This window comes from Oncorhynchus mykiss, chromosome 2 (genome assembly GCF_013265735.2).
Source record: "Oncorhynchus mykiss isolate Arlee chromosome 2, USDA_OmykA_1.1, whole genome shotgun sequence".
Lineage (NCBI taxonomy): Eukaryota > Metazoa > Chordata > Actinopteri > Salmoniformes > Salmonidae > Oncorhynchus > Oncorhynchus mykiss.
Window position 1 is genome coordinate 39429655 of NC_048566.1, and position 141329 is coordinate 39570983.

The following is a 141329-nucleotide window of genomic DNA, read 5'->3' on the forward strand; positions in this document are numbered from 1 at the left end:
GAGAGGGAATCAGAGGGAAAGAGAGAGGGAATCAGAGGGAAAGAGAGAGGAATCAGAGGGAAAGAGAGAGGCTGAGATGTAGTGTGAAGGAAAAGGGATACAGAAGATTAGTTTAAATATTATATTGAGTAGAACGTCATTAGATTTAGTCTAAAAATATTTGGTTATCTATTTAGTTTCTCCCTGACTCTGGCACACATTCCAGTACAGTAGGTGACGGTAATGCACCATAACGTTGGATGCCAATCGCTGATAAACCACATCGAAGAAGATAATATTTTGCCACCAGATGGCACTATTTTAAAAGCAACCATCTGGTCCGCTCAGTCAATTCAATTCAATTGACTTTATTGACATGGCAAGTTCATTATTACTTACTTACATTGTCAAAGTATACATATCGAAAAATAAAAAAAAACTATATATTTATATATAAAATATGGTGGGATCAACAGCAATAATAATAGTAGTAGTGGACATGGGATTACCATTAACAACAACTACAACAACAATATTCATGAGAACAACAATACATTAAAGCAATGGTAGTAGACCAGTGTCAACATGACTGAGATATATGACATGACGTGGTATGAAAGACAAAACAAAACAAGATGGGAAATATTATCGACATTACTTTGCACTTTTCACTGGCTGTCCCTCCCTCAGGTTGTGGCAGGAGGACACATATTTGTCTGCCAAAACTGCACATTTTGGCTTTTCACCCAATAAATATTTTATTTTTTCTTCATCTTTTATAGCTTCAAATTGTTTGTATTGAATTATAATTTGGGGAAAGAAATATTCTCTTAGGTCTGAGTATTTGTCACAGTGTAATAGGAAATGCAGCTCTGTCTCTACCTGTCCCCTGGAGCAGAGTGAGCACAACCTGTCCTCTCTGGGCAGCCAGGTTTGTCTGTGGCGACCGGTCTCTATAGCCAGACTGTGCTCAGTCCCTTGTCAGTCAAGACAAACACTACCCTCCTCCTTTTCACGTTTCGTCCAATGAGCAGGGATGTTCTCCTTTGTTGTCAAACGTGCACTGACCGCGGAACTGGGCGATTCGGGGGACAGGCTATCAACTTGAGTTTGCTTACAAATAAGGTTATTTGTTGCTTTTATTTTATTTGAACATATTTGTAAACTAGTTTTTTTAATAAAGGTAATCGCACGGTTGCCCTTGCACCACTTAGCTACGTTAGAGTTGAGTCGGTAGATAACGAAAAACAGGATAGAGGCCTAACGTTACCGCTTTACAGTCATGTTGTGGTAACTTTAGCAGCAGCTAGCATGACTCTTCATAGTCATACTGTAGTAAGTTAGCTCTTATGTGTTAGGTTTGCTACCTAATTGGGTCAAACTTTAGCAATCTTTTTAGTTTGTGCTCCGTTGGGCCCGTTTTTAAGTAGCATTTCTCTTGAAAATATGCCATAAAGAGCTAGTGAACTAACGTTAGCTCGCTTCTAAGCGTGCAATCGGTTGTTCATGACTGTGACGCTAGCTAGCTAACATTAGTATTAGTCAGAAAATCGATCCCTGCCCTGGGACTCGGCATTGAATGAGCTTGACTCAAAACACTCCACACTAGGGCCAAGTTTAGTAGGTCGAACGATGCAGATATAATTGATCTGACATGATTCCTTATTTTACATGTCAGTGAATATTTTCCCTACTGCCCTACTGAATGTGCCCAGGTTAACCTACAGTAGCCGACTATTTGAGGGTAACGTTAATTGGCTACCTAAATAGCTACATTCTGAAGTAGTAGCCAAGTGTCCAAAGTCATGATTATCTGACAATGGCATGGAGTGTCCTAGTGCCCAGCCTAGGAAGGTTACTACTATGTAGCTAGCTAGGCTATTTGTAAGTACTGCTGTGTCTCCCTAATAATCTCTCCAAATAGCACAGCATATCAAATACAAATAGGTTAGATCTCAAATAATACATTCTCAGTGCTTTTAGTAGGGCCAATTTCATAGTCATATTAAGCAAGGCCCATTTAATGATGTAAAAGAATAATCTGCGTCTCTGACTAGCTTTGACCAGAAGGGTGTTTTTCAAAACACTTGCCTACACATCAGTTTACGAGAGTGAAAATTGAATTACTGACTTGGAGTCTTGCCACAAGGGCTATTCATATGATTGTTTGGTTAGACAGAGCTACAGGCATACATTAATAAAGTATTAAAGTTGTCTTGCTATTAAAAAAAAGAAGCTGATCAGCCTCTCAAATGTAAGATATGCAGTATTAACTGTTCATTGAAGGCCAACTATTTTATTCAAGACATTCTGTCTCTTTTTTCCTTTCCTATCTTCCCCCTTTCTCTCACACTCTTGCATTATCTGTCATTACTTCTCTTATCCTCATTTTGTCTTTCTCCTACTCACTTCTGTTTGCCTTCTGTCTTTTTAGCTCCTGCACATACTCTCACTCTGTCTTTCTCGCTCTCTCAGATGGAGGTAGAGCAGCTCCTCTCTCTCTCAGGCCCGGCGTTGGCCCAGGCCATAAGCTCTCTGCTGGAGACACCAGGCCTCTACGTGTTCTCAGACATCCTTGAGCTGCCCAACGTCAGAGAGGTAACACACACACTCACATGTAAGCACACTCACAAACAAGCACACCGTCACAGCCATTATCAAGGCACAGCTCTCACAGGAGGTGGTATAGCTAGAGACCATAACAAGCCCCCTCTATCTGTCCCCCACCACCCACCTTCTCCTCTACCCCAAGCTGGAGACAGGCCCGCACGCACCAGTGTATCAGCTACTCAACCTCTTCGCCTATGGAACCTACTGTGACTATAAAGGTATGACAGTGGCAGGCAGCGCTGCTGTGTAAAGAAGTCATCTAATATCCCTGGAGCTGTTTTATTATTAGCAGTATTTCTCTCCCCGCCAATTGGCCCTGCAGGCCAGGCTTCTCATCACTGTTGTAGGTTGTCACAGCCCCCTGTAATTTACAGAGTCAACCACAATATTTTATTTTGATCCTATACGAGGAGCCAAGTGACAATTTTTTTGCACGACAGAGGTTGGTCCCCAATAACCTCTCCTTTCTCTAGAAGTATGCACTTGTTCACTTTCCTTTGTGGATTTGGAATTAAATAACTGGTATATGGAAACTCCCTCTAGCATTCCTGGTGAAAAAAATGGGGTCCCCAGAAATTCTGGTTGGAAAAAATTGGGTCCCCGCTGAAACAGTTGACTACCATTGCTCTAGCCTGCCTACACCAATCCAATGCTTGTACATTTGTGGGAAGTAATGACACTTCAGGAGGAAGGAGAGATTATTGGGACTCAACCAGGGACAGACTTCTCTCAGGCATTTTGTTAGACATTCATATTGGTTGTAATTGGTTGCATTGTCATAAACTGCCAAATGAAATCCTGAATATCCTTTGAAATACCTGAATATGTAAAGGACTTGTCATTCTTTAGCAACACATTTAGTAACAAGACTTAATAAGAGACAAGCAAAAACGGAAGAGAGAAATACAAATATTTTTATGTCAACACATCGTATTCACTTCATAGTGCTTTTTAGAATTGCAAAATGGAGCACTGATGAAAAACTGTCAATACTCAAGTTTTTTTTAAAGCAACCACATACGCAGGCAACACACTCAAATGATTTTTCATTGTATTCCCTTGTGGAATTTAAAAGGCAGCAGCAGTTTCTGCCTGGACAGAGCCTGTACCCCTCTGTTTGTAATGATGTGTCCTTGTTATGAAAGGTCCCTGTCATGATGTGTCCCTTTCTGTTGCTCTCTCGCTGTCTGTTTCTTTTCCTTGTCTGTTTGTGGTATGTTATTCTTTCAGAGAGGGCAGCCTCTCTCCCAGAGTTGACCCCAGCTCAGAGGAATAAACTCCGTCACCTCTCCATCATCAGTCTGGCATCCAATCTCAAGGTAGAGTACCACCCATTCATCTGGTTTTAAATTCCTTACTCTGCTAGCTTTAGTACGCTCAATGTGGGTCACTCACATTATAATTATGGAAATAGTTGACAATGATATGTAATATAATGATAGCCATCATCCGTTTGCCATTTAATCTGAAGGTAACGCTCTCTGGACTTATCTTGTCTAGTTTTTCTGTTTATTTTGTTATTAAAGAATTGCAGGTCAAATAATAATTCTGTGCAGTTTTTCCATGGACTCCAATAGCCTACCTACAATTGTAGTCCTAACAATACTCAGCAAGCTTCAGTACCAAAAATAGCAAGTAATTCACTCAACTTTGATTTTAATGATGTGGTTATGAGACAACTTGCTTTGTAACTTTGACACATTAACAAGATAAATTACTCTGTGTTGTGAAGGACTTTATTAAGAGCCTGTCTGTGATGTGATCTAACTTTATTTATATCACATAGATGAGAATGATAGCAGCTGAGAATTAAATCATTATGAGATACTGTGTTAAGTATCCTGTCCTTTCTTCTTTGAGCTCTCTGTCTCTTTATGTATTTGTTGCTCTCTGCTGTCTATTCATCTAACTCTAAGATTGGCTCTCTCACCACCTCATTTCAACCCTATCCCCATTTCATATTTTTTCGCCCTCCCCCGTCTCTTTCTACCTTGCTTTATGCCCATCTCTCATTCTCTCCACTCTCCCTAATAAATAATTTATTGATTCATTTCTCTCTTTCTCTATTACTCTCCCTTCTCCCTTCCCCATTTCTCGTCTCGTCTTTCTCTTTCCGTCTTATTTTTTTATATTGTCATAGTATAAGTATGCCACATTGAATGTGTATGGGCACACCTTAACGCAAAGATTCACCCATTAAAATGTTATATCGTTATATCTCTGAGCAATGTTCTATTGGTTCCCGGGGTCATTTCATGTTTTCATGTGTATCTGAGTTATTTGGCCGGCTCTATTTCTGTGCTTTAACGGTGAATCGCTCAGATACACATGAAAACATGAAATGACCCCGGGAATCGATAGAACATTGCTCAGAGATGCACAAAAACATTCCAAATGGGTGAATCTATCCTTTAATTGCCCAATAAAGACCTAAAGCCCCCATGCAGTCTTTGTCATTTTATTTTTAAATCATCATTGTATGTCTAATAAATCACTGTTTATTAAAAGAAAATAACAACAAAATATATTTGTAAGAAAATATGTCCCCGAGCCTCCTTTGGCCCTTGAAATGCTCAGTTTGATCGTGTGGGCGTTAGGAAACAAATTTGAAGATATTTACATACACCGCCCTGATTGGCTGATAGGATGGCCTAGAGCCCTCACACTTACCCTTAACAGTCATTGGTCTATTTAATCATATCACATTGTGGCATTATAATGTGGGCCAAATGATCCATCCCACCTGAACAGGCTGAAATTCCAAGCATTTTTTTCAAACAGCTTTTACACAAAGTGCATTATCATAATTTTCACAATTTCTGAATTTCTGACCAAATAGTATGGAAATATATAAATAAATAAAAGTTATATCCAATTTTTTCTTGCACTGCCCCTTTAAAACTCCAAACTCCCCTCCTCTCTGGTAGCTATTTTGATGTAATGGTTTTGTAAATTTATATTGACCCGCCCTCCCTTCCTCTACCCCTCTCTTTTACCTTTCCATTCCTCACTCGTACATCATCTCTTCTCTCTCCTCACTGAAGTAATAAAGAGCATCTCAAATTCAACATCTTTCTCTCTCTGTGCCAGGTAACTTCTGTTGACCCAACATAGTAGAATTTGACGTTCTTTCTTGCCCTCTGTCCCCACCACCCTCACTCAACTCCCTCCTCACTGACATCATAAAGAGCATCTCAAATTCAACATCTTTCTCTCTCTCTCCCTGTGCCTGTTCACTTATATTGACCCAACATAATAGAATTTGACATTCTCTGTCTCCCTCTTCCCCCAGTGCCTGCCCTACTCTCTGCTCCTGCAGCAGCTGGAGCTGAAGAACGTGCGGGAGCTGGAGGACCTGCTGATTGAGGCGGTCTACTGTGACATCATTCAGGGCAAGCTGGACCAGAGGAACCAGCAGGTGGAGGTGGACTGCAGCGTGGGCCGAGACCTGGGGCCCAACGAGCTGCCCAACATAGCAAACACACTGCAGGAGTGGTTAGTTAGTGATATGTGTGTGCGAAAGAGCCGTGCATGTGCCAGGGTTTTGAGTCAATTCCATTTCAATTCAGGAAGTAAACTGAACCCCCCCCCCCCCAAAAAAAAAATTGAATTGGAAGTGCAATTTCAGTTTACCTCATGAATAGACTCCAACCCAGGTGTGTGTGTGTATAGGACAAGGTTAAACTTTATTTATAGAACACATTTCTTACAGTGGATGCATAATAATGACCAATACGATTTCTAAATGAGACAAATTAAAATAGTAAAACAATAAAATAAAAACAGTGGACATGATAGATACAATAAATGATGTATAGAATGGGATAAAAATAGATAGTATGATCAGTCATATCAGTGTCTAAATAATTATCTCTCTCTCTCTCTCAGGTGTTCAGGATGTGAGGCGGTCCTGTGTGGGATCGAGGAGCAGGTAACCAGAGCCAACCAATACAGAGAGAGCCAGCTGAAGGTCAAAGTTCAGGTGGAGACAGAGGTTAGTACCAGTAGCCACTTTTCTCTGGGTACCGTCAAAGATCATTTATTATATTGACAAGATAGTCAAGTGACAGCTCTAACAATGGAAATACATCTCCTCAAAGATGGAAGGCAGGCAGGAGGCGGCGAGATCTGGTGGGTCTATTCTAGCTAATGAGGCACAACTCCGTTATAAAGTCGTTTTGCCACTTGCTGAAATGGCACGTGCATCCACTTATATCATTGCATTTGTAAACAACTTAACCATTACAATAGCACATTAGCAATTAAATGTTTTGTTGACCAAATTTGACACCCATTAATCTCAATGCAAAAATTCCTCACTTCGTTGTCTTATTTTCATGGACAGGTTTTGGCTGGAGTAAACCCTCTCGCTTCTCTCCTTCCTCTCTGGTAGAGGTGAAGCCATAAGCAAAACGTATACTCAATGACCTAATTCAGTGTCCAATTTAGAGCTCTGTCCAGTGTCTTTATTTAGGCTGTAGGCCAGAGGTGGCTTTTCTGTCCTCTGAGTCAGTCTTCTTCAGCTTGAGGTAGAAGTTACTCTCCAACCTCTTCTTATTAGAAATAATAACAACACCTTAAGCTTTTCACACTACTGAGCCAAACCAGTGCCAAGCCAAGCTGTATTGGGCTGGCCTGGTTACGCATCCACCATAGCTGCTGGAAAGGACCTTGTGAGAAGAAAATATCCAAGACAGCCCAGTACATTCCGAGTCGGCCTTAGTTTGAATCAGGCACTTCTGTTCTGTCCTAAACTCCATTAGTTTACCTTTCCTTCACTCTCTCTCAGGTGTCAAACCTCCAGAAAACGCTAAAGGCCAGCTCCGCCTCCCCGTCGTCCGGCCCCGCTGCCGCTGGAGCCGCATCCAATCAGGATGCAGACCAGCCGGCCGAGCCACGAGACCCCGCCTCCTCTCAGGAACCACGGCAACCGGGCAAGAAGAGTTCAAAGGTCAAAGGGTAAGTAAGGTGATGTTCCTTAGGTCAATCCCATATTTTCATTGTTTGTGTGTCCATTCTTTTGGGATAGGCATTACCATTTGATGTTGGTGGGCTATCCTCAGGGTCATGTTATTTAGGGCAAGCAACAGAAACCATTTTTTAAACATTTCGCATCAAACAAAAAAATATAAGTCCAGGTAATACCTGTTTCAGTCCTAGGTGTCTTATGAACATGACCTCGTCCTTCCAGGGTCCCGGCAGAGGTGTGGTTCAAGCCGAGGCAAGAATAAACATTTGTGTGTATTTTCAAAAACATTCCAATCACTTCAGACGAATTCAAACGGCACGGATTCGATTACGCAACCACTGGATTTCATGTCATTTCGCAGCATCTTCAACTCGAACACAGTAATATTTTGGTTGTTTGTACAACAAACATCCATTTAAACGCCAGCTGCCAGTGGAAGTGGGAACAGTGACTGTGTGTGTGTCTGCATAGCGTATCTTCATTAGCCTGAGAGGCTGTGCTTTGTAGTGGTACTCACAGTGGTACCAGTGGCCCTCTCTCTTCTGGGCCAATTACAACACTAATTCCTTATCTGTCCTGGATTATTTTTTTATGTCACTGAAGTGAATAAAAAAATATAGAAATAAAAAAAGCTTCAGGTGTTAAAAGGAAATGTTTATTTTTTATTACATGAGTTTTTCTGTTCCAGTTAAACGAGTGATTATAATTAATTTACTAGGGGACATTTTGACAATGAAAGAAAAATGTAGAGATGATTTAAGATTCTTGGTGGCATTGGACTTTATTCACTGAAAACAGTTTAACTGGAGATTTGGATTGCCTCACATAAAAAGCATTCACAGTATCTACTGTAAACCACCTTCTCGTGGTAGGAGTAGTACAGTAATAGTCATTTGTTTGCCAACATTGTAATTGAAACATCCCTGCAATATGTGGCGTAATGAGTTGAACCAAAGGCCATCATAAACAAACCTTGTTCATAACGGTGTTGTGTTACAACTATCATACAACTTGAACTAAAACAGCCAGGAATGTATTTGCTTGATTTGAGAAATTGGCATATAATACAAAGCAGGTTCAATGAGTTAGCCAGTCCGCTCCCCCCCCCCCAGAATATTTAGGCAAGGTAACTGGCTAACTGATTTATCCATCGCCCTATACTACGAATCTGGTTTGAGAAATTAGCGAGGTAACTTTGGTCAACTCTGGGTTCAACTCGGGATAACCGGTGACATGAATGTGGCTATATTTCTATAGCAAAGAATCCTTCAGAACTAACCTGCTCTGGGACAGACTAGGGCTAACTCGTTTTATTTGAATAAAGTGTCTGAGCCGCGACTTAAGGATCAATGAAATCAGATTGCCTCCCCCCGTATATATTGCGTCGTCATCCTCTTCATTTGAGGAAGACGACTCATTTAAATATTTTATTAATCAAATGTTTGTTTTGTGTACATTTTTTTTTTTTTATGTTAAAATACCTAGCACATCATTTAGTAATGACAGAATGCATTTGAAACATCACGCACAGTAAAACATTTGTACGACTTAATCAAAATATGTTATTGATAGTAACCTTAGTGGGTAAAAGGCGCTTGTTCTTTGACGAGCACACCAAAGACGGCATTCCGATACGTGATAAAAGAAAAACGGCAATTCTAACAGCCCATAGCCTGCTGAATTTGCAAGATAACTTTTCTTTAATTCTGATTTCGGGCACAAATGAAAATGTGACACCGACTGGCCCATGGATTTACGTGTTAGCATTGTCTTTGTAAAGAGTTCGCCGTTCGAAATGAATACAAGCTCAGCTCGAGTAAGCGGCGGGTGCACGATCAATATCCACCTTGCACCTTCGTAAAATGAATAAAGGCCTGAGCTGGAATGTGAAGCTAACTGAAGCTGAGTATATCTAGCTTGTCTCTTGTACAGGATGCGAACAGGTGACTGACGTTTCGACGTCAAGCTGACATCTTCCTCTACCCCTCTTCTGTTTAGTGAAGACAGGCGTGTATTGGAGATCTGCCTTTAAAAGCCGTTTGAAGTGGGGACTGTGCGCTACCTGTTATATAATATGCTGGTCTGCTCCTACCTGTAGATTTTATTCAGACTGCATGAAATGAGAGGGGATACAGAGACGGGGAGATGGAGGGTGGGGTCGGGATTCATACCCACATTGGGTTGGTGTATGTGTGCTGCATGCCGTGGTCTTACACGCTAGACCAGCCGCAGTCATTCATATATTTGTAAAAAAAAAATAGTTTCGTGATTTAGGGGACATGCAGGGATCAATCATCTAGCCTATTGTTTCTCGGTCCTGGGGACCCCCAAGATGTGAATATTCCGTTTTTTTGCCCTAGCACTATTACAGCGGATTCAAATAATCAAAGCTTACTGATGAGTTTGGGAAACACTGATCTAGCGCGAGGTGCAGCGTGTGAAATGACCTCGGAGCAGAGCGACAATCTGCCTTCAGGAGAAATTCCACTTTGATACCCGCCTACGTCTATTGGAGAGGGCGTTTATCTGCTGCAACGTGAAGAAGAAACGGCTGCTTGTTGGAGACGTCATTTTAGGGTAATGTAATAACTGTTGTCTGTTTTTGTTTGGTCTCAGGCTCCGTGGAAGTGGGAAGATCTGGTCCAAGTCCAACTGAAGGCAGAGATGCAGAGAGACCCGGGAAAAACCCCCACTGATCCACTGTCAGATGGATGGACAGACACATAGACCCACACAGACTCATAGACCGATAATGTGACCAATGCACAGACAACACACTAAGATTTACACACACACATCCATGCACGCGCATACACACACACACTGTGTGTGTGTGTATGTCTGTATATATGTATATACAGACACTGAGTCAGACAGACACACTTGCAGCGTCTGACACCCATTCTGATAGGTGTGTACACACAACCAGACAGACGGACTATCTGCACTGTGTATATACACAGACCCAAACCCATTCTAACATGTACACAGAGAGAGACAGACTGAGTATAATCTTTTCTGGGCAGAGCTTCGCTGCTGTCTGTATTATCAAGAGAATCAGAGCCACAAGCAGTGAAACTGAATGTGTGTATTTGATGTGTGTACTCTGTGTTACACTTTTTGTTTGTTTGTATTTTTTTCTGCTGAGGATTGAGTTGAGACGTATAAAATCAGGATATTAATTGTTGGTAATAAATTGAACCCCCTCTATTCATTTAGTCTCTGTTTTTTTGGGCATACTTCAAAGTGCAATTGGAGGTTGCATCACTAGCTAAATGTTAACTCACAGAAGGGGGATATCTGTGTTAGGTCAGACCCTTAATTAGGTTATCCCCAAAGAGACTAATATATTAGAGCGCTGGAACTACCCTTGTGATCAGTCGGCTTGGTTACACACACTCTCTCAGCCTCATTTTCTCTGCCACATACACACATCAGACAGACACACATAGGGCATTCATATTTGATATCGGTATATTTTGCCCAAAGCTTCTATTTCACCGTCAAAATTGCCTGTCGGAATTGTCTGCCCTCCCTCCCCCCCAATCACACGCTCCAAATTTCATTTTTCACGTTCAATCCTGTCCGTGTCTCTTTTTCGCTCGCTCGCTTTCTTTCTCTCTCCTCAGCCTCCCTCTGTTTTCTCTAAAAACCCTCTCTCCCTATCCTGCATGACGTTAATGGTAGCTATTAACTCCCATGGAACCCACAGAGAGAGAGAGAAAAGGGGGATGGAGAGATAGGGAAATTATCCTATTCCGTTTTAACCCCATTTCCACTTCCCAACTTTTTTTCCTCCCCCTTTCCGTCCCTCCCTATAAATAGCCGTGTTAATTTCAGTCAGTGTGATTGAGCTTTACTGTTTCACAGTTTGCTCGGTTCCTACCAGATGGGAGCTGTGAGTTCTAGCAGCTGTACACCTAGGTGGCGAAGTGGTCTAAGGCACTGCATCTCATTGCAAGAGGCATCACTGCAGTCCCTGGTTCGAATCCTGCATCACATCCGGACGTGATTGGGAGTCCCATAGGGTGGCGCACAATTGGCCCAGCATCGGCCGTCGTAAAAATAAGAATTTGTTCTTAACTGACTTGCCTAGTTAAATAAAGGTTACGAAAAAAAGAAAAAAAGTGTGTTTATGTGGCTGTGAGAGGGATACTTTGTGCGTAAAACTTCAGATGTGACTTTGCATGTGTATACCTAACTGTGTGTCCTTCCTTAAACACACAGACTACGGAGCTCTACAGCGTCTTCTGGTTGGACTCATAATCAGCCAGTAGTTAACTTTGGAGTGGACTTCAGCCAATCAATTACTTTGATTGATCATTAAAATGCCCAGAGGAAATGAAAAAGCAACAGCATACACTGTCCTCTGTCTCTCTCACACCGCAGCTTCTAATACTTCCAGTAAATGTAGGATTTTCTATGGGTATGTCTCGACAGTGTAAAGTGGCTGTATCTCCTGTATCTTATTACAGATTTGAAAGCACATTAGTTTAGGATGATGTAGTGTAGACCTGACAAGCATCACCTGACCTAGGATAAAATAGAGAAGAAGAGAGATTGTCATGATCAGGAAGTATAACTGCACCAGTGCCATATATTTATATTTTAATACATGGCTCTGATCTGCACTAGAAGCCAAATGGAACTCGCAGTTAATGGATTTGAATGACACAATTAGAACACATGGCTCCCATGTGTATTTCCTGGTCTCTTTTATGACAATCTCTCTTCTCCTTCTCATCATAAAGTTTAGTACAGATGCTAGGTTGGAGATAATGGTTAAGACATAATAATTGTAATATCCCATATGTCTTTGCATAAATGAGGTAGGATTCTAAACGAAGGGATCGGGGATGCTAGTTAGCAACAGCACCTGTCCCATGAATCTGTTGCTTTTTCATAAGTCTCCTCATGGAATTATTAGGTTGTCGTAACCTGGGTATCTTCAACCTAGGACGGATGAAGGAAAGGAGGCAACTCAGGCCAGTTGAGATACATCCATTGTTCTCCTGTAAGTCTGGCCCTCGCACATTGTCAATTCTATCTTGACCCAAAGCCACTGGCCAGTAAAGTCCAGTCGGATACCATGGTAAAACACCAGTGTTGAGTTTTTATTGTTTTTCCATCATACAGTGGAACCACACGTCTACAGGTATGCTACTGAGAACCAAGGAACACTAGACTGCAGAACGACACGAGTCACGTATGATGTCACAACACTATGTGTACTAGTGTAGTGGAAGTCCAGAGGGTCATTTCTCAAAGCTGGTGGAAGAGTTGGACAGGTAAATTACCCTAACATCCTACAGTAAACACTAGTGTAAGCTTTGAAGTCAGTGACGAATTTTGATAGAAACAACAGATGATGGTAATATGACTCATTAATTCTGGACTGAATCATTTATACCCATTATGTTAACCTGCAACCACCATTGATTGTACCACATGTATCGTTTGATTGTACTGATTGCAATATATGCAAACATGTATTGCACATTGTTTAAACCACTTTTCATATACAACAAGGATAACTTTCCGCAAGTTCCCTGGTTTTCCAGTAATCCCGGTTGGGAAATTCCTGTATTTCCTTCCCTCCTAATTCCAGGAATCTTGGCTGGAAAACCTGGGAGTTTTGGGAAAAGTACAGAATTTCACAACCCTATATAGAGCAGTACTATATAAAACACTGCTCATCCCCATGCTCCAGAGACAAAATAACACGCTCACAAAGGCACAACAAAGAGAACCGGCAAAGAAGCGAGAAAATTAAAGGAACAAATGAAGAGAATAATTTAGGGAATAAAAAACACCCAGAAAACACATTGCGAATGTGGAAGCTGCAGTGGGCCTATTTGCATTCCAAGCTTCCAAGCGGGAGTAAACAGCGATTTTTGGACCGTGTCGTGTTAAGCACATTGGCTGCTGGCGAAAACATTGCCAACCAGCTTTGTGAAATACCCCCTTCAGTCCTAGGCAACAGGGATTGTTTTAACCCTTCACCAGCTAGCTGAAAACCTATATTTCAGTTTCAGATAACACACATATTTCACGTTCAACTAAGTTTCAACAACCAAGTCCACTATTTCATCATAGTTCAAGGTTCAGCTACACAAGATAGCTGTATGAATATTCCAAAATATTCCCCATATAGCTATGCGGTTTTGGCACCGGCGGGACTGAAACGTTCTATTGATATCTAACACTGTTTGCTTGTGAATTAGTCAAAGCGGATAAAGCAGAGGGAGCTGTATGTGTGTTGCTGCTACAGCCCGGGGCAGTACAGACAACGGAATATAAAACAGAGCGGAAGGCTCGGTCGGTCGACAGTGACAGAGAGCCATAGGAAAGTGGAGAACAGAGGCGTGGGAGGATGGCAGCAGGAAGGAAGGGATGAGATCGGGCTTTTCTCCGTCAGGAAGAAGGGATGGAGGGAAAAAGAGGTTTTGCCATGGCTGGATACCTGGTTTCCTGAAGTTCATTTTCACAGTCAAAGATAAATAGAAGAACGCGGTGGGCCACGACGGGCACACCCTCCGGCGGTGTTGACGTTCTCCGTCGCATCCCGTAGAAAAGCCTCAGAGGTTCACCACGGGGATCCTGACGGAGAAAGAGAGAGAGAGAGAGAGAGGGGGCAGAGGAAAAGGGTTAAGGGACAGGAGAAGGGTAGAACTGGAAACAGGGTTAAGTGACAGGAGAAGGAGAAGGGTAGAACTGAAAAAAGGGTTAAGGGACAGGAGAATGGTAGAACTGGAAAAAGGGTTAAGGGACAGGAGAATGGTAGAACTGGAAAAAGGGTTAAGGGACAGGAGAATGGTAGAACTGGAAAAAGGGTTAAGGGACAGGAGAATGGTAGAATTGGAAAAAGGGTTAAGGGACAGGAGAAGGGTAGAACTGGAAAAAGGGTTAAGGGACAGGAGAATGGTAGAACTGGAAAAAGGGTTAAGGGATAGGAGAAGGGTAGAACTGTATAAAGGGTTAAGGGATAGGAGAAGGGTAGAACTGGAAAAGGGAGGAGGAGAGGGAAAAGAGCACTTCTAGAATTAGAACATAATACGTTATTAGTATTATATAACACTAGAGTAGGGAGAATTTGGAGTAGGTGAAAGAAAAGTACGAAAACTAGAGTAGGGGAAAGAAAGAGAGAGAAGTAGAACTGGAGCGGGAATGGGGGGTAGAAAGGACAAGAAGGAGAGGAGAAACGAGGAGAACTGGAGTAGAGTCCAATTATCCTGATTGAAATTAACTTTAAATCCCCGGCTATAAAAACATCATTTCATGGGTTGTGCGCTCACTGCTTCCAGAGCTGTGTGACTCATAGGAGAGGAAGTTCTTAAACACACACACATCTCACATCCATAACACTCCAGGCCTGTGTACTCCACAGAGACTAACACTGACGCCTAATTATGCACATATACCATTATGATGCTCATACACCACACGGGGAGAGGGAGCAAGCACTCCTTGACACATCATCCACTCACTGACAAACACACACACACATGCATCCACACATATATCCATGCAGACATTCGCAGACAAATTGATTCAGACACAGAAGCGCGCACACACACACACACACACACAAATCAATGTACTAACAACTCCACACAAATACACACAAACACTCTCCCTCTCTCTCCAGTGAGCTGGTGAGGCGACTCATTACCTCTCCCTGTCGGTAAAGGAGGGGGTGCCGTGCAGCGTCTGCCGGCTGTCCTCCAGAGCCAGGGAACGAGGGAGGGCGAGAGAGAGAGGGGGGGCCACGCCACGGGAAAGCGGGGGCGGGTGCTGGGAACAGCTGCGGTCGTAACTGGCAGAGAGAGAGAGAGACGGAGTAAGAGAGAGAGACGGAGAGCGAGACTGAGTGAGAGGAAAAGAGGGAATGACATGGGCATTTAACAGCGGCGAACACATTACAACGCCTCTGAGAGAGAGTTAATGCACTCATTTGACTCATTAAAGCGCTGTCAGACGAGAGGGAGAAGAGGAGAGAGGTTGCAAGAAAGGGAGGGAGGGAGAGAAAGAGTGTGGTGGTCGAGGTTGAAATAGCGGGTAGAGAGAGAGAGAAAGAAAGAGGGTAAAGAGGTGAAGGAAACAGAGGGTGTGAGAGAGGTAAAGAGAAAGAGAAAGGGGGGATACCTAGTCAGTTGTACAACTGAATGCCTTCAACTGAATTGTGTCGTCCGCATTTAACCCAACCCCTCTGAATCTTAGAGGTGCGGGGGGGGCTGCCATAATCGACATCCACGTCTTCGGTGCCCGGGGAACAGTGGGTTAACTGCCTTGCTCAGGGGCAGAACGACAGACTTTGACCTTGTCAGCTCGGGGATTCGATCCAGCAACCTTTTGGGTTACTGGCCCAACGCTCTAACCACTAGGCTATCTTCCCGAAACGGGGATCGGGGGGGGGGGAATGAAAAGGAAGAAAGGGGGAGTGATGAAACGAGAGCGTGAGAAGAAGGGGATACAGGGCTGATGTGGGGAAACATTGTTCCAATCACGTGTATGAGTTATGATGTTGTTGGCACAGTGAGAGTCACAGGTACACCATACACACAGCTCTTTGGAGCACTCACACACACAACAAAGACTTTTTCACAGCCACACACTGTAGATCACAGACATGCAGTTCCAGTCATGCAAACTATTCACATATGCATGTGTGTGTGTACTCACGCGCACACACACACACACGCACGCACACACACACACACACACGGTGAAACGTTCTCCAACATCGATTGCTTTTCCATTATCACAATCAACAGAATTCTATTCAATTCTATACGGTCTTGTCTCGATTCAATCCCCTACTGTAATCCGTCAAACACCTATTCCATTCCCACTGTAACCTTCCCTCCATTCCTCACCACAATTTACCCAATATGTATATTTACAGTCATACTGAAACTGCAACAAAAGCCCACACTTACACAAGACACAGAGAGAGAGAGAGATACTCTTGCTCCAATTAAGCACTGCAACAACACTTGTTTCCAGCACAATTACTTTCAACCAGCCTACAGTGGAGACAGAGAGAGAGAGAGATAGCGGGAGAGAGAAAGAAAAAAAAGAGAGAGAGGGAGAGGGAGGGAGCGACAGAGAGAGATGGGGCTTATCGTGTATCGGCACACAGTGAGCAGAGGGATTATCTGAGGATCTGGAGCTGGCCCGGGCAGTGCTGGGAGTAATAGGAGACTGGGGAAGAAGATAAGAATACTGTGTGACGATCAAGGATCAACCAGAACCCAGTATTACTGAAAGGTGATGAAGCTAAATTAAAGTAAAGGATGAAGAATGGGGATGAGAAAGAGAGAGGGTGGGGAGGGGGGGGGGGGGGTTGAAAAGAGAGAGTAGAGACAGGAAGGAGAGAGAGAAATTAAGAGTGACAGAAGGTAAGAAAAATAAAGCAGGGGAAAGAGACAAAAAGAGGGCAAGACAGAGAAAGAGATAGAGAGACAAATGGGAGAATAGGAGGAGTGAAAGAGTGAGAGAGCAGGTGGGAAGAAGAGACCTCCATTGTCAAACAACAGAAGCGAACAGCACGAGCCCTCCTCCACATTCCAGAGGTCAGAGTTTTCATTTCACGTTAGAGTATGCACAACGCACACCCAACTGATTTTGTAGGTGAATGGTACATCAAAGATGATATGAAAACAAAAGAGAACACAGCGTCAACCCGAAGTGGTTGAAATTGCACCACCTTCAACCTCTGAAAGCCTTTAAACATTGGGAAGGTATTTTCATCCGCTATCTACAGTAGATCCGAGTTTTACCATTCCCATGTTCAAACAAATAACACTGTTGAAGGTCCCTGATGTACATAACAACTATGTTTCAGAGAAGGGGTAGAAAGAAAAAGAGAGGTGGGGGGGGATTCTTACCAGAGTTTGGCTGTTATGATGACAGCAGTCAGGATGAGCAGAGAGGAGATGGTCACTGTGACGTAAAACTGAGGGTCCACTGGAGAACACGCGCACACACACACACACACACACACACACAAACACACACACACACACACACACACAGAGGAGTTACCGTTCACATGGTTGGAAATCAGCACAATAGAAGAAAACCAGTGTCATGTGCATTAGAGCATGCAGCGGAAAACGCTTTTGAAATGTTTTGCAACCAAAAACAAAAATGTGCGTTTCTTATTGGACAAGTCCAGGTAGACCATCCCTGTTTCAGTCATTTCTCTTCCGTTTGGTGCCTTATGAATATAACCCAGGTCAACTGCAATGATGTAAGAAAAAAACACAACTCTGCTTTTCGAGAATTCCCATACTGTCAGTAAAGAAACTCAAAGGAGAATGAGCCGATGAAGTCATCCATTCCATCGCTTGGTGTGTGATGTCACCCATTATTTTTTTGTGTGTTTTTGTGAGTTCAGAAAACTCTATTAAGCATTCTCCACCACCAAGACACAGCCATCCATCCACACAAAGCCAGCCCAGTGGGAATTGAAGTTACTCCCTTGATGCCCTCAGAGTTCTTCTGATGTCTTTGTTCCAAAACACTCTATTCTCATGCCCACCAACACAAATCCTTTCTTTCTTTAATCTTTACTGATTTCTATGGTGCCCACCTTCCTCAGGCTCTCTCTCCTCTGCCTCACTTCCTCCATCCTCCACTCCTTCTGCGTCCGGGGCCTCCAGCAGATCCAGGGGCTCCTGGGGCAAAACGCTGCCCGGTGCACTCTGATGATGCAGCCAGGCCTCAGCGGTTGTCGTGGGGACTTCGTGGCCATGGTGGTACAGGTCCGCTTCCTGGCTGGACAGAAAGTGATGCGTCTCGTCCTCCAGGGCTAGTGTGGGGCCCCAGTCCACGGACCAAATAGGGGTGGGTGTGACCTGTCCTGTGATGGACAGCTGGGCTGAGAAGGCCTCCACCTGCCCCTCGCCCTCGTCGTCACGGTTACAGGTTGAGGGTCGCGTCACCGCGGCAACCAGGAGAAATAAAAGGCAGCGGTGGGCGGTCAGTCGTTTGACAGGAGAGATGGAGCTGAGAGAGAAAGAGAGAGAGAGAAGAAAGGAAGGAAGGAAGGAGAAAAGAAGAGAAAGACGGAGGGAGAAATAAAGAGAAGCAGAAAGAGGTGGGAGAAAGAAAAAAGGGAGGCAGAAAGAGAAATAGAGCACGATTAACACTACAAATGCATTGTCCACTGTCTAACTGGACTCCTCATGCAACATGCATACAACCAGAGGGTCTGACTCTGTGTCCGTCTAAACATCCACTCACTCTCTCCATCTTACCATCTCTCCATCGCTTCGTTCTGTTCACTGAGCCCCAACTCCTCCGATCATCTCTCTCTCTGGGAGGAAAGAAGAAAAAGAAAAGAGAGAGAGAGAGAGGGAGGGTTCACTTCTCTTCTGACACTGATATTGAAAATGTAAACAGACACTCATAGACGGCAGTACAGGAATACACACACACCCCTCTCTCTCTCTTTCTCTCTCTCTCTCTCTCTCCTGGGCAGTGGCACTCCTGGCTGTCCAAAATGAGCGCTTAATTTTGCCACATGCTTATACAGTTCGCACATCAGACATGCAAGCACACGGCTGTGCACAAAACATTCATCATACGCATTCATGGGGCCAATATCCCATAAGGTGGTACTTTTAGCTCCAGAAAGATTGACTTCATATCTACTACCGCTGTCACTCAGTCAACCAGACAGGAACACACACTCTCTCTCTCTCACACACCCACCAGCAGACAACTCACTGTCACACAAGCACGCACACAACATTCACTCAGACAGATATCAGTTAACATGCCTACCTCTGGCTGAAGAGAGAGGGAATGAGGGAGACGATGAGAAAGGGGGAGATATAGAGAGCGAGTAGGAAAAGGCATTGGTTGCCTTAGCGACAGAGACATGTAGAGTCAGAGAGAGAGAGAGAGAGCGAGGAGGAGGACGGAGGGAGACTGTAGGAAAGATTGAAATGCTAATTATGCTTTTAACTCGCTCAATTAAAAGGACAGCAAAAAAAATGAAATGTACTTGAGGACGGAAATAATGAAGATACAGAAGATGGCGTTAATGTTCTCATTTTGGGGGCAGAGGAAAAAAGTATTCTGTTATGTTCAGAAAACACTGATACAAGCCAGAGAGTGGCGAGACAGAGAGGTGGAGGAAAATCAATATACATTAATTTACACAAGGACAGGTTGAGTGGGGTGATAAACAGAATAACTAGTGTTCATAATAAATGAGGTGCCACCACAGGGATACACAATATGAAGGAGAAATATTTGGAGGCAGGAAGGTCACAGTATGACAGCTTTATTGCATACATGAAACGACAACATTTACATAGAAAATGATCTGTCTCTCGCTCGCACTAACTCCCTCTCCGTATGCTCTCTTTCCACCTCCGCCACTCTCTCAATCTGTCACACACCCCCCCCACCCCCCATCGTTCTCCTCTGTCCCCCTCACTCCCTTCCTCTAGCCTTCGTTACTTCGCTGCGAGGAGCAGCGTCTTGGGCATGGTGGCGGCGAGAAACTTGCTCTCACTGGAGAACACAGCGAAGCCACGACGTTGAGCCCGACTCTGGTGCATCTTGGGATGTGTAGTCCTCTTCTTTGTCATCATCGTAATCTACAGTAATGTGGGGAGTCATAGTTAAACGCGTTACATCCTTTTCCAGTTCATGCTCTTTTAAAAAGTTGACATGTTCAATCTTCAGGGCTCGATTCAATCTGTAGCGCTGAAGATCTTCGCTGTAGGTCATTTCCGATTGAGCCCGACATATGCAGCGTTTGCCGTGAATGCATCGCTTTTACATTTCTACCCCTCTGTAGCGCAGGTCTTCAGCGCTACGGATTGAATCGAGCCCATATCTTTATCAAAGCGATCAGTCTTGAAGTTACTTAGCTATAATCTTACAGCTACTTTTTGGGGTGTGATTTATATAGATTTGACTACAGCTGAAGCTAAAGGAGACACTTTGAACCAATGGCTTCTTGCAGTAGAAACCCTTTGAGACGTGTTGCTTTGAGTTTTTCCTGATCTATGTATATTACTTGTGTGTGTGTTTCAGCCCGCTGTCACCCCCCTCCTCACCATCACTGTCCTCCTCGTCCTCGGAATCTCCCTCTGATTCTATCAGGGAGGCGTCCAATCGGTTGTCTCGCTTCGTTGTGACATCACCCCTGTGACAACATCACCATTAGAAACTGGGTGGTTCGAGCCCTGAATGCTGATTGGCTGACAGCCGTGGTATATCAGTGTACCACAGGTATTAAAAAACATTTATTTTTACTGTTCTAATTATGTTGGTAACCAGTTTATAATAGCAATAAGGCACTTCTGGGGTTTGTGGTACAGTGGGGCAAAAAAGTATTTAGTCAGCCACCATTGGTGCAGGTTCTCCCACTTAAAAATATGAGAGAGGCCTGTAATTTTCATCATAGGTACACTTCAACTATGACAGAAAAAATGAGAAAAGAAATCCAGAAAATCACATTGTAGGATTTTTAATGAATTTGTTTGCAAATTATGGTGGAAAATAAGTATTTGGTCAATAACAAAAGTTTCTCAATACTTTGTTATATACCCTTTGTTGGCAACGACAGAGGTAAAATGTTTTCTGAAAGTCTTCACAAGGTTTTCACACACTGTTGCTGGTATTTTGGCCCATTCCTCCATGCAGATCTCCTCTAGAGCAGTGATGTTTTGGGGCTGTTGCTGGGCAACACGGACTTTCAACTCCCTCCAAAGATTTTCTATGGGGTTGAGATCTGGAGACTGGCTAGGCCACTCCAGGACCTTGAAATGCTTCTTACGAAGCCACTCCTTCGTTGTCCGGGCGGTGTGTTTGGGATCATTGTCATGCTGAAAGACCCAGCCACGTTTCATCTTCAATGCCCTTGCTGATGGAAGGAGGTTTTCACTCAAAATCTCATGATACATGGCCCCATTCATTCTTTCCTTTACACGGATCAGTCGTCCTGGTCCCTTTGCAGAAAAACAGCCCCAAAGCATGATGTTTCCACCCCCATGCTTCACAGTAGGTATGGTGTTCTTTGGATGCAACTCAGCATTCTTTGTCCTCCAAACACGACGAATTGAGTTTTTACCAAAAAGTTATATTTTGGTTTCATCTGACCATATGACATTCTCCCAATCATCTTCTGGATCATCCAAATGCTCTCTAGCAAACGTCAGACGGGCCTGGACATGTACTGGCTTAAGCAGGGGGACACGTCTGGCACTGCTGGATTTGAGTCCCTGGCGGCGTAGTGTGTTACTGATGGTAGGCTTTGTTACTTTGGTCCCAGCTCTCTGCAGGTCATTCACTAGGTCCCCCCGTGTGGTTCTGGGATTTTTGCTCACCGTTCTTGTGATCATTTTGACCCCACGGGGTGAAATCTTGCGTGGAGGCCCAGATCGAGGGAGATTATCAGTGGTCTTGTATGTCTTCCATTTCCTAATAATTGCTCCCACAGTTGATTTCTTCAAACCAAGCTGCTTACCTATTCAGTCTTCCCAGCCTGGTGCAGGTCTACAATTTTGTTTCTGGTATCTTGGCCATAGTGGAGTTTGGAGTGTGACTGTTTGAGGTTGTGGACAGGTGTCTTTTATACTGATAACAAGTTCAAACAGGTGCCATTAATACAGGTAACGAGTGGAGGACAGAGGAGCCTCTTAAAGAAGAAGTTACAGGTCTGTGAGAGCTAGAAATCTTGCTTGTTTGTAGGTGACCAAATACTTATTTTCCACCATAATTTGCAAATAAATTTGCAAATACTAAAAAAAATGTTTTTCTCATTTTGTCTGTCATTGTTGAAGTGTACCTATGATGAAAATTACAGGCCTCTCTCATCTTTTTAAGTGGGAGAACTTGCACAATTGGTGGCTGACTAAATACTTTTTTGCCCCACTGTTTATGGCCAATATACCACAACTAAGGGATGTATCCAGGCACTCCGCGTTGTGTCGTGCATAAGAACAGCCCTTAGCCGTGGTATATTGGCCATATACCACACCCCCTCGTGCCTTATTGCTCAATTAGAAACCGACAGCCCATTATTCTTGTTATACTGTGGCCTGGGGTTATCTAGTGATTAGCATCACCCCCTCAGCACAAATATGAAATGTAGTTTATTTGATAATTAAAAGGTGTCAGGCTGTTCTAGCCAGAAGGTTATTTCCACTGTGGTACTCATATGTCAGTAGCCTACAAGCACGGGATCAAATCCCAGTTCCATCGCTACTTTGGAAGAAACTCTCTTCTCTCTTCCCTGTTATTCTACACTATTCTACACATATGTTAAACAAACAAAAAAAACACAAAAAAGAAGGGAGACCCCTCTCTTTTACAAAAACGACAAATACATATTATTCAACTGACATTGGTTTGGTGTAAAGTACATAAAGAAGTGAGGTGAGGGGCACATGAGTAATAGTGAACTTTTTGTCAGGTGCACCCATAAAGAATTTCAGAGTTCTATTAAACTGCAAATCATTAAAACATCAGATCAGTATTCATTGACCTAGAGGAGTACTGACAGAAAGGTGTTGAGCCCACCTCTGCTTCCCGGAGCTGGGGAGCTGCTCCCACACCGTAAGGGCGCGACCTCCGGTGACCCAGCGGTGACCCCCACTGCCCGTGAGCCACGCCGCAAAGCAAAGGATTCTCGGAGCATCCGCCCAGGTCAGCGAGGCCAGGTACCTGCACTGAGGTAGAGAGAACACTGGGAGAGATGGAAGGAGAAAAGGGGAGAGAGAGAGAGAGAGAGAGAGAGAGAGAGAGAGAGAGAGAGAAGGAAAGAAGGAGAAAAGTAGATAGAAAAAGTTGATGAAAACCAAAATAGATTTAGGGAACAATGCATTCTATGAACAGCGTGGCTCTATAGGTTGGCAATTGTACCATAATATTCAGGGAAGAACCAGTTGTGTTAGCTTTACTCACAGTTCAAGGTGCTTTCCCCATTTGTCAAATCATAGCATGAGCCAATGAGGAGTCCCCCTGTCTGATGTACACAATCTGTTACTCCAGCGATGCTGCTGTGATTGGTTAGCCTGGACACGGTGCCTGTGGTGATTGGACAGAGGAACTGTAAACATCAGATAGTACACAGATCTGTAAGGTCTAGCACTGTACCATATTAAGCTGGCTCTTCTATATAGTGTGCTCATGCACACACACGCACACCGCTTCGCACCTGTCCTCCAGTTGAGAATCCTAAGGTTGGCTCTGCCGTAGGCAACGAAGAGCCTGTCACCACGGGGACTGAGGGTCAGACGACCTTCCTGACTCCCGCAGCCCGTTACCGTTGCGTCCCAATGATGTAACAGCTGCAGGGGGTCGCGGTTGGTGCAGAGCCCCTCCCACACAGACACCCCACCCTCTGCTGAGCTGCTGAACACCAGGGGACCCTGGGACTGTGGAGGATAGATAGGGGGCAGTTGTCATGGAGACTGAATGCAGTGGCTGAATACAATGCATGGATACGGTGTGTGTGTGTGTATGTGTGTGTGAGTGCATGTGTGTGTCTGTGTGTGCATGCCTGCGTGGTTTCACATGGTTTCGCATAATTTATGAACAAATGTGGGGATGGTGCTTTCACTGCTTTGGCTTAAATGTGTTGAGCATATAACACTACATAAATGTAAGTCTTAAAGGCCCAGGGCAGTCAAAAACGTGATTTTCTTGTGTTTTATTTATATTTCCACAATATGATGTTGGAACAATACTATGACATTGCCAAAATTATGATAATGCCCTTTTAGAGTAAGAGCTTTTTGAAAAGGCTGCTGAAAATGTCAGCCTGTTTTGGTTTGGTGGGATAGCGTTTTGGTATGTCTGGTATCAAATGAGTTAATAGACCAATAAGAAAGACAGTTCCAAATCTCTCTTCCAATAACAGCTAGTTTTCAGTTTTCCCCTCCCCACTCAGACCACTCCCAGACAGAATTGGCTCTTTGCTAATTGAAAACAATCACAGTAAGGTACTTAATTGTTACCAAGAAATGATTTGATATTGAGATAACCCAGCTGCATTGGACATTTAAACTATGTATTAAAACAGCCCCCAAGGAACATGTATACAGTGCCTTGTAAAAGTATTCATACCCCTTGGCGTTTTTCCTATTTTGTTGCGTTACAACCTGTAATTTAAATTGAATTTGGATTTCATGTAATGGACATACACAAAATAGTCCAAATTGGTGAAGTGAAATGAAAAAAAAAAGCTTGTTTAAAAATAATAATAAAAAGAAAAAAAAGAAAAAGAAAAGTGGTGCGTGCACATGTATACACCCCCTTTGCTATGAAGCCCCTTAATAAGATCTGGTGCAACCAATTACCTTCAGAAGTCACATAATTAGTTAAATAAAGTCCACCTGTGTGCAATCTAAGTGTCACATGATCTGTCACATGATCTCAGTATATATACACCTGTTCTGAAAGACCCCAGAGTCTGCAACACCACTAAGCAAGTGGCAACACGAAGACCAAGAAGCACCCACGAAGACCAAGAAGCACCCATGAAGACCAAGAAGCACACACGAAGACCAAGAAGCACCCACGAAGACCAAGAAGCACCCACGAAGACCAAGAAGCACCCACGAAGACCAAGAAGCACCCACGAAGACCAAGAAGCACCCACGAAGACCAAGAAGCACCCACGAAGACCAAGAAGCACCCACGAAGACCAAGAAGCACCCACGAAGACCAAGAAGCACCCACGAAGACCAAGAAGCACCCACAAAGACCAAGAAGCACCCACGAAGACCAAGAAGCACCCACGAAGACCAAGAAGCACCCACGAAGACCAAGAAGCACCCACTAAGACGAGGAAGCACCACCACCACCAAACAAGTGGCACCATGAAGACCAAGGAGCTCTCCAAACAGGTCAGGGTAAAGTTGTGGAGAAGTACAGATCAGGGTTGGGTTATAAAAAAATATCAAACTTTCAACATCCCACGGAGCACCATTAAATCCATTAAAAAATGGAAAGAACATGGCACAACAACAAACCTGCCAAGAGAGGGCCACCCACCAAAACTCACAGACCAGGCAAGGAAGGCATTAATCAGATAGGCAACAAAGAGACCAAGGATAACCCTGAAGGAGCTGCAAAGCTCCACAGCGGAGATTGGGGTATCTGTCCATAGGACCGTACACTCCACAGAGCTGGGCTTTACGGGAGAGTGGCCAGAAAAAAAGCCCTTGCTTGAAGACAAAAGTAAGCAAAGACGTTTGGTGTTCGCCAAAAGGCATGTGGGAGACTCCCCAAATACATGGAAGAAGGAACCCTGGTCAGATGAGACTAAAATTGAGCTTTTTGGCCATCAAGGAAAACGCCATGTCTGGCGCAAACCCAACACCTCATCAACCCCTGAGAACACCGTTTTTCATAGGCAGGGACTGAGAAACTGGTCAGAATTGAAGGAATGATGGATGGTGCTGGGAAATTCTTGAGGGAAACCTGTTTAAGTCTTCCAGAGATTTGAGACTGGGACGGAGGTTCACCTTCCAGCAGGACAATGACCCTAAGCATACTGCTAAAGTAACACTCGAGTGGTTTAAGGGGAAACATTTAAATGTCTTGGAACAGCCTAGTCAAAGCCCAGAACTCAATCCTATTGAGAATATGTGGTATGACTTAAAGACTGCTGTACACCAGCAGAACCCATCCAACTTGAAGGAGCTGGAGCAGTTTTGCATTGAAGAATGGGCAAAAATTCCAGTGGCTAGACGTGCCAAGCTTATAGAGGCATACACCAAGAGACTTGCAGCTGTAGGTGGCTCTACAAAGTAAGGAATTTCGGGGCGTGAATAGTTATGCACACTCAAGTTTTTTTTGTGTGTGTCTTATTTGTTTCACAAAAAAATATATTTTTCATCTTCAAAGTGGTAGGCATGTTGTGTAAATCAAATGATACAAACCCGCCAAATATTTGTTTTAATTCCAGGTTGTAAAGGCAACAAAATAGGAAAAATGCCAAGGGGGGTGAATACTTTCGCAAGCCACTGTAGTCCATTTCTGATCCTCTATCCTCGCAAATATAATGTATTTATTTTTGAAAGTAACGACGAAAAGAGCACCGAATACTCTTTTGGACTTCTGTGGAATCTATATATCTTAATTTATTTTACATTTATTTCCACACTGCCTACAAGTGTGTAACATATAAGGAGAACAAGATATTTGGTCCATCGGGCTGCCATTTTTGTTTCTGCCTCAGCCAATTTGTTTGGCGTGACAACAACTAAGTTGGCTAAAGCACACACATCTGTCAACAGTACGGAAATATTTGCTTTAATTTCAACAAGGCCTTGATGAAAACACAAGTTTTTGATCATTTGGGCAGAAAACTAAAATTAGCATTTGTTATTGGACCAGTTTCAGTCCATTTTCTTCCGTTTGAACACAACCATAGTTACAGAAGCACAATAGCTTAAAAGCCTAGAATGTGACACTATTGGCTCTTGATTATGGCAGCCACCTGTAGGGAGGTCACAGCCTCCTCATGGGCGTTGATTGATTGACAGTTGTCCATGGTTTGCCAGCTCCAGGCCTGGACTTTACCCCCATCTGCAGACAGAGAGAGGGAGAGGGTAAAGAGTGAGTGAGGGAGAGGGAGAGAGGTTGATAGAGAGAGAGAGGGGTGAAGGGAGAGAGAGAGAACGAGATGGAGTGAGAGATGGAGGGAGGGTGAGAGTATGGGAAAAGAGAGAGGGGAGGGATGGTAAAAGAGCAAGAGAGAGAGAGAGAGAGAGAGACAGGGAGAGAAAGAGAGGTTAAGTAGGCCTGACAGTTGCTGGCAGACATTACTGATGTCTTGCATAAATACCTGTGAGCTTGAGTCTCCTCACTTGTCTGCCTCTGTCAGTCTGACGACACTTACTGTCAACTGCAGGGTTAGGCAACCCTGGTCCTGGAGTGCTGCAGGCACTTCATGTTTTTTATTTAACCGACATGGAAGACCAGGTGTGTTGAATTTAGGCAATCACTGAACTGATCAATTAGGCTAGTTGGAACAAAATCCTTCAGTACCTGCGGCATCCCAGGAACAGGGTTGCCTACCCCTGATCCACTGAGTCTGTCATAGACACACAAACATATACGTACCCCCCCACCCCCCCCCCCGCACACACAGAAACTGCATCCACTCAAACCTGATCCTGTGATGATGTAGCCATCGCCTTCAGGCACAAAGCAGAGAGCAGTCACCGCGTTAAAGGTGTAGATGGACTTTACACACTGGCCTGGATGGAGAGAGGGGAACACTGATTTCATTGTCCACAACACGCACAGGGAATTACGTAGGCACACACACACACACACACAGACGCACACACACACAGACGCACACAGGGCACTCACCCAGACAAAGCTGTAGGGCTCAGACTGTGTATGTACGAAGTGAACTAACCAGTGCTTAAAGCCCAGATCCTCACACAACAGTCCGCTGAACCACTCAGGATGAACCTCTCCTTGTCTCCCAGAGACAGTTCCCAGGCTAGAGAGAGAGAGAGAGAGAGATTGACAGTAGGGAGGAGAGGGGGGGGGGGGGAAGAGACAAGGGGGTGTTGAAATGAAGAAAGAGATGGAGAGAATATATGGGGGAGGGAATTATAATCATTTTATTTGTTGTCATTGTACAGTTCATAGTCAGTATGCATATAATTATCGTCCATGTTGTTATTGATTTAATATGATGCGTTCCCGAGTTCTCGTCTTGGTAATGTAAGCCTGACTTATGCCAAAGTAGCTCATGGAATCAGAGAAAAAACCTGGAGAGCGTGAGATAGAGATACGGAGAGGGAGAGCGTGAGATAGAGATACAGAGAGGGAGAGCGTGAGATAGAGATACGGAGAGGGGGAGCGTGAGATAGAGATACGGAGAGGGAGAGCGTGAGATAGAGATACGGAGAGAGAGAGCGTGAGATAGAGATACGGAGAGGGAGAGCGTGAGATAGAGATACGGAGAGGGAGAGCGTGAGATAGAGATACGGAGAGGGAGAGCGTGAGATAGAGATACGGAGAGGGGGAGTGTGAGATAGAGATACGGAGAGGGAGAGCGTGAGATAGAGATACGGAGAGGGGGAGCGTGAGATAGAGATATGGAGAGGGGGAGCGTGGGTGGAGAGACAAAAAGGGCAGAGAAGTTCAAGTAGTGGCACGATCCCTCCTTCAGTCAGAATGAGAGTAACCCAGAGTGTCTACTGCTGCTAGTTCTCTCTGTGGATTTGACCTGATGAACTAAAACTATAATTACACTGCCTGAAATATAAGGGTGTGTGTGTGTGTGTGTGTGTGTGTGTGTGTGTGTGTGTGTGTGTGTGTGTGTGTGTGTGTGTGTGTGTACATGTTTTACTATATTTGTGAGTACCAGCAGTCCTCACACGAATAGTAAACCGGTCCTCACTTGTATACAGGCTATTTTAGGCTTAGGGGTTAGAGTTAGAGGTAGTGGTTAAATTTAGGGTTGGAATTAGGGGTAAGGTTTAGGGTTAGGAGTTAGGGTTAGGATTAGGAGTTAGGGTTAGTATAGTAAGACATACTGTAGGTGTGTGTGTGTCCGTCCATTCCCTACCGAGTCTCCTACAGTATTCAGGCGGAGGGGCAGATAGACAGGTGACTCCACCAGTGTGACCTCCCAGATTCCGCTGCTCGGTTGCCGTAGGAACGTGCCACACCTTTACTGTTGTGTCTCGACTGAGAGAGAGAAATAGAGAGAGATGGAGAGAACAACAGAGTGAGATGAAATGAGTGTGAGAGACAGAGAGAGACAACGAGAGACAGAGAGTGAGAGCAGACAAGCTTGAAGTAGATCAATAACACTCTGTTCAGGCGAGAATGGCTCTCAGTGTAGGAGGAGAAAGTTAGCATATTAAGAGTTACAGAGAGAGGAGGAGGGAGAAAGAAAGAAATAAATTAATTGAATTATTCACAGTTATGCGATCTATTATTAAATCGGAGAATGACTCACTTACCTGCCGGAGATCACCAGGTTGTCAACAGCAACCACACAGGTGACGATGTCACTGTGACCCTCCAGCGACCTCAAGCGAAACTTGGCTTTCTCCCATGATGCTTTGAGAGATGTAAACTCGGCATCTGAAAAAAAGGGACCCATCATAATCACCATGAACCCAGAACCCAAGTCTTGCGTGAACTTCTTTACAAAGGGACAGATTCAGACTTGTACGCCTTTCTTATGCACTTCTCAGTAGTTGGTATTCAGATGTGTGTGCGTAACGGGCTTTGCGCAGGTGCGTAACGGGCTTTGTGCAGGTGCGTAACGGGCTTTGTACAGGTGCGTAACAATCTTTGTGCAGGTGCGTAACGGGCTTTGTGCAGGTGCGTAACGGGCTTTGTGCAGGTGCGTAACGGGCTTTGTACAGGTGCGTAACGGGCTTTGTACAGGTGCGTAACGGGCTTTGTACAGGTGCGTAACGGGCTTTATACAGGTGCGTAACGGGCTTTGTACAGGTGCGTAACGGGTTTTGTACAGGTGCGTAACGGGCTTTGTACAGGTGCGTAACGGGCTTTGTACAGGTGCGTAACTGGCTTTATACAGGTGCGTAACGGGCTTTATACAGGTGCGTAACGGGCTTTATACAGGTGCGTAACGGGCTTTATACAGGTGCATAACGGGCTTTGTACAGGTGCGTAACAGGCTTTGTACAGGTGCGTAACGGGCTTTGTACAGGTGCGTAACAGGCTTCGTACAGGTGCGTAGCAGGCTTTGTACAGGTGCGTAACGGGCTTTGTACAGGTGCGTAACGGGCTTTATACAGGTGCGTAACGGGCTTCGTACAGGTGCGTAACGGGCTTTGTACAGGTGCGTAACGGGCTTTGTACAGGTGTGTAACAGGCTTTGTACAGGTGCGTAACAGGCTTTGTACAGGTGAGTAACGGGCTTTGTACAGGTGCGTAACGGGCTTTGTACAGGTGCGTAACGGGCTTTATACAGGTGCGTAACGGGCTTTATACAGGTGCGTAACGGGCTTTGTACAGGTGCGTAACAGGCTTTGTACAGGTGCGTAACGGGCTTTATACAGGTGCGTAACAGGCTTTATACAGGTGCGTAACAGGCTTTATACAGGTGCGTAACAGGCTTTATACAGGTGCGTAACAGGCTTTGTACAGGTGCGTAATTGGCTTTATACAGTTGCGTAACAGGCTTTATACAGGTGCGTAACAGGCTTTATACAGGTGCGTAACAGGCTTTATACAGGTGCGTAACAGGCTTTATACAGGTGCGTAACAGGCTTTATACAGGTGCGTAACAGGCTTTATACAGGTGCGTAACAGGCTTTGTACAGGTGCGTAACAGGCTTTGTACAGGTGCGTAACAGGCTTTGCAGGCATGGTTCCATTGCATGCGCTGAATACATTTAAATCAATCGCTGAAAACCCTTCCACTTGATGGCCGACAGACTTCCCCTGGAGTTTTCATTCAATAGGGGTTTCAGTACATTTATATAAAGCCATCCCTTTAAATTTGATGTACCTTCAATTAGAATTTAGTTTGACAGACTCACTAGAATATATTGAGAGAACTGTTCCCGAAAATTAGGGATCAATGAAAGAAAGCCATGTAAGTACACAAATATTTGTCTCCTTCTCAGCACCAATTGGTCGATTTAAAAATACTCTTGATCTTTTTAGGGTTCGGAAAGCATTTATTTAAAACAGGTTTGGAGAACCTTTACGCAAGAAAATATATTGGTGAATCAAAAATACAGTGGTTTGATTCCTCCTGAAAGTTGCCATATTCAATTAATCAATCCATGAAATATTGAAAGGTGAGAAAAGTGTACAATAAGGGTTGAAATGTAGTCCTATAAATCAATACTTTTTAAAATGTTTTCTGTTATTTTAGCAGGTAAGTTGACTGAGAACACGTTCTCATTTGCAGCAACGACCTGGGGAATAGTTACAGGGGAGAGGAGGGGGATGAATGAGCCAATTGTAAACTGGGGAGGATTAGGTGACCGTGATGGTTTGAGGGACAGATTGGGAATTTATCCAGGACACTCTTACATACTCTTACGATAAGTGCCTTGGGATCTTTAATGACCTCAGAGAGTCAGGACACCCGTTTAACATCCCATCTGAAAGACGGTCCCCAATCACTGCCTTGTGGCATTGGGATATTTTTTACACCAGAGGAAAGAGTGCCTCCTATTGGCCCTCCAACACAATTTCCAGCAGCATCTGGTCTCCCATCCAGGGACTGACCAGGACCAACCCTGCTCAGCTTCAGAAGCAAGCCAGCAGTGATATGCAGGGTGGTATGCTGCTGGCACTGTGATGAGAACAGTCCAGTCGTTGTGAACCGTGCCCCAGTCTCCAAGTTTAAACTGCTGCATGTACTGTATGTATGGCCTGCAGTCCATAATGATTCCAATAGGATACATGTCGCAAATGACTGCACAACTTGTAATACGTTAGCCCAATATGATCCACAATTACTAGCGATCCTCAGGAACGTGACAGAGGAAAGAAAGGTAAATTAACTGTGTAATGGAATGATGCAAAATGTAAGGAAACAAACACTAAAGTGACCGTTAAAAATATGTGTGGGTATAACTGACAGTGGCTTCCGATAGTGGCGAATATTTAACATGACACAAATTGTAAAACACACAGGAAAAAAAGTAGACGTAATTCAAACACTCTAGAAAACCAGAAATCAACTCTAGGTTTGGTGCTATACTCTCCTTTGCGGATGGCTACAGAAGCCTATAGTTTAGGTCTCCCAACGTTATTCTAGCAAAGTTATAAGGCCTTCATTTTATAAACGTCACTGTGGGAAAGTTGATATATGGATATGCGTTAGTTTGCTGCCATCTGACTGGTTTCACATTTGTCTCCAGCGATTATCAGTTCAAATAGATCTGAAAACATTGTCATTAATATTTACAACCCCCTTATCTAAGCGGCTTACTTTACCTGGATCTTACCAACAGCTCTTATCAATTTGTAAATTACAGTGTACGGAGAAATTACAGTGCACGGAGAACGCTGACATTTCAAACGGGAAAAAAAGAACAAAGATGTTATTCCACTTGGAACCGACAGGTTGCTCGACCTTATTCATCGTTACATCGCGCATAAAGGGGATGGCATTATGAGGGAATGAAGTCAAAACTGATCTAGGATCTGTTTTGCCTTTGAGATCATAAAGAATAAGACAGGGAGGGACCAGGGCAAGTATCCACAAAGTGTCTCAGAGTAGGTGCAGACCTGGAATCTGTCTATACAATCTTATTCAGTATGACCTAAAAGGCTAACCTAATACTAGATCAGCGCCCCTATTCTGAGACACTTGGTGAATACAGGCCCTGGCCTCCGGCCTGATCAGGGACATTGGGAGAGACTATAATAGCCATGGTTGACTCAACACTTCTCTAACCTTAGTTGATCAATAACTACTGTACACGTATTTGTCAGCTCTAGAGCATGAAACTAATTCTGTTTCTAGGAAACAAACAGTACAAACAGATCAGGCTTGTGTTCAGTAGGCACGAAGCTGAAGAAAACCGTCTGAAACAGGTAGGTACGATCTGAACTCATGAAATGGTAGTTTTGGTTTGTCGTTCTGAAGCGTTTTGCTACAGTGTGCCAACAGTGGACCCTAATGAACACAACCCAGGTGGGAAAGACAGATCGATATTATTCTCTTTCCTTCAATCACAGTACATTTGTGAGATACCAATGAGTATGAGAATGTGTCTACATAATCTAACAAACCCTAGTTTAAAGATAACCCCACCTTCCTGGTTTTCCTTGGGGCTTGTGTCGGTCACAGCTAGACAGGGCTCTGACTGCTCTTCCCCTGCTCCTGTCTCTCTCCGTCCTCCTGTCTCCTCCTTTCTTCCTGTCTCTCCCCTTGTTACCGTCTCCTTCTGACTGCCTGTCTTCTTCTGTCGGCCTGTCGGCTCTGCTTCTCCCTTGGGGATCTTGGTAGCAGAGGGGCTGTGTGATGGAAGAGCCTCAGAGGTGGCTTCACTGTGCCCGAGCAACAACAAAAAAACACACCAAACACCAAGAGTGAATTGACAGTGCAGTCACATTCAGGAAAATGTTATGTGCACAGACATACAGAACAGTGCATAGGCTAAGCCATAGACACACAAGCAAGCTTACAAATAAGGATAATCCTTTATTACATTTCTATAGCACTTCAGTACAAGTATAATCTCAAAGTGCATAAATATACAGTTGTCGCCATGGCGTGGAAAAACAGATTGATGTTGTCGTTGTGTCTTTGATTAACAGATTATCACTATCATTTTCATTATTGTTTATACTACTTTGTGATAATGACATTTACCCTGGTATTCCCTTGATATTTCAAAGCCCTGGGAGAGTGTGCCCAGTCGTAACTCTATGGAAGGAATCCCTAAGTGATGGCTACACGACGTTCTATCCCCTCTACTACTCCAATACATTAGGATGCCTTGAAAGAATGACTGACTGACTTTGACCTATGTCGGCTAGACTCAAGCCAGATCAAAGCATCAAAGTGAATGTTACAGCTTGTGAACAGGGATGTTAATCTCCCCTATCTCCCTCTAGCTCTCCCTCCCTCTCTCTCTCTCTCTCTCTTTCCTTACACTTGTCTTTTCATCTTCTCATGTTTTCCTCCTCCCACAATCCCCGGAGTTTGCTGGGGGCCAGAAAGCTGCAGCAGAAGTTCAGCCAATCTGGTGCGGAGCTCCGCCTTCCTGGAGATCTGAAGATGGAGGGGGGGGGGGGCTTAGATTTGTTTGAGCCCATAATTTAGGTTAATAATAACATGCATGACCGTAGAATTCTCCCTGGGTACGTCTCAATAGTCCAATGTTGCTCCTCCTTCATCTGTACTGATCTGAGAAGAGATGGACTGATAAAAGACAGTGAGTAGACATCCGTCCATTATAGTACTGTCACCGATCCTATGTTTCCAGATCAAAGCAGATGAAGGAAAGGAGACAAAACGACCACTGTAGACTATTGATATGTGTCCCCCAATGATTTGTATAAATCCTGAATGACTGACAGGGGGCACTGTATTGAAGCCACCGCTCCTCAATTGTAAAATAATATTTCGGAAGCTACTGAAATGTATTTATTAATGTTCATTTTTGACACAATTATTATATTACAGGCACCTTAATGTATACTTTCAAATTATATTATGTGAGGTAAACATAATTTAAAAAAAATAAAGATCTACAAAGTATTTATTTTTTTGCGAGCAGTAATGTTACTGTCCCCACTACAATATATATATTTTTAAATACATGTAATTTTGTCCTAGAAACAATTAATTGAAATACTGCAGAATTCCATTCATTCCTATGGAGGTCTCCTGCTAGGGAGTGCCAATATGGCCGACCGGTGGGTTCAAATCTTCTCACAGCATCAGCAATCCAAGGTTTATAAACGCAACCCCCTCCCTACAGTTTACAAGGTGATTCAGATTGCCAAAACCCCAATGACACCAAATCAAGATTAGAAAGGAATGATACATCTCGACACAAGAGAAGGGTATCATTGTTATGCTTACATTTGATGTATTCAATTAGTGCCAGTGTAGATGAGGTTGATCTAAAACTCGTCCAAAACCGAATGAGAACGCAAGTTGTTTTACCACTAGATTTCCGAAGATTGTGATCTAGCGAGCCTATGCTCTATCTCACATGGGTGAAATGATTTAATGATCTGCTGTTCAGTCTTGGTGTGCTCCAGCTAGGTTGGCCTCAATTGAACTCACTCACGACCGAGACTGTAATCATATAAAATGTAACCTGCAAGATTGTATTGGAGGATTAAGGTGCTACATCAAGATCTCTCTTGGGAGCGAGTACAGTCATATCCGGGAGTATTAGTACCAAGGGAAATCTATTCAGGATTGTTGAATAAGCACCGGTGCGCTCATGACACGACTGATATTAAAACTATGGCTGAAGATGAGAAGTGAAAGTCGTGTTCTGTACCTTAACTCTTTCTTCTGGAGTGAGAGATTGAGAAATGTTGATCTCCAGATTCTCAATCTGTCTCAATTTCTTCTGGAGCTTTCTCACCTCCCCCATCTGAAACCCTTAATCTACAAGCACCAACAACTGTTCCAGATTAGTATGTCTACAATGTTTCACTAGGCTTGTGGGTCATGCAACATTCATGTTTAAGTGTTTCTACCGTGTTTCACTAGTTTGTTGTCCTTTCTCTGCCCAGTCAATCGTTTCCATAGACGTGTCTCATCGCTGATGACAACAATGGTGGATAGCCTGTGTGAGCGTGTTTGAGGGGATACATTTGAGCAAGGATCTGCGCAAATTCGCTAATCTTCACCACATAATGAGCAGTGGTTTTTCCCGGGAGATGATCTATGTAGATCAGTGATCCTGCGCAGTCTGACTGCAATGTAGTAGATCTCAAACAAGCACGGGCGCTTTGTTAACTTCTTCTCCGGTCTCCCGGACGGTTACCGACATTGCTCTGGTTTACAGTGACACTAGGTGGAATGGAGAGGAACTTAATTTACAAAAATCCAAATACCAAGGCAGCGTTTCATTTTTATTACGTGCTCCCTCATTTCGACCATCGTTCACTTTTCCCCTATAGTGACTGATTTGATAAGATTTAATTTGGTGTTATAACTGAATAATTATTTATATTCAGTGTATGAGAATAGGACTTGGTCTTCAATAATTCCGTTTGTGAGATAAAACATTTAAATAGCAATTTAATTCAATAACAAATAAGTGCTCAACCATTACGCCAATTTGCACCATTTGTTATAATTAGTTGTAATAACATCCATAGTAAACATTATGTATATGTCTAGTCTGTGTATAGTGCCTAGAAAAGTATACCCCCCCCCCCCCCCCCCCCCCCCCTTGGATTTCTTCACATTTTATTGTGTTACAAAGTAGGATTCAAATAGATTTAGACTAATTCTCCTCTTTGGCAACTATCTACATGAAATACTCTATAATGTCAAAGTGGAAGAAAAATAAAACACTACTATACCTTGATTAGATAAGTATATACCCCCTCAGTCAATACATTTTAGAAACACCTTTGGCAGTGATTACAGCTGTGAGTCTTCCTGGGTAAGTCTCATAAGAGCTTCAAGCTTTGTCAAGGTGTCGGGGATTATAGCTAGACAGCAATTTTCAAGTCTTGCCAAGCAGATTTAAGTCAAAACTGTAACTTGGCCACTCAGGAACATTCACGGTCTTCTTGGTAAGCAACTCCAGTGTAGATTTGGCTTTGTGTAGTAGGTTATTGTCCTGTTGAAAGGTGAATTCCTTTCCCAGTCTGGTGTAAAGCAGACTGAAGCAGGTTTTTCTCTAGGAGATTGCCTGTGTTTAGCTCCATCACATTTATTTTCATCCTGAAAAACTCTGCAGTCTTTGTCGATGTCAAGCGTACACATACCATGATGCAGCCACCATCATGCTTGAAAATAAGGAGGGAGTTACTGAGTGATGTGTTGTGTTGGATTTGCCTCAATCATAAGGCTTTGCAGTTAGGCCAAAATGTTTATTCCTTTGCAGTGTATTTTTTCCCCAGTATTACTTAGTGCCTTGCTGCGTACATATGGATGTTTTGGAATATTTTTTCTGTATATTTGTATTATTCTTTTCACTCTGTAAATTAGGTTACTACAACTCTGTTGATCCATCCTCGTTTTTTTTTACCATCACAGCCATTGAACTCTGTAGCTGTTTTAAAATCACCAACGGCCTCATAGTGACGTCCCTGAGCATTTTATTTCCTGTCCTGCAGCTCAGTTCAGGAAGAAGACTGCTGCATCTTTGATGTGCCTAAGTAGTTTATTACATAATCCACAGCGTAATTATTAACTGGACCATGCTTAAAGATATATTTCATGTCTGATTTGTTATTGTTACCCATCTACCAATCACTGCTCTTCTTTATGAGGCTTTCGAAAAGCCCTCTGGTCCTTTTAGCTGAATATGTGCTTGAAATGCAATACTTGACTGAGGGACCTTATAGATGTTGTATGTATGGGGGACAGAGGAAGGGTTAGTCATTCAAAAATCATGTCAACCCCTATTATTTCACACAGAGTCAGTCCATATAACTTAATATGTGATTTGTTACATTTTACTTACTTTTCATCATATCCAATTACGATCTTGTCTCATCGCTGCAACTCCCCAACGGGTTCGGGAGAGGCGAAGGTCAAGTCATGCGTCCTCCGAAACATGACCCACCAAACCGGGCTCCTTAACACCCGGCTGCTTAACCCAGAAGAATGTGTCGGAGGAAACATTGTTGAATGTTCAACTGACGACTGCAAGCGCCCGGACCGGTACAAGTAGTCGCTAGAGCGCGATGAGCCAAGTAAATCCCCCCCCCAGCCAAACCCTCCCCTAACCCGGACAACGCTGGGCCAATTGTGTGCTGCCCTATGGGACTCCCGGCCACTGCCGGTTGTGAAACAGGCTTGGATCGAAGCAGTGCTTTAGACAGATGCACCACTCGGGAGTAGCCCCAAATGTTACTTCAAAACTAATTTAGGATTGCCAAACGAAGGGGATAAACACTTATGTGACAACTATAGTTTAGTTAAACATTTTCTATTAATTTGTACAAATGTGTAGAATTTCCTTTTCCCTTTGACATTATGGAGTATTTTGTGTAGATCAATGGCAAAAAATTACAATGAAATATAATTCAATCCCACGTTGTAATGCCCCCCTAAAAGTTCAAGGGGGTACAGACTTTCTGTAGGCATTGTATGTGTGAAAGCATTTTTGAAAACAGGTGGAGGTATTGCTTTCCATTCGACATCATGTCTCTTCTATGTTCTGCTGTGGGTTTTCCAGCACTATCAACGTTTTGTCATTTTTCCAAGGCTTAATGCCTAGCCTATCCCTAGCCCACAATATGTCATAGGCATCGTCTGCATGTGGCTCCATCTATCAGACAGAGAAAGAAAATATCAAGAAGAGTGTAGACACACAACTTTATTTGTGTATCTGTATGATTGTTACAAGATCATTTGGGTTAAGTCTTTCATGGTGTTCAATCATGGAAACGGGTCAGCTAGGTCTACAGTACCAGTAAATATAGTAGGCCTAGTCATATAAGTTATTCTTATGTTGTTGCCACTGTTGTTGCAGAAGTTCTGCAGAGTCCTGTGCAAGGAGAGCATACCAAGTGTTACATTAGAGTTTGAAGTAAGGCAGGTGCAACCATCAGCCCCAACTGCAGCAAAAACGGAAGAGTCAGAGGTGCTTGCCCCCGATTGCCTATAGAGAAGATAGAGGGAAGAGAGAGAGCAAGAGAAGGAACTGAATTTCGACACTCTTAGAAAAGGGGCTACCTAGAACCATAAAAGCTTCCTCTGCTGTCCCTGTATGATAACCCTTTTTTGGCTCTATGTAGATCAGATGTAGAACCGATGTAGAACCCAACTTACCCAACTAACCATCGTATAACCTTTTAAGAACCCTTTGGTGATAAGATACTACCTAGAACCAAAAAGGGTTCTCTCGGACAGCCGAAGAACCCTTTATGGGTCGTTCTTGAATTGCGGTGGCATTTACATCCACGAAAAACACTTCAAAATTACAAAGAGTTACCCATCATACATGAACTGTTTATCAGTCATAAAACATACTGCAAGTGCTTTATACTGCAAAACTTTATGTTTAGGCATTGTTTAAAGTACTTAGGCAAGCAAATTGGCTTGTATCAGTAGTGACCTAGTACAACTGTAGTGACATGTTTTGGGGGGATTTAAAGCTATCAATCTATGTATTATTTTTGAATTCTATAAAGTAAACAAAAGTATTACACATCTTGTATAGCTCAATAAAAACAAAACAGGCTATTAAAATAACTATTATTTTTACAAATATAATATGTGTCCCTAAGTTTTATCCTATTGGTGTAACAACCTTGAAAATCACTCATTACAAAGATATACAAGGACCTTCCATTCCCTCCAGTTGCAAACCATTGCACTGGGAAGGTCTATATTAAAAACAATTATTAGTTAATCACACCCTTTTAGTGTCTCATACATTTGAGGATTCCATTGATCATTTGGCGTGTCTAAGGAGTGTAATTTGTGTTACACCTTTTAAAGGTAGGGGAAATACAAAATTATGAAACAAAAACAGTTTAGTAAATGATTTTTAAAAGGGTTAATGGCCTTAGATTCGAGCACCTGTGTCCTCCATTTAAGAAAATCCTCAATGACCAAAATGTTGTCATTGGAGTTACCATCATTGGTTTAACTACTCCTGCTGGTGACACAATGTTATCATAATAGTAAAACATTATTAAAAGGCATTAAGCTACCATATTAGCTCACTTAGAATGGGAAGATGTACCCAATACATTTAAAATAATAATAATAATAATTTAGAAAAATGAAGTACATTTTTTCCAAAAGGCCACGCCCAAATGCCACTGCATTTCAAGAACAACCCTTATTGTAGGTAGGCCTATAGACACATTAGCTCAATCAATTTGTAAAAAAACAAACAAGGGAATACCCTGTCTGGCATTTTGGTTCCATTCACCTGAAAGAGAAAGGAAATAGGACCATTTTAGACATTTCACAACAATTTAGGCTGTTGCTTAAACGTTAACACAATACCTGGAAACGAATCATCACAGGTAAGTGCTATTCATGATATGTATACAACTTCTGACCTCTACATTGCTGAACTCTACAATCCATATGGCTAATCTCTACTTAATACTTTACTAATATTGATATTTTGGTTCTTACATTGACCTCTGTGGTTGAAGGATGCCTCACCTTGGCCTCTGTGAACACAGACAGCACCAGCAGGATGAAGACAGCACAGACCAGAGCTTCGTTAATGTTGAAGAGGGTTGAGTCTCTGAACAGCAAAAGTTTATCTGTGTTTATTTCAGCTAGAAGAGGATGGGTCTGAAAGGGATGTGTGCACCATGACTGCATGGGCACAAGTACAGAGATCTGTTTTACAGTCATGAGCAGTGTAAATTAACTTTAATAGGGCCTACAAATACTTGTTTTGATATTTGGCACTAGTGGGTATTTTTGTATTCTTTATTTTTTTCCATATATGCCAATAGCCTATTTAATGTCTTGTATTGTTATGTTTTGTATAGCATGCAATGGTATGTGTTCTGATGTAGGGCTAGGTGTGTGACAACTTTTGAAACAAAAGTAGACTAGTGTTTGGGTACATCATTCCATTTATATCAATGTTTGTCGATGGATGATCACAATGTCATACTTTGAATAACAATGTATCACTTTGGCTGATTCTTCACGGTGTGAAGGAGGGTGTATTTAATTCTGGAACCAGCAACGAGCCAATGAAATGTCACGATCCACGTTACCAATGGCAACGAACTCCAAACAATCATCTAGATGTAAAAGAAGAGCGAGCATAATATTCCAACCTACAGAATCTAGAGTCATTCACTTGTAAGTCATTCATAAATTCCTAGCATGACAAATAAAAGTTGATTTCGTTTATTAAGCCTATTAACTGAACCAAGTGTACACTTTCAGGACTTTTATTTTGCGTTTTTAGCTGCTATGTGCTTGCTTGTCAACCATGTCAATGTCAGCCAGGTGCTCATAAACATTGTGTTTTAAAAAAACTTTCATTGTTGAATCACAAAATTACCTCTACACTAGTCTGCTAGCCATTTGTGCATCCCATCGACCCCAAGTGTTTTATGGACGTAAGGAGATGAGCTCACCACTTTCAATGTTGAGGAAAACCCGACGTGTGCCTCTTCCCGGGCCCATGAACCAGCAAGGGTATGTTCAAGAGAAACCAAAGTGGATCTTTTCCTATACAATAAGTATTGAAATGAGATGGATTTTCATGTTCATTTGCATTACTGATGATTGCTAATTTTTCTCAAATAGGAGAAGAGTGCCTTTCAAGGAGAATCCATTTTCAGGTATGGGATTAAGGTCTTTCAAAGACGATATTTTTCTTGAGCAAATGGCGAGGAGGCAGAACATAATTACAAATAATTTGTAGACTGCAAATTGACCACAAGAAGATATAATATTTTACTAAATCATAATAATTTCAAACCTTGCTTAGGTTGGTATACGATCACATACTGTATCTCTCTATTGTGCATGGGAATGCTTTGGAACAGATTTCCAAAATTAAAATAACTTGGAGCTGATTTGCGGGTGTTTTTACAGTCTTTTATGGCTAACAATAAAACAGTTTTAAAATAAATATCATTTTAGCATTCTTTTTTGCTCATAAAACTTGAATGGTCAAATAAAATCACCCACGCAGGCCGTCAGATGGGGAACCCTGCTATAGTCTAACTATGAGATATCCAATTATTTGAAACATATACTGCCTCTGAATACAGCTCTTTAAAAACCTGGGGTCATTCTGGTTGTGTTCTTGTTTTTTCTTTCCTTTAGAATATGAAGCTACTCTGCTGAATGATGTATCTGCTTTGAATCACCCTGCGCCTCAGGCTCAAGCCACTGATAGTGCCTGTCCTTCCAAATCAAAAGCCAAACAAAGGAAAAGCAACAGTTGTTGTATGTTTGTTTGATGTCCTTACAACTCGCCCTGTGCTGAAATATTCACAACCACAACCAATCACATTTCGACAACACTGGAAATCTCATGCATGGTTGTTAGATCAGTATGTGGTGTGCACTGACCACAAAATAATGTGTCTGATTTTCCTAATACAGCACTGTGGTCACAAATGTGGGTTTCCAAAAAGCCCGTTTGGGTTTCTGATAATGTACAGTAACATTGATACAGAGTGTTCTCAGAATCAGTAAAAAATGTATGCGTCATTGTACCTTAAGACACTTTGGGGAAAAGAACGTCTGCCGAGTGTCACACAGTAGCCTTTATTATACAGGTATTACGCTTCCTGATCTAGTGAACTCTGACTGAACCCTACAGGTGCACCCCCTAGTGATTTTGAGCTGATGTCCTCTATGATACAAAGGGTGACCCTGCTGGAGACCAAGGTGAAGACCCAAGCCCTGGACATTGACCACAAGGTGAGCCAAGTACCACACACATTCAGACAAAGAAATTACATTGTACATTACATTTGAGGTATGTAGCACACACTTATCCAGAGCGACTTCCAGTGCAATCAATGGAAAAAAACGGTAACAGCGCTTCTGTGAACACCTCCAGCGAGACAGCGTTTTGGTTAGATCTGAAATTGACCTCAACCACATCAACCTCTGTGATCCTCCGCAACAACCAATCAGAAGCATGCATTTTAAAGGAAAGCTCAACCACCGAATGCTGGTGAAGTTGCACGTACAGGATGCCTGTCACACAAGTATCATACATACATACACAAGTATCGGCATGTATGAACAGTAGCTAAATGGTGCTAATAAAGGTTTTCTAAACAAAAACAAAAACAAGAAATCTGCCAAATGTGTGAATGTTGCATCAGTATTCTGTGTTGGACCTTTGTTCGTTGTAGTTTGCATGACAATAGACTTATACTATAGTTATACTTATACTATAAGTGTGTGCTATAAGAGACTTCTCATATTTTGATTGGCAAGATACTTATTATAGTTTGTATGATGAGGTAATAAGAGACCTCCTCAAGCAGCAGCATATTTTCCAAAGTTGTTACTGGCCCAACGCTCTAACCACTAGGCTACCTGCCGCCACTCTAACAGTGGCAGCCACCCCTGTAACAGTGTAGCTAACTACTGCAATTACCCATTCAATGTTTCACCAAAAGAATATACAGCGTACAGTGCATTCGGAAAGTATTCAGAGCCCTTGACTTTTTCCACATTTTGTTACTTTACAGCCTTATTCTAAAATTGATTAAAATATTGTTTTTTCTCATCACTCTACATAATGACAAAGCAAAAACAGTTTTAAAAAAAAAATGTTTGCATAACTATTCAAACACTTTGCTATGAATTTAGGTCAGGTGCATCCTGTTTCCATTGATCATCCTTGAGATGTTTCTACAACTTGAGTGGAGTCCACCTGTGGTAAATTCAATTGATTGCACATTACTTGGAAACGTCTCACAGTTTACAGTGTATGTCAGAGCAAAAACCAAGTCATGAGGTCAAATGAATTGTCTGTAGAGCTCTGAGACAGGATTGTGTCGAGGCACAGATCTGAGGAAGGGTACCAAGAAATGTCTGCAGCAATGAAGGTCCCCAAGAACACAGTGGCCTCCGTCATTCTTAAATGTAAGAAGTTTGGAACCACCAGGGCTCTTCCTAGAGCTGGCCACCCGGCCAAACTGAGCAATCTGGGGAGAAGGGCGTTGGTCAGGGAGGTGACCAAGAACCCGATGAGCACTCTGACAGAGCTCCAGAGTTCCTCCGTGGAGATGGAAGAACCTTCCAGAAGGACAACTATCTCTGCAACACTCCACCAATCAGGCCTTTATAGTAGAGTGGCCAGACGGAAGCCACTCCTCAGTCAAAGGCACATGACAGCCGTTTGAAGTTTGCCAAAAGGCACCTAAAGGACTCGACCATGAGAAACAAGGTTCTCTGGTCTGATGAATCCAAGATGGAACTCTTTGGCCTGAATTCCAAGCGTCACTTATGGAGGAAACCTGGCACCATCCCTACGGTGAAGCATGATGGTGGCAGCATCATGCTGTGGGCGCTCAGGACTGTGAGGGCTCAGGACATCTGACTGGGTCAATGGTTCACCTAACAGGACAAAAACCCTAAGCACACAGCCAAGACATCGCAGGAGTGGCTTCGGGACAAGTCTCTGAATGTCCTTGAGTGGCCCAGCCAGAGCCCAAACTTGAACCCAATCGAACATCTCTGGAGAAACCTGAAAATAGCTGTGCAGCAACCTTCCCCATCCAACCTGACAGAGCTTGAGAGGATCTACAGAGAAGAATGGGAGAAACTCTCCAAAAACAGGTGTGCCAAGTTTGTAGCGTCATACGCAAGAAGACTCAAGGCTGCAATCGCTGCCAAATGTGCTTCAACAAAGTACTGAGTAAAGGGTCTGAATACTTATGTAAATGTATTTCAGTTACATGTTTTTAATACATTTGCTACAATTTTGCTTTGTCTTTATGGGGTATTGTGTGTAGATTGAGGGGAGAAAAGGCAATTTAATACATTTTATAATAAGGCTGTAACGTAACAAAATGTGGAAAAAGTCATGTGGTCTGAATACTTTCCGAATGCACTGTATATATTTTTCAACCCAGTACATTTATATGACTTTTCAGACTTAGATATAATACTTTTTTACAAGGCAGTTTTGATGTAGTGAACTACTTTTTCAAAGTAGTTTCAGTTAAACAAACTATATTTCTCTTAAGGGTAGCTTTACTGTAGCTCAACTTCTTCCAGTGTGAAGTAATTGGTAGCTTGGTAAACTATATTTTCAGAGTAGCTTCCCCAACTCTGAAAACGGATACTAAAAAGAGTAGTAGTCTATACACATCCGGCTAGTATTCTATGCATGAATACATGCCCAAATATTGATATATGTACAGACCAAGCTCTTGACTTGACAACATATCAATGTTTAATTTGTTATTTTCTATTTGAAGGAGAAAATAATTACAGCTCTGGAGGAGAAAATTAAGCTTCTTCAGAAGTCAAAAGGTAGTTATTTCAGCCTACCATATATGTCATACAGTTCTGGAACCACAGAGTTCCAGTCACAACACATGTAGGCCTAGTATGCATGTATTTATAGAAATACAGCTTCATGTAGGCCTAGTATTCATGTATTTATAGGAATACAGCCCCATGTAGGCCTAGTATTCATGTATTTATAGGAATACAGCCCCATGTAGGCCTAGTATGCATGTATTTATAGAAATACAGCCCCATGTAGGCCTAGTATTCATGTATTTATAGGAATACAGCCCCATGTAGGCCTAGTATTCATGTATTTATAGGAATACAGCCCCATGTAGGCCTAGTATGCATGTATTTATAGAAATACAGCCCCATGTAGGCCTAGTATTCATGTATTTATAGGAATACAGCCCCATGTAGGCCTAGTATGCATGTATTTATAGGAATACAGCCCCATGTAGGCCTAGTATGCATGTATTTATAGGAATACAGCCCCATGTAGGCCTTGTATTCATGTATTTATAGGAATACAGCCCCATATAGGCCTAGTATTAATGTATTTATAGAAATACAGCCCCATGTAGGCCTAGTATTCATGTATTTATAGAAATACAGCCCCATGTAGGCCTAGTATTCATGTATTTATAGGAATACAGCCCCATGTAGGCCTAGTATGCATGTATTTATAGGAATACAGCCCCATGTAGGCCTAGTATTCATGTATTTATAGGAATACAGCCCCATGTAGGCCTAGTATTCATGTATTTATAGGAATACAGCCCCATATAGGCCTAGTATTAATGTATTTATAGAAATACAGCCCCATGTAGGCCTAGTATTCATGTATTTATAGGAATACAGCCCCATGTAGGCCTAGTATTAATGTATTTATAGGAATACAGCCCCATGTAGGCCTAGTATTCATGTGTTTATAGAAATACAGCCCCATGTAGGCCTAGTATTCATGTATTTATAGGAATACAGCCCCATGTAGGCCTAATATTCATGTATTTATAGGAATACAGCCACATGCAGGCCTAGTATTCATGTATTTATAGGAATACAGCCCCATGTAGGCCTAGTATTCATGTATTTATAGGAATACAGCCCCATGCAGGCCTAGTATTCATGTATTTATAGGAATACAGCCCCATGTAGGCCTAGTATTCATGTATTTATAGGAATACAGCCCCATGTAGGCCTAGTATTCATGTGTTTATAGAAATACAGCCCCATGTAGGCCTATACAGTGTTCTCTACTTCCGTCACTGCCCTCATCTCTGTTAAGTGAAAAGAAAAGATATTAAGAGTATGGAACAAGTTGTTTGGTTAACCAAAACCATTCTGTTTCTGTGATTTTTAGAAAAAAACAGTGATAGGAGCAGAGAGGATGATCTCATAAAAACATGCCACAGGCTTCAGGGCCAGGTATCGGAGATGGAGGTAAGATCATCATCGCCATGGTAATACAACGGAGCAATGTATTTTTTTGGTCCTCATCGAACAGTTTGTTACATTGCACAGACGTAGATGGACCACACAGTATTGAAAGCCATAGAAGCACTAACCTGTGTCTGTGTGATTTACAATATATCTTAATAAGTCAGTGCATGTCCAATTTAGACTTGAACTTTTCTACTTACAGTATAACAGAGAAGTTGAGTTGTGGTGGTTGAGTCATCTCTAAGTCTGTTCTAAATAGTTTAGTTCACCTCTTTAACTGATGTCACTGCAAACTTTTCTTTAAACTCACAGTGGGTTTTTCCCCACTCAGCGGTTTCTGAACGACTACGGCATGATCTGGGTGGGGAGCGGAGAGGAGCGTGACACAGCCAGTCAACAGGAAGTAGAGGAAGCTGAGCAGACCCAGAGCTCAGAGAGAGGGGTGTGGCAACCAGGTAAAGGAACCAGGGAGTTATTAAGTGCTGAGCCTTATGCTGCAGATAGAAATCTAATTAACAGAGCTGCTAAGATTCGCTATTCTATCTGACAGGCAATCATATTCTTTCTACGTGATACATTTCTATCTGAACATGCTGTAACAGTACACCCTCCTTACTAGGCAGCCAAGTAAAACCTAATCGAATCACAACTTCAAACGGTAACTTCCAACAGTACAAAGGAGCTGCCATTGTTTCAATGCGCCAGTTAAAGTTTCACGAGCTGTGCTCAAACAGAAAATCTTAATTATGCATTCACTTAATATGGTGGCCTGTCTTTTGCAGAGACCTCTGTGGCCAGGAGGAACTTCCAGATAAACTTTGACCTGGTGCTCCAGAACATCCAGCAGTTGAACATCCTGGCTGGGGAGGGAGAGTCCTACGTCAGGGTCACGTCCAGAGGGGCACAGCTGGCCCAGCAGCACCTCATTCCACTACGGCTCTACAGCAATGGCATCTTCATGTTCAATGGGCCCTTCCGCTCTTACCAGGAAGCCAGCACACAGGTACAGATAGAGACTATATAGGGAATACTCGCTATACTCCGACTGGCTAGTCAGTACATAATCTCAGCACCCAGAACCAAATCAGCTACTGTTAAGGTTATTACGAGAGAGTACAACACACACCAGGTAATGAAACAGACTAGATATTTGAACCAGGCATGCTTTTTGATACATTTTCATAGAAGATTCTTTGATTTCAATGTTTCGACTCTCTCTCAGAATTGTAGCAGACAGAATAAGTACAGAAAGCTCAGTTCGTATATCAGTCCAATGTGTCTGACACCCTGCCGCTCATGACTTTGCAGCAGTGCATGCAAGACCTGATGGACGGATACTTCCCTTCTGAGCTACAGGACAGGTTTGCAGACGGGGTGCCCTTTCAGGTGTGTGTGTGTGTGTGCTTTGTGTGCATGCGTGAATTTCAAATGTGCTTACGGTAGGAAAACGGACTACATGGACAACGTATTTCCTGTTTGTTTTGTGGTGAGTAGTGGGACGTCCTCTTTCGGTGTACACAGGTTCACGACAGACGAGAGGAGGAATTCCAAGAGAGGCGACCGTGGGCGGAGTTCCCTGGGAAGGGGCAGGCTGTGGTTGGATGCACAGAGGGGGAGAAATTAACCGACAGCTTAGAACACGCCTACTGTACCGTCTCCCAGATACCCGGTCGGTCCCCTCTCGCTTCAATTTGTTCCCAAAACAAATGATACACTTTACACTCTAGTTGAACCAACTGCAGGGGTGGAATCTCAATTGTATTTTTTGGGATTCCTCGAGTCCTCTCTCCTCGCCTCCTCCTGAACATGCATGAGATGGGGAGAAATAATTTAATTTCATATTTGAAGTTGGTTTAACTATATGTATATCACTTGAGATTCACCCCAAGCCTCTTTTGCTCTGACTTGAACATTGACTTACCCACAGGCAGAAAAATGACAATGGACCAATTCCTGAACAGGCTGCCCAAGGTGGTGGTGAAGGCTGGCAGAGTGATTGACATCAGGGACTCCGTGAAAGCCAGTCTACAGGTGAGACTGAGATCTGTTGCATGTTTCAGCATATACCTGTAGATGATGGACACGCGTATACTATATGCTAGTAAATGCCTGTGTCTTGTGTTTAGGGCTCTTCTGATGCTTCAAACAGCCATGCTGTGACCCTCATAGACACACCAGAGCTACAGGCTATGAAAGAGAGGTATGCAGGTGTCTAGAAGTATTCACAATACCTTCACTTCCACCACTAGGGGGCCTTGCGGGACCTTGTGACAGAGGAGACCCTGGAAGAGGGACACACATTTGCTAATGTGGATTATGAACCTGTTCTCTCTACTCTAACTCAGGTTGGAGTTGCATGAGACTGATCCCCATAACTCGGTCCGTGATGTCACCACACTGAGGGTGAAGTCAGAGGATGGCGAGCACACCTACATCATGAAGATGCATTTCTCAGAGACCATAGGTCATCTGCGCCAGTATCTGGACAAGCACAGGTGGGTTGGGAGCCACAAAATGCTGTGCAGAGTATTTTGCCCAGGAAGTCCATCATGTTCACAGTACTTCATCTCAGTCACAGTGACTTTTGGGTCATGTTAATCTCGGACGCCCAGAACTAAAATCTTGCATTCCGCAAAAAATGGAAGAGGCAAATGGAAGGGGGAGAAAGTAAGGAACTTGTATGTCGACCCTGCATTAAATAAAAAAAGTATACCAGTTTAATTTAAAGACCCAAAAATTGACAGCTGTGCCATACAGATTGCAAAATAATTGGGAAGAGATTTTTCGATGTACCAATTCCATGGCACATGGTTTATGAACTGATACACAAAATAACACCAGATTCAAAACTTACAAGTTTTTCAATTTAAATTATACAAAATTCTTGCAACAATAGAATGTTATGTACAGTGCATTCGGAAAGTATTCAGACCCCTTGACTTTTTCCACATGGAATAATACATAAAAAATCCTCTGCAATCTACACACCATAATGACAAAGCGAAAATAGGTTTTTGAAAATGTATTAAAAATAAAAAACATACCTTATTTACGTAAGTATTCACAGACTCTTTGCTATAAGAATCGAGGGTGCATCCTGTTTCCATTGATCACCCTTGAGATGTTTCTAGAACTTGATTGGACATGATTGGGAAAGGCACACACCTGTCTACACTACCGGTCAAAAGTTTTAGAACACCTCATTCCAGTGTTTTCTTATTTTTTTAAAACTAATTTCTACATTGTAGAATAATAATGAATACATTGAAACTATGAAATAACACACATGGAATCATGTAGTAACCAAAAAAAAGTGTTAAACAAATCAAAATATTTTTTAGATATTGGAGATTCTTCCAAGTAGCCACCCTTTGCAATGATGACAGCTTTGCTAATTTTCCAACCATCTTGAAGGAATTCCCACATATGCTGAGCACTTGTTGACTGCTTTTCCTTCACTCTGCAGTCCGACTCATCCCAAACCATCTCAATTTGGTTGAGGTCGGGTGATTGTGGAGGCTAGGTCATTTGATGCAGCACTCCATCGCTCTCCTTCTTGGTAAAATAATCCTTTCACAGCCTGGAGGTGTGTTGGGTCATCGTCCTGTTGAAAAACAGATGATAGACCCAAACCAGATGGGATGGCGTATCACTGCAGAATGCTGTGGTAGCCATGCTGGTTAAGTGTGCCTTGAATTATAAATAAATCACAGACAGTGTCACCAGTAAAGCACCCCCAGACCGTAACACCTCCTCCTCCATGCGATACGGTGGGAAATACACATGCAGAGATCATCCGTTTACCCACACAGCATCTCACAAAGACACGGTGGTTGGAACCAAAAATCTCCAATTTGGGGTCCAGGCCAAAGGACAGATTTCCACCGGTCTAATGTCAAGCAAGTCTCTTCTTCTTATTGGTGTCCTTTAGGAGTGGTTTCTTTGCAGTAATTTGACCATGAAGGCCTGATTCACACAGTCTCCTCTGAACAGTTGATGTTGAGATGTGTCTGTTACTTGAACTCTGTGATGCATTAATTTAGGCTGCAATTTCTGAGGCTGGTAACTAATGAACTTATGCTCTGGAGCAGAGGTAACTCTGGGTCTTCCTTTCCTGTGGCGGTCCTCATGACAGCCAGTTTCATCATAGCGCTTGATGGTTTTTGCGACTGCACTTGAAGAAACGTTCAAATTTCTTGAAATGTTCTCTTTTGACTGATTGTCATGTCTTAAAGGAATGATGGAATGTCATTTATCTTTGCTTATTTGAGCTGTTCTTGCCATAATATGGACTTGGTCTTTTACCAAATAGGGCTATCTTTTGTATCCCACCCCTACCTTGTCACAACACAACTGATTGGCTCAAACGCATTAAGAAGGAAAGAAATTCCTCAAATATACTTTTAACAAGGCACACCTGCTAACTGAAATGCATTCCAGGTGGCTACCTCATGAAGCTGTTTGAGAGAATGCCAAGAGTGTGCAAAGCTGTCATCATGGCAAAGGGTGGCAATTTGAAGAATTGGCTATTTGAAGAATATATTTTGATTTGTTTAACACTATTTTGGTTACTACATGATCCCTGTGTTATTTCATAGTTTTGATGTCACTATTATTGTACAATGTAGAAAATAGTAAAAATAAAGAAGAACCCTTGAAATGAGTAGGTGTCCAAACTTTTGACTGTTACCGTATGGCAAATTGTCACAGCCGTCCTCCTCTTCATCTGAAGAGAAGAGGCGAGATGGATCTGAGGACCAGTACGCGGCGTGGTAAGTGTCCATGGTCAATATTTAATAAAGAAAGTAGCGAACACTGAACACTATACAAAACCAGTAAACAAAATAACAACCGTGAAGCTAATCATATGGACTGTGCTGAAACAAGCCATCAACATAGACAATCACCCACAAACAAACAGTGCAACCCAGGCTACCTAAGTATGATTCTCAATCAGAGACAACTAATGACACCTGCCTCTGATTGAGAACCATACTAGGCCGAAAACATAGAAATGCCCCAAAACATAGAAAAACAAACATAGACTGCCCACCCAACTCACACCCTGACCATACTAAATAAATACAAAACAACGGAAATAAAGGTCAGAACGTGACACAAATAGAAATCAAAACTGGATGGTCTTCAGAGATAATGAGATGGGGTTGAGGGGAGCTGAAGGATGGTACTAAAAACAAACAATAACTAAAGGAAAATATACTGTGTCTGTAAAATGTATATAGTATGTACAGTGCCTTCGGAATGTATTCAAACCCCTTGAGTTTTCCCACATTTTGTTAGGTTACAGTCTTATTCTAAAACGGATTGTTTTTGTTGTCCCTCATCAATCTGTACAAAATACCCCATAATGAAAAAGCAAAAACGGGATAAAAAACCCAGTTGAATTTAAAAAATAAATACAATTAGATTATCACATTTACATAAGTATTCAGTCCCTTAGTACTTTGTTGAAGCATCTTTGGCAGCGATTACAGCCTTGAGTCTTCTTGGGTATGACGCTACAAACTTGGCACATCTGTATTTGGGGAGTTTCTCCCATTCTTCTCTGCAGATCCTCTCAAGCTCTGTCAGGTTGAATGGGGACCGTTGCTGCACAGCTATTTTTAGGTCTCAAGAGATGTTCGATCGTGTTCAAGTCCGGGCTCTGGCAGGACCACTCAAGGACATTCAGAGACTTGTCCCGAAGCCACTCCTGTGTTGTCTTGGCTGTGGGCTTAGGGTCGTTGTCCTGTTGGAAGGTGAACCTTCGCCCCAGTCTGAGGTCCTGAGGTCTCTGGAGCAGGTTTTCGTCAAGGATATCTCTGTACTTTGCCCCATACATCTTTGCCTCGATCCTGACTATTCTCCCAGTCCCTTCCGCTGATAAACATCCCCACAGCATGATGCTGCCACCACCATGCTTCACCGTAGAGATGGTGCCATGTATCCTCGAAGTGATGCTTGGCATTCAGGCCAAAGAGTTGAATCTTGGTTTCATCAGACCAGATAATCTTGTTTCTCATAGTCTGAGAGTCTTTAGGTGCCTTTTACAAACTCCAAGTGTGCTGTCATGTGCCTTTTACTGAGGAATGGCTTCAGTCTGGCCACTCTACCATAAAGGCCTGATTGGTGGAGTGCTGCAGAGATGGTTTTCCTTCTGGAAGGTTCTCCCATCTCCACAGAGGAATTCTTGAGCTCTGTCAGACTGACCATTGGGTTCTAAGTCACCTCCCTGACCAACGCTCTTCTCCCTCGATTGCTCAGTTCGGCCTGGGCGGCAGGCTCTAGGGAGAGTCTTGGAGGTTCCAAACTTGTTCAATTTAAGAATGATGGAGGCCTCTGTGTTCTTGGGGACCTTCAATGCTGCAGATCTGTGCCTCGACACAATCCGGTCTCGGAGCTCTACGTACAATTCCTTAGACCTCATGGCTTGATTTTGCTGAAATGCACTGTCAACTGTGGGACCTTATATAGACAGGTGTGTGTGTGCCTTTCCAAACCATGTCCAACCAAATGAATTTACCACAGGTGGACTCCAAACAAGTTGGAGAAACATCAAGGATGATCAATGGAAACAGGATGCACCGGAGCTCAATTTCGAGTCTCATAAAGAACTTTCTTCTGAAACTCGTCAGTCTATTTTTTTTCTGAATACTTATTTCCGTAAGTATTCATAACAAGAATAGACTGACGAGTTTCAGAAGAAAGTTATTTGTTTCTGGCCATTTTGAGCCTGTAATCAAACCCACAAATGCTGATACAGGAGTGATGGTTGCTGACAATGGGCCTCCATATGCCTATATAGATATTCCATTAAAACAAATCAGCCGTTTCCATACAGTACCAGTCAAAAGTTGACACCTACTCATTCAAGGGTTTTTCTTTATTTTTACTATTTTCTACATTGTAGAATAATAGTGAAGACATCAAAACTATGAAATAACACACATGGAAAAATGTAGTAACCAAAAAAAAGTGTTAAACAAATCTAAATATATTTTAGGTTCTTCAAAGTAGCCACACTGCCTTGACAGATTTGCACTCTTGTCATTCTCTAAACCATGAGGTCGTCACCTGGAATGCATTTAAATTAACAGGTGTGCCTTGTTGAAAGTTAATTTGTGGAATTTCTTTCCTTCATAATGTATTTGAGCCAATCAATTGTGTTGTGACAAGGTAGGGGGAGTATACATAAAAGTCTGATTTATTTAAAATTCAAGGCACACTTAACCATCATGGCTACCACAGCATTCTGCAAGAATACACCACACCATCTGGTTCGCGCTTAGTGGACAATGGCCCAACACACCTCCAGGCTGTGTAAGGGATATTTGACCAAGGAGACTGATGCATCAGATGACCTGGTCTCCACAATCACCCGACCTCAACACAATTGAGATGGTTTGGGATGAGTTGGACAGCAGAGTGAAGGATAAGCAGTCAACAAGTGCTCAGCATATGTGGGAACTCCTTGAAGACTGTTGGAAAAGTATTCCAGGTGAAGCTGGTTGAGAGAATGCCAAGTGTGTGCAAAGCTGTCAAAACAAAGGGTACTTTAAAGAATTTAAAATATATTTTGATGCTTAACACTTTTTTGGTTACTACATGATTCCATGTGTTATTTCATAGTTTAGATGAATTCACTATTATTCTACAATGTAAAAAATTAAGAAAAACCCTTGAATGAGTAGGTGTCAACTTTTGATTGGTACTGTATTTCTTTAAAACAATATGGGGAAATGCAGACAATTACATTGTGGCTTTTATCAATCTATTTGCAATATTAAAGCTGATCCACCCCCTACATTTAAAAATAATAATATATACACACACACACACACACACACACACACACACACACATCTGGCATAATTGCGTCAGATGCTTGATTAAATTCTCGGGGGAGATGTGCTTGAAAAATGTACTAAACGAGGCTAGTGAAGTATCCACTCCTCTAAATGGGAATCGCGATTTGTCCAAATGATCAGTGACGAAGAATCTGCATGGCAGAACAAAGTCGCATCCCAGTCTGTTTGACATGTTATGAAAGCCCTGTCCTGTCCTATTCCATCACTATCAACTCTCTCTCCCTCACAATTTCAGGTGGACAGATGCCACAGCGTATGATATCATCAGTGCGTTCCCACAGCGCTGGTACAGTGAGGACTCTCAGACACTCCTCTCCTGTGGGCTCACTCCCAATGCTGCTCTGCTGCTCAGGACTAGGCCAGGCCCTCGTCAATGACAGAGCAACAAATCGCCCTGTCACTCTCCTCATGGTTATAAAATACTGTGTTTACTTTCATAAACATGTATATTCAGATCTGATAGGGATGTGACACTAGGGGGTGCCAACACTTACAGAACAATCCTTTTCAGGATCATCATGACATGGGAAAATCCTCATTTCCATAGGGACACTTGCATAATTATTGATGTAGATAATTCACCTTGAACCATGACTGCTTAAAAAAAAAAAAAAAAAGTAGAGTTAGCGAAATAACATTGCATGAGCAAGATACAAGACTTGCTCTCACACACACAGTATTTGTACATGGGCATGAGTTTCTTTTCATACTTTTGGGGACCAAAACAGCAGAGACGTTTAGCCTGGCGCGCCAATGATCTTAGTTGTTGCGGAAAATTGGCCCACTATGCATCTACGTCATATCGCTGACTCTACCTTTAAAATGTAAGGATTTTAATCAAAGAAAATTACAAGATCAAAGCCAACTTATTGAAAACAAACTTTATTTCTAAAATGTGTAAATACAATTAAGGATAAAAAATATATTCAATATAAACATTTACATTTTTGAAAAATATTTGACATAAGGCAAGTTTGTCTAACTTTGTTAAAGCTCAAATGAAAACTCACATTAGTCTCATCTAGACAATGTTAGACATCCAAATGTCTGTCCCAACTTAGTGCCATGATGTTCGTCAACTGAAGGAAAGCATTTGATGTGACGTTCCATCAATAAATCAAACCACTTTTTTTTGCTCTTCGAACACTGAAACAAACTAGATGAAAGTTAGTGTTTGATTTGATTTTGATTTGATTTTATTAGGATCTCTTTTAGTCCCCATTTGGACTGATCTTCCAAGGGTCCTTAACATTAAAATACAATTTATAATACAAACACACTTTCACATATAACACACTATTACAAACATACATAATACACTAGCATAATGACCCAATAAATACTCAATCTAAAAATATTGATTCTTCATCTACTATAGTCCCACAACATTTCTATATACTATATTTAAATTGTTTTTAAATAATGTTTAAACTTATATATTGAAAGGTTTCTAGTTTGCTCAGTTAATTTATTCCATTTCTTTATTGCTCTAAATCGAAATGTTATTTTGCCCATTTATTTTTTCTGTCTGGATAACGCATAGATGGTGGACAATCTATTCCTAGTATTTACAGAATGTCTGTCTCTTACCAACTGAATACCATTGTGAATAGAACTTGGCCGTTTTAAATGATGTATATTAGAAAATAAAATAAGCATGTTTTTTTCAATTATCTTGTCGATTGATGACCAACCAAGAACACTGCGCATGACTGCAACAGAAGAACCATATCTCCGCCTTAAAACAATCCTTGCTGCTTTATTCTGTGCATTCTGCAGCCTCCTAACTTCACTTGATGATGTATTTCCCCAGACCACCGAACAATAGTTCACTTGACTCTCAACCAATGCCTGTGTTATTTGCTGAAGGATTTTCCCTGGTAAATATTTAGCTATCCTTCTGATTATGCATGCTGTTTTGATATTTTTTTTGACATAGATTAGTTATTTGAGACGACCATGATAAGCAGTTGTCTATCTGCACTCCCAGTAGTTTGGTTTCTGCCACTTCTTCAATTTGTACTCCTCCCATACTTAATTGTATCCCATGCTGTTTTGGCCTTTTCCTAGTTGAACAGACCAACATAACTTTGGTTTTCTTGGTGTTTAAAGCAAGTTTGTTTTGGCAAACCCATTTCCTGATAATCTCCAAATCTCCTTGCAAAGCTTGCTGTACCTGTTGAACCGATTGTCTTGCTGCATAAATTGTAGTATCATCTGCAAATATAGTAGCTTGAGTTTCAACCAAGGCATAGGGAAGGTCGTTGGTGTATATTAAGTAGAGAAGTGGCCTAAGGCAGCTGCCCTGCGGTATTCCACAGTTTAACACATTAGGGGAAGAAAATTAACCATTGATATAGGTAGACTGTTTCCTGTCAGTTAGATATGACTGTACCCAATTCAATGCTACCTCCTTAAAACCATAATGCATTAATTTCATGATCCACTAAATCAAATGCTGCACTGAAATCTAAAAATAGTACACCTACAAACCTGCCATTATCCATAGCATTGAGCCACTGGTCAGTCATGTCAACCAATGCAATGGTAGTGGAATGGTTTTTGCGATAAGCATGCTGATTGGCTGGCTGTAATCAGATCATTCTTTTCCATATACTCCCACATTTGTCTACTCACAATACCCTCCAATATCTTACTGAGTAGACTAATTGGTCGACTATTGGCAGGAGTAATGGGTTCTTTGCAGTCTTTCAGAATAGGACACAGTTTCGCATGCTGCCATACATTTGCAAACAACCCCTTTTCCAGTGACCAATTAAATATGTATCTCAGTGGAATTGCATTCTGGGGAGCAGCACAGCGAAGCAAAAAATTGTCCATAAGACCATAACCTGTAGATTTACCATCAGTGTTTAGTCATGTCGCACATTTTTTTTTTTTCATGGCAAAATACTGCCATCCATTAGTTAAGTTATTAACTTGGAACCAAAACATTTCTCGCTATTAGATGGAAATAAAATAATACTATCAACACGGATAGCAGAGACATTTTGCTCGTACAGATATGGGCACCAAAGTGAACACAGTGTATCAGGACAAAGTAGGCACAGGGACTCACCTGTTAAAATACAGTATGTTGCTCTGTAAGACAGACCCTTACCAACAAACCAGTACCACAAAAAGTGTTAAGGAGTGTGTAAAATGGCTTCAGTCCTCATTGCCACGGACCGTTATCCCCAAAACTAGCTGTGAGGGAGATATCTTCTTCTTAGAGGACAACCCACAAAGAAATGTTTCAGGAATGTATTGAGTTGCTCTGTTGGCTTGAAACACTAAAATAAGTAAAGTTTTGAGAAAGAAAGCCACTAGCAAATTTTACTGGTGACGACAGCAAAAGCGCAGAACCTTAACAGTTTTGATCTACAGATTGATCATCAAAGCAAGCCCACTACCTGAGAGAGATATCTGCAAACATGAAAAAAAAATGTAACTGTGCTATTGTACAGACGGGACGGATGTCTCTGAACAATATCTCAGTTATACTGCTGACAGAATGTCTTTTCAGTATTAGCCCTACCACTGTTAGCAGCCACCCACACGCCAGACTTCAATGCTACAAATGTACCATTTTAAATAATGGTGGGTTAGTAACATTCCCTGTTGAATCACTCAAAAAACACAATTAAATATTTTCAGTTGATTGTCAACCACATCCAACATTATTTCCCCAGAGGGAAGATTTAAATAATAAGTGTTATTTATTGAAAAAAGATAACACAACCCCATCTATGTGTGTCATAAAAAGAGCGGAGGGCATCTTTGACAACAAAGACAAACGTATCAGTAAAACATTTATAAAAACAAAAAAACACACTGGTTTGAGAACAGTTCTTCCACCGTAAGCCCTTTGACTGAAATGCATGACCCCGATCAAGGATTCCTTCCCCAAAGGGCCAACATGAGATTCCAGTTCATACTCAATGAAGAGAGTAGAAGAAGCAAGGCCAATATGGAAGCCTTACCCCATTAGGCTGATGGTTCAGTCTGTTTTAGAGAAGCTAGCAGCTGGGGCTACTGGGTAATGCAGTTCTCTCCCATGTCCTGGGCGTAGCGGTCTGAGACGGTGGTGCGGAGCTCCTCCACATCACGACGCAGCTGCTGGGCTTCAGTCAACTTTCCTCTGGAGGACCTCATGACTCTGCCAGTCCTCCACTTGCTCTGCCATGGGCGGGGGAGCTGGAAAGAAGAAGAAACAGTTACTACACACTATGAAAGTGACTTGTTTTTTCTCTCAGAATGTAGCCTGTTCATTTTTGAACGGTCTTCAATTGGCAAAAATGTAGCGCAAATGGTTTTCAGCACAAAAACATAAGGCAGATGTAAATTCATCCTAAAAAACACATATAAGTGTGTATAATATATAACACACACACACACACACACACACACACACACACACACACACACACACTCCCCTTAAATCACCAAATATTTTCAGGATTAGGTGACCGGACCTGGAAGTATGACGACAACGTATTACAACACTTGAAAAACCATGTTATACATGTATATAGCTGGAAGTATTCTGTGGCTGCAACACTTACATTGATCAAACATTCATCTGTGACTTTTACCATCGCTCAAGCTGCAACTGATTAGAAGCGTTTCAGGTTTAAGTGAAAAATAGAGGCAGCCCTTTTCGATCTTCTTTAAATGCTACTAAACCTGTCGCGGCGCGGTGGTCATCACTCACAGGAAACGCCAAGCAGCAGCGAGAGGTTGGGGTCTCGGCCCTGTGACCGCTGGGTCAGGATGTTGCAGAGGGAGCGCAGGTCGCAGAGGAATGAGGCCATCTCCCCGTGGAGACGCTGGGTGAGGCGGGCCCCGGCCGGCCGCAGCGAGGACGACGTCCGGTCCAGGTTCACCTTCTCCGAGTCCTCCAGACGCTCACTGAGGGTCAGGTTCTGCTCCTTTAGTTCCTGGTTCTGAGCCGACAGCTGGGAATACGCAGAAAACACACCGTTAGGAATGACAGAAATAGGCAACATATTCAACTCAAAGTTCTTCCTACACCTAAAATAGTTGGGTGCTGGAGATACAGCTTACTTTACAGCTTGTAAAATAAAATGGACAGTTACAGCACTCCAAAGGTTCAATTTCAATACTTATGTGCATGCTTAATGAACAAGTATTGAAATTTAACCTGTTTTCCAGTTCATCATTTTATGCATTAGGACAGAACATGAGCTCTGGAGGTTCTCAAGACAATTCCACTCAGAACATGGAACAGAGCATTATTTCCAGTAGTGGTGTAGTCCTGTCCTACCATCTCAGCTCCTTCATGGCTGTGCGGAGCTGGAGCAAAACCTGCTCTTTAGAACAAACCTCCTCTCTCAGAGCATGGGAGCTGCTCTCCTCCTGAGACACCTGCTCCTCCAGGGTCTACACACACACACACACACACACACACACACACACACACACACACACACACACACACACACACACACACACACGAGGTTGGATATGGGTTAGGCATGGCTTGTAAGACCATATAGGTTACTAATAGAGATATCATCCAAGGTGTAAACAGATTCAATTCGTATCACGTACTACGATCTGGGAGCCCAGTTTCGTCGTCATCCTCAGCTGCTTCTCTATGACCTGGAGAAAGAGAGAATGGAACGTTTTAGAACCAGCACTAGACGACAACCACAAAAAGCATGTACCGGTGAAATGTCAAATGTAAAAGCTGAAGTAGGCCAAGAAAGAAGGAACAAGATGAAAAGACTGGCCTTTTTAAGTCTCTGCTGTTCCTCTTTCAGGCTGCTGTTCTCCCCTCTGTGTTTCTCCACATCCAGGGAGGGTAACCTTGCCCCGTCCTCCAGTCCCTCCTGCACCCGCTCTTGTAAACTGACACACACAAATCTAATGACCAAAACAGGTCATTATACAAACAATGTAGGTTATACGAGTATGCATGCATGTTAAAATGAGTATGTGTGTACAGTCGTGGCCAAATGTTTTGAGAATGACACAAATATTAATTTCCAAAGTGTGCTGCTTCAGTGTCTTTAGATATTTTTGTCAGATGTTACTATGGAATACTGAAGTATAACTACAAGCATTTCATAAGTGTCAAAGGCTTTTATTGACAATTACATGAAGTTGATGCAAAGTCAATATTTGCATTGTTGACCCTTCTTTTTCAAGACCTGTGCAATCCGCCCTGGCATGCTGTCAATGAACTTCTATGCCACATCCTGACTGATGGCAGCCCATTCTTGCATAATAAACACTTGGAGTTTGTCAGAATTTGTGGGTTTTTGTTTGTCCACCCGCCTCTTGAGGATTGACCACAAGTTCTCAATGGGATTAAGGTCTGGGGAGTTTCATGGCCATGGACCCAAAATATTGATGTTTTGTTCCCCGAGCCACTTAGTTATCACATTTTCCTTATGGCAAGGAAAAGGCATTGTTCGTCACCAAACTGTTCCTGGATGGGAGAAGTTGCTCTCAGAGGATGTGTTGGTACCATTCTTTATTCATGGCTGTGTTCTTAGGCAAAATTGTGAGTGAGCCCACTCCCTTGACTGAGAAGCAACCCCACACATGAATGGTCTCAGGATGCTTTACTGTTGGCATGACACAGGACTGATGGTAGCGCTTGTCTTCTCCGAACAAGCTTTTTTCCGGATGCCCCAAACAGTTGGAAAGGGGATTCATCATAGAAAAGGACTTTACCCCAGTCCTCAGCAGTCCAATCCCTGTACCTTGTGCAGAATATCGGTCTGTCCCTGATATTTTTCCTGGAGAGAAGTGGCTTCTTTGCTGCCCTTCTTGACACCAGGCCATCCTCCAAAAGTCTTTGCCTCACTGGGCGTGCAGATGCACTCACACCTGCCTGCTGCCATTCCTGAGAAAGCTCTGTACTGGTGGTGCCCCGATCCCGCAGCGGAATTAACTTTAGGAGACGGTCCTGGCGCTTGCTGGACTTTCTTGGGCACCCTGAAGCCTTCTTCACAACAATTGAACCGCTCTCCTTGAAGTTCTTGATGATCCGATAAATGGTTGATTTAGGTGCAATCTTACTGGCAGCAATATCCTTGCCTGTGAAGCCCTTTTTGTGCAAAGCACTTGTTTCCTTGCAGGTAACCATGGTTGACAGAGGAAGAACAATGATTCCAAGCACCACCCTCCTTTTGAAGCTTCCAGTCTGTTATTCGAACTCAATCAGCATGACAGAGTGATCTCCAGCCTTGTCCTCGTCAGCACTCACACCTATGTTAACGAGAGAATCACTGACATGTCAGCTGGTCCTTTTGTGGCAGGGCTGAAATGCAGTGGAAATGTTGTTTGGGGATTCAGTTAATTTGCATGGCAAAAAGGGACTTTGCAATGAATTGCAATTCATCTGATAACTTTTCATAACATTTTGGAGTATATGCAAATTGCCATCATACAAACTGAGGCAGCAGACTTTGTGAAAATTAATGTGTGTGTCATTCTCAACTTTTGGCAACACCTGGTATGCGATCATGTCAGAATGAGTGAATAGCTGTGTACCTGTCTTTCTTCCTCCAGCTGGGTGTCCCTCTCCCGGGTGTGTGAGCGAGCCTCCTCCAGACACACCTCCAGCTCTCTGACCCGGCCCTGCAGCTGGAACGCCCGCTGCTCCACCTCCGACAGCTAAAAACACACACAACGAATATCAGAAGATTTATACATCTTATTAATGTGATTCCTGAGACAGTGAACGCCAGTTAGCAATAAAAAGACGACCTGGGACGTGACCGTAGAAGCACCCAGTCATTTTGACGAGGTAGGACGCAGTTGTATTGAGTGAGATTAAGGTATGTGTGTGTGATGCGGTCTGTGCCGGTTTTGACCTGTTTGCTCTGGCCCTGGTAGTCCTCCATTGTGGGCAGGTCAGCGAGGTAGCGCTCCACAGTCTCGATGCGCTGTTGCTTCTCTCGGCTCTGCTCTGCCTCCTTCTGGCACTTCTTCTTCAGGCTGATGATGTGCTTGTCCCGGCTGCGAATCTACACACACAACGTCAAGTACGGAATAGCGGTCACTTTAAAAAATAAATAAATAGAACATTTCCCGACTGCAACACCACACACACCCAGTTATTAAGTCACATGAAATAATTCCAAAAGGGAATCAGTTTATATAATTAGCAACTGGACTATCAATGTAGCAGTGTGATGTTGTGGCCCGGCGCTCAGGTTCTCACCCTCTCCTCCTGCTTCTTCATCTCCTCGGCGTGCCTCTCGCTGGTCTCCCTCAGCGCATCGTTCAGAAGCCGCGTCTCCGCCTCCACGGCACCGAGGCTGCGCTCTGCCTCCTCCAGGGCGGCGCAGTCACCGCGCTCTGCAAACTGGGCCTGTAGGAAGGCATTCTCCCTCTGAGCCTCCTGGAAGACACACAGGAAAGACTTCGAGGTCATCCGTGGTCGTGCGGTATCAGCTCATGAAGTATGTGTGTGGCACTGGATAAGAGAGATGAAAAATGCCAAATAATGTGCGAGTGTGTTCAGCTCACCTGCAGTCGGAGCAGACACACGGCGCCGGTAGGAGCGCCGTGGCCGAGCAGGGCTCCGTGGACCTGCAGCTCGCTCTCCCGCAGCTCCAGCTGAGACATCTGCTGCTTCTGTCTACACAAACACAGCCCAGAGTAAACCCCAGTGACATGGTCAGATACCACACACACTTCCCCTGATACAGCCCACTCTAAGTGTATAGAAAATATTTTGCTTTTCTGGGTAGGGCATTAGATATCCCTCACCCCAGGACACGTTAAAGGAGCGTCTTCATGGATCCGAGCTTATTTTCAGCCTACCCAACACCCAAGGCTCTGATGAAGGCGTGCTACGCCAGAACATAGGTCAGTTTGTCCCCCCAAAAAACCCAGCTCTATGCAGGCACTTTTTCCCTTATATTCCTGGATAGTCACCACTTGAAGTGTCCTGGGGTGAGGAATACTTTCTTGGGATTACCGCGCAGTCGCGCACCTGATTATTTTGTTCAAGCAGCGCTGGAGTTTGGTTACCTTTTCAATCTGAGGTAATAGGTGTGTACCTCACTATGGCGAGCGCCTTCTCCTTCAGAATGCTCTCGTTGGCTTTGATCACCTCGTCCCACTTCCTGGTCTCTGGTGGTATGGAGGGGGTGGAGTAGAGAGCAGGGTACTGGCCCACTCCAGCAGTCATCATCTGCGCAAACACATTGGACATGCCCAACTCAACTATAACGAATACCGAACAGCCTTATCACCAAGGAGGAGGCCATCTTCTTTAAATTTGGCAACATTCAACCATTTTCCTCACTTAAAAAAGTGATTCCATTGTCCCGACATGCATTTTGAGCAGGTCTAATGTTGAGAACTACATGTGTACTCCAGAGTGAAATGGGGTCAGTCTTAACGCTTTTTGGTCCAACTGCCAGCTGGGCAGCTTGCTGCATCTCTCCTGCAGCATAGGTTCATAGGCCTTGGCCTCCCTCAGCAGAGCCTGGGTCTGCAGATTTGTTATTTTTTTTATTTAACCTTTATTTAACCAGGTAGGCAAGTTGAGAACAAGTTCTCATTTACAATTGCGACCTGGCCAAGATAAAGCAAAGCAGTTCGACACATACAACGACACAGAGTTACACATGGAGTAAAACAGACATACAGTCAATAGTACAGTATAAACAAGTCTATATACGATCTGAGCAAATTAGGTGAGATAAGGGAGGTAAAGGCAAAAAAAGGCAATGGTGGCAAAGTAAATACAATATAGCAAGTAAAACACTGGAATGGTAGATTTGCAGTGGAAGAATGTGCAAAGTAGAAATAAAAATAATGGGGTGCAAAGGAGCAAAATAAATAAATAAATTAAATACAGTAGGGAAAGAGGTAGTTGTTTGGGCTAAATTATAGGTGGGCTATGTACAGGTGCAGTAATCTGTGAGCTGCTCTGACAGTTGGTGCTTAACGCTAGTGAGGGAGATAAGTGTTTCCATTTTCAGAGATTTTTGTAGTTAATTCCAGTCATTGGCAGCAGAGAACTGGAAGGAGAGGCGGCCAAAGAAAGAATTGGTTTTGGGGGTGACTAGAGAGATATACCTGCTAGAGCGTGTGCTACAGGTGGGAGACGCTATGGTGACCAGCGAGCTGAGATAAGGGGGGACTTTACCTAGCAGGGTCTTGTAGATGACATGGAGCCAGTGGGTTTGGCGACGAGTATGAAGCGAGGGCCAGCCAACGAGAGCGTACAGGTCGCAATGGTGGGTAGTATATGGGGCTTTGGTGACAAAACGGATTGCACTGTGATAGACTGCATCCAATTTGTTGAGTAGGGTATTGGAGGCTATTTTGTAAATGACATCGCCAAAGTCGAGGATTGGTAGGATGGTCAGTTTTACAAGGGTATGTTTGGCAGCATGAGGGAAGGATGCTTTGTTGCGAAATAGGAAGCCAATTCTAGATTTAACTTTGGATTGGAGATATTTGATATGGGTCTGGAAGGAGAGTTTACAGTCTAACCAGACACCTAAGTATTTGTAGTTGTCCACGTATTCTAAGTCAGAGACGTCCAGAGTAGTGATGTTGGACAGGCGGGTAGGTGCAGGTAGCGATCGGATGAAGAGCATGCATTTAGTTTTACTTGTATTTAAGAGCAATTGGAGGCCACGGAAGGAGAGTTGTATGGCATTGAAGCTTGCCTGGAGGGTTGTTAACACAGTGTCCAAAGAAGGGCCAGAAGTATACAGAATGGTGTCGTCTGCGTAGAGGTGGATCAGAGACTCACCAGCAGCAAGAGCGACCTCATTGATGTATACAGAGAAGAGAGTCGGTCCAAGAATTGAACCCTGTGCCACCCCAGATACAGAGAGCTTGGGTACACACCTGCTGACACAGCCCCAGTTCCACCTGGCTGGCTGCTCCTCTGGCTGTAGGGGTCTGGAGCTCTGGGGACCCCCGGCCATGTCTCGGGAGAGCCTTGTAAGAGTGCTCCATGGCACCCCTGTAGGCCTCCCTGCTTCCCTCGGGAGTCTCCCCCAGGCTGGTCATCTGGAGCTTGAGTCGGACGTCGGGGCAGTAGCCTGCCAGCAGAGCAGATTGGTTAATTGTGGGCTCCATGGCGGGCATGTTGAACCTCTGGCCCTCATCCATGCAAGAGTGGTCCCCCGAGGGGAACAGAGAGTGGTCTAGTCTGTTCACCAGGCTGCGGCAGCGGCTCAGGCAGTCCGGCTTGGGCCCGGTGGGGTCGACTCGCCCCGCGCCGCCTTGTGCCATGTCCAGGTTGGGCAAAGAGGCTGATTTGGAGAGGGAGGACGACTTCGAGTTGGAGGTTCCACCGGAGGTTCGGGAGCCCGAGGAGGGCCGGTGTGCCTCGGCAGAAGCCTGGGAATCTTCTTGGGAACGGGGCTGGGGATTGGAGGCCGGTGGTCCGGCCGTGGAAGGCATGACATGGGCAGTGGGGATGGGAATCTGACTGCGGATGGGCTGGAACGAGGGGCTGTTGCTGGAACTGCAGAAATCTGGGTGGGGTAAGAGAAAGGAACCGTTAGAGTTGGGTCCGAATTTGAAGCAGCATTCATTTAGTAACAATAAAAGGTACTTTGCTTTCACTGGGAAGTGGTGAACAAAAACTGCCACTCAGGTGGCATTGAATTCAGTGAATGGCCTTAAACAGTACAACTCTTCCTTTCTCCAAACAATCTCTGGCTTAAGATTCCTTTACAGAGAGTTGGTATGGTGTACGTACCCAACACCAACCACACTATTTTCAGATGGTGATGTGAATCATACTACACACTGTGACTGGGGTCAATGGGTGGCCCAGATGACACCACTAGTACTGACTGACCTGGTAAGTAGACCTTAAGCAACCCAACTTAAAAGTAACAGGTCGTTACTAGAACATGCATCTTAGAGGTCGTCCCTGGTCCTTTCCAATGCATTTTTTTTTAAAAGGGCAGTGTAATTCAAATAAATCTTAAGACAGTCGTGTTTGCTTGAATTCATTGCAGACAGAAAAGACCATTCATTCACGAACCAAGAAACCCATTGCGGTCTCCTTACCACATGCGAGAACAGACAGGCAAATAGCCTAACCTCAGATCATTAGACTACACATCACAGAAATTAATTTTGATTGTGTCATAATGGCTATATTTTGAAATGGAAACCGTTAGGCACATCAGTTTTCAAATTAAGAAACCTCTGCATTTAAAGCACTGGAAACTAGTTATAAAAAAAAAACAACTAGGCCTGTGTGACAGCTAACAGCAGACCCCATACACAAGCCCTACTTCATTACAGCTATTTAAAGAGAAACCGACAGAGTACTGCTCACCTGGCACTCAGTCCGACACTGGGAGAAACGTGTTATTAGACGTGACATTTTTTAACAGCCCAGCGGAAGGGGTGAGCTGCAGCAGCAAGATGTTATATACGGTTGCCGAATTCCTTCCAATGCATTTTTTTTCTGGAGGCTCGAAGGTTCTAGGCTGACAGCAGTGTAGTGTCGCGGGCAGGAAGGCCTTGTACAGCAGGGAGTATTGTCCTAGAGAATAACCAAGCCAGGCTGCCCTGTACAGAGCTCGGAGCAACCACCACACACAAACAGGCAGGAAAGGTTAGGGGTATTTATAGCCCCACTCTCAGGTTACAGAGTGATCTGTGCTGGCTGCTTATTTAAGCACCTAGCCCTCTCCCATCGTCCCGCGCACGTCACATGCGTACACCCCAAAAGCGAGACTAAAAACAATGAGAGGGAGGCTAAAATAACTCCCCCCAAAATGACGTGTCTCATTTTGGACAGAGTCGTGCTTAGAAAAGGCAGGGGGAAATAACAAATTAGTGAGCACACAACGGGAAGGAACTGGCAAAGACAGAGGCTCTTCCAGGGAAAACATTCTTCAAATTAAAAATGTTCAGGTGCCCTCGAGGCTCGACTGATTCACGAGTGTCTGGCAAGGACAAGTCCAAACAGAGGGAGAACAAACTAAGCCTATGTGGAATTGAAGTTGAGCGTTAACTCTCCAGCAGGTAATGGTTTATAAGCTCACTCAAAACCTAATTCGGCAAATATATGCTACCCCAGCAGTACCGGAATAACTGTGACCAAAACATAAATGTATCACACACTGAAATACACAATTGGAAAGTAGGATACAATGAGGTGCATTCAAAGACCAAACAACTTCGTCCAGGGCCCCAAAAACAATGCATCAGTGCCTATGAAGGATGACCTGTCAGAGTGACCTTTGAACTCTGACACTACACTGACCCTTTCCTTTGATGGTTTAGACTGGAGTAAGGGAGTTGAAGGAGTCAAGACTCATGTTGCTAAGCACTTATCAGTTACAGCACGGGTGTATCAGCGGCACTAGCTTGCTTGACAGTTGGGCCCAAATAGACGCGTCTCGTTAAATGCAATTCTCCTTTTAGTGTTCAATTGTGAATGCAGATGGCATGGCGTTATAACAATAGTTTAATGGACTCACCCCAATTATTTGAAGAAAAAAAAAACTATAGACTCACAAATAGGCTTACCACAGGCAAACACACAGACATACCAATAAAGCACTCCAGTCTCACCTTCACTCGGGCATACGGACAGTACATACAACTCCAGTCCTAGTACTTCCCAAATTATGTTCTAATATAAACCACATTGGGTGCAGCTAAGCTGTGCGCATTAAATGTATCACTCAGCAAAGAAGAAGGGGGCAAGGGTTCAGAGTTTCCATTTAGCCATCCAGTCCTAGCATTCCACCCCCCTAACCCCCAATTAGGTTGGCAGAGCCACCTGGTAAAGTAATGTAATCTACCCCTGTAAATCTCCTGAGCATCCAAGGATCATGAGCACATCACCCTGCATATAAATAGGCTATAAACAACAACATAGAGGATGCTGACTTAACAGTCGCAGAGAGAAAACAGCAAGCTGCTGTGGATTTCTCCTTTTCGTTCACATCAACTGCTCTGAAATTGATATGGTAGGAAGGGGTCAGGTACCCTAGCTGTTAAGAGTGTTGGACTAGTAACCTGGGTAAGAGAAAGGAAACCCAGCTGAAATGCATACGTGTGAAAAGCACAACCAACATCCACAAGGTGACACTAATAGCGCCGCCCCCCTTCATTTTGATGAGGCTAAAGGCGCCCGCACAGCTACATAGGTTATGTTTGCTCCAAGAAGAACTTGGTTAGGCGAAGCGACAGTGTGTTCTCATACATACTCTGCTTAAAAATAAAATAAAAACATACTGTTGTTTGTCCCACTTGAGCCACCGTAGTAACATTGCCAGAAACCCTTCCTCAGTATAACCTCTATTAATCTAAGGTAAATCAAGAAAACTGTCATTAATTTTGACGTTTTTGCCGAGGACATCTTAGTTATGCAGTATTTCTCAAGTGAATTTTTTTGCATGAAAACTTGTAGACTCTGGTTGAATGACAAACACTCCTACTTGGAGTAGTACTGTTGACCAATCACCAACGACTTGCTTCAAGAAAAGAATGTAGTGTGCACGAACAGCCGGAAAAAAACCTGCCAAAGACCAAAATGTCATAATATAGGCGCAAACTGTTTAGACTGGGAAGCTTTACCTGTCAGCCTAGACTCCAGGTATCTGTGAGGTGGTCATTCCACCTGTCAAGAAAAGAGCGTGATAATATGGGCCACATTCAGTTGCAGATAGAAATGCCATAAATAGAACCAACATGACTCCTTGTTCTACATGTTGGAGATGCATGTTTGTTCTACATAACATATTTATATCTGGTCGTTTCAAAACGTTGTGTCCTGCTGAACCTGCTCCTTGAGTGGACAACGGTTCTAGCCCTAGAGCAATGTGATGTGCAGAACAGTGAGAGAAAAGTATAGGAAGGAACAAAACACAAGCCCTTCCCTCCCCCTTGTTATATATCACAGCAATTGCTCAAGAGGCTACAAAGTAGGGCCACAGCAACATCAGGAATTTCAGTGAGTATTTCTGGGCAGACAGATCAACTGTGCTGGCAAGAACACGCACCTCGAAATTACATAACGGGGGCTTGAGTGGTTTAATGGAGGGGTGTGAGAGAGTCTAAACTGAGCCAAGGGGGATGCTATACAGTTGTATCAGAAACACAGTGTCAACATTAGCTGAAGATCCCATATTCCAGTTGACGTTAGTCCAAATGACTGGAAAACAGCGGATTATCGCTCTGATTAAATTCGCCACACAGATCTCGCTTTCTATCTACCTAGATATAGTTTATGCCAGTTAGATATTGGTATATTGGCTAGCTAAATAACGAACACGGTCAGTAATACCCAGGATCCTTGGGACGCGCATTCACTAAAACCTACCCCTTATCTTAACCATTTTAAAATGTTAACTTCAATAGGGCGGAAGAATAGGATGGACCCTTTTTCTGCCATACCTGAAAATGAACTCCTTGAGTGTGCCGAGATTAGCACATGTGTAATTTCGGGTCGAGAATACGTTCTCCTCTGCCAGCTGCTGTTCTAGAGTTTAGCTAGCTAACCGTCTCTGTTTTGACTCAAACAACACTACAAGCTGCTAGCAACTGCAGAGTCCTGCCCATTTTAAAATAGAAAGGGAACGTTCCATTTGTCTAGATCTGATTATGATAGAATTGGTAGACGGTGCAGTATAATTAATGAACATAGAGCAAACAAACTTCATTTATTGTCTTGAGACCCAAGTAAATTACAACAGAAGTCATTTCTGTGCCTTTGTAGCATTGCGGGCCTGAGAAACAACATAAGAAACACATACGCATATAAACATTTAAGAAAGAACAAAACGAGTTAAGCATAAAGCATAGTAGACTATTTCGCATTTGGAGGACATATCGGTCACAGTGTTGACTTATCAGTCACCCCAGAACAGTAGTTAAGATTTCACAGTCCGGGAGCTAGTCTTGTTCACTTTGGCATACAGTGGTGAACGTCTTGATGAGTTCGAGCAAACTTTGGTTTTGTTGACTTTGGCATAGACAGGGAACGGAACTTCCCCCTTTTCATCTACCTCCTCCAGGTGGTTGCTGCCGTCTGCTGTCTGTTGTTGAGAAGCCTGGTTGTCTGTAGTGGGCCATGGATTACAAACCTCTGTGGCGACAACGTCATACACTACGGACCCAGTGTAGCTGCTGTGTCTTCGGACACTGCTCTTCTCCAGCTCAGGTAAGGGAGGCAACTGCCTCAAAGCCTTCTTCACCGGCCTTGGGGTGTTCTGCCCTGGGAAAGACCCTGCATAGAGAGAAAAATAAACAGTGAGCTGAGTGTGATGTGGGGAAACATGTCCAATTCCAAGTGTGATGAACAACTGACTCTGACCTCTGTGCCCTCTTTGGGACTGGGTTGACTTTCTTTTTGAGGATGCTGGTCCAATGATATTCTTCCTTAGTTCTGAGGTCTTGGCCTCAGTTGAATCTGGGGGCTGCAATGAGCAATCATATAAGTACCAGCAGAGGGAGCCATTGGTTTCAGTTCAGTTGGATTATTCCATACATTTGAATTCCAGCTTTACATTAAGTTTTTATTTATTTACTATTTTCTGGAGCAGGACATCCACAAACAACAGTTAATGGTCATATAAATGAATTGGTAAGGTGAATGGGACATTCCCAGGTATTTTGTACACTGACCCTTTCACCAGAGATCGGTCCCATTTCAGCCAATGACAACCTGGAAGTCTTTCTACTAATGGAAGAATGCAGACAGGATGTCAGCAATACCTTAAAAAAAATGCTCATAAAGGGCCATAATACAGGAAGAAGTATTACCTTTTTGAACGGATCGCACATATCATTGATACTATGGGAAGCAGAAGGGATAGAAGACACAGGCTCCACTGCACTGGTGACAATAGTCTCCACACAATCTCCAGAACCATGGCATTGACTTCCTGACATCCACAGAATAAGAAAAAAAGCACACTTAGTTCCAAGTTTCAGTTTATGGCACAACAAATCGATCATAGAATTAGAGGCGGCAGGTGCTGCCTGGGTGAAAACAGGTGTACAAAACATTTTGAAGGTAGTCTTTGGATGACTCGTGATAAAATGTTCATATTTGAAGAAATACTATGTCACTCCTCATTTTTGAGGTAAGTTAATGCCTTTATGATCTTGTCATGTCCACAAGGATCATTAAAAGCACATACGTACGTGTTTTGGCTGCTATGCCTTCTTCAGAGTGTGTAGAAGAAGCCTCTGTGCCAGGCTTTGCCAAGGGTTAAATCACACATTCAGAATTTCTCTTAAGAAAGAAGTTGAACATCTATAGAATGGGTGCTTACCCTTGGATGCCTGTCTCCAGCTTGTGAACGGAACACTTTGCCTCACCAAGACAGACCACCAGCTGTAATAAATAGAAGCTGCAAAGAAGTTTGGGGAAATTCAGCACTACCTCTTTGGTTGTTATTTTAATTGCACAGCAGCAAGGTTCACCTGTGACTTCCGCGAAGCTGAGTTCTCTGCTTCTCTATTTCAAAAAGTCCATACTCTAAAACAGCTTGCTCTCCTCATCTGCACTGATCTGATATCATAATGTTGATACAACGGTGAGCACTGGTGAATGTCTACAGGGGCTTTCCACTTTATGAGACGATTGTCCATGCCACTGGACCAGTCTCACTGACATACAGTAATATCATGATTGAGAGTAATAAAATGCCATTTCAAATCAAATCAAAGTTTATTTGACGCGTGCGCCGAATACAACAGGTACCTTACCACACCTTACAGTGAAATGCTTACTTACAGACCCTAATCAACAGTGTGATTTGTAAGTTAAAAAAAATAGGTATTAAGTGAACAATAGATAAGTAAAGAAATGAAAGCAACAATAAAAAGACAGTGAAAAATAACTGTAGCGAGGCTATATACAGGCACTGGTTAGTTGGGCTAATTGAGGTAGTATGTACATGTAGGTATGGTTAAAGTGACTATGCATATATGATTAACAGAGTAGCAGCAGCATAAAAGAGGGGTTGGTGGGGGGGGGGGGGGCAATGCAAATAGTCTGGGTAGCCATTTGATTACTTGTTCGGGAGTCTTATGGCTTGGGGGTAAAAACTGTTGAGAAGCCTTTTGGTCCTAGACTTGGCGCTCTGGTACCACTTGCCATGCGGTAGTAGAGAGAACATTCTATGACTGGGGTGGCTGGAGTCGTTGACAATTTTTAGGGCCTTCCTCTGACACCGCCTGTTGTAGAGGTCCTGGATGGCAGGCAGCTTAGCCCCAGTGATGTACTGGGCCGTACGTACTACCCTCTGTAGTGCCTTGCGGTCGGAGGCCGAGCAGTTGCCGTACCAGGCAGTGATGCAACCCGTCAGGATGCTCTCGATGATGCAGCTGTAGAATCTTTTGAGGATCTGAGGACACATGCCAAATATTTTCAGTTTCCTGAGGGGGGATAGGCTTTGTTGTGACCTCTTCACGACTGTCTTGATACATTTATATATCCTGATTTACATTTACATATGTATCAGGATATATCTATTATTTTATGAATAATTTCAGGATTAATTTATTATTAATTCATTATTTTGTCCCACAGGCCACACTCCTTCATACATCTCACCAGGAAAACAGTGCTGAATGTCATTGCTGATCTCATGTTGCATTAGGTTAATAAGTAGAAAATACAGACCTGGATAAAGTATCCAATTTTCATACTTGAGGAAAAGTAAAAAGTAAAAGTCACACAGTAAATACTACTTGAGTAAAAGTCAAAGTATTTGGTTTTAAATATACTAAAGTATCAAAAGTAAATGTAATTGCTAAAATATACTAAAGTATCAAAAGTAAAAGTATAAATAATGTCAAATTCCTTATATTAAGCAAACCAGATGTACAATGTTGATGATTTTTTAAATTTACAGACACTTAGACATAATTTACAAATGAAGCATTTGTGTTTAGCCAGTCCACCAGATCAGAGGCAGTAGGGATAACCAGGGTTGTTTTTCTGTACTTTTGCTTCACAGGGAAAATGTATGGAGTAAAAAGTACATCATTTTCTTTATGAATGTAGTGAAGTAAAAGTAAAAGATGTAAAAAATGTAAATAGTAAAGTACAGATATCCTCCCAAAATACTTAAGTAGTGCTTTAAAGTATTTACAAAAAATACTTTCCACCACTTGAGAAAAAAAAAAATATGCAAAGGATTTTTAAAACTTTTTCATTTGTGGAATTGACCTGTCACTCAACAGTACAGTCGTGCGACGAAGAAAAACAGCGGTGCAATTCACAGACCCGTGCACTCGTAATTTTTTCCCTAAAAATCATATCCAAAGGCTAGTTCACGTCAGCTATTTTACGTAAGGGTAGTGGGAGGGTTCAGTCAGTTGATAAACCCATGTAAGTAAGCATTGACAGTCAACACTTGTAAATTCTTTCCAAAAATATGTCATATGAAGCGCTCTTGTTACAGTTTGTCTTTCATTGGTAAGGAGTAGCTAAAGTGTTAGATAGAGAACTAGAGCATAGAGAATTCCCTGTTCCTTTATTAAATAATCTCATGTTAGCTCAGCTAGCTAGCTATTGTAGCTCAGACAGTAACTGGCTGGATAGCTGGCTCTATCGTAATCTGGACATTTTGGGCATTTTTTAAAAACGATATCGAGTTGAAGCCCAGACGACACAGGTACAACGTTTTTTTTTTAGGGAATGCTAGAAATATATAGTTAAGATGACGGAGCTGTGTCTGTATTTTTGGGGAGGCTAACCTAGACTGCTGTCACTGTGCGTATACGGTTTGTTGTTATTGGCAATTGGTAGCTAGCTTCCCAGCAGCTAATCCAGCTAGCCACCGTTAACGTTAATTTGCTAATGTAAACATCACCAGTCGCAATGGCTAGTATTAGGAAGGAATTTTGTGTACATAGCTGTCTGAAGACCACCGCTTGGCTAGTTGAGATATAACCAGTTGTTGTTCTAGTTAGCTAACAGTTATGTTTCAGTATTTAAACCTCAAACACTTGGGAACCCCTCATCAATTTAGGTGTAAATTACTCCAGTGTCCATTGACTGACGTACCTAGTAGAGGAACAAACATCTATGTTTGCACATTAATCCTATTTAAGTAAGCTTGTTATTTTGTGTGATGTCCGTTCTATTCTATTTCTCAAATTGCAGCCCATTCCTTAGAGACTGTGCAGATGCCATCTGACCTTTGACCCTCGGACCCTGCACCTCTGGTCCGTGCTCTATGACTTGCTGTGAGGCCATGTCTGCTGTGAACATCACCAGAGATATCCTGCACAGGCAGATCAGGGTGAGTCTAATGTTTTAAGCCCGTTTTTATGAAATAAACAAACTGCCCTAACTAATTCCCACAGAATTTAACATTTTCATATTTTCTTTTCAGGATACATGAGCAAAATCAACAACTCTGAAATGCAATCTGCATTGCAATCTATTCACCAAAATGCTGTAATTATGTTGGACAGAGTGAGACAGGAGATTTTGGGGAGAGACAGGTGATGTTTTGCCTTAATGTCTGCAGGACAAGAGAGCATTGGGCTTCCAAAGGCAGTATCATGTCACAGACCCCTTCATCAGTAGACTTGGACTGGAGGCAGAGTTGCAGGTGATTTGTGTGTGTGTGTGTGTTACTGCACACATACAACATTAATTCCTTTGCCAATCTGACAGCCTGTTACTGTTGTGTCAACAGGGCCACACTGGGTGTGTGAACTGCCTAGAATGGAACGAACAGGGAGAGTAAGTCCTGAGCTGAAACCAGGGTTCTATTTAAATGACCATATTTAACACTTTTACATTTATGTTGGCCTATCTGTAATGTTTACTCTTGTTCTATGCAGTCTGCTGGCATCGGGCTCAGATGACCAACATTGCATCATCTGGGACCCCTTCAAACACAAGAAGCTCACCACTATGCACACAGGGCATGCAGCAAACATCTTCTCTGTGAAGGTAAAAACATAAACTGCTTGATGGGAAAATCTATTTGTGTAGAAAAGAAGCTTCTTTCTTATTTTATCCTCTCCTTTTTCCCCCGTGCCCTCTTGCAGTTTCTCCCTCACTCAGGTGACCGTATCCTCGTGACAGGTGCAGCGGACACCAAGGTTCACGTGCACGACGTGTCGGTCAAGGAGACCATCCACATGTTCTCCGACCACACCAACCGCGTCAAGCGCATTGCTACAGCCCCCATGTGGCCTAACACCTTCTGGAGTGCTGCGGAGGACGGCATCATCAGGTCAGAGCCCCAGTAGCTAGCTAACCATTGGAGCATCCTTGTCGCATCCAAAGATGTTCATTGGTTAAGGTGACACTGTGTCAGATACATTGTCAGATGCATCATGTTATATCTACTGGCTTGTAGTAGAATATCGAAGGTGAAAAGATGACATGAAACAGTAAGGTTGGAGTGGAAGTGTTATGCCATGGGCCTCTTTCTTACCTCAAGCTGTTCCCTACCAGTTCCTTGGCTCTCCCAGGCACCTCTTCTCTGGGTCTCTGTGGCCACATGCCTCCAGCAGCACTTCCATCACACACTGTCTTGGAGGTTAATGTATCTCCAGAGAATACCCTTTAACTACCCTTCAAAGCTCAGGTGCGCAGTGGGCATTGGGGACTACTGCAGATGCGTGGTTGGCTACAGGCAATGGTTCCCATAAGGGGGTCAGCTCAGACAGAGGCAGTGGGGGGGGGGGGGGGGGGGGGGGGGCTTTAGTATCTTACTCTCTCTATAGTACGTCACTGCCTGACTGCCCCCGCTGCTTATGACTCAACTGGCCAATGTTGCAATCGTGGCTTGTTTTTTTTTTTTTTTTTTGACTAACCTAACCAGTAGTCTACAACTTCAAAATATGGCTCCCACGTACAGATAGTGTAGTAGTTAGTCGTTTCTTTTTGAGCAAGCTGGCTTTGGACACAAATTGCAGTTTTAATTAAACCTTGCAATTAAACCTTGCAAAAGTCTAGTATTTGATTAGAATTCAAAACAAACAATATTTTAAAGAGCTTAGTTCTGACTCTCTGGAGATGATTTATGTCCTCATGATGTGCTTTCTTCTACTACTATTTTAGGCAGTATGACCTGAGGGAGAGCAGTAAGCGTTCAGAAGTGCTCATCGACCTGACGGAATACTGTGGTCAGCTGGTGGAGGCCAAGTGTTTGGCTGTCAACCCGCAAAATAATAACTACCTAGCAGTGGGGGCCAACGGGCCCTTTGTACGCCTCTACGACATGCGCATGATCCACAACCACAGGTGTGTAGTAGTCAGGCTCGAATCCTAACTTGAGATCGATGCATGTGACTCATGTTTCCATTGACCTGAAAGTCCAAGTCATCTCAAGTCTGACGTTAGGATTTAGCTCTCGCTGCCTTTACTGTCAAATTTGAGTTTAATTGAATCGTTTTTAATTTCATATCACGTAAAGGAATATGCACGACTATTGGATAGAACGTCTAATATGTCTCCCTACTACTCTGGGCTATCATCAGTCATACCAATGTTATTTTCTCAGCTTTGAGACTTCTTATATACACAGATGGAGCATGATTTGGTAATAATTTATGTTTCTCTCCTCCACTTCCATTCACAGGAAGTCTGCGAGTCAGAGCACATCGGCAGGAGTGCACACATTCTGCGACAGACAGAAGCCCATCCCAGACGGAGCGGGGCAGTATTATGTTGCAGGTGTGTGTGTGTGTGTGAGATCGTATGGTTTGGCTTATTGCACAAAATGTATTCATTTTAAAAAACCCGCTGTGAACACTTTCTATGAAGCCCATACAGTATCTACAATGTATTATAAACAGTAAAAACACACATGGACAATGTGTGGGTTATAACGCAGTCATTTTCAGTATATGGAACTAAACTAGTGGGACAGGTAAGGTGATTCTGTATGCCTCTCACCCAACTTCTTCTCCTTGATCCGTTACCTCAGGGCACCTGCCAGTGAAGCTCCCTGACTACAATAACCGCCTGAGGGTCCTAGTGGCCACCTACGTCACCTTCAGCCCCGACGGCACCGAGCTGCTAGTTAACATGGGAGGAGAACAGGTAAGGCTGCTTCCTAGAAGAGGAAACGTCCTAGAAGTTAAACCTCCAGGTCAGCTCACCATCTCTTTCTCAGATTGTCAGGTTTGAATTGCAACAAGCATACTACTTTATGCAAATCATTAAAGTTGATGATTACCTGTGGTTGGTTCAAAAGGGTAACTTTGCCAGGAATGTGTTTTCTCTTGTCTGCAGGTGTATCTATTTGACTTGACGTTCAAACAGAAGCCGTACACCTATCTGCTTCCCAAAAAGTGCCAATTAACAGGTATGACTATGGAAATAGCCCAAAGCTTACTACAGTATTTGGCCATTAAAATGACATATACAGAATGTATTATTTATGACCAATGGAGTGGGGTAGTTGCTCGCTGAAAGTCTGCCCACAGTTTATATGCAGATCTGGGCATTAAAAAGTGAATTCTTCAAAATGCCTTGCAGCAGCAATCTACATCAAGGTACATTGTCTATGTGACAAATTACTCTCTCGCAGGGTGACATCAACCACCAAGGTCATTATCAATCACTTGACAATAACCCATGTAATGAAATGCATTTTTGACAAATGTTCCTGTCAGTGCAGTTACATCCACTTTGCGGCAAATGTTCTTTACTGTGTTGTACCGCAGTACAACTTTGTAATGCCCAGAACTGTATGGGTATTTCTAAAATCTTGATATTCCAACAGATGTTCAGAATGGAAAGACAACCAACGGTGTGTCAAATGGAATTCACTTGCCAGCCAGCCGACTTCGATTCGCAGAAAGCAAAGTTTTCTCTGGGTAACCTTTTTTCTCATGTTTGATTTTAATTGTTCATTTTCACCCACATGTTACATTTAGCAACAGCCTAGCCCCATTGTATTTCTAGAAACACTACGGTAGGGTGACATCCCTAGTTTCTCTCTTATCACGTTCTCATCTCGTCCTCATCTTTCTTCCCTAGTTCTGGCGAGCTGCCTCTTCACTTGGAGCGGATAAAGCTACAGGCCAACGACGCGTTTGCGCGGCAGCAGTGGACGCAGGCCATCCAGTTCTACAGTCTGGGCATCCACGAGGCCAGCCACAACGCCATGCTGTACGGGAACCGCGCCGCCGCCTACATGAAGCGCAAGTGGTAAGGCGACTCTTTCGACCTAGAGCCCGAGCTAACCCATTAGCCTTGTTTACTCTCCTTCTGTGTTTCTCCTATTACAGAACATGGTCATGTTCAGTAGGGCATACTGTAGCAAAATGTTTTGCAACGGAAGAACAAAAAAAACGTTTGAGTTCAGGTATAACGTCCTTGTTTCGTCACGTTTAAAGTGGTTTACCACTATGCCGGTATGTGTGTGACTGTGTGGTATTTACTGTTGTGTGTGATGTGTTCTCTCTCTCCCCCAGGGACGGTGACCACTATGATGCGCTGAGGGATTGTCTGAAAGCACTGTCCCTCAACCCTGGGCACCTGAAGGCCCACTTCCGGCTGGCACGCTGCCTCTTTGAGCTGAAGTATGTGGCCGAGGCTCTGGACTGCTTGGATGACTTCAAGGGCAAGTTCCCCGAGCAAGCCCACAGCTGCGCCTGCGACGCCCTAGATAAGGATATCAAGGCCGCCCTCTTTTCCAAGATGGACTCTGGTGAGAAGGGATTAATGGTGATGCTGGGTTGGTTAATCGTCTGTTTCCCCCCACAAATAAAGTGTGATTTTGGCTGACCTCTGACTTTTCCCATCACCTTTCCACATTGACTTACAATATGTGTTTTTATATGATGTCGAATCAATTCAAAATACCTTATGTATTCCACAAGTGCAATTGTGCAAATTAATACAGTGTTAATTAGAGTACAGATATTTTCTTTGTTTATTTCCATGTCGTGTCTGTTTTGTAGCTGGGGACAAAAAGGGCAACAGCTCAATCCGCTTCCACACGTTCAGCAGGAAGGAGTCCATCCCGGAAGACGAGGTCGTCTTGAGAGAGCGCAGCTACGACTACAAACACCGCTACTGTGGTCATTGTAACACCACCACAGACATCAAGGAGGCCAACTTCTTTGGCAGGTCAGTGGAGCATTTTAGACACTGATATATTATACGTTCTAAAAACACTATGTTAATATTAGTTGTTGACCTAAAAAAAAAGCATGAGCTGACGGCGCACATTTTTTTTGTAGAGGTGCTGGCTAATGTATAGTCAACCCTGAAGAAGACACTGCGTTCTAAAACGTTGGTTATGTTTCCCCATTACATTTTTGGGAGGATACAGTGCATTCAGAAAGTATTCAGACCCCTTTACTTTAAATCAAATTTTATTTGTCACGTACACATGGTTAGCAGATGTTAATGCGAGTGTAGCGAAATGCTTGTGCTTCTAGTTCCGACAATGCAGTAATAACCAACGAGTAATCTAACCTAACAATACCACAACTACTACCTTATACACACACAAGTGTAAAGGGATAAAGCATATGTACATAAAGATATATGAATGAGTGATGGTACAGAACGGCATAGGCTAGATGCAGTAGATGGTATCGAGTACAGTATATACAGTGGGGCAAAAAAAGTATTTAGTCAGCCACCAATTGTGCAAGTTCTCCTACTTAAAAAGATGAGAGAGGCCTGTCATTTTCATCATAGGTACACTTCAACTATGACAGACAAAATGAGAAAAAATAATCCAGAAAATCACATTGTAGGATTTTTAATGAATTTATTTGCAAATTTTGGTGGAAAATAAGTATTTAGTCACCTACAAACAAGCAAGATTTCTGACTCTCACAGACCTGTAACTTCTTCTTTAAGAGGCTCCTCTGTCCTCCACACGTTACCTGTATTAATGGCACCTGTTTGAAGTTGTTATCAGTATAAAAGACACCTGTCCACAACCTCAAACAGTCACACTCCAAACTCCACTATGGCCAACACCAAAGAGCTGTCAAAGGACACCAGAAACTAAATTGTAGACATGCACCAGGCTGGGAAGACTGAATCTGCCCTAGGTAAGCAGCTTGGTTTGAAGAAATCAACTGTGGGAGCAATTATTAGGAAATGGAAGACATACAAGACCACTGATAATCTCCCTCGATCTGGGGCTCCACGCAAGATCTCACCCCATGGGGTCAAAATGATCACAAGAACGGTGAGCAAAAATCCCAGAATCACACGGGGGGACCTAGTGAATGACCTGCAGAGAGCTGGGACCAAAGTAACAAAGCCTACCATCAGCAAGGGCATTGAAGATGAAACGTGGCTGGGTCTTTCAGCATGACAATGATTCCAAACACACCGCCCGGGCAACGAAGGAGTGGCTTCGTAAGAAGCATTTCAAGGTCCTGGAGTGGCCTAGCCAGTCTCCAGATCTCAACCCCATAGAGTTGAAAGTCCGTGTTGCCCAGCAACAGCCCCAAAACATCACTGCTCTAGAGGAGATCAGCATGGAGGAATGGGCCAAAATACCAGCAGTGTGTAAAAACCTTGTGAAGACTTACAGAAAACGTTTGACCTCTTTCATTGCCAACAAAGGGTATATAACAAAGTATTGAGAAACTTTTGTTATTGACCAAATACATATTTTCCACCATAATTTGGAAATAAATTCATTAAAAATTCTACAATGTGATTTTATGGATTTGTTTTCTAATTTTGTCTGTCATAGTTGAAGTGTACCTATGATAAATTACAGGCCTCTCTCATATTTTTAAGTGGGAGAACTTGCACAATTGGTGGCTGACTAAATACTTTTTTGCCCCACTGTACATATGAGATGAGTAATGTAGGATATGTAAACATAATATTAAGTGGCATTGTTTAAAGTGGTTAGTGATACATTTTTTTCCATCAATTTCCATTATTAAAGTGGCTGGAATTGAGTCAGTATGTTGGCAGCAGCCAACTTAGTGGTGGCTGTTTAACAGTCTGATGGCCTTGAGATTGAAGCTGTTTTTCAGTCCCTCGGTCCCAGCTTTGATGCACCTGTACTGACCTCGCCTTCTGGATGATAGCGGGGTGAACAGGCAGTGGCTCGGGTGGTTGTTGTCCTTGATGATCTTTTTGGCCTTCCTGTGACATCGGGTAGTGTAGGTTTCCTGGAGGGCAGGTAGTTTTGCCCCCGGTGATGCGTTGTGCAGACCTCACTACCCTCTGGAGTGCCTTACGTTTGTGGGCGGAGCAGTTGCCGTACCAGGCGGTGATACAGCCCGACAGGATGCTCTCGATTGTGCGTCTGTAGAAGGTCGTGAGAGCTTTTGGTGAGAAGCCGAATTTCTTCTTTGCTGCTGTGCCTTCTTCACAATGCTGTCTGTGTGGGTGGACCAATCCAGTTTGTCCGTGATGTGTACGCCGAGGAACTTAACTTACTACCCTCTCCACTACTGTCCCGTCGATGTGGATAGGGGGGTGCTCCCTCTGCTGTTTCCTGAAGTCCACAATCATCTCCTTTTGTTTTGTTGACGTTGAGTGTGAGGGCCCTCACCTCCCCCTGTAGGCCGTCTCGTCGTTGTTGGTAATCTAGCCTACCACTGAAGTGTCGTCCGCAAACTTGATGATTGAGTTGGAGGCGTGCATTGCCACGCAGTCGTGGGTGAACAGGGAGTACAGGAGAGGGCTCAGAACGCACCCTTGTGGGGCCCCAGTGTTGAGGATCAGCGGGGTGGAGATGTTGTTACCTACCCTCACCACCTGGGGGTGGCCCGTCAGGAAGTCCAGTACCCAGTTGCACAGGGCGGGGTCGAGACCCAGGGTCTCGAGCTTGATGACGAGTTTGGAGGGTACTGTGGCGTTAAATGCTGAGCTGTAGCCGATGAACAGCATTCTCACATAGGTATTACTCTTGTCCAGATGGGTTAGGGCAGTGTGCAGTGTGGTTGAGATTGCGTCGTCTGTGGACCTATTGGGGCGGTAAGCAAATTGGAGTGGGTCTAGGGTGTCAGGTAGGGTCGAGGTTATATGGTCCCAAGTTTTCTTGGGAACAGGAACAATGGTGGCCCTCTTGAAGCATGTGGGAACAGCAGACTGGGATAAGGAATGATTGAATATGTCCGTAAACACACCAGCCAGCTGGTCTGCGCATGCTCTGAGGACGCGGCTGGGGATGCCGTCTCGTCCTCAGAGCATGCGCAGACACATTTTGTTACGTTACAGCTTTACTCTAAAATTGATTTTTTTTAAATAAATAAATGCATCATCAATCTACACACAATACCCCATAATGACCAATCAAACAGGTTTAGACATTTTTGCAAATGTAAAAAATAAATAAAAACGAACATTGCATTTACTTTGGCAGCGATTACAGCCTCAAGTCTTCTTGGGTATGATGCTACAATCTTGGCAACCCTATATTTGGGCAGTTTCTCCCATTCTCTGCAGATCCTCAAGATCTGTAAAGTTGGATGGTGAGTGTAGCTGCACAGCTATTTTCAGGTCTCCAGAGATGTTCGATCGGGTTCAAGTCTGAGCTCTGGCTGGGCCACTCAAGGACTTTCAGAGACCCGAAGCCACTCCTGTGTTGTCTTGGCTGTGTGCTTAGAGTCGTTGTCTGGTTGGAAAGTGAACCTTCGCCCCAGTCTGAGGTCATGAGTGCTCAGGAGCAGGTTTTCATCAAGGATCTCTCTGTAGTTTGCTCCGTTCATCTTTCCCTCGATCCTGACTAGACTCCCAGTCCCTGATGCTTCCACCACCATGCTTCGCTGTACGGATGGTACCAGGTTTCCTCCAGACTTGACATTCAGGCCAACGAGTTCAATCTTGTTTTCATCAGACCAGAGAATCTTGTTTAGATGCCTTTTGGCAAGCAGGTTGTCATGTGCCTTTTACTGAAGAGTGGCTTCCGTCTGGCCACTCTACCATAAAGGCCTGATTGGTGGAGTCCTGCGGAGATGGTTGTCCTTCTGGAAGGTTCTCCCATCTCCACAGAGGAACTCTGGAGCTCTGTCAGAGTGACCATCGGGTTTTTGATCACCTCCCTGACCAAGGCCCTTCTCCCCCGATTGCTCAATCTGGCCAGGTGGACAGCTCTAGTAAAAGTCTTGGTGGTTCCAAACTTCTTCCAATTAAGAGTGATGGAGGCCACTGTGTTCTTGGAGACATTCAATGCTGCAGACATTTTTTGGTAACCTTCCCCAGATCTGTGCCAGGACACAATCCTGTATCGGATCTCTACGGACAATTCCTTTGACCTCATGGCTTGGTTTTTGCTCTGACATGCACTGTCAACGGCGGGGCCTTATAGACAGGTGTGTCTACGGTTGTGAAGGGTCAGAAACCTTCTGGTAAATTTACGGAAATTTTCCATGGGAAGTTAAGCCCGTGAATTTGGGGAATGTTGCTTAAATTAATCAGAAACGTTAGCTTATAACAACAGTGAACCTTTTTTGTGGGATACACATAAGGCAATTCTAGGTCTTATTTTGGTTAAACTATCCACAATTCAATGGAATTGCAACCCTCTGCATGCACAGTGCATTCTTCCATCGCGTGTACAGCTGATTCTCAAGATCTTGCACACTAATGAGATGCTATTGAGCCCACACTACTACCCTCTGAGCCAAAGACTACATGCTTTCTGGTAAGTTTTGATTACAATACTGGGTGGGGTGAATATATTTTATGACCTATATGATTTTTTGTTAACTAGTAAATAGTAGCCTACAACAAAGTGTTTTTTAAATACTTTCTAACTTGTTAACAATTTATATTAGTTCATTTTTGCTACCATGTGGGTTTTAGCTTGCTTGATCCTGCTAACGGAGTGTTAATTCACCTGTTTCCATATGGTTCATTTTAAAATATTTATCTTACAAAGGAGTTGTTTAATCTAACTGCTTAACTATTTATCTGTACATGGAATTGTATTTGTTTGTTTTTTACTCATTGTTTTCTAATCTTTACAGGAAAATGCCACGGGTCACTATGTGATGTGTGGAGACATTACACTGCAGCTAATGTAGAAGGAAAAGCTGTGTACATTTGCCAATACTTTGCCAAATCATATGTGAAAAATGCAACAAAGATGCAGAATCATCTGGCCAAGTGCATAAAGTTCCCTCAGCGCTCACAACAAGCAACCTCTGACAAAAGTCCCTCTACTTCTATTCAAGGTGAAAATTATGAATCAGACACCTTATCGATAGCAACAGGAATCAGAAGTTTTTTTGACTCAATGGAGGAACGTAGTCAGAGAAATGTTTATGAATGTCTTGCTTGAGCTGTGTATGCAACTTGTTCACGTCTGATGCTCACAGGTATTGGAAGAGATTTCTGAATGTTCTTTGCCCAGCATACACCCCTCCAATGCTTTATCTACTAATTTGTTGGATGCAGAGTTCAAGTGAAGTTCAAGCACATCATAGAGAAAGCAGACTTTATTGCAAACATCTCTGATTGGTGGTTGAATGTTCATGGGCAGGGAATAATTAACTACATCTCAACCTCTCAACCAGTATTCTACAAGAGCACAGACACAAGGGACAAGAGACACACCGGTCTCTACATTGCAGATGAGCTGAAGGCAGTCATCAATGACCTTGGACCACAGAAGGTATTTGCACTGGTGACAGACAATGCTGCGAACATGAAGGCTGCTTGGTCTAAAGTGGAGGAGTCCTACCCTCACATCACACCCATTGGCCGTGTTGCTCATGCATTGAATCTTCTCCTCAAGGACATCATGGCACTGGAAACAATGGATATACTCTACAAGAGAGCCAAGGAAATGGTTAGGTATCTGAAGGGTCATCAAGTTATAGCAGCAATCTACCTCACCAAGCAAAGTGAGAAGAATAAGAGCACCACATTGAAGCTGCCCAGCAACACCCGTTTGGGTGGTGTTGTCATGTTTAACAGTCTCCTTGAGGGGAAGAAGTCTCTCCAAGAAATGGCCCTATCACAGTATGCTCATATGGACAGCCCCATCAAGAGGATCCTCCTGGATGATGTATTTTGGGAGAGAGTGGTAAGCAGCCTGAAACTCCTGAAACCTATAGCAGTAGCCATTGCACATATTGAGGGAGACAATGCCATCCTGTCTGATGTTCAGACTCTGCTTGCAGATTTAAGAGAAGAAATCCGTACTGCCCTGTCCACTTCACTGTTGCTCCAAGCAGAGGAAACTTCAGTTCTGAAATGCATCAGAAAGCGTAAAGACTTCTGCCTAAAGCCCATACACGCCGCAGCGTACATGTTGGACACAAAGTATGCTGGCAAGAGCATCCTGTCTGGTGCAGAGATCAACAAGGCCTGTGGTGTCATCAATACTGTCTCGCGCCACCTTGGCCTGTATGAGGGCAAGGTTCTTGGCAGTCTGGCGAAGTACACTTCCAAGCAAGGGCTTTGGGATGGAGATGCAATATGGCAGTCGTGCCAATATCTCATCAGCCACCTAGTGGAAGGGACTTTGTGGATCTGAGGCTCGTTCCCCTGTTGCCTCCATCATCCTCCAAATCCCACAAACATCAGTCGTCTCAGAGTGCAACTTGTCCTTGTTTGGGAACACACACACCAAAGCACGCCACAGGCTGACCAATACAAGGGTTGAAAAATTGGCGGCAATCCGGGAAAATTTGAGGCTTTTTGAGCCTGACAACGAGCCATCCTCAACAAGGTTGGAAAGTGACAGTGAAGATGAGGCCTCAAAGACTGATGTTCAAGAGGTGGACATTGAGGAGGTCCAGGGAGAAGACATGGAAGCCTGAGAGGAAGACAACCAAAGCTTTAGTCTCTATACTGTCATTTTACAGATGTATGTTGAAAACATTTTTGGGAGATGTGATGGATCATTCAATATCTTTTGTTCCATGAAATCATCCCATGTGAAGAGTCAACTTATTTAATTAAATTCGTAACAATTTTATTATTTTTCCATTGGAAGGATTTAATCATTTGCAATTGTCTACTTATGATAAGGTGAAAGGTTTATGTGTCTGTCTCCATATGATATGGTAAATATATCCAATGCATCTACATTTAAAAATGGTATTAATATTCATTTGCATATATTTCCGTTAAATCCTATATATTACAAATGGAAAGATTCCACCTCTGCATATTGCCCAAAATGTGTGTGCCTTTCCAAATCATGTCCAACCAATAGAATTTATCACAGGTGTACTGCAATCAAGTTGTAGAAGCATCTCAAGGATGATCAATGGAAACAGGATGCACCTGAGCTAAATTTCAAGTCTCATAGCAAAGGGTCTGAATACTTATGTAAATAAGGTATTTTGCTTTGTCTTTATGGGGTATTGTGTGTAGATTGAGGATTTTTTTATTAAATTCAATTTTAGAATAAGGCTGTAATGTAACAAAATATGGAAAAGGGGAAGGTGTCTGAATACTTTTCATATGCACTGTATATAAATGTACAGCTTTTTTTTTTTACATTTTAAAGAAAACATGATGCTGTTCTATTGAAACGTTGGTGCCTCCTGAAGAACTTCATAACACGTTCATGAGCAGTTCATAAGGTATCAAATTGTGGTAGTTGACATAAGAATGAAATAATGCTCATGTACTGCTTATGAACTTTTTGATTATGAATGCATTATGAAGTCCTTATTTAAGTACCCTTCAAATGAAATGTTACGGAAATGTCTCTGCCACCTGATCAAACAATGACAAGGTTCAGTAGTTGACTCTCAGTCCCTTTGAAAAATATAAAAGCAACATGTAAAGTTTTGGTCCTGTGAGCTGAAATAAAGATCCCAGAAATGTTTCATTCGTACGGATTTCTCCACAACCAAAAATTGCACAATGTATTTACATCCCTGAGTGAGCATTTCTCCTTTGCAAAGAAAGTCCATCCATCTGACAGGTGTGGCAAATCAAGAAGCTGATTAAACAGCATGATCATTACACAAGTGCACCTTGTGCTGGGGATATTAAAATGTGCATGGAGCATGCAATTGGCATGCTGACTGCAGGAATGTCTACCAGAGCTGTTGCCAGATAATGAAATGTTCATTTCTCGACCATAAGACGGCTCTCTCGTTTTTGAGAATTTGGCAGTACGTCCAACTGACCTCCCAGCCACAGACCATGTGTATGGAGTCATGTGGGCAAGCGAATTGCTGACGTCAACGTTGTGAACAGAGTGCCCCATAGTGGAGGTGGGGATATGGTATGGGCAGGCTTAAGCTATGGATGATGAATACAATTGCATTTTATCTATTGCAGTTTGAATGCACATGTCTTGAGGCCCATTGTGCCATTCATTCGCTGGCATCACCTCATGTTTCAGCATGATAATGCACGGCCACATGCTGCAAGGATCTGTACACAATTCCTGGAAGCTGAAAATGTCCCAGTTCTTCATGGCCTGCATACTCACCAGACATGTCACCCGTTGAGCACGTTTGGGATGCTCTGGATCGACGTGTATGACAGATTGTTCCAGTTCCCGCCTATATCCAGCAACTTCGCACAATCATTGAAGACTAGTGCGACAATATTCCACAGGCCACAATAAACAGCCTGATCAACTCCATACGAAGGAGATGTGTCGCGTTGCATGAGGCAAATGGTGGTCACTCCAGATACTGACTGGTTTTCTGATCCACACCCCTACTTTTTTAAAGGTATCTGTTTCAAACAGATGCATATCTGTATTCCCAGTCATGTGAATTTATTTAAATTGACTGATTTTCCTTATATGAACTGTAACTCAGTAAAATCTTTGAGATTGTTGCGTTTGTATTTTTGTTTAGCGTGTGTATATATAAACCCCACCACCCACAGTAAAGGCCAGTACATTGTGAGCGGCTCCGACGACGGCTCCTTTTTCATCTGGGAGAAGGAGACTGCTAACCTGGTGCGGATCCTCCAGGGGGACGAGTCCATAGTCAACTGCCTGCAGCCTCACCCCAGTTACTGCTTCCTGGCTACCAGCGGCATCGACCCTGTGGTGCGGCTCTGGAACCCCAGGCCGGAGGTCATTATCAACATTATTAAATTCTATTAAATTTAAATAACTTAATTTCCCCAATGAGCAAACTTCTTTTGTGTGGAATGGTAGGCTATATACAGCGAGAAACAGGACCAAGGACACTATGCATAGAATAGATGCACTTAAGAAGCAATCCATTCAATCACCAACATGATTGATTCTCTGATTGAATGTATTTGTTGCAAAAAAATTTTTTTACTGCCAATGCATTAAAAACTATCAAGGTTTACGCAATAAATGAACCCAATAGTACATCTGGTTATTGGATTGTCACAATTGAGGCTGCAGTATGACCTATCCTTTCCTATGGCCTCCTTTTGTAGTAGTCTGATGTAAAAAATAATAATAAAATAAAAAATAAAAGGCTGACTTTACAATACACCAGAAGTGAACCCTTTTCTTACCTTTCTTTCTCTCCATCCTTTTCCCTCTGTCATCCAGACGGAGAGTGAGAGTGGGAACGGTCGCGTGGTGGAGGACATGGAGGGTGCCGCTGCAGCCAACCAGCGGCGTATGAATGCCGATCCCCTGGAGGTCATGCTGCTCAACATGGGTTACCGCATCACGGGCCTCAGCGGCCGCGGGCCAGAGGGCTCAGACGATGAGGACAGCTCAGATGGCCAGGTGCAGTGCCGGCCCAGCTAGACTAGCGGGCCCAACACCACATACAGTATGAAGGCAGCAGGACGCAAGGCACTCCTCCCCTACCCCCTCCCAAACCCTGAGGCTGTCTGTGTGTGTGTCTGTGAGGAGGGGAAAAAAGCACCATAGATATTCTGTTTGTCAATGTTTCATTCACCCCTCTAAAACGAAAGCAACATTGAGTGAATGTCATGTCACAGCTCTGCACTATGCACTGCCCTCCTCTTTCACATCCCGAGGCAGGATTGGAGGAAACCAGTTTGGCGAGGGGATTCCACGGGGGTGACGACGACGACCTTTCACCTTTTTTTTAAGAACACCAACGACATCACCTCGGCCTCTCCCTCCGTTGCTCCGAGGCTGGGGGTATTGGGCCTATACGGTAAAGAAGCACTCCATCACTCCCCAATCTCTCACTATGAGCTAGGAGTCAACCACTTCTAAACCCTCTTCAAGGAGGAGCGCGTTGGAGGGAAACACTACAAGCAGAAGCCCCCGGCCTCTGGTAGTGTAGCCTACAGACGGCTCAGAGGTTAGAGGTCAAAGCGAGGCCCCGATAGTCGGTGTCCTCATTGGAGGATGAGATTTGAGGCCACAGGAAGTTGCTTTGTTTCATCTCTAGTGGGCTTTTCAATTGGAGTATAAGAGGTCACACTCAGCCCCTCTCCAGCTCCGAAAGTCTCTACATAAAGTTTTTGATTTACAATCCTTTTTTTAAGTTGTTGGAATATTGGTCAACAGGAAGAGAGCACAAGAAGTCTTGACTTTAAGTGTTACCCAGTCTTGAAGTGTTTCTCCAACTCAAATTAAATGTGTTGATAGGATTGTGCTCCTTGTTTCTTTTAAACTCGGTCTGACAAAAAAAAAAAAATGTTTTTCTCTGCATTTGTACTAAGTTTTGAGAGTAAAAAATGGCCAAGGATCCATGTTGCATTTTGCTTTGTCTGTTGTTGAGAAGTTCTTGTGGCTCTATATGCCTATTTTATTGACAGGTATGCAAAATGTTTCCCTTTTACTTTTATTATGTAGGTTAAGACAAAGCTGTCAGACTGAAGCAGTAGCTCCTCACATTTTCTCCAACACTTAGACATTTGCTCCTCTGTCATTTGTTGATAACAATGTAGAGACGGCTAATTCTAAAGGAGGGTTGTGGGGTTACGTTTAGGGGTTTGATTTAATTGATAGTCAGGTGTTGATTGGTCAGAAAATCTGTATAACTTTGTTGTACTAAAGGTTGCAAAATTCAGGTAATTTCCACAAGTTTCCCAGTTTTTCGAGATATCCCGGTCGGTAGATAACCGGGATTCGGATGGAATAAGCACAAAATCGGGAATCTTTCAACCAGTATTTCTAGAAAACCTGGGAATTATGGGAAAGTTAACCTATGTTGGACTGACGCTCTGAACAGAGAGAGGGAAAGTGAAGAAGAGAGAATGGTATTTCACTATCCTAGGGCAATACCACCAGTCCTAATATCATTCATGCATGGCATAGAGGCAATTTCATAGACACTATCCATTTGATGTCTTTTGGGGTTCAGGATCCCTACACGAGCACTTTCAGCTTTTCCCAGAAAGTTTTGGGGGAAGAATGGGATAGGGATTTTTCCCTTCCTGTAGCTTTGGAGCCAGCATGAGTCCTCTGCTGCAGTTGGAGTTTTGCTTATGAGGTTATATGAGATTTTGTCTAAAGGTAACATTGTAAAGGGCAAATTTGGACAATGAGCCTCTTGGTCCTCTGGCCAACCAGCAAACCTCCAGCTCACTGATGACGTGGATTCAAAGAAAACCTAAGGATGGAATCCTCTAACACTAGGCTTCCATGTATAATTTTTGTTAAAAAAGTCATTTAAGACATTTTTTTATCTGTTTGTTTTCTTTGGGAAAAATCCAATGACAAATTTTGCTGCAAGAGAAAAATAAAAGAGGTCTAATATTGTTGAACCACTTGTCTTGAGTTTGTGTTTCACCTCCGACCTGTATTTAACCAGGGTAATGATGATTTGGATTGTATTACTATTGTTTTCCACCTGCACACTGTTCCAGGTGCAGAAATATAGGCTACACACAGGTCCACAACTATCCACTCAGCAGTGGTGTAAAGTACTTAAGTAAAAACACTTTAAAGTACTAATTAAGTAGTTTGGGGTACCTGTACTTTACTATTTAGCCAATTTTTACTACACTACATTCCTAAAGAAAATAATGTACATTTTACTCCAAACATTTTCCCTGACTCCCAAAAAAACTATTTAAATTTTGACAGGAAAATGGTCCAATTCACTTATCAAGTGAAGATCCCTGGTCATCCCTACTGCCTCCGATTAGGCGGCCTCACTAAACACAAATGCTTCATATGTAAATTATGTCTTGAGTGTTGGAGTGTGCCCGTGGCTATGTGTCAATAAAAAAATAACATTGTTCCATTTGGTTTGCTTAATATAAGGAAATTGAAAGGGTTTATACTTGTACTTTTGATTAATAAATACATTTGAGAAATTCCATCTACTTGAAATACCTAAGTATATTTGAAACCAAATACTTTTAGACTTTTACTCAAGTAGTATTGTACACAGTGACTTTTGTAATTTTCTATTAAGGAATATACACCTTGTGCTGGGGACAATAAAATGCCACTCTAAAATGTGCAGTTCTGTCACACAACACAGTGCCACAGATGTCTAAAATGTCAAGGGAGCATGCAATTGGCATGCAGACTTCAGGAATATCCACCAGAGCTGTTGCCATGGAACTGAATCTTCCTTTCGCTACATTAAACAGCCTCCAACGTCATTTTATAAAATGTGTCTGGATTCTGGAACCGGTCTCACAACCGCAGACCACGTGTAACCGTGCCAGCTCAGGACCACCACATTGGACCTTTGAGAAGTAGTTTTTTGCTAAAAAAGCTATTTTCCCATTTTAATTGAAATCTAAGATACTTAACTGTTACCAAGAAATGAATTGATATTGATATAACAACGTCTGCATTGGGCATTTAATTAATATCCAGGCTGGCTTTGTGAGATTTGTTGCATGACTGCTTTGCAGGCCGTCGAACGCGGCCGCCATACGCGCCTACGCATTTTCGTGATGTCAGTTGAGCAGCGACAGGCTACGGCACAGTGTTAAAATTACTGATGGCGCAGGAGGCGGACGAAATAGATATAATGATTAATTATCACGGGGGTTTCGAAAAAATAGACCGGAAAAACAGCCGTTATCCTTATTGCGTCGTTTGGACACCTATTCCAATACTGTCGTGAGTAGCCACTTTTCCGGTTGTTTTCTCTTGCTCTCACCATCTGAAATGGAGACACTATTTACGTGGTCATGTTGATAAACATCAATGGTCATGTTAGGCGATCACATCTTTTGGATATTTATATCACTAGCTTGCAATATAGCTAGTGAATTTCCAAATACTATGTGGGCTGGAATTAAAATGCCCATACCGTTAGATGCCCTATAATATACACGCACTCTTTATTCCCAGGACCCCCCAATACAGTGCCGTACCTCTGTTTTGTTCAGGTGGTTGCTCCCCTTCATTGGTCACATGGGGATCTGTACTTCTGCAGGCGTGATAAGAGACTTCGCTGGATCGTACTTAGTGTCTGTGAGTATATGCAGATCATGCATTATGACAGTAGGCCTACAGCTTTATGTGCATAAGCCTAATGTTATTATCGGACCATCTGTTTCGATAGTTCCTCAAAATGTCCCATCTTTCCTTTCAGGAAGATAATATGGCCTTTGGAAGACCAACAAAGTAAGTTGGCTTTGTTCGTTCAATGCTTGTAGCTAGGCTTGGCATATTGTGCTCAAAATTGACATGCCGGCATTGCAGTTAGGTAGTAAGGCATCTGCGGCATTGTTGTCTCTTAACAGGTACTGGAAGCTTGATGTTGATAAGGTGTGTGGCACTGGCTCAGCTGCCTGGGACAAGGCAGTGCAAGACGCATCGGAGGAGTACAAATGCAGGCCGGTATGAACATTGACAGTGACATAATAAGACAGACAGACAGACAGACAGACAGGTCTAGTAGTGGAATTATATTTCCTTCGTAGGTTCTATTGAACATCTTCAGTAAGGGCCTATTGAACATCTCCAGTAAAGGCCTATTGAACATCTCCAGTAAAGGCCTATTGAACATCTCCAGTAAAGGCCTATTGAACATCTCCAGTAAAGGCCTATTAATCATCTCCAGTAAAGGCCTATTGAACATCTCCAGTAAAGGCCTATTGTAAGGGGCAAAGGTATTTATATGTACATGTTTTGTACAATGATTGTAAAGGCCCATTGTAGCGATATTGACAAAAACCGCCTAGAATTAGACCTGACTAGCCTTCTTCCTCTGTCTCTTGTAGCACAACCTCTGCTGTGATAACTGCCACTCCCATGTGGCCCTGGCCCTTAACCTCATGCGCTACGACAACAGAACGTCCTGGAACATGGTCAACCTATGCCTGCGGTCCCTTATCCACGGCAAGCATGTCAGGTGAGATACCATGCAATCATGCAATGAAGAGGTACTCTACTGTATGTAACAGAGTATGCTCATTCCTGTCCTAACCTAGGCGTGAACACTGAACCTTCTGTACAACAATACTTGCCACTCACAAAGCATCATTCTGACTGACCAATCACTCTATGTGTATGTGCGTTCCCTCTGGATCATTTGACTAACTGGTGTGGAAGTAGAATCAGACATGCTGATGAAATGGGCAGAAGCAAACTATGCAAAACAGCAACAGCACCGAGTCTGAACAAGCAAGCATGCACCTGCCAGCAGGCAACTCTCTGCAGGAGGAACAGAGGAGCTCCAGACACGGGGAAACATATGCTGTTGAGAAACCCCCTCATTATTCTCCCCTGACCCACATAGGGAGCTAGTGTCACTGCTTTGTGCAGCCTCCACATTATCGTCCGAGGGCACCACGTCCTTAAACAGTGGGGCGCCGTGTAATTCATCATTGCCAGATGTGGCCCCCTCATCACCACATCAACTCTCTGCCGGGGCTCCCACTGCTGGATCGGGAGGAAGGGGGGGGGGGGATACAAGGGTGGAGAACGGGGAAGGAGTGAGTGAAGGGAGTAGGGTAAACCTCTGGGAGATTAGAGAGTTGGTCTGCCCTCAGTGCCCTGTGTAAATTACCCTGGCTTCTGGGACATTTAACCGACTGCACTTCTTTACCTGTCTCTATATACTGCCCTACAAAAGCCAAAGGCAATCCTCAAACATTTTTTTGCCATAAGGTAAGGACTGTTTCATCACATAGAATGTTTATATCTAAAAAAAATATTTGACTTAGGTCAAATCAGTGGTCATGGTTGATATGCATAAACAATTCAGAATAATATAATATATCAGTGCATTATTACTTATCTACCGACAACATATTTGTCTGGAAAAGCAAATCAACTTTGAAGCAATTTTTCTCAGTTTCACTGTTGCGTAGTTACTGCTCTTTGTATGGTGGAACAAAGCCAAAGTGCAGTAACTTCAGTTACTGCGGTTTTCCTTGGTTTTTACTTGGAAATTGTAGTTACTGCAAATTTCAAACTCAAACTTTCTCTGAAACGGAACATAATTGAAACAGTTGATTATGTCACAAGACAAAACAGATACTACAACGCCTGATTTCAGTCTTAACGGAATTTTGACAAAAAAAAGTGTAGTTACTGAGTTTTGACCTTGTAGGGCAGTATAGACGACAAATGTCTTGTGTTTTTGACCGACAGCCAAAATGTGAGGATTTAATGACTCATTACTACTCTCACTGTGCTCTCTCTCTCTCCCTCTGTCCTTCCCCAGCTGTGTGTCGTTCCTCAAGACCTGGCTGCCCTTCCTTATGTTGACTGGAGCCCTCGTCACCTTCATCCTAACGCTCAACCTGCACTGACCACACAAGGGACACGGAGAGGGAGACGGAGGGGAGAGATAATACAAGGGATTTTCCTGCTCCGTTGTAATCATAAAAAGTGAAAGAAGAAGAATAAACGTTTCGATGGGACACTTCTTTGTGCAGTGCTAACATTCACACTCTCATGAGGGCAGTTATGTCCAGCTGTTCTGGCTTGTTTCGAAGTACCTTTTACTAGATTCAGAAAGGAATGTCATATAAATGAATGTTTGGCTTGGGATAGTCATAACCATATACAGTGCCTTGCGAAAGTATTCGGCCCCCTTGAACTTTGCGACCTTTTGCCACATTTAAGGCTTCAAACATAAAGATATAAAACTGTATTTTTTTTGTGAAGAATCAACAACAAGGTGGACACAATCATGAAGTGGAACGACATTTATTGGATATTTCAAACTTATTTAACAATTCCAAAACTGAAAAATTGGGCGTGCAAAATTATTCAGCCCCTTTACTTTCAGTGCAGCAAACTCTCTCCAGAAGTTCAGTGAGGATCTCTGAATGATCCAATGTTGACCTAAATGACTAATGATGATAAATACAATCCACCTGTGTGTAATCAAGTCTCCGTATAAATGCACCTGCACTGTGATAGTCTCAGAGGTCCGTTAAAAGCGCAGAGAGCATCATGAAGAACAAGGAACACACCAGGCAGGTCCGAGATACTGTTGTGAAGAAGTTTAAAGCCGGATTTGGATACAAAAAGATTTCCCAAGCTTTAAACATTCCAAGGAGCACTGTGCAAGCGATAATATTGAAATGGAAGGAGTATCAGACCACTGCAAATCTACCAAGACCTGGCCGTCCCTCTAAACTTTCAGCTCATACAAGGAGAAGACTGATCAGAGATGCAGCCAAGAGGCCCATGATCACTCTGGATGAACTGCAGAGATCTACAGCTGAGGTGGGAGACTCTGTCCATAGGACAACAATCAGTCGTATATTGCACAAATCTGGCCTTTATGGAAGAGTGGCAAGAAGAAAGCCATTTCTTAAAGATATCCATAAAAAGTGTCGTTTAAAGTTTGCCACAAGCCACCTGGGAGACACACCAAACATGTGGAAGAAGGTGCTCTGGTCAGATGAAACCAAAATTGAACTTTTTGGCAACAATGCAAAACGTTATGTTCGGCGTAAAAGCAACACAGCTGAACACACCATCCCCACTGTCAAACATGGTGGTGGCAGCATCATGGTTTGGGCCTGCTTTTCTTCAGCAGGGACAGGGAAGATGGTTAAAATTGATGGGAAGATGGATGGAGCCAAATACAGGACCATTCTGGAAGAAAACCTGATGGAGTCTGCAAAAGACCTGAGACTGGGACGGAGATTTGTCTTCCAACAAGACAATGATCCAAAACATAAAGCAAAATCTACAATGGAATGGTTCAAAAATAAACATATCCAGGTGTTAGAATGGCCAAGTCAAAGTCCAGACCTGAATCCAATCGAGAATCTGTGGAAAGAACTGAAAACTGCTGTTCACAAATGCTCTCCATCCAACCTCACTGAGCTCGAGCTGTTTTGCAAGGAGGAATGGGGAAAAATTTCAGTCTCTCGATGTGCAAAACTGATAGAGACATACCCCAAGCGAGTTACAGCTGTAATCGCAGCAAAAGGTGGCGCTACAAAGTATTAATTTATGGGGGCTGAATAATTTTGCACGCCCAATTTTTCAGTTTTTGATTTGTTAAAGTTTGAAATATCCAATAAATATCGTTCCACTTCATGATTGTGTCCCACTTGTTGTTGATTCTTCACAAAAAATACAGTTTTATATCTTTATGTTTGAAGCGTGAAATGTGGCAAAAGGTCGCAAAGTTCAAGGGGGCCGAATACTTTCGCAAGGTACTGTATATAGAACTGATATAGCATCTGCTAAATGACGATAATTTAAATGTTAATACCCACTCAACATCATTTTACTTTGTAATTGTTTACTATATTTTATCAGACCGTGTTCGTTTTTCATGCAGTAAGTTCTCTGAAGCAACATGCCTGGGAATGTTAATATACTCTACAGTAGTCCATATGCATGACCACTCATTCGATAGAATTACAGAAATGATGGGCAATAAGCTATACCATAGGCTAGTAAAGTCAAATCAAATTGTATTTGTCATGCTTCGTAAACAACAGGTGTAGACTAACAGTGAAATGCTTCCCATCAATGCAAAGAGACAGAAAATATAGAAAAGTAATAATACAGCGTAACGCTAACCTTGCTATGGGGTAGCAGTACAGAGTCGATCTGCAGGGGTACGAGGTAATTGAGGTAGATATGTACATATAACTAGGGATAAAGTGACTAGGCAATAGGATAGATCATAAACAGTTGCAACAGCGTATGTGATGAGTCAAAAATGTTAGTGTAAAAATTGGGTCAATACAGATAGTCTGGGTAGTTATTTATTTAACTAAAATATTTAACAGTCTTACGGCTTGCTGGTAGAAACTGTTCAGGGTCCTGTTGGTTCCAGACTTGGTACATCGGCACCGCTTGCCGTATGGTAGCAGAGAGAACAGTCTATGACTTGGATGTCTGGAGTCATTAACTGCCTGTTATTGAGGTCCTGGGTGACAGGGAGCTCGGCCCGAGTGAGGGCGGCACGTAGCCTCGAGCTAAGAACGTTGGGTTCGAATACCGGAACCACAATACCGGAACCCTGCGGGTGCCTCAGGGGAGTTGGCCACGCAAAAAACATTTCCATTACACACTTGTGTGTAACAGGACAAATATAAGCACCGGCGAAATTATTCTATGTACTGGGTCCTGATCACTACCCTCTGTTTAGTGTTGTTATTTATTGGAACAAATATAAATAAATGTACATAATATGCATAGCCTACTTGTTCTTTGTTTATAAACTGTTAAATCATATCACACAAATACACCACAGAGGTCTACTCTTCTGTGTAGTATAATATTTTTCGTGGCTGTGCCTTTAAAAAACGTTCACTGTTCCTCTCCTTGATTCTGCGCCGGTATTTCAAGTCAAGCTAACAACTTGCCGGTCCTGTTGCTCAGCAGACGAAACATCCTTCTCACTCAATGCAGACACAAACCATTGGGCTATCATTTGGCACCATCTAAAGAAAGGCTAACACCTCATTATACCGTTATGCCGGAGTCTTGAGTTTTTTTCCCTCCTTGATGTGCATGACATGGCGTAATATGACTCACCGTTAACTGCTCCTTCTGCATATTCTGGTATTTATCAGTTTATAACGTTTCTGTTGAGTTATGCATAATTTGGTAATCCTTGTACTTTTTGGTGCGCTACTCTGTGCGCCCCACCAGTGCTTGGAGTGCCCATCAGGCTGCCAATGCTTTGCTGGCACGCGCACAGTGAAATGCGTTTCCAAGGACCTTCGCTCCATACCACAAGATATTCCAGGATACACAAGGAATGTGATCATCACAGGACACAATATATTCAGAATTGGATCAGAGACATTTCAAGAACTGAAAAATGTCACCACCATCATTTTGAGCAACAATAGGTGAGTAGATATTCTCATCAAAGATAATTGTGTTCTGATGTTTCACTACAGACCAGGGTTCAATCTCAGGCTGTGTCACAGCCAGCCGTGCCCGGGAGACCCATGAGGCGGCACACAATTGGCCCAGCGTTGTCCGGGTTAGGGGAGGGTTTGGCCGGCCGAGATGTCCTTGTCCCAACGCGCTCTAGTGACTCCTTGTGGGGGTCCGGGCGTCTGCAAGCTGACCCTGGTTGCCAGTTGTACAATGTTTCCTCCGACACATTGGTGCGGCTGGCTTCCGGGTTAAGCAAGCAGTGTGTCAAGAAGCAGTGCAGCTTGGCAGGGTTGTGTTTTGGAGCATGCATGGCTCTCGACCTTTGCCTCTCCCTAGTCCATACCGGAGTTTCAGCAATGGGACTAGACCATAACTACCAATTGGATATCACAGAATTGGGGAGAAATAGCAGGAAAACAATAAAATTATTATTTCATGTTCTCCTGAATGCCATCACACCAACTTATGAAATGTTTAGATACCCTATTTGAGCATGACAATAATTCAGCAAACATTAATTCTGAGTCCAATATGCGATTTGGGGACTGTAAACATGGTCCATCTGTCTTCCCAGAATCACAGAGGTTGCGTCCCACAGCTTCTCTACCCTTTCCTACCTGCGCTCCCTGGACATGAGCTGCAACCATCTGACTCTCATCCACCCTGAAGCCCTCAACATCCCAGGGAGTCCTCTAAAGGAGCTCAACCTTAGCCGCTCCCTCTATAACTACACCTCACTGACAGATCTCACCATCGCACTGCGCTGGGGAGGCCTAGGAGGGTTGCTCAGCCTAGACCTCTCCGGGAACCGCCTGGTCTTCCTACCCCCAGGGATGTTCTCCCACCTCCCTAGCCTGCAGCACCTCTTCCTTGGTAACAACTCCCTAGCATCGGTCTACAACGGCACCTTCTTTGGCCTGCGCCGCCTGGAGCTGCTTGACTTGACCCGCAACTCTTTCAGGGCGTTCCAAGGTGATGCTCTAGGGGAGCTGGAAAGGCTGGGGCAAGCCCCCCGCATCCTGCTGAGCCACAACCCCTATGTCTGCACATGTGAGATCCAAGACTTTGCTGTGTGGCTTAAGAATTCCCAGGCTCAGGTGGGGGATGCAGAAGCCCTGACCTGCGCCTCACCCTGGGAGTTTCAGGACAGGCCCCTGCGGGCGCTCGGGGTCCAAGTTATCGGATGCCATGCTACTTCACCACCTCTGGTCGGAATCAGAGACGAGGTGGGCGACCTCTCCCTGCAGACCTCCTACGTCCTCTTGGGTCTGGTGCTGGGCTTTGTGGGCATGGTCTTCCTCTTTGTGCTCTACCTCAACCGGCAAGGTATTAAAAAGTGGGTGGTGGAGACGCGAGATGCCTGCCATGAAGTGTTGGAGGGGTATCACCACCGCTATGAGATCGACACTGACCCACGCCGGGAATACCTCTCAAAAGACGTCAGAGTCGAAGAGAAGCCACCGACAAACGGTAGTTTTGGACAGGCTCACTCAGATAACCGCTTATCACAGCTACCCACTGACACCTGTTTAGTTCAGATCCCCTCAGACACACAGGTCAAGCCAGGCTCCATCTCGGTGGATTTGTGATTCCTCATTCCCTGGAATGGAACTGGACTGGAGTGGACTTGCATTCAGGTTTGGGTAGGTTACTTTCTAAATGTAATCTGTAACCGTTACTAGTTACCTGTCCAAAATTGTAATCAGTAACGTAACTTTTGGATTACCCAAACTCAGTAATGTAAATCGGTTTACTTTCCCCTTATTAGAAGTAGATAAAATGATCCATACACACACATTTGGTGTGTCATCATAGTGGTCTCTGACTTGTGGTCAGACTTGCTCTGGTGGAACTCATTTAAACCTGTTCTTTTATCAATGCTGAATTAAATGTAATTGAGAAAACAGCAGACATCCTTTATGAATTTGAAAGTAATCATCTAGTTTTTCAAAAGCATCTGTAATCTGATATTTTGGGCTGGTAACATAACTGATTAAAAGTACATTTTTTTCTTTTGTAATCAGATTACATATAATCAGTTTCTGCCCAACCATGCACACATGTGTGAGGGATTTACCTGTATCATACATTTCTGTACAATATGTTGAATATAATTACATAACTTATGTAAGCATAAAAATGTATAACAGTTCTACAGTTTATCCTTACATAAGTGATGTAATTACACTATTTAATGGAGAGACTATTTTAAGTGTGAACAGCCGGGCTCGTTGTACCTGCATAGCCTTGATGCCTCTCTTGCTGTGGCCACATTTTTACTAACTTGCATAGATTTAACCAAGTTGCTATCCGTCTTTGGTGTTGTATGTATTATTATATTATACTTTGTGGGTCTTATTGACATATCTAGATGGAACCAAAGCAACATAGCCTATCTGAAGGGTCTTGACTGCAAAACTAACCTTGAACGTCTACTCTTTTTGGAAGATTGAATGATTCTACACTGCACTAAGTCATATCTTCGTCCTTAACTGACTTTGTAACCAGACGTAACAGGGCAAGACAGAAACAATGGGCACATATTTACAGAGTGCAGAAGTGATGTGGTATTGAAGTGATGAAGCAGGATCTAGTGTGGTGTATAAACTCACGTGCATAACTTACCAGTGTTATGTAAAGATAATTGAAATGAAACAATTGTAAAACCCCTTTGTGGTGCTGAATAAAAACATGTTTTCAAGATGTTATCCAAATCACATTTGTAGTAAGTTTCCATTTAGTCTTAAAGTAACTTTACAACTCTACAGGGAGCTGTTGGAATGACCACTGCTCCATTGCCCCATTCTGTTACTATGTGCAGGGCTAGTGTGACTCTCCTGCTTAGCGCAGATGGGGAAAGGGAGATGATTAAGTGTGTCTGTAGGGGGAAAGTGGGACAAGATGAAGGATGCTAGTCAGAGTTGCACCTGCTGGCTCTGCAGGTATCGGCGCATCTCTCTATCCTGCGTGTGAGTTTAGTTGCAGGACTTTTATAACTAATGATCACTATTGACCAAAGCCACACTGACAGTATATATTAATCTCCACCTCAATGCTACTGGCTCTGGTGTGTGTGAGTTTATCTATTCAGTAAGCATATTTTAGTGATCTTATTATATGACATAGCATGCAATGATGTCTGATGCGTGGTTGCAGTAATGTAAAGTGCAAATCGTTTTACAGATTGATTGCTTGCTACACACCTGTAAAGTATGATCATGTTTTCAAGGATGTCATGTCCACCTTTTAAATTTGTCATTTATTAAGTGGCATCTTCAGCTAAAAGGACATCTGCTCAGTCATCCCAAGGCAAGTGACGTATTGCACTGATACACTAGTGACAGCCTCGGTTGCTGTAAAAATGATGGCGGTGTAAGGAGGACGTGGTTCCGCACTGGCAGGATTTCTAAAACACCTAGAAACGCTGGCTATCATCAATAATCCCAGCAAGGTCTACATGCACTCTACTGAAGACAGTAAATGGGTTGAGATTAACCATGCACTGAGTAAGGTCAAAGCCAGTCCTCTAATTACATGCACTTGGAGTAGAAGAGGCAGCGCATTCCTCCCGGCTCACTCATTATTTGTTGGAAGAGAGGGTCATAACCTACAGAAAGTCTGCATAATAAAGGAGAGGAGATAAAAGGTTCATAAACTCAAAGCAAACATGACCTGGAAGCGTTTCAATGGTTTTACGTGACTGATGAGCCCATATTTTGCTCTATGCTTTTTCAGCTACTGGAGGTGCATTGCACCCTTATTTGAATTGGAAACAGAAATCTATGATATAGACATTGAATGTGTTTAAACAGTTTCTTTTCACCCTTTTACCAAGGAATAAGATCACCTCACCACACCAGCTACATTTGCCAGGCAGCTGTTTTACACCAGCAAGCTCCACTCACATCAGTTATTTAATGCAGTCAAGTGGAAAATATACAGAAGTTCTGCCACTTTTAGGCTGAGGCATGGCTATTATTGTGTGACTAGCTCCTATAGTGGGTTTAGGCCAGGGTTAAAAAAATGGACTCTTCAGGAATCCAACCCGTTTGTGTCAAATCAGTCAAATGTATGAGGGTGCCCTCTACTGGCATGAGTCTATACTATGTCTCTGTTAAAAATGACCATATAATCAGGCCACTAATTCTATTGTCATATCTAACAACGGGATGGCATGTACCCTTCTGTGACACTGTATTGCAGCGACACAACAACCCAATTCCAAGAGTCCAATCAAATGAAATGAACATCACAAAACACCTGAGGGAAGGTTGCTTTTTCAATTTGTACTTTGTTATAGACAAATTACTTTGAAGTTTGACTCCGAAATGAAGTTTGTCAGTATTGTTATCTGGGTGGGTGTTTTTGCTTTACAGATGTTTAGGCAGTTTAAAACCCTGATGCCCCCCTTGATCCCGAAGCAATGGGCCAGCACCCCTCCCATCAACATAGACACGCAGCTAGTTCTGAGAAATATCTATGAACACTGGACAATGACACAGTCCACCACCGGACAAAGATCTCACCATACCATCAGAGATGCTAATACACCCAGGTTTGGACCCATGTTTGGAGAACCTCTTACCCGACTAACTGAGCTTGGGAGTGGGGAGAGAGCAGGATCGAGCAGACCTGTCTGGATGAGAAAAGTTGGAGAAATGTGAAAGATGTGTATTTTGGGCCTCTGTTCATAATATAATCCTCAATTTATGTATTTATTTATTTGTGTATTTTATTTTCCATTTCAGAATTTATTTTCCAATTGATCGGTCTAGGCTATTTATTTATTTTTGTGTTGCAATTTTCAATTTCTCTATTTAATTTCCACGTTTAATTACTTCTTGACTGAAATGTATTTATTTCAAGTGACACTGGGCGTTCCATATCTCTGATGCTACACATATCAGTAGATCTCTGGTCAGATACTTCGCAAATTGCACCGACTACTGGATGATAAATATGTCATTAATTTCGCCAATTTATTCATTACTACACTTAGATAGTTATTCCAGAGATTCTTACCGTTGCCTTGATTTTTCGATGTTTTCACTATTATTTTACAATGTAGAAAATAGTCAAAATAAAGAAAAACCCTTGAATGATTCGGTGTTCAAAAACGTTTGACCGGTAGTGTCGATACACATCATCAGGTCTAACGGTCGTCTGGCATCAAACTGCGCATGTGCAGGCCGTCAAATCAAAGGCACTCCTTCGATATAAAGTAGTTTTTGTCAAAAATGACAACGTGTTAGTTTTCCACATGCCCAACTACTACAGACGTTGGCTCGAATCTGGTTTGTGCCATTACATTTCAAGAAAAGTAACAACTAAGAAGAATGTTCCACTTCTCTCATTGACTTTATAAACCCCAAACCCCGGCCTGGTCTGTTTGGTCTGTTTCTGGGGCGTTCCCGGAAGTTTCGCGATGTTGTACCTCTGGGTTTAGAAACTCTGTGATTGGCATCATGGCATTTAGCATTTAGCATTTAGACTTCCGGTTTTCAAATGTTGCCTTCAAAATACAAGTCCACGGTAAAACGCTATGTGTATGATACGAAATCAATATTTTTTTGCAGCTTTGCATAGTGCATAATGTTAAAATTATAATTACACGGGGGAAAACTAAAGGGAAAACTAAAGAGAATTACTACTTTATATAAGATAAAGAAAACTATAAGGTGGAGCACATTGAGAAATGGTTGGAGCTTAAGTAAATCAATATCAAGAACATTATAATAGCCTATTTGTAAAAAAAAATCAACAATTACAATTTTTTTTTAATATATAATTATTTTGATAGTAGGATTCTAGTTTATTTACTGGTACTATTGTTGAAGAATGCAATTTTGTTTAAGAAAAGTAACTGTATTTTTTTTGTATTGAAAAAACAAATTGCACTGTACAGAACAAACTATTGATTGGTCCAGTCTACTTACTAACTAGAGTCCCTAGAATACAAATCAGATGAGTTTGAACTGTGGTCAGCTTAAAATGGGGTGCCTGGAAACTATATGGTACATATATAGTACTGTACAGGAAAAACAATTATGTGTGCCTTATGTAAAAGTGGGGTCAGGAGTACTCAGTAGGGTCTGTAGAATATGGTGTTATTTCATGAGGCTCTGAAAAATACAGTGTTGCTGGACTTTTGCTCCACCCATTCCATTGGCCACAATGTGAATCACTGTATATGGAATACATATTGGCTTTTAGAGCAAAAACTATTCTAGGTGCCGCAGTAAAAGTACTGTAAGAAATAATCAGTAGGCTCTGTAGAAAATATATATGGAGTAATTTCATGGGGCACTGAATAATATGAAAGTGTTGCTGGACTTTTCCTCTACCCATTCCATTGACCACAATGCGAATACCTGTGTATGGGAAACATATTGGCTTATAGAGCAAAAACTATTCTAGGTGCCACAGTAAAAGTACTGTAGGGAATACTCAGCAGGGTCAATAGAATCCATAGGGTGTCATTTCATGGGGCTCTGAATAATATGGAGCGTTGCTGGACTTTTACTGTGGTCAAACAGCTTAAATGGGTTTGCCTGGACACTGTACAGTACAAATATATTTTATGTGTCCATAAAACCAGGATCCAGTCTACTCACTACAGTCCCTAAAATACAAAACAGGTTTGAACAAAAAGTCAGGTCATAGGAAGCTTTATGTTGACATTTGAACAGTGAGACACATATCAGCACCACGGACAGCTACCATTTTAGCATGTTATGTTGTCGCCGTCAGCCAAATATGTGGCGCAAAAGCATATGAATGTGATTTCATATTTTAGTCATTGCTAGACCACACACTGGTAAAGAGAACACCTGTCTCAAATAAACTTGGGTGGAAAATACTCAGTTGGGGTTCTACTAACCAAATATGTTCCGTTTTCAGGGGGCTGTGTGAAACAGCCTGCTGGTTATTACTCTGTCTTTCTTGTAATGCCTACATTGAGTCCTGCATGTTAAATTAATTCCAAAACAATAAATGAATTGACTTTTTTTGTGTTGTGAATATCCGTTGGAAAAACAAAACCCGTAACACTTTTTTTTGTTGCTTACCCTAGCGTGAAATGAATTGCCATTCCATACACAACTTTCATGCCCTCTTGCCTTGCGCTAATGGTAGTGCCAAATACGGATTATTAGCAGGGGATTTGTTAAGAAGCCAACTGCTTCAAAGACTGCAACACTGATGGGCTGTCATACCTGTATGACTGTGACACATGTATACATTATGTTGCTAGTGACATCAAGGTGAGATTAAACAAAATAGTACAAACAGAGAATGTAAACGAGGCTCAGGTTCAAAACATATTGCCTGTGGAGCGTTTAAATGAGGGAATGTCAACTGCTCATAGAAGACCCTCAGACTGCCAACTAAATATGCAAAGTGTACAGACTTTTGAGGATAGAGAACTTGCTTCTGATTTTCATCCGGATGTAGCCAAGAGTTCGTATGAGGAAGTGTCAGTGGTGCAGCTCAATCAAATCTCAGACACCCAAAATATTGGGAATGAATAGTACCACTTAGAGACAGAGGGTGTGTTGCACCAACATGATTTAAACTAATCTAGGATTAGATCTAATCTAGGTTTTGTAAATCTAGGTTTATAATTAATCAGAGATGTGTTTGCACCAATTAATTTTAAATCTGGATCAGTAAATCTATGATTAATAGTGGGTTGCACCAACATGGATTAACTCTTAAACTGGGTTAAATCTAGGTTTATCTATTAATCTTGTTGCACCAAATGGCAGCATATCTACTGTGGATAGACCAAAACGACAGAGTTCCTCAGAGAATAATTAGAGACAGGTTGAATCCTGTTGAGTTTAATGATAATGAACTCATTATTAGTAGGCTATTTACGTGCCCATTTTGTACAACAACTAAATTGGGGTTTATGATATGCCCAGCCTTGATACGAGTGATGATGTTATGCAACATGCTGTAACGGGCCTGATAACAGTAACATTGTAGTGAAGTTGCATTAACGTTAGTTTTAACGTGCATTATTATAGCCATTGATCTTTACCAGTTATTTATGCTTACTAAATAAATACTGTTGGGTCGAGTTGTCCGTCGTCATCATAGGGGTTATGAAGAGGGGCAAACTGCTGGGGATGAGTCTCGAATATCTTATGGGTGATAGGATCAATTCACTTGGACGGAGGCCCCCCTCCGGTTCCGGTCTACTGCATCCTTTTTGGCTTTCACTTTTATTTTTTTCCCAGCACGCTTTCATCCGATTTGAGAAACGGTGATGTTTTTTTTAAGGGCCATGATCAGGTGGCTAACGGACAAAAATAAATGCATAAATAACGTTAAGTAATGACAATAATAAATAATATTTTATGCTATCTGTCACGTTCTGACCTTAGTTCTTTTGTTATGTCTTTGTTTTAGTATGGTCAGGGCGTGTGTTGGGTGGGTTGTCTATGTTCTTTTTTCTATGATTTGGGATTTCTGTGTTTGGCCTGGTATGGTTCTCAATTAGAGGCAGCTGTCAATCGTTGTCCCTGATTGAGAACCATACTTAGGTAGCCTGGTTTCACTTTTGAGTTGTGGGTAGTTATTTCCTGTTTAGTGTTTTTTTATTATATATTTTTATTTATTTATTTATTTATTTATTTATTAAATTTTTTTTGGGGGTCTTTCACCTTACGGGACTGTTCGTTTGTTATTTATTGTTTTGTTCAGTGTTCTAGTACGTTATTTATTGTTTTGTTCAGTGTTCTAGTACGTCATTAAAAGCTATGAACACTTACCACGCTGCGCATTGGTCCTCCTCTCTTTCTCCCAACGACGAACGTTACACTATCTAGCTTGGTTTTTAAACTAGTTAGCTAACGAATGAGGTTTCTGTCTAGTTCTGGCAAATAACAGATTTGATTTCAAATCAGCCAACCCATGAGAACATTTCACGATGGAGTTGGAGGAGTTATAACCTTACATTGTTCATATTTTATCAAGGAACAGCAACCGTGTGGCCTCATTTGTCAAATCGTCCAGCTACTCCGTTTCAACTCACGAAATACCTCTTATATTGGTGCAACATGTCACTAATCATAGTTTAAAACCGTTCATCATAGAGTTAGTGATCTAAAATTAAGAAAATGGTCAAACTATTCAGTCAAACGTAACACTACCTCATGTGTGCGGTGTGAAGCATGCTTGCTGATTGAACTCTCTGCAGTACTTCAATACTACAGACCATTTTTATGTTGATATAATGCATTATATTTTAGAAGGAGGTGCACCATTTGAGGTCTACTTGTGTTACAGTATATACAAGCCAACTTTGTGACTGCTAAAGATGTGTAAGGTAGAGTTCATTCATTTAACTATGGCTACACAGAGAGGAGGAATCATCCACCTGCACTCAAATTGGATGATGGGAGCAATGATTTGGGTCTAAATGCTATTCAGTCTTGGTGTCTGCTCTGTAATTTGCCATTGATATTTGGTGATCTGGTACAGAAAGATGATAAATACTGGCAGCTGCTTCTGTTACTACTACAAATGGTAAATATTGTGTTTTCTCCTATACTAACAGAGGGCATGACAATCTATCCGAAGCACTTAATTGCTGGACATCATAGGCTTTTCAAGTGTTTGTTTCCAGATAGAAATCTGTTACCGAAACACCACTTCATGATACATTATCCTCGTTGTATAAGGAATATTGGGCCCATTCTTCAGTCGTGGTGTATCAGTCGAGGCTAAACATAATTTCTTTAAAAAGCAACTGAAGAGTTTTGAGAATGTGATTATGAGCTTAGCCAAGAAACACCAAAATGACATGGCATATAATTGGGAAACCTTCAGTCAGGATAGACTAGCTATAGGTCCGGGAAAGGTGTCAAGGCTCAATGACCTGAAAGAAAGCCACGAGATTGCTGCCAAGTTGAATGTCTCAGGGCACACAAATGTTTTGTCAGTTAAATGGGTAAAGCACAATGGTACATATATGGTCATATATGGTGAAGTACTCATTGAAATGCCAATATTTTACAAAATGAAGGCTATTGTTCAGAAAGAGGAAAATGTTTTTTTGGTTGGGTCAGCTCTTGAAACGTTTTGTTTTGATGATCATTTGCATGCATTTAAAGTTGTTTTGAAGCAAAGTCCACCACGCGTGGTATTTCATGTAAATTACATCATGTACCACGAATTTGCTCAGGTCATATGGAGCAAGGGATTTTTTTGGACTACATTGCCCCCTACTGTCACTAAAAGTTTAAACCAGAGCTGATACTTATGGTTAGGTTGTGAGAAACATGTTTGTTTTTAATGTAAACGTCAGAATTTTCCGACAAACCTATTGATTTTCTCATGTCAAATGGAGCAGGGGATTCTTTTGACTACATTCTACTGTCACTCTATGACAGTTTAAGCCAGGGCTGAGACTTATGGTTTGGTCATAATAAACATATTTGAATGTTGAAACAGCTTTGCTTGAGTTTATTGTGAAAGTGCTTTTACAAAATATAATTTCCATTTACTTAGGGGAAGAGTAAATACATTAACACATTTGTACTCTAATAGGAGTCATCGTAGATCAACACCAGCGAGTGTCACTATAACACTCAAAGTGTTGATTACCTCTTAGTGTTAAATGTTTATCAACACTGGCCAGTATAGTAGAGTGTTAACTTTTTTGCACTCCTCAGTGTTAAATCAACACTAGAAATGTAACACTTTGATCAGTGTACTTTGTACTCTGTGTAGAGTGGGACCATATGTACTCGCTGACAGTGTTAAATGTAACACTTAAAGTGTTGATTTAACACTTTCAAATGTACTGTGTATAATGCATGATAAAACTAATGTTAATGCTACTTCACTACAATCTTACCGTTATCAGGCCCGTTACAGCATGTTGCATAAAATCATCATTCGTACCAAGTCTGGGCATATCATGAACTCCAATTCAATTGTTGTACAAATGGGCATGTAAATAGCCTACCAATAATGAGTTAATTATCATAAAACTCAACAGGATTAAACCTGTCTCTAATTATTCTCTGAAGAACTTTCCACAGTAGATATGCTGCCATTTTATCAGGTTAAACACCTCAAGTGGCTGTTTAGAATTCATCTCCAATCTAAGTTGATATATTATTTTTAATTCATTGAGCAACAGGCTTAGAATATATCTAGGTTTAAAGTGAAAATTAAACTTAGATTAGAGGAAGGATTTAATTTAACTGGGATTAATTTAAAACTAGCTTTAACATTTGGTGCAACAAGATGAATAGATCAAACTTGATTTAACCCCGTTTAAGAGTTAATCCATACTGGTGCAACCCACCCAGAAAGTTGTGGTAAAGGTCTATCAGATGAGGAAATATGAAGCTCTATGACAAAATGTAATTACATGAGCAGCATGTAACTGGAGAGGTTGACGTCGAAATAAGAGGATACACTGAAATCTGTTCTTTCAGATGAGGCAAATTTTGGATTCAGGCATACCACTCCAAATTCAGGCATACCACTACAAATAATGGTGTGTTACATTGACTCGTGAACAATGGGAGAGTACCTTTCGGAGAGAAGTGGTAGGTATTTCAAAACGTTCTCATGGGTAGGCCTATTTGCAGGAAAGATTAAAGAGTAGAATCCTTACTGTGTAGTACATTTTCAACAGCATACATTTTCAGACATATATATATATAAATATATATAAATATATATATATATATTTTTAATAATAATTTTTCATAGCTCCATAGAGGGAGAAACTTGCATTGTAATTTCATAATACTGCCGCATATAAGGTGTACAAGGAATTAACAGCCAATGCCAACCTCCGCTGTTTGGCTGCGTGTGTTGAGGAACATAACATCTGAACAACGCACAAATAACTTTTGGGATTCTGCTAAAATCAAGTCACTACAATTACTGAAAGAAAAACTTAAAAATGAAACATTGGCACAAATAATAGTTTTTCCAGTACAGTGCTACATTTGTGCCGTATAGTGTTCAGGCAACCCATTTTTAAATGGGTTATTGCATATTATTCAGTACACCATGAAATGATACAACATATAGATTGCACAGACCCTACTGAGTACTCCCCACTCCACTTTTACATCAGCACAAATTATACTTTTTTCTCTATGAGCCCTTATGTAATGCATATACAGTGATTTGCATTGTGGCCAATGTATTGGCCGTAGTAAAAGTCCAGCAACACCCCGTATTATTCAGAGCCCCATGAAATTACACCATATATGGATTCTACAGACCCTACTGAGTATTCCCTACAATATTTTTATTGCGACACCTAGAAATAGATTTTGCTCTGGTTTTCTGTTCTACTTGATAACTAATTGCACCCACCTGATGTGCCAGGTCTAAATCGGTCCCTGACAATGAAAACAAACAGTGGAGCTAGCTTCCAGGTCCAGAGTTGAGTTTGAGGGCGGAGTGATTCTTATTGTGGGCAATGGAATGGGTGGAGTAAAAGGCCAGCAACACTCTGTATTATTCAGAGCCCCATGAAAAGACACCATATATAGCCTACATTCCACAGACCCTACAGAGTATTCCCTCAAATATTGTTTTACTGTGGCACCTAGAACAGTTTGTTTTACACGCCAATACTATTCCATATACAGTGATTTGCATTGGGGGTATTTGGCCTTGGAACATGTTTTAAAACACACGTGTTGCAAATGTCACTTAAATATTTATATTGTTCATGTTAAGGCAATTATTAGTTTTTTGACATGTTCTTCTATTACACGGGGGACTTTTATTTTGAACATCTCAGCTCGTCATGTCTTCCCTCTGGGTGGGTGTTGTAGAATTTGGATTTACCTGTAGCCGCAGGTAATAACCTACACGGGCAGACGAAGGAACAGAACACTGTGGAATTTACCAAAAGAAGCATAGTCTTCAGTGGATAGGGTTGGTAGGTAGTTATATGTCTTGGAATCGGCTGACTTTGTTGTGAAGAAAACACAGGTGGAGAGTTGAGAAACCGATACACACAAACTCGACTCAAAGCAAGAACGTTTTCTATACGGACTTCCGTAATTTTATCGGCGTCAAGAGTTGCCAAAAGTAACCCAAGCGATTTATGCGGTAAGTTGACTTTTCCGTATGTTTACCGTATGAAGAAGCTTATCCTAATTTCGAACAAGCTTAACTCTAGCCCGACATAAAGTGACCTTATAGATGAGGTGTTTGTTTTTTGAAAAGTCATATTTAACAAACTTTCCAATTTCTTTATTAACCTACAAAGGTAGCATACCTGGGTAGCCTACGCGATCAAAACAGACCGAGTGCACGCACGGAAAATGTATCCAAAACAAAGCCGTTGTGACAATTCCACAAGCCGAATTGATACGCGATATAGATTGACTTGAAATATATCAGAATTTGACTTTTTCCTATGGCATGCTCTCCAATTGCATGTATCAGCAAAGTAGCCTACAACAACTAACTATGGGCTGTATCTCAAAATACAGTATTAGTACAATGTTTGGCGTCAATAGTCTACTTGTTGCAACAGGAAATGATTCATGTGACTGTGACTGGCAAAAGAGATGATTAGTAAGCATAATAATTACTGTGTTTTAGATATTTATTTAACTCTGCAAGTCAGTTAAGAACAAATTCTTATTTTCAATGACAGCCTAGGAACAGTGTGTTAACTGCCTTGTTCAGGGGCAGAACGACAGATTTGTACCTTGTCAGCTCAGGGATTTGAACTTGCAACCTTCCGGTTACTAGTCCAACACTAACCACTAGGCTACCCTGCCGCCCCAGATATGACTATAAAGTGTTTATATTCCATTGTTCCCATCATATTGAAAGGTCCCGGGTGCTTTGAGCCATGCCTGGCCACAGCACAGGGGCTCCTCAGAAGTCCCGCCACGACAAACAGCACAGGGGACACAGCACCAGGGCTGACGGCTACAAGCAGGGCCACACCATCTCTAGAGACAGTACTGCCAGCCAAGAGCCCTACAAGGACCCCCATGTCGACCACAATACACAGGAACAGTATAATGGTGACCACACCCGTCACTCTGAGGGCCAGCAAGGCCGCGGGGGAACCCCCCCAACACGACGCGTCAGCGGGCGGGGGTCAGAGACACTGGGGTTCATCCCTGGCTCAGCGGACTCACCCCAGAGCACAAATGCATGTGGCTCCTGTGCCTCTATGGGCTGGAGTGGCTGCAAGGCTCTCCTCTGCTGTGTCCTCACCTGTGGCTTCTGTGGCAGCAGGGATCTCTGTCTGCCTGTCAACAACGAGAGCTCCACAGACCACCCCGGCAAGGCTGACCCTGAGCAGCCCCACTCCCCCAACGGCGTGGCCGTGACCAACCCCACCTGCGGCATCCCTCTGGAGCCCAGCATCAAGCCTGCCAAGCAGCCCTCCAAGCTGCCTCCCAGTGACAGCTTCCGCTACAAGGACGTCCGCATCGGGGGCCAGACGGTGGTCTATCCCACGTCGTCGGGCCCCAAGCGGACGCGTACGGGCGGCAAGGGCGACAGCCAGCGTCCCGTCAGCAACACCAGCACCATCTACTCCCGGGAGGACCTGGATCTGGACGACCTGAGCGACAGCGGCACGGACATTGACTCGCTCATCACTAAGAAACTTCTAGAGCTCTACGCGCTGCACCAGATCGACCAACTGGCCAAGTGCACGTCGGACTCGTCGTTCTCAAGGAAGACCAATGAGATCAGCGAGCTGATCTGCAGCATTGCTCAGGACTACAACCTGGAGCAGCGGGAGGCAGAGTGCAGGCTGGTGCACGGCGTCATCCGCATCAGCACGCGCAAAGGCAAGAGGAACAAAAACTCCAACTCCCAGGCCCAGGAGCCAGTGCACCAGCAGCCGCGAGCAAACGGGAGGAACAACCGAGGGACCCTCCTTCCTGACAGTGGCAATGAAACAATGACGTACACCTTTAACAGCAGTGAGAGTAAGAGGGTTACCGCATTCATCTATACATTCAAAATAACTAGTGCATTTCTGGTATTGAGAGTCTTGAGTGAATAAGGGTGATAAGGTTTTGTCTTTCAATTTAAGTCAGAAAATCCAACAATGAATTCTTTGAATTACAACAATGAATTACTTTCCCATTTAACCACCCACCTTTCCCCTATTCTTACTTCACATGTTTGTTGCAAACCAAAACTATAATCATAGTCTCCATAGATGACTCTGCTGAAATGCTTTTGGTGCACTAGTGTTTGTCTCATCTCTTCGACATCATTGAGTCTCCGTTTTCTTTCATATACATCTATGTTTGAGTAACTCTATATTGTATTTTTACCACAGTGGAGCCTGAGGTGAAAGTGTCAGAGCTGACGCGGTCGGACGAACTAGCCAGGAAGATGAGGCACTACAGTGGAATAAGTAAGTACTTCTGGATATGAATTCTCAAAGTCTCACAATAGGAGGGCTGATATAGGGTCAGTTTAGTATTTTTACATCATAATGAATGAGATTTCTAGGACATGGGGTACCTGATTCTAGATCAGCACTCCGCTGAGATTCTTTTAGAAAACGTGCCCGAGTCTAGCTAGTCTAGGCCAAACCTGCTCGTACGGTAACATTGTTTGCCACTTATTTTACAGTGTTTAGATTACTACTATATCAAGACCCTGTACTTCCCTATACCATAGATGGTGTACTGTATAAGATACAGTGCATTCGAAAAGTATTCAGACCCCTTCCCTTTTTCCACATTCTGTTACGTTACAGCCTTAATAAATTTTTGAATAAATGCAATGTTTTTCCTCATCAATCTACACACAATACCCCATAATGACAAAGCAGAAACATGTTTTTAGAAATGTATTAAAACAAAAAAAACAGATACCTTATTGACACAAGTATTCCGACCGTTTGCTATTTGACTCTAAATTGAGCTCAGGTGCATCCTGTTTCCATGGATCATTCCTGAGATGTTTCTACAACTTGATTGTAGTCCACCTGTGGATATGATTTGGAAAGGCACACACCCCTATATTAGGTCCCACAGTTGAAATGTGCATGTCAGAGCAAAAACCACTGCATGAGTTGGAAGGACTCTCCCTAGAGCTTGCCGCACGGCCAAACTGAGTAATCGGGAGAAGGGCCTTGGTCAGGAAGGTGACCAAAAAGACGATGGGCTCCAGAGGGACAACCATCTCTGCAATACTCCACCTATCAGTTCTTTTATGGTAGAGTGGCCAGTCGGGAGCCACTCCTGAGTAAAAGGCACATGACAGCCCTTCTTGGCGTTTGCCAAAAGGCACCTAAAGGACTGACCATGAGAAGCAAGATTCTCTGGTCTGATGAAACCAAGAATGAACTCTTTGGCCTGAATGCCAAGAGTCCCATCTGGAGGAAACCTGGCACCATCCCTACGGTGAAGCATGGTGGTGGCAGCATCATGCTGTGGGTATGTTTTTCAGCGCAGGGACTGGGAGACTAGTCAGGATCGAGGGAAAGATGAAGGGAGCAAAGTACAGAGAGATCCTTGATGAAAACCTGCTCCAGAGGACTCAGGAACTCCGACTGGGGCAACGGTTCACCTTCCAACAGAACAACAACCCTAAGCACACAGCCAAGGCAGCGCAGGAGTGGCTTCGGGACAAGTTTCAATGTCCTTGTGTGGTTCAGCCGGAGTCCAGACTTGAACTCGATCGAACATCTCTGGAGTGACCTGAAAATAGCTGTGCAGCTACGCTCCCCATCCAACCTGACAGCGCTTGAGAGGATCTGCAGAGAGGAATGGCACATCTGTATTTTGAGATTTTCTCCCAATCTTGCAGAGTCATACCCCAGAAGACTTGAGGCTGTAATTGCTACCAAAGATGCTTCAACACAGTACTGAGTAAAGGGTCTGAATACTTATTGTAAATGTGATATTTCTCTGTATGTTTGCTAATTCATTTCTAAAAACCTGTTTGTTTTGTCATTATGGAGTATTGTGTGTAGATTTGAGGGGAGGGGGAAAAAACTATTTGATCAGTTTTAGAATAAGGCTGTAACGTAACAAAGTGGAAAAATTCAAGGGGTCTGAGTACTTTCTGAATGCACTGTATATCTCAGATCTGAGCCAGCATCTATTTACAGTGTGTTGGGTTCTGTAGCATTTCAATGTAATTGTTCTAAACTGGAAATAATCTCCCATATCTGATCCAATACATATTTTCAGAACAATAACACATTGTTTCCTTGTTGTGGTTCATGGAATGGTTATCTTTACTTGTCCTGGGCAGTGTTCATTTAGGTACCAAACGGAAGAAAACGGACTGGAACAGGGAAGGACTAGCTCGACTTGTTACAAACGCTAATTTTCCATTGCAAAAGGTTTTAAAATGTTTCTAGCTGCGTGCCCTAATGAACCTAACCCTGGGTTCTATGCGGCAGGCAGCAGAGGAAGTAGGCCTAACCTCTGGGTTGACTGTTCCGGTAAGTCTATGGTCAACGCAGCTGTAGTGCCCAGTGCAGCTGCAGGCGTTTTCTAACCTCTCTGATCACCAGTGGCATACCGTGCTTTGACGTGACTCCTGGAGAATAAAAGCCTTCGCATTCCTCCTTTTTCCATGTGCTGTTTTCTCCTGGCTATTATACCACCTCCCCCTCTCTGCCACCTTATACACCCCTTGCATCCAATCTCAGTTCCCCCATTTGCTCAGGGTAGGTAGTGTATGTCGTCCCCTCGGGCAGCGTATCAGGTGACATTAAATGCCTGCCACATAATGGTCAACGGTTTATTATGGAATTTGGGGAGTAACCCTGATTACAGCTTTTTTTGTTATACGGTGGTGAGAATAGAAGGTGAGGGGCGGGAGTCTTGTTACAGCGCCTTTTGAATGGGGGGACATTGTGGTGTTTTCACACCATATGCATCTGTGGGAGTGTGCCAGGATATCATCTGTCAGAATGTCATTTTCTATTTCTATTTGATGAAGGGCCAGTTTCCTGGACACAGATTTAAGGCTAGTCCTGGAAATAAAAATGCTCATTGGAGAATATGTAGCTTTTAGATCCGGGACTAGGCTTAATCAGTGTCCAGGAAACCGGTCCCGTAAGGTATCGTGTGGTTCAGTAACCATTTAAAGTGGTAACTTCAACTATTGCTATACCTTGTAGTCTCTGTCCATTCCAATGCTGGCTGGTAAATGTTTCTCTCTATTCTGGCCCTCCTAGATGACTCCTCCAGCTCAGCTGCAGCCTACTCTCACTACCAGCATGACACAGAGACTGACTCGTCAGGGGCCCCATTGCTGCACGTCCTCTGAACATCATGACAAGGTCAACACAACGTCCAGGGCACAACATTCTCACGGGCCTCAACCGAAGTGGGGCCAGCTGTTGTGTGATGGTGGGAAATGTTTGTTGATCAGCCTATTGTTCCTCCAACACTGTCATGCTTCCCTGGAACTGTAGTAGAAGGCCATCAATAGAGACGGAGAGAATCTTAAGTGTGGGACTATTGAAGCCATCTCTTCACTCTGGTGTGGAATCAGCATGTCCTTCCAAACCATGGAACCGTGGGTGAGGCCTGCTTGCAATGGGGAAGGGAGAGATGGTGGCACCACTCTATGGGTGCACAATTGGCACATATCTGAACATCCGAAAAACAACGGGATTTTTAAAATATTTTTTTTAACGGGAAAACTATGGACTTTTTTTGTATTTGCATACTATGTTGTAAGTTGTTTTTATACCAGTTATGTTGTTGCCTTGCCACTCCAAGCAGAGACACTAAAATCACTCCATGCCATTTTAACTCCGTTCTCAGTAAAGTGACTGATCCTAATGCATAACCGTCCCTGTTTAAGTGTGCATGTGACAGTGCGTTAGGGCAAATTGACACCCTACCATTTGGACCCAGTAGCAGGTTTAGCTTCATACTTTACTTTCAGTGTCAAAGGAGTTACTTTGTACAAAACGTCTTATTTTTTTCTAAGTTAATGTTGCTTCGTGGTTTGTGTAAGCATCTCCTTTGAAAATGTAAATGGGGCATTTGGTCACTTTTTAAACAAAAACAAAAAAAAGTCAATCTATAGGTACATTTTTTATAAAAATAAAAAAAGGAATGAATCTGCTTGCCTGTTTATGCCAACTTGCTACTGTTTAATTCAACTTTTTATCTAATATATGATAACTATATTAACTTAAATCTAATAGAGTATGCTTATTGTTTCGGTATGTACATTGGATTGCATCCTAACTTGAGATCGAGCTCCATTGACACCTGTGTTTAACTCCAGTCAAGTATTGGATTCGGATTCGGGCCATTGAGTCTTGAAAATTGCTCTGTGGTGCTTATGTTTATGCACAGATGTCTATTATTGAGGAAGACTTGGGATTTTGTGTTTTTGCTGTTGGGCTAGTCTCTCTGTCATTTGATCAGATGTATGTTAATGGTCAGCTATGCAGCAGAAGGGGCAAAAAGAGCTAGTGTTGGCTTTACGTTTTGAAGAGGCCTGTACTGGTTGTTTATTGTCAAGCTTTCAATCTTTCCTTCCCATGTAATGTGTTAACTTATATTATTTCAGCACTAACTACTCCTGCACACTTGTTTTCCCTGCTCACCCTGTCACAGCAACATGCCTGTGCAACGTTTTCGGGCTACCTTATCAGCACCTCTGTATTTCTCCCCGTCTCTCAAATTACTGCTGTCATCCTCCCCCCCCCCCCCCCCGGTCAGTGTGTTGTTAGCCTATTTCCGCCCTCAGAGAGAAAGGAGGAACTCGTTTGACTGGTTTTGACAAAAGAAAGGATATAAAAATCCTGCCGTCTGTCCTGAGTAGTTCATCTCAGAGGGGAGCATTATCAAGAAAATGAACCTGCTTTTGAGAATTAATCAGTCGCAAAGCTCTGTTGGGGTTTGTTCCTGTTTTCCCTGGCTCTGCCCCCTCTGCATTCCAGTTCTACCTGTGTGAGGTGTCATGAAATTATAGTTATTTCACAACTAACACCTTATGCCAGGTCACATGACCGTATACATACCTTCTCTAAAACGATTGGCACAGAGAATGTATCTTTTCTTGGATGTTGACACATTTCAATAAGCATACAAAACTCCCAAGTTGTCCGTGGATAACGGATTTGTGCCATTGAGTTTATCATCTTGACTCATGTCTGCCTGATTATGTTTGGAAGAATTGAATTGTGTTAGGAACATTAACCTAATGAAGGTTACATCCGAATCCTGCTTGTCCTGGTGTCAGTTTAAATGACCACCACAGGAGGGAGCAGCATACCACAATAACTGAAAACTGTTGCCCTGCTCCAGCTTAAAGGGGTAATGCACCTGCTGATTTCGGCCTTGTTTTTTGACTTGCTCCTCAAGAAATGGTGGCGGACGTGACTGAAGCCAAACGCGAGTTGGTTATGATGTGTGGTTGGATATGAGTGTGTGGTTGGATATGGGCGTTTCTTGGGTGTGTGGTTGGATATGGGTGTTTCTCGAGTGTGTGGTTGGATATGGGTGTTTCTCGGGTGTGTGGTTGGATATGGGTGTTAATCAGGTGTGTGGTTGGATATGGGTGTTTCTTGGGTCTGCCCTTGCTACACCAAGACACACCTATCTGTCAGAACCTTGCCCGCAGCTGTTTCTCCTCACGCAATCACCAACACAACCTCCAGCAGGTTGAGTTTAATAAATACAGGCAGATGTATGGTGAGACGCCGGAGGAAGCTTTGGATAGGTCGGTAGCATACAGAGTAATATGAGAAGAATGCAATTGCTGAATATATGTCGATATATTCTAAACTAAGTGTTCTGATAACTTTCATATGTATTAACAGGTTCATGTTGAATAAACAACATAATTCCATAGAAGCAGTGTTCTGCTGATGTAATTGTGCATCATTCATTGAAATTCCCAGCCGATACAGGTGTTGTGCCTATTGACAATTTTGTCTGGTGGTAATTGGAGCTGTCTTGGCAGACATGTCGGAGTGGTTATACCTTCCTGTGTGGTATCCCATATACAACAGGAGTTCCCTGATCCTGGTGCAGAATACACAGGGTGTGTGTATGCCAGGTCTCGCCTGTACATGTACGTCAGTCCAATCATCTTGGAAGTCTCCATGTGCTGGCTCCATACATCTGTCCGTGAACGCATACACACACACAGTCACTTCTATTACCAATGTGTTGTGAAATGTAATGTCATGTTTGTAATTGTATCTAACTGCCTTAATTTTAATGGACCCCAGAAAGAGTAGCTGCTGCTTTGGCAGGAACTAATGGAGATCCATAATAAGTACAAATGGCAGTTAGGTAATATCTGACATAACTCAACATTAGGAAGGTTCCTAATGTTTGGTGTTGCATTCTTAGTGACTTATTATTATTATTATTATTATTATTATTATTCACTTCTTTTTGACCTGCACTGTTGCAATTACATGTGACTAGAAGCATTTTTTTAATCTAAACAAATAAATAAAAGAAGTGAGGCTGGAGGTGAGGTCTTTGTTAGAGGTCCTGGGTTCGAGCTTCGGTATGAGCCAAATCATGAGGAAGTGGTACTCGCTAAGCAGGCTGCATCATGTCCTTTCTTTCGACGCCAAACCCATTCCTGGTGTGCGTGGCCAAAAGCTCTATTTTCAGGTTAAACAATAAATGTAAACGCCTGGAGTTTGCTAAACGACATTGGCACTTGGATTGGAACCTGTGCTATGCTCAGATGACATGAAAATAGAGCTCCGTGGCCACGCACACCAGTAGTGGATTTGGCATTGAAGGAAAGATGCATATGCAGAAAATTACCCCATAACTACTGTAAAATATGGCTATTTTGCTTCCACTGGTCCTGGGGCCCTTTTATGGTCAACGGCATCATGAACTTTGCTTAGTACCAGGACATTTCTGCTAAAATCTGGTTGCCTCTGCCAGGAGGCTGGAACTTGGCAGCAAGTTGATCTCCCAGCAAGAAAATAACCCCAAGCACATATCAAAATCCACAAAGATTAATTGACCACAAAATCAACATTTGGCAATAGCCATCTCAGCCCCCAGACTTGAACCCCATTGAAAACCTGTAGTTTGAATTGAAGAGGGCAGTCCATAAGAGCAGATGAGGATATCAAGGATCTGGAAAGATTATGTATTGGGGAATGGACTATTTCAAGCTCTGTTTTTCAGGGTGAAATCTGAATTTGAGATCCACAAGTGTGATTGCATGGAAACACCACTGACCCAGTGAAGCTAAGGTATTTTCTGAGCCTGGAGTGATTTTACATCTAGGGTTCAGGAAGCTACATGAACTTAACTTTGTATAAAATCATACATTGATGTCAATTAAATATTTGCTTTTGTATCATAGGATTTGGACCTCAGTGTGTAAAATTACACTGAACAAAAATATAAACGCAACATGTAAAGTGTTGGACCCATGTTTCATGAGCTGAAATAAAATATCCTTGAAATTTTCCATACGGACAAAAAGATTATCTCAAATTGTGTGCAGAAATTTGCTTACATCCCTGTTAGGGAGCATTTCTCCTTTGCCAAGATAATCCATCCACCTGACAGGTGTGGCATATCAAGAAGCTGATTTAACAGCATGATCATTACACAGGTGCACCTTGTGCTGGGGGACAATAAAAGGCCACCCTAAAATGTGCGGACACCTGATGAAACTGTGGGTTTGCACAGCTGAAAATTTTCTGCACAAACGGTCAAAAACCTTTTCAGGGAAGCTCATCTCGATGCTCGTCGTCCTCACCAGGGTTTTGACCTGACTGCAGTTTGGCGTTGTAACCGACTTCAGTGGGAAAATGGCCAATGGCACGCTGGAGAGTTGTGCTCTTCATGGATGAATCCCGGTTTGAACTGTACCTGGCAGATGGCAGACGTGTGGGCAAGGGGTTTGCTGATGTCAATGTTGTGAACTTTTTTTTTAAGGTATCTGTGACCAACATATGTATATCTGTATTCCCAGTCATGTGAAATCCATACATTAGGGCTTAATGAATGTATTTCAATTGACTGATTTCCTAAAAATAACTGTAACTCTTTGAAATTGTTGCATGTTGCATTTATGTGTTTGTTCAGTGTATATTGTGGAAAACCTTGTAGTACCTCATAACCTTGTCGTGCTCAGGTTTCAATAGTCAAAAGTTGCCTTGAGTCCATATCATTTGTTTTAATAGATCCCTCTCTTGCATTAGGAGAAATCTGCAAGCCTAAATCCTCAAAACGCATTGAACAGGATCCACACAATGGATGGCATGAACATCAGACTCAAATAAGTAAGGGTTGAAATATGTCACTGCCCACCTTCCAAGAGCTGCTGAAATTACAGCTGTGATAAGTCCATAGAGCACAATGCATTTATGTTTTTTGTGTTTAGTCAGTTTAGTTCACGTTGGTCAAAGCAAAAGAGTAAGTTCACGTGCCAACCTTTAATTAGAAGACCTCAGGGGGCTGTAGAGAGAGACTTGTGGTACAACTACACTCAAAATGCACAGAAAGGTCATGGCCGGAGATAAACTTCACGTACTGTATTTCCGAAGGAGCTACTGAGGGGCTTTGGATATAGTGGAGCACCCAATATCGCTCCCTTCCTCTCCAGTGTGGGAGGTAAGGTCAGCCTGCAATGTGCCACTTTGTATCCTGAAGATGATTGTTCCTCAACTAAGTGGCTGTTCCACAGAGCTGGATCTCAGAGCGTTATTGAAGTGGACTCATATTGGAAGATCCGTGTTGAAAATACAGAAAGAGTAGAGATGCTGCGTGTGGGGCTTGGATGTGCTCTGGTTGTTCATAATATCAAAGCTGAGGATGCTGGACGCTACACCGGTCAACATTATGCTACGGAATATGGCCCAAAATATGGGGGTGGTCTGGTTTATCTCTCTGTCCTTTTGATCTCTTCATCGACACCAGCGCAGATCTAAAGGCTCTCCCGACCTTCCTTGACTTCACCCCAACATTCTCAGACCAAAGTCCTCTCTCTGTGATGTCAATCGGTTGCATAGGGCTCTGTGTGGCACTGCCCTTAATGGTTGTCATAGTCGGTGTTTACACCAAAATGAGGGACCTCCAAAAAGCAGAGTTTTTTTTCAGGCATGGAGGCGACAGAGCACCAAGTCTTGGGCTGATGTCCTGCTCCTCCTCACTCTCAGTTCTCTCTTAAAGATGCCGTATTCTCTACTGTCAATGTATTGATTGTGTTTAGTCCTTTACTGATGTTATTACTTTTACTGTTAGCTACATTAAATGATGTTTGGAAGATTTGAACATGCATTTATTATACATATATTTTAGGTGTTTTCTGGAGACACATCCCTAGGCTCCAAAGCCTTTTTCTTGGTTTTGACATAGGGTTTTGCTATCTGTGAATTGCTCTGTAAAAATGTCCATACTCATTTGTGAATACAAAGGAATAAAATAATGTGTAATATATCTTTGAGATCTGATAGATCTGTCTTTATTGCAGCGTAAATTAACACTCTGTACTGTGTATTGAAAGAGCAGTAAGAGACTTATTTTTCAGTAACACTGTACTTGTAATATTTTCACTTATATATCTTTTTTTTGTGAAAATTTGTTCAAATGTCCAGCCTAGGGAAACTAAATTACAACCTAATGTTAGACGGTGTGACGCTCGACACATGTTGAGATTGTATTCTTTATTTAAGATATACAGAACACCGTGACATTTTTCGTTCAAGCCCGACCTTGGCTTCGTTAGACTGAAATTATTATCCCTCCTCATATCTTATTGGTATGATAAGGAGAGTGACTGTTATTGACCGTTGAGACAGTCACTATGCGGTTCCGTTGAGGCTGTCTGTCGTTGCTGCGTTGAGCCACTCGTCAGAGGAGAGAGGCAGCAAGATGACGGAACAGGGCACCCAGCTGGTAAACCACCTTCCAAAGTGCCCTCTGTACCAGTGAGGTAATACAGATAAAGCTTGCCGTAGCTTGGGGTCAAACACAATATGAATCGACAGGAACTGGAGCAGGAAGATGGAGACTTGCGGAGCACTCTCACACTACTGTGTTAGCCTTGTCTAGGTATGAAAACATCAATGATGCTCCACACCACTCATTCCCAATTCCCAACACAGATTCCCTCTAGCCCAATGATTAGGGGAGAGAATGTGGGCTTCGAATTCTGCACATATTATTCCAGTGCCCTGCTTATTAGTAGTTACTTTAGAAGAGATATGTTTAAATTGAGCTTGAAGAGCTCCTTGAATGACAATGCCAGCTGTAATATAGACCTCTTGAACAGGAGACGTTTAATCTATTGTGGCTTGGCTAATGGTGTTTGTATTCTTGTCTCGCTAACCATATTCCAAATTGTAAAGACATAACCCAATAATTGTATAAAAATATGTTTATAAAAAATATTCTGGAGGCTGTCCCAGAAATGATTTACATTATTCATGCAAAAATATACAAAACAAACAATGTATCTAAGTGGTATTCTGCAAAATATATACATGATTGTAAGGAATGTGTATTGTAGACCGTAGTGTAGTCTGATATAACCAGTAAAATGTCTGTTAACTACCAGCCATTGTGACTTCAATTTTCTACCAAAAATGTTGCTAATATACAGTGAATGTTGCTAATTCATAGTTGGATGTAAACAATAGCAAACTGTTCTCATATTTTCCAGAGAAAAAAAAAAATAGTTTCCTATTTGGTCAGACATTTATTACTGGGAATAAAGAATACACATTTATTTTGTTTCCCCTTATAACGAGCTCTTATTTGTCAATCTCTTCACCACATGACCAGACACCTCCAACTCAGTCCCGGGGGCTCAATATCCCTCACAGTGGGAGCCCAAACCCCTCAAGCTTAAGCTTCAACTTTATTGTCCCAGCGGGAAATTATATCAGGTCTCTGTATATCAGCCTTACAGTAGCTACCTGCTGAAGAGCATATCGACCAGGAAGTCCAGTAGATTTGCTTGGCCAATGACAGGACGGAAGAAGAGCTCGGTGATGAGGTTGGGTGTGATGGTTTTGAGCATGGAGGCCGCGAGCAGGATACGAGCGAAGCGGCTTCGGTCCGCGGGGTGGAGCGGTTGGACCACCTCCCTCAGAGCATGCTGAGCCTCCTGCTGTAAGCCCTCCACGAATAGAGCTGCCTTTAGGTCTTTCACATCTGTTGAGGAGGACAGAAATGTATCATGAGTGGACAAGCTACGTTTTATACACAGTGGTACAGTACAGTACTGTTCCGTTATATATGACATTGCAATTGATTTTTGTAAACCTAGTGGTCAGCTGGAGTCATTGAAAGTATTTTATGTTTTGTTGCGTGTGTTAAGCCTTAACAAGTCTTATTTAATGTTTGAATTCTGTATGTAGGGAGGTTTATTAGATCATCAAGCAGCTGTGGGGAGGTAAAATCCCTACCAAACAAACACTTCCATTGACTGGTTGAAATGTTGAAGCTTTAAGGCAAACCTCACCTGGGTTAAATATCATGGTGCCCTTGAGGTATGCGTACTCCTTTGGACTTAAATCCAGACTCCAGAACTTTTTGAGGCATGCCTTGAGTTTGTTCACACCAGCCAATGTGGGCTGCTCTCTTTCCGTCTCTGAGCTCTCTTGAGAATTCAAGAGGATTCTTTTCAGCATGCTATCGGCAGGGGTGTCGACGATGTCAAAGTTCATGCCTTCCTGGGCCAGACCCAAAATAAAGAGTGGCGCCCAGCAACTTTGGAGGAGCGATAGTTGATCGTTTGGTGGGAGTTGGTTGAAAGCAGGTAAGTTCTTCATAAAGTGAATTGTTTTCACCAGCACTCCCGATGCCTCTTGGCAAATGTCTGCTGGACTTTCCAAGCACACTGTCCGTCGTATCTCGCAGTTGCATCTATGAGGTATCAAGTTGTAGTTCAGGTTGTTGTGGCTTGACTTGACATTTTCTTGATTGAGGATGTTGTAAAGGATAGCATTTGACTGCCTAACATTGTAATCTGTACATTGACATACGTTATCCATTTTGATGAGATACAGAACAAACTCTCAAAAACAAAATGAAAAGCTGAAATACATTCAAATGCTCTTGTCCTACCAAGACAGGCTCTTGTTGAGGTGGTGTGTGGTTGTGCGGATGCCTTACACCATGCTTCTACTTATAAGGCCAACCCACTGAGCTAAACTTGTGCACCTTGACCTGTCAATACTCCCTCGGCGAAAAAACAAAGAGCCCCTAAAGAGCAGACAACTCGACTGACGGCGTCCCCTAAAGAGCAGATAAGGTATTCTTATTGAAAACCAATGGATAGAGCATATCCATTTTGGGCGGGGTGAGCCTAATCTGTGAGACTGTCATTACCCAAGGCTGTACCAAGCTACCAAGGACTGTGGGAGTACTCAAGCACACTGTATATAGCTTTCTGCTCATTGCCAGCTCACACCTAAGTTGAACACGGGCCAATATAAGCAGGTAAGGGAGCACTGACCTGTCAGCTAAGTCCTTGAGAGATGTACTCAACCTTTAGTTTAGTTCAGACTTACATAGGGCTAAATATACCAAAAACAGTTGGCCTGCATAACCTAATGGATTTCTTGACTAAGAAGGACGTTACATTACATCTTACATTGAACAAAAGCTTACAAATTAGTTTTATACAATGCCAGGAATGGCAGACGAAATAATAGTGAAACAGAGTGGAATTTAGTGTGGATTTGGAAGCTACAGCCCTTCTGCCCTAAACTCTGATCCCAGTCATGTGTCCCCACCGTATATTCCACACTGACTCAGAAGCCTATCTCACCAATAATGTGTTTTCTGGGCAAATCTGGCCAGCAGACTTCTCGATACCCAGACCCAAACTAATAGCAGACCCCGACCAAACCAATACACAACCTTTTGAGACCCACACCAAGAACCAAACTCTTGAGACTGAAATCCAGACCAAGTGTATCGAGAGCCTGACAAGCCCAAAACCAATTCAAATGTGGAATTAACAAGATCCAGAACGAGACCAAGAGTAAGACCAATCTGAAGGAGTCCCATCCGGTTTCCACAAAAAGCAAGGTGCCCTGACACTTTTGTGTTGTGTCACTACTTTTAGTCACATAACTCTGACAAGAGATATCTTGACCACACGAGTTGAGAGACTAACTATGATCTGGGACCATAAGCTGAGGTCCCGACCTAGACCTGAACATTGATGCTGGGACCCAGACCCAGTGACCAAGACCAAGACCACATTTACCGTATGTGGCATTGTGTGATCCCAAAACCACAAGATCAAGATTCCATCTCAACCATTTAAAGTATGTAAATATATTTGAAGTTTTTGGCCAAAAAAACATGAACTTAAATAATCAATTGATAGATGTTAAACATGTCTGTCATTGAACAACCCCATGACATTGATTAGATAGTGAAAAAACACAAACGTGAAAAATTGATGGATGTGATTTGTTATCTTTGCAGTGCCTAGTACAGAGGTTTGAACCAGATAAGCTGATTACTTTATTAGTCTGATAAATTAACAGGATGTGAGCATGTGTCATACAGTGAGTTTGGAAAGTATTCAGACCCCTTGAATTTTTCTACATTTTGTTACGTTACAGCCTCGTTCTAAAAATGATTCAATCGTTTTTTTGCTCCTCAATCTACACACAATACCCCACAATGACAAAGCAAAAACAGATTTTTTGAAATGTTTGCATATGTACTAAAAAAGTCTAACTGAAATATCACATTTACATAAGTATTCAGACACTTTACTCAGCACTTTGTTGAAGCATCTTTCGTAGTGATTACAGCCACAAGTCTTCTTGGGTATGACGCTACAAGCTTGGCACACCTGTATTTGGGGAGTTTTTCCCATTCTTCTCTGCAGATCCTCTCAAGCTCTGTCAGGTTGGATGGAGAGCATCGCTGCACAGCTATTTTTAGGTCTCTCCAGAGATGTTCAAGTCCGGGCTCTGGCTGGGCCACTCAAGTACATTCAGAGACTTGTCCCGAAGCCACTCCTGCGTTGTCTTGACTGTGTGCTTAGGGTTGTTGTCCAGTTGGAAGGTGAACCTTCATCCCAGTCTCAGGTCTTGAGTGCTTTGGAGCAGGTTTTCATCAAGGATCTCTCTGTACTTTCCCTCTTTCCCTCGTTCCTGACTAGTCTCCCAGTCCCTGCCGCTGAAAAACATCCCCACAGTATGATGCTGCCACCACCATGATTCACCGTAAGGATGGTGCCAGGTATCCTCCTGACATGATGCAGCGCTTTAGACCGCCTTAGACGGCTGGGTTCTTGGTCACCTCCCTGACCAACGCCCTTCTCCCCCGATTGCTCAGTTTTTCTGGGTTGCCAACTCTAGGAAGAGTCTTGGTGGTTCCAAACTTCTTCCATTTAAGAATGATGTAGGACATTGTGTTGTTGTGAACCTTCAATGCTGCAGACATTTCTTGGTACCCTTCCCCAGATCTGTGCCTTGACACAATCCTGTCTCAGAGCTCTATGGACAATTCCTTTGACAACCAGGCTTGGTTTTTGCTCAGACATGCACTGTCAACCGTGGGACCTTATATAGACAGGTGTGTGCCTTTCTAAATCATGTCCAATCAATTGAATTTACCACAGGTAGACTCCAATCAAGTTGTAGAAACTTGAATGATAAACGAAAACAGGATGCACAAGAGCTCAATTTCGAGTCTCATAGCAAAGGGTCTGAATACTTATGTAAATAAGGTATTTATGTTTTTTATTTTTAATAAATAAGCAAACATTTCTAAAAACCTGTTTTCACTTTGTCATTATGGAGTATTGTGTGTAGGTCAACAATTTAATCCATTTTAGAATAAGGCTGTAATGTAATGTAAAAAAAAAAAAAAAAAAGTCAAGGGGTCAGAATACTTTCCGAATGCACTGCATGTGTTTGGGTAAGGATGTGTAGTAGGGGAACCCTGGTTACCACAACCCTATTGCTTCAATATCTTTTATACTTTTTATAATAGTTTATCAAGCTAGAGTCTCTGATACACTGTTTCAACTATCAAATAGTGTTTCATAGCTATCAAAATGTCTAAATCATAGATTTCCTGCTGAAAGTAGTCAAGGTCAAGGTCATGAGCTGAGCGACTGCAATAAAGAGATTGCAGGTGCAGGCCACCGATGGTATCGCCAGTCACCTGAATGCTTGCATGACTTCCACTTTTAGTCACACAATTCTGACATGAGACGGTGCCCATTGGTGTATTTTGAGTAGTCTACCCAAACAGACGAAAAAACATCAACATGTTACGTCTGTGGGATATGAGGGTTATGAAGAACTATTCTACCGGTGTGCTGGTTTTTGCATCAATGAATATCTGGACGAATCACGATTTTGTCGGGGTATACCTAGACCTGAATTTCAGAAGGGGAGGGGATTTGGCCCATGGACGTGGCTGGGAGGATTTTAGAGGAGGGTGTGGAAAGAGGATCCACCCTACCAAAGAGGATCCACCCTGGTTCCACCACTCGCACTAGGCCAAACACCTCAACCTCTCCGCAGGAGGCCAGCGCTCACGCAAGATGTGGTTGATGCAAGATGTGGTTGATGCAAGATGTGGTTGCATAAATACATTGGTGAAGTGGTGTGCATAATGGTGTGCATAATTGGTGTGCATCTAACTTGAAATCCATCATTTCAGACATAGTCCTTATTGAGTAAGGATGATGAGACAAATTGGTTAAAAAGGAAACTGAATTTATGATAGACAACATTTCTCTGGCAACAACCTGTCACAGTCTGCACAGGGAGGTGAGAGATTGGTATTGTGGTGTCTTCTAGGGCTTTTGTAATGTATCTGTATGCTCACGGGCCTAACTAGCTAGTTTAACAAAAACATGGGGATATTTTGCCAGATACATTCTCTACAGGGAAATAGTCAGACATGCATGTCTCCACTTCCCAGGCCAAGCATCCAGGTATTGTAAGTCCTGAGGCATGCTGGCAGTTGTAAATGCCTTTGATAAGGCTTGTTTTTTTATTGAGGTGAGGAGCAGCCTGAGACTGGCACGGAGGACAGACGCTTATCACCGCAGAGATAGTAAAAATCAAACACTGGCAGAATGTCGTAAGGGCTGCATTCTTTGGTCTTTTTGGAGAACAAGACCCCGAAGGTGCTACATTTGCTCTGAGACGTGTGACACATCGCTGTCACCTGAGGAATGTCCTTGCAACAAGTTGTTGACATGCTTTATTGCTTTCACACTGCTTTTAATACACCCCAGCCAATGTCTAATGCCTCTACTTTCAGCTTCTTACACTGTTTATACTGTGTTGGAAAAACAGAAACAGTTGATAGTAACAGCAATCACTACTGGAACATTTTCTAGTGAGGATGTTAATTGCACAGTTCAACCACGTATCAAATTATTGTCATGAACTTACTATACAACTGTAATTATCGTGGTATATTTCTTTGTCATATTCATTTCCCCCTGAACAATATCACTTATTAAGCACAATGATGACCAGCAACATCTCTCCTCTCTGCTACCAGGGTCATTGAACTCTAGAGTGGGATATACCATCCTCTCTGACTCTGTGTGTGACGGGCACAACTCTTATTGGCCTTGATCTACTGTGCATGTCACAAAGGTTCACATGAGTCAACATTCATATGGGCACCAGACCCGGTCGGTGACATCGCCGCCTCGTGACAGCATGTCGAACTCCCAAAACGGCACGTTCTCTAGTTATCTGAAGAATCTTGTCCATGGACTTGGAGCTCCCTCAAACGTGTACAGTATCACTTACAGTAAGCCAATATCAAATCAAATCACATTTTACTTGTCATTTGCGCCGAATACAACAGGTGTAGACCTTACTGTGAAATGCTTACTTACAAGCCCTTAACTAACAATACAGTTTTGAGAAAATATAGTTAAGAAATTATTTACTAAATAAACTAAAGTAAAAAAAAAAAAAAAAATGTCAGTATGTTTATTCGTATATCATGACACTTGCCTAAATTATGTGATGTTCATTGCTTTACTGATTGGATGACTACTCTTTTTTGCTTTTTCTTATTTCCTTATAAATTCAGTTTTATGGGAAAATACACGTATTTGTTTCAATTCCTCACGAGTTTGCTGCAGTTTTGGAGACATATGTTGCCACTCTATTTGAATATGATCTGTATTCTTAAACTCTTACTGAAGTTGAATTCAAAGTTGAGTGACCCTTGTGAAAAGCACATTTCATCAGCCCAATTATCTATACTTTTCAGACTGAAGTGGATTTTGTGTCACTTGGTGTCAGCACCCAGAAGCCACCTATATTTCCCGTTTTATTGTCTCCAATTCAAAAATACTACCATAAAAGCAGAGTTCAAGGCCAAGGAGAGGCCTTCCTCTTTGTTGTCTCCAGGTTGCTGAACTGTGATAACCTACAGGTATTCTACAATAGTTGTGTCTAGGGCAAGACAGTAGTAACAAGGAACTCAGAAAGCATTTGATAGTTTATGACTTAGTCACAATTAAAATGGATTTTCACTGCATTGCATGACATATGTTGTTATGTTTTACACAGAGCGTCCTTATGGAAAATAAGGTTATGATTCATGGATTCAAATAACTTTATGGATTATTAGAAATATGCCAATCTGTAATAGATGTTTTATTATACAGTAAGCAACCTATTGTTTCAAAGTCTACGTTGGAGGGACAAATCCTGTAAAATATAACATTCAAGAATTAAAATTGATTAACATGCCTAACCACTTTGAAGATGCAAAATATGTTTTATTGTGAAACAAACAAGAAATAAAACAAAAAAACTGAAAAATTGAGCATGCATAACTATTCACCCCCCAAAGTCAATCATTTGTAGAGCCACCTTTGGCAGCAATTACAGCTGCAAGTCTCTTGGGGTATGTCTCTATAAGCTTGGCACATCTAGCCACTGGGATTTTTGCCCATTCTTCAAGGCAAAACTGCTCCAGCTCCTTCAAGTTGGATGGGTTCTGCTGGTGTACAGCAATCTTTAAGTCATACCACAGATTCTCAATTGGATTGAGGTCTGGGCTTTGACTAGGCCATTCCAAGACATTGAAATGTTTCCCCTTAAACCACTCGAGTGTTGCTTTAGCAGTATGCTTGGGGCATTGTCCTGCTGGAAGGTGAACCTCCGTCCCAGTCTCAAATCTCTGGAAGACTGAAACAGGTTTCCCTCAAGAATTTCCCTGTATTTAGCGTCGTCCATCATTCCTTCTATTCAGACCAGTTTCCCAGTCTCTGCAGATAAAAATATCCCCACGGCATGACGCTGCCACCACCATGCCTCACTGTGGGGAGGTGTTGGGTTTGCGCCAGACATAGCATTACCCTTGATGGCCAAAATGCTCAATTTTAGTCTCATCTGACCAGAGTACATTCTTCCATATGTTCGGGGAGTCTCCCACATGCCTTTTTGTAAGGCGTGTAGGTGTAGCAGGTAAGGCGGAGTCAGGCGCAGGACACAGAGATGAGTAATTCACGTAACTTTACACAAAACAACACATTTTTCAAGAAGGAAAATAATCAAGCTCACAAATACAGACCAACTTACAACAAACAAACACGCACAAATCCATGGGGGAACCAGAGGGTTAAATAAGGAACATATAATTATGTGAATGGAAACCAGGTGTGTACAATGAAGACAAAACCGTCGTCGCTGGGGGCTCCGGACTGGCAACCGTCATCGCTCGGACTGGAGGCCGTCGTCGCTGGGGACTCCGGACTAGAGGCCGTCGTTGCTGGGGGCTCCGGACTGGAGGCCGTCGTCGCTGGGGGCTCCGGACTAGAGGCCGTCGTCGCTGGGGGCTCCGGACTAGAGGCCGTCGTGGCTGGGGGCTCCGGACTAGAGGCCGTCGTCGCTGGGGGCTCCGGCCTGGAGGCCGTCGTGTCTGGGGGCTCCGGACTGGAGGCAGTCGTCTCTGGGGGCTGCGGACTGGAGGCCGTTGTCTCTGGAGGCTCCGGACTGGAGGCCGTCGTCTCTGGTGGCTCCGGACTGGAGGCCGTCGTCTCTGGAGGCTCCGGGCTGGAGGCCGTCTCTGGAGGCTCCGGGCTGGGCGCAGGCACAGGACTCACCAGGCTGGGGAGACATACAGGAGGCCTCTTCCTTGGCAGAGGCACCGGATACACTGGGCTGTGGAGGCGCACTGGTGGTCTCAAGCGCAGAGCTGGCACCACCCGTTCTGGCTGGATGCTCGCTTCCACCAGGCAAATGCGGAACGCTGGCACCGAGCACACCGGCCTGTGAATGCTCAGTCTCGACACAGTGCGCATCACCCCATTGCATGGGGTCTGACCAGTCACATGCTCGCCATGGTAAGCATGGGGAGTTGGCTCAGGTCTCCAACCTGACTCAGCCACACTCCCCGTGTGCCTCCCCCCAATTTTTTGGGGCGGGTTGCCTCTCGGGCTTCCTTGCCAGCCGTGTTCCCTCATAATGTTGCCGCTCCGCCTTAGCTGCCTCCAGTTCCTCCCGTGGACGGCGATACTCCCCAGCCTGCCTCCAGGGTCCCTTACCATCCAGAATCTCCTCGCATGTCCAGGAGTCCTCTTTACCACGCTGCTTGGTCCTTTGGGGTGGGAGGTTCTGTCACGGCCGTTGGAAAAAGAGGACCAAGGTGCAGCGTGGTGAGCATACATACTTTTAATAGTAGATGTTGCCGACAAAACAATAAACAATACAGAAACAAACCGTGACATTTAAGGCTATGTGCCATCAAACAAAGTTAACCTCCCACAAACACAGGTGGGAAAAAGGGTATCTAAATATGGTTCCCAATCAGAGACAACGATAGACCGCTGTCCCTGATTGAGAACCATACCCGGCCAAAACATAGAAATAGAAAATCATAGAAACACAAAACATAGAATGCCACCCCAACTCACGCCCTGACCAAACCAAAACAGAGACATAAAAAGGATCTCTAAGGTCAGGGCGTGACAATGTCTTTATAGTATTTTAAACACAGACTGTCTTAGCAGAATTCGGTGCCGACCTGGCTAGGGCCTGTGAGAGATTGGGGAAAGAACGGGAAGTACTTCCCACGGTGTCCCTATCTTGAGGGAGAACGGGGAGTGATTCTTACGGCCTCCCCTAATCTTTGTCAGCTGGGTAGTAGGACAGTGTGTGTGTAGGACACCTAATGTTTGTGTGTGAAAGTATGTGCATAAGGAGTCTGTTTGTGTGTGAAAGTGTGTGCGTAAGAAGCCAGTATAAAATGAATCGTTTTGTACAACTAACCAGCGCTCTCGTGAATAAACCTTTTTGACTATTTTAGCCGGGCCTCCGTCTGTTTCATTCTACCAGTATCTTACAAATTCTGTGTTGCAGACTGAGTAGTATAATTGAATTGGGTTATGAACCTTGAGAACATAATTCTCGTAACAGTGACCAAAAGCCCTGTCCGCCTCAGCTGACCACTGCAGTCGCACCGGTCCCCCCTTCAGCAGTGAGGTAATGGGAGCCGCTACCTGTCCAAGCCCTGGATAAACCCCTGGTAGTAGTTGGCAAACCGTAAGAACCGCTGCACTTCCTTTACCATGGTTGGAGTCGGCCAATTACCCACGGCTGAAAAGCGGTCACTCTCCATCTCCACCCCTGACATGGAAATGCGGTACCCTAGGAAGGAGACCGACTGTTGGAAGAACAGACATTTCTCAGCCTTATCCACATTTCTTAGCCTTAACGTACAGGTCATGCTCCAACAGTCGACCAAGCACCTTGCGCACCAGGGACACATGCTTGGCGTGTGTAGTGGAGTATATCAGAATGTCTTCGATATACACCACTACACCCTGCCCGTGCAGGTCCCGGAAAATATTGTCTAAAATGCCTGGAAGACTGATGGTTCATTCATCAACCCGTACAGCATGACGAGGTACTCATAGTGCCCAGAGGTGGTACTAAATGTTGTCTTCCACTCGTCCCCTCCCAGATACGCACCAGGTTGTAAGCGCTCCTGAGATCCAATTTTGTGAAGAAGCGAGCCCCGTGCATTGACTCGATCGCACTGGCTATGAGAGGCAGCGGGTAGCTGTACCTCACAGTGATCTGATTGATACCTCGATAGTCAATACACAGGCGTAGATCTCAGTCCATCTTCTTCACAAAAAATAAACTCAAGGAGGCAGGTGAAGTGGAAGGCCGAATGTATCCCTGCCCCAGAGATTCGGAGACATATGTTTCCATAGCTGCTGTCTCCTCCTGTGACAGAGGATACACGTGACTCCTGGGAAGTGCTGCGTCTACCAGGAGAGTTATCGCACAATCCCCCCCGTCGATGGGGTGGTAGTTGAGTCACCTTCTTATTACAGAAGGCGAGAGCCAAATCGGCATATTCTAAGGGGATGTGCACTGTGGAGACCTGGTCTGGACTCTCCACCGTAGTCACACAGATGGAAACACCTACACACCTCCCTGAGCACTTTCGTGACCATCCCTTGAGAGCCCTCTGTTGCCACGAAATAGTGGGGTCATGATAGGCTAAGCAGGGTAGGCCCAGCACCACGGGAAACGCAGGAGAATCAATAAGGAAGAGACTGATTCTCTCCTCATGACCCTCCTGCGTAACCATGCATAGTGGAGCGGTGACCTCCCTAATCAGCCCTGACCCTAATGGTCGACTATCTAAGGCGTGCACAGGGAAGGGCATATCAACAGGAACAATGGGGATCCCTAAACTATGAGCAAATGAACGGTCAATAAAGTTCCCAGCTGCTCCTGAATCTACTAGCGCCTTATGCTGGGAATGCGGGGAAAACTCAGGACATTCTATAAACACAAACCTGTGAGCAACAGGAGGCTCTGGGTGAGTCTGGTGTCTACTCACCTGGAGTGACACGACAGTGCCCCGCCTGCTGCCTCGACTCCCTGAGGAACCTCCCCAGCACCGACCAGCAGTGTGCCCTCTGCAGCCACAGATGGTGCAGGGAATGGCCCCCCCTCCGATCAACCTAAGAGCAGCACCTCCTAGCTCCATAGGTGTCGGAGCGGAGTTGCTGGGGGATGGAACTGACGGACCCTGATCCAGACGTCCGCGGGTGGCCAGCAGGTTATCCAGCCGGATGGACAGGTCCACCAGCTGGCTGAATGTAAGGATGATGTCCCTGCAGGCCAGCTCCCGATGGACATCCTCACACAGACTGCACCGGTAATGGTCGATCAGGGCCCTGTCATTCCATCCAGTCCAGTGCGCTCCTCGTCCCCTGTCTTAGGTGAAACAAGCATTCCCCTGCCGCTCTACCCTCAGGTGGATGGTCAAAAACCGCCCTGAAGTGGCAGGTGAAATCCTCATAGTCGGTCTGCCCCTGAACAGACAGTTAACCCACTGTTCCTAGGCCGTCATTGAAAATAAGATTTTTGTTCTTAACTGACTTGCCTAGTTAAATAAAGGTTAAAAAAATAAAAAATAAATAAATAGTGGTCTCCCCATACGGCGTTGGCCCACTCAAGGGCTTTCCCGGATAGACAGGAGATGAGGGCGGACACGCTCTCGCGTCCCGAAGGCAGCCGTCCCATCATATTCCCTCAGGAGCGTGAGCCGAATCCCACTGGGACCAGGTGAAGAAGGGGTGGACAGTGGTGTAGGTTGTTGTGATGATGATGGGGGTGCTGAACAACCTCCTCTTTTCCCATCGCTCCATTGTTTGCAGCACGCGATCCATGGCTGTGCCGAGACTTTGCAACATGGTCGCGTGCTGCTGGGCGCGCTCCACTACTAGCAAAAGGAGGGCTGTATGCACCTGCTGACATTTCGTGATGCGTGTTTCTGTAAGGCGTCTAGGTGTAGCAGGTAAGGCGGTGTCAGGCGCGGGACACAGAGATGAGTAATTCACGTAACTTTACTCAAAACAACAAATATTCCAAGAAGGAAAATAATCAAGCTCACAAATACAGACCAACTTACAACAAGCAAACACACACAAATCCATGGGGGAACCAGTGGGTTAAATAAGGAACATATAATTATGTGAATGGAAACCAGGTGTGTAGAAAAAAGACAAAACAAATGGAGAATGAAAAATGGATCGGTGGCGACTAGAAAACCAGTGATGTTGACCGCCGAACGCTGCCCGAACAAGGAGAGGGACCAACTTAGGCGGAAGTCGTGACACTTTTGGCGAACACCAAACGTGTTTGCTTATTTTGTTCTTTAAGCAATGGCTTTTTTCTGGCCACTCTTCCGTAAAGCCCTCTTTTTACTCTACTGCTACTCTCTGTTCATCATATATGCATAGTCACTTTAACCATACCTACATGTACATACTACCTCAATAAGCCTGACTAACCGGTGTCTGTACATAGCCTTGCTACTCTTATTTTCAAATGTCTTTTTACTGTTGTTTTATTTCTTTACTTACCTACACATACACACTTTTTTCTTCTTCTCCTCACTATTGGTTAGAGCCTGTAAGTAAGCATTTCACTGTAAGGTTGTATTCGGCGGACGTGACAAATAAACTTTGATTTGATTTGAAAGCCCAGCTCTGTGGAGTGTACGGCTTAAAGTGGTCCTATGGACTGATACTCCAACCTCCACTATGGAGCTTTGCAGCTCCTTCAGGGTTATCTTTGATCTCATTGTTGCCTCTCTGATTAATCTCCTCCTTGCCTGGTCTGTGAGTTTTGGTGGGTGGCCCTCTGTTGGCAGGTTTGTTGTGGTGCCATATTCTTTTCATTTGTGGGATGTGGGATGTGGCTCTGTGGGATGTTGAAAGTTTTTTATATTTTTTTTATAACCCAACCCTGATTTCACTTCACCAGTTTGGACTATTTTGTGTATATCCATTACATGAAATCCAAATAAAAATAAATTTAAATTGCAGGTTGTAATACAACAAAATAGGAAAAATGCAAAGGGGGATGAATACTTTTGCAAGGCACTGTAAATGCAGGTATTATGGGTTATGTGTTATTACAAGTATTACTAACTATGGTAACAACATTTTAGCACCCTCTAGTGTTCTTCTAGGAGAAGCTTGGTCAGCCTTTCATGCAGCGTTTTTTAAAATTATTACTTGCAATGGGTTTACATCAAAATGTACATCAAGCCGTCGCAGTTAAAAATCAATAACCATTTGCATTTCTACTTGCAATTATATCATGCTTCTTTGACATAACTAATCAAAGGACCAAAGAGCAAATGTTGGTTTGTTGCGTGAAATCTATTTATTGATGATGACGAGGCATCCTGCAAGGAAATTGGGCAGAGTTTCAGCAAGTGTCCAACATAGTCAGCCCTTCCTCTCTCAGTAGAGACAGCTAGGTACAAATGACTAATGAACCTAATGAAAAATTGGAGACGGGGGCTGCGTTTCTAACCATCCATGTCGTATAATTTTGACTGTGATGAATTAAGCAAAATTACTGGGAAAGTAAACAGTGTACTCAATGCACGGGTATCATTTATCATCTCCTGACCTGATAGACTACCGTATCAATTAAGGCACATGCATTAATCCATTTTCAAACTTCACCAACGAACAGGGATGTGACATGGCTACGGTGATTAATCACTGACCAATGTTAACTGACACATTGTGTGTCTGTCTGGAGTGATGCTCCCACTTGTGGGCTGTATACAATTTCCATTGAAATAGAGCAGTGGAATACAGGGACAGTGCAAAATCAAATATCAGTGCATGTAAGTAAGTAGTGCATGTTTGAGATCAACTACATCGCAGTCAGACTGTGCAGAACACTGATCTACAAATCACCTTGCATCCCAAATCTACACACTATTAGATTATGATTCTGCCTCCCTTGCCTTGCTGGAACTGAGCCTCTGCTCACAGGTGTGCTCAATTGATGCCTGTTGTTGAGCATCTCAATTGTCTAAAATGTAGGCAAGTTTCCTTTCTGCCATCTCATTTCTTCCATCTCTAATGATGTGTAAGAATGCAGGTCTACAAGTGAAAGCCTGGTAATCAACCTCCATATTTTACCCAGGCTATCGTGTCTTGGGGGGCATATTTTCGAGTTCCCAGGTTGTTTTGAGTCTTGGTCAGTGTTATCTGTGATACTTCGGATGTCCCCACCATAATGGCGCGTTCATGTGCTAGTCGGAACTAGGAAACTCTGAAATGTCCGACTTGCTAACTGGTTGCTAACTGGTTGTAGTTATACTCGTGCTGCGTTCAACAAATCAGCAAGTCGGACATTCTGAGTTTCCTAGTTCCGACTAGCATTGAACGCGGCATTAAACACAAATCCATCATCCTTCTTTTTAAAGTTTTTTTAATCTCAGAAAAACCAGTATACATACAATACGTATACAAACAGACAATGATAACATATGATAGGCTAGGGGGTACAACAAATTACAGATTATACAAATATTAAAATATACACACGTATTGATTGTTTTAACAGCTTTCTTATTAGAAGAACGTAGAATGGTCTCAATGTACTGCTCGAATTCCTTATAGAAAAAATTATTTAGCACAATTAGATTCATGAGGTAAAATTGTTTTTCTTTCTCCTTGTTATAGTTAAGGAAACCGAGCAGCACATTATCCCATAAAAAAACAAAAGTCATCAAGAATATTAACAATTATAAAAATATGAACATCTTGCCATAATTTCTTTACATGTAGACAATGCCAAAATAAATGCTAAACTCTTTCTGGATGCTCAACACAGTTAATATTAATGTACAGTTAATATTAATGTCTTTTTTGAGTTTCTTCAGGTTATGATTTGCAGGTTAATACTTATTGATCATTCTGAAAGAGACCTCTTTGACCTTGTTAATAAGCAGGTATTTGTTTGGTAATAACCATACTTTTTCCCCAACAGATATTATTGACAAATGTATTCCAGTAAGTTGTGACATAAGGAATGGATACCATATCCCTTTGAAATAAAGCATGTATAGATCTGTTGTTCTGAGGGAGCAAGGAGAAACACATTATTCCTATTGGAGAGTCAACTGAATTAAGCAAGGGTAGTTCAAGAAGGTGAGGAGGTCTGGTTACACCTCTAAACAACATGAGAGTTCCAGATGGAATAGCATCAAAAACCATGGCAAACTCTCTAGGTGTAACGGGGATATTGTAACGAGATAAAAATTCATCATAATTGAGTAACAATCTTCCCGCATTACAAAGTTGACTCACCAGCAGGATATGATTAGTAAACCAGTTCTTAAAAAATAAAGACGTGTTTCTATACAAAATATCCATATTGTTCCAAATGAAATACCTATGCGGGGGGAAATTGTTTATATATTAACGACCACGCTAAGAATTATTGTCTATGAACAGCAGATAACATTTATGAGATTCCTACAAAGTTATTGTTACGAAGTAACATAAAATTGAAGCCACCAAAACGGGAGAAGATATTACGACGGATGAAATTTCAAATTGAACTGTCCATCATGCATCTAAATCGGAACTTTCCGAGTTGTCCTGAACACCGCATTAGCTTGCTAGAGTGACGTATGGTACGTGCTACGGTACGCCACTTGTGACCAAGGGGGAAAAGCGCGGACATTGAGAATACTGGGGAAATTGTAGGTAAGCTGTTAAAACTACCATCATATTGATTACTTAAATACGAGTCTGTAATTCCTAAAGCATTATGGATATTTACAATTTATGTACAGCAACTGTTTAGCTTATAAACACATGTATTTCAAAGGTCGACATTAGCTTCCTTTTTGGGCCTCTGTGCTGCCGTCGTTTTTAGGGCATAAGAGCAAACAAGTCCCACCTCTATGCCGCACTCATTGGACGACAGTGAAAATACTCTTATCTGATAGGACTGGCTTCACGTAACTCAAATTTCTGTCTCTTGTGTATTTTCATGAATATTTTGAACATATTGGTATCGGAATGATGGTTGACACAAATATGAACCAGTTGGAATGAAATAGCTACATCCTAACCGACCTTGACGCTAATTTCCCAAAAGTCGAATATTACTTGACACCCTTGTTCTCAAATTAGAAGAAATAAGTTTGGAAGGATGACCCATAACGTTGAGAAGTTTTGCAGCGCTCTGTACCTAAGGTTACTTTAGCTACTTTTGGCAGCACTCTGGCATTGGTAGCAACTAGCCAGTGGCAGTGTGATAGCCGACCAACAGTGTCGTCAAATTAGCTGACGTTAGTAATTTTGCTGCCAATTTATATGCAGAACATCGACCTTAACTATCTCGTACATGCATAACCACCGGACCAATCATGCTAGCAAGCTAGTTAGACCCTCGTGGCTGTAACTGGCTAACGTCAGCTAAAGCTAAGCTAGTTAGCTAAGGAGTTACTAGGTAAGAAAGCCTCCACTCCCAGTTGCAAGAGCCTAGCTCTGCTTAACACTCCGCTCAGTCCAGGGCAACGTGGAGACGGACTGAAAAACGAGTCTTAAGCAGGAAAATAAAGTTTGAATTCGTGCAATTATATGTGAAATGTACCCGATTGTCTGTCAAGTGATTAGCACACTTCGTCAGATAAGTGTACTCCCAAATTATTTTACTTTAGTCACACACTATTTTCTCACTCCAGTAACCACCTGACTTTCTTCCAAGTCTTTAAATTACACTGAACAAAAACATAAACGCAACATGTTAAGTGCTGGTTTCATGAGCTGACAAGAGATCCCAGAAATGTTCCATACACACAAAAAGCTTATTTCTCAAAAATGTGCACACATATGTTTACATCCCTGTTAGTGAGCATTTCATCCTTAGTCAAGATAATCCATCCATCTGACAGGTGTGGCACATCACAAGCTGATTAAACAGCATGCTCATTACACAGGTGCACCTTGTGCGGGACAATAAAAGGCCACTAAAATTAGCAGTTTTGTCACAACACAATGCCACAGATGTCTCAAGTTTTAAGGGAGTGCGCAATTGGCATGCCGACTGCAGGAATGTC

General features: G+C 42.9%; 11 protein-coding genes and 1 pseudogene across 24 annotated transcripts in view; 7 read left to right on the forward strand and 5 right to left on the reverse strand.

Moving 5' to 3' along the window:
- Positions 1 to 951: 951 nt before the first annotated feature.
- LOC110489505 (COP9 signalosome complex subunit 7a) lies at positions 952 to 10772 on the forward strand. Of its 3 annotated transcripts, none has more exons than XM_036948069.1 (9): positions 952 to 1104; positions 2455 to 2577; positions 2732 to 2807; positions 3820 to 3908; positions 5882 to 6084; positions 6478 to 6583; positions 7379 to 7548; positions 7781 to 7810; positions 10175 to 10772. In XM_036948069.1, the coding sequence occupies exons 1-9, from the start codon at positions 1006 to 1008 to the stop codon at positions 10212 to 10214; spliced, it is 936 nt and encodes a 311-aa protein (XP_036803964.1). In that variant the 5' UTR covers positions 952 to 1005; the 3' UTR covers positions 10215 to 10772. The 3 variants fall into 3 exon arrangements, with proteins under 3 accessions (XP_036803964.1, XP_036803974.1, XP_036803983.1); XM_036948088.1 differs by having other exon boundaries at positions 971 to 1104; positions 2414 to 2577; XM_036948079.1 differs by lacking the exon at positions 7781 to 7810 and having other exon boundaries at positions 953 to 1104.
- A 1879-nt stretch (positions 10773 to 12651) lies between these two features.
- Positions 12652 to 19680, reverse strand: LOC110489516. Of its 2 annotated transcripts, XM_036948101.1 has the most exons (6): positions 19352 to 19680; positions 18823 to 18881; positions 18156 to 18571; positions 17449 to 17527; positions 15231 to 15374; positions 12652 to 14158 (listed from the first exon to the last, which is right to left on the reverse strand). In XM_036948101.1, exons 2-6 carry the CDS (start codon positions 18831 to 18833, stop codon positions 14137 to 14139), a joined length of 672 nt encoding a protein of 223 aa, XP_036803996.1. In that variant the 5' UTR covers positions 18834 to 18881; positions 19352 to 19680; the 3' UTR covers positions 12652 to 14136. The 2 variants fall into 2 exon arrangements, with proteins under 2 accessions (XP_036803996.1, XP_036804005.1); XM_036948110.1 differs by lacking the exon at positions 15231 to 15374 and having other exon boundaries at positions 18823 to 19680.
- A 160-nt stretch (positions 19681 to 19840) lies between these two features.
- Positions 19841 to 35952, reverse strand: si:ch211-154o6.3 (uncharacterized protein LOC563854 homolog). Of its 3 annotated transcripts, XM_021562210.2 has the most exons (14): positions 35732 to 35952; positions 35530 to 35639; positions 34165 to 34283; positions 33321 to 33556; positions 29530 to 29653; positions 29130 to 29251; positions 27966 to 28052; positions 27709 to 27798; positions 27036 to 27124; positions 23745 to 23964; positions 23492 to 23614; positions 23108 to 23273; positions 20641 to 20729; positions 19841 to 20175 (listed from the first exon to the last, which is right to left on the reverse strand). In XM_021562210.2, exons 2-14 carry the CDS (start codon positions 35623 to 35625, stop codon positions 20087 to 20089), a joined length of 1650 nt encoding a protein of 549 aa, XP_021417885.1. In that variant the 5' UTR covers positions 35626 to 35639; positions 35732 to 35952; the 3' UTR covers positions 19841 to 20086. The 3 variants fall into 3 exon arrangements, with proteins under 3 accessions (XP_021417885.1, XP_021417890.1, XP_036803953.1); XM_021562215.2 differs by lacking the exon at positions 35530 to 35639 and having other exon boundaries at positions 35732 to 35924; XM_036948058.1 differs by lacking the exons at positions 35530 to 35639; positions 35732 to 35952 and adding an exon at positions 35100 to 35375.
- A 4047-nt stretch (positions 35953 to 39999) lies between these two features.
- Positions 40000 to 55740, forward strand: ubxn11 (UBX domain protein 11). Of its 2 annotated transcripts, XM_021562244.2 has the most exons (15): positions 40001 to 41003; positions 41220 to 41345; positions 41457 to 41491; positions 41982 to 42104; positions 42484 to 42584; positions 45107 to 45161; positions 46504 to 46583; positions 46915 to 47038; positions 47366 to 47586; positions 47892 to 47969; positions 48105 to 48252; positions 48511 to 48614; positions 48710 to 48783; positions 48929 to 49078; positions 54687 to 55740. In XM_021562244.2, the coding sequence occupies exons 1-15, from the start codon at positions 40897 to 40899 to the stop codon at positions 54826 to 54828; spliced, it is 1668 nt and encodes a 555-aa protein (XP_021417919.2). In that variant the 5' UTR covers positions 40001 to 40896; the 3' UTR covers positions 54829 to 55740. The 2 variants fall into 2 exon arrangements, with proteins under 2 accessions (XP_021417927.2, XP_021417919.2); XM_021562252.2 differs by having other exon boundaries at positions 40000 to 41345.
- Positions 55741 to 57900: 2160 nt separating this feature from the next.
- On the reverse strand, positions 57901 to 67907 carry LOC110501545 (annotated as a pseudogene).
- A 2175-nt stretch (positions 67908 to 70082) lies between these two features.
- LOC118940039 lies at positions 70083 to 71834 on the reverse strand. The gene is made up of 5 exons (XM_036948182.1): positions 71719 to 71834; positions 71204 to 71325; positions 71066 to 71120; positions 70755 to 70857; positions 70083 to 70667 (listed from the first exon to the last, which is right to left on the reverse strand). The coding sequence occupies exons 2-5, from the start codon at positions 71311 to 71313 to the stop codon at positions 70312 to 70314; spliced, it is 624 nt and encodes a 207-aa protein (XP_036804077.1). The 5' UTR covers positions 71314 to 71325; positions 71719 to 71834; the 3' UTR covers positions 70083 to 70311.
- On the forward strand, positions 70491 to 90968 carry LOC110489537 (WD and tetratricopeptide repeats protein 1). 7 transcript variants are annotated; one of them, XM_021562281.2, is made up of 16 exons: positions 70491 to 70601; positions 74562 to 74700; positions 74932 to 75015; positions 75103 to 75149; positions 75251 to 75362; positions 75461 to 75648; positions 76482 to 76664; positions 77002 to 77096; positions 77350 to 77465; positions 77658 to 77730; positions 78151 to 78244; positions 78408 to 78578; positions 78845 to 79080; positions 79334 to 79502; positions 88176 to 88368; positions 88825 to 90968. In XM_021562281.2, the coding sequence occupies exons 2-16, from the start codon at positions 74635 to 74637 to the stop codon at positions 89026 to 89028; spliced, it is 2031 nt and encodes a 676-aa protein (XP_021417956.2). In that variant the 5' UTR covers positions 70491 to 70601; positions 74562 to 74634; the 3' UTR covers positions 89029 to 90968. The 7 variants fall into 7 exon arrangements, with proteins under 7 accessions (XP_021417956.2, XP_021417963.2, XP_021417968.2 ...); XM_021562261.2 differs by lacking the exon at positions 70491 to 70601 and adding an exon at positions 73687 to 73784; XM_036948160.1 differs by lacking the exon at positions 70491 to 70601 and adding an exon at positions 73687 to 73784 and having other exon boundaries at positions 77658 to 77719; positions 78143 to 78244.
- Positions 90969 to 91908: 940 nt separating this feature from the next.
- On the forward strand, positions 91909 to 95277 carry LOC110489572 (transmembrane protein 222). Its single transcript, XM_021562306.2, has 6 exons — positions 91909 to 92286; positions 92559 to 92643; positions 92765 to 92796; positions 92916 to 93012; positions 93396 to 93526; positions 94844 to 95277. The coding sequence occupies exons 1-6, from the start codon at positions 92165 to 92167 to the stop codon at positions 94929 to 94931; spliced, it is 555 nt and encodes a 184-aa protein (XP_021417981.1). The 5' UTR covers positions 91909 to 92164; the 3' UTR covers positions 94932 to 95277.
- A 2670-nt stretch (positions 95278 to 97947) lies between these two features.
- Positions 97948 to 101204, forward strand: LOC110489581 (trophoblast glycoprotein-like). The gene is made up of 2 exons (XM_021562317.2): positions 97948 to 98456; positions 99065 to 101204. The coding sequence occupies exons 1-2, from the start codon at positions 98197 to 98199 to the stop codon at positions 100077 to 100079; spliced, it is 1275 nt and encodes a 424-aa protein (XP_021417992.2). The 5' UTR covers positions 97948 to 98196; the 3' UTR covers positions 100080 to 101204.
- A 9847-nt stretch (positions 101205 to 111051) lies between these two features.
- Positions 111052 to 117709, forward strand: LOC110489590 (keratinocyte differentiation factor 1). The gene is made up of 4 exons (XM_021562327.2): positions 111052 to 111591; positions 112327 to 113444; positions 113804 to 113881; positions 116669 to 117709. The coding sequence occupies exons 2-4, from the start codon at positions 112346 to 112348 to the stop codon at positions 116758 to 116760; spliced, it is 1269 nt and encodes a 422-aa protein (XP_021418002.2). The 5' UTR covers positions 111052 to 111591; positions 112327 to 112345; the 3' UTR covers positions 116761 to 117709.
- Positions 117710 to 124148: 6439 nt separating this feature from the next.
- On the reverse strand, positions 124149 to 125779 carry nr0b2a (nuclear receptor subfamily 0, group B, member 2a). The gene is made up of 2 exons (XM_021562336.2): positions 124918 to 125779; positions 124149 to 124607 (listed from the first exon to the last, which is right to left on the reverse strand). Exons 1-2 carry the CDS (start codon positions 125447 to 125449, stop codon positions 124366 to 124368), a joined length of 774 nt encoding a protein of 257 aa, XP_021418011.2. The 5' UTR covers positions 125450 to 125779; the 3' UTR covers positions 124149 to 124365.
- A 14051-nt stretch (positions 125780 to 139830) lies between these two features.
- Positions 139831 to 141329, forward strand: part of znf407 (zinc finger protein 407) — a 196894-nt gene continuing 195395 nt past the window's right edge. Inside the window, exon 1 of one of the 2 annotated variants that reach the window (XM_036948220.1) lies at positions 139831 to 139968. The gene's annotated coding sequence lies outside the window, so the exon portion shown is untranslated. The remainder of the gene's footprint in view (positions 139969 to 141329) is intronic. The other variant, XM_036948222.1, reaches the window with a different exon arrangement.

Excerpts from the sequence above, each read along its gene's own strand:
- nr0b2a (XM_021562336.2), bottom strand. The coding sequence starts at position 125,449 with ATGGATAACGTATGTCAATGTACAGATTACAATGTTAGGCAGTCAAAT. Across the intron at positions 124,608-124,917 it reads CACCATGATATTTAACCCAG|ATGTGAAAGACCTAAAGGCA; the intron begins GTGAGGTTTGCC and ends CCTCCTCAACAG.
- LOC110489516 (XM_036948101.1), bottom strand. Across the intron at positions 15,375-17,448 it reads ATCATAACAGCCAAACTCTG|TTACGACCGCAGCTGTTCCC; the intron begins GTAAGAATCCCC and ends TCTCTCTGCCAG. Across the intron at positions 14,159-15,230 it reads TCCTTTACCGACAGGGAGAG|GATCCCCGTGGTGAACCTCT; the intron begins GTAATGAGTCGC and ends TTTCTCCGTCAG.
- LOC110489505 (XM_036948069.1), top strand. The coding sequence starts at position 1,006 with ATGAGCAGGGATGTTCTCCTTTGTTGTCAAACGTGCACTGACCGCGGA. Across the intron at positions 6,085-6,477 it reads GCAAACACACTGCAGGAGTG|GTGTTCAGGATGTGAGGCGG; the intron begins GTTAGTTAGTGA and ends TCTCTCTCTCAG. Across the intron at positions 7,811-10,174 it reads GAGGTGTGGTTCAAGCCGAG|GCTCCGTGGAAGTGGGAAGA; the intron begins GCAAGAATAAAC and ends GTTTGGTCTCAG.
- si:ch211-154o6.3 (XM_021562210.2), bottom strand. The coding sequence starts at position 35,625 with ATGGGGGAGGTGAGAAAGCTCCAGAAGAAATTGAGACAGATTGAGAAT. Across the intron at positions 28,053-29,129 it reads TGAATACTGTAGGAGACTCG|CCTGGGAACTGTCTCTGGGA; the intron begins GTAGGGAATGGA and ends CTCTCTCTCTAG. Across the intron at positions 20,730-23,107 it reads CCCAGCTCCGGGAAGCAGAG|GGGTGATGTCACAACGAAGC; the intron begins GTGGGCTCAACA and ends ATGTTGTCACAG.
- LOC110489572 (XM_021562306.2), top strand. The coding sequence starts at position 92,165 with ATGGCGCAGGAGGCGGACGAAATAGATATAATGATTAATTATCACGGG. Across the intron at positions 92,797-92,915 it reads GCCTTTGGAAGACCAACAAA|GTACTGGAAGCTTGATGTTG; the intron begins GTAAGTTGGCTT and ends GTCTCTTAACAG. Across the intron at positions 93,527-94,843 it reads ATCCACGGCAAGCATGTCAG|CTGTGTGTCGTTCCTCAAGA; the intron begins GTGAGATACCAT and ends GTCCTTCCCCAG.
- LOC110489590 (XM_021562327.2), top strand. The coding sequence starts at position 112,346 with ATGCCTGGCCACAGCACAGGGGCTCCTCAGAAGTCCCGCCACGACAAA. Across the intron at positions 113,445-113,803 it reads CACCTTTAACAGCAGTGAGA|TGGAGCCTGAGGTGAAAGTG; the intron begins GTAAGAGGGTTA and ends TTTTTACCACAG. Across the intron at positions 113,882-116,668 it reads GAGGCACTACAGTGGAATAA|ATGACTCCTCCAGCTCAGCT; the intron begins GTAAGTACTTCT and ends TGGCCCTCCTAG.
- LOC110489537 (XM_021562281.2), top strand. The coding sequence starts at position 74,635 with ATGACTTGCTGTGAGGCCATGTCTGCTGTGAACATCACCAGAGATATC. Across the intron at positions 75,649-76,481 it reads GCGGAGGACGGCATCATCAG|GCAGTATGACCTGAGGGAGA; the intron begins GTCAGAGCCCCA and ends CTACTATTTTAG. Across the intron at positions 77,466-77,657 it reads TTAACATGGGAGGAGAACAG|GTGTATCTATTTGACTTGAC; the intron begins GTAAGGCTGCTT and ends TCTTGTCTGCAG.
- LOC110489581 (XM_021562317.2), top strand. The coding sequence starts at position 98,197 with ATGCATAATTTGGTAATCCTTGTACTTTTTGGTGCGCTACTCTGTGCG. Across the intron at positions 98,457-99,064 it reads ATCATTTTGAGCAACAATAG|AATCACAGAGGTTGCGTCCC; the intron begins GTGAGTAGATAT and ends CTGTCTTCCCAG.
- LOC118940039 (XM_036948182.1), bottom strand. The coding sequence starts at position 71,313 with ATGGTTCTGGAGATTGTGTGGAGACTATTGTCACCAGTGCAGTGGAGC. Across the intron at positions 71,121-71,203 it reads TGTGCGATCCGTTCAAAAAG|TAGAAAGACTTCCAGGTTGT; the intron begins GTAATACTTCTT and ends TTCTTCCATTAG. Across the intron at positions 70,858-71,065 it reads GACCGATCTCTGGTGAAAGG|CCCCCAGATTCAACTGAGGC; the intron begins GTCAGTGTACAA and ends TGCTCATTGCAG.
- ubxn11 (XM_021562244.2), top strand. The coding sequence starts at position 40,897 with ATGTCACGATCCACGTTACCAATGGCAACGAACTCCAAACAATCATCT. Across the intron at positions 42,585-45,106 it reads CCCTGGACATTGACCACAAG|GAGAAAATAATTACAGCTCT; the intron begins GTGAGCCAAGTA and ends TTCTATTTGAAG. Across the intron at positions 45,162-46,503 it reads GCTTCTTCAGAAGTCAAAAG|AAAAAAACAGTGATAGGAGC; the intron begins GTAGTTATTTCA and ends TGTGATTTTTAG.